At 38.8% G+C, this 122,122-nt stretch overlaps 4 protein-coding genes, 1 long non-coding RNA gene and 2 pseudogenes across 9 annotated transcripts; 5 read left to right on the top strand and 2 right to left on the bottom strand.

Annotated features, from left to right (window-relative positions):
- Positions 1-523: 523 nt before the first annotated feature.
- On the top strand, positions 524-17,151 carry LOC148736105 (uncharacterized). The gene is made up of 14 exons (XM_088753618.1): positions 524-709; positions 2,098-2,342; positions 4,915-5,049; positions 5,901-6,045; positions 6,689-6,887; positions 9,805-9,997; positions 10,139-10,306; positions 10,596-10,814; positions 11,498-11,627; positions 11,853-12,048; positions 14,114-14,276; positions 14,975-15,190; positions 16,062-16,215; positions 16,764-17,151. Exons 1-14 carry the CDS (start codon positions 609-611, stop codon positions 16,849-16,851), a joined length of 2,352 nt encoding a protein of 783 aa, XP_088609744.1. The 5' UTR covers positions 524-608; the 3' UTR covers positions 16,852-17,151.
- A 608-nt stretch (positions 17,152-17,759) lies between these two features.
- Positions 17,760-43,700, top strand: LOC111344898 (uncharacterized). Of its 2 annotated transcripts, XM_088753614.1 has the most exons (27): positions 17,760-18,093; positions 19,521-19,777; positions 20,328-20,471; positions 25,274-25,418; positions 26,182-26,380; positions 26,774-26,963; positions 27,137-27,304; positions 27,857-28,075; positions 29,399-29,528; positions 29,865-30,060; positions 31,281-31,467; positions 31,790-32,005; positions 32,308-32,437; positions 32,757-32,952; positions 33,667-33,838; positions 34,177-34,392; positions 34,695-34,824; positions 35,144-35,339; positions 36,054-36,225; positions 36,564-36,779; positions 37,765-37,983; positions 38,997-39,215; positions 40,359-40,577; positions 41,286-41,504; positions 41,824-42,042; positions 42,497-42,647; positions 43,171-43,700. In XM_088753614.1, the coding sequence occupies exons 1-27, from the start codon at positions 17,993-17,995 to the stop codon at positions 43,265-43,267; spliced, it is 4,923 nt and encodes a 1,640-aa protein (XP_088609740.1). In that variant the 5' UTR covers positions 17,760-17,992; the 3' UTR covers positions 43,268-43,700. The 2 variants fall into 2 exon arrangements, with proteins under 2 accessions (XP_088609740.1, XP_088609741.1); XM_088753615.1 differs by lacking the exons at positions 31,790-32,005; positions 32,308-32,437; positions 32,757-32,952; positions 33,667-33,838.
- Positions 43,701-45,194: 1,494 nt separating this feature from the next.
- LOC148736104 (kelch-like protein 12) lies at positions 45,195-48,069 on the top strand (annotated as a pseudogene).
- Positions 46,801-75,094, bottom strand: LOC111344894 (xanthine dehydrogenase/oxidase). 2 transcript variants are annotated; one of them, XM_088753616.1, is made up of 41 exons: positions 74,959-75,094; positions 72,669-72,871; positions 71,835-71,938; positions 71,427-71,488; positions 70,320-70,418; positions 69,912-69,988; positions 69,009-69,073; positions 68,347-68,536; positions 67,905-67,990; positions 67,303-67,431; positions 66,592-66,615; positions 66,148-66,250; positions 65,488-65,558; positions 64,624-64,701; positions 64,282-64,386; positions 63,968-64,034; positions 63,357-63,457; positions 62,725-62,883; positions 62,220-62,300; positions 61,930-61,971; positions 61,361-61,459; positions 61,199-61,256; positions 59,733-59,882; positions 59,214-59,293; positions 58,392-58,501; positions 57,301-57,405; positions 56,972-57,050; positions 56,111-56,225; positions 55,504-55,584; positions 54,869-54,978; positions 54,577-54,631; positions 54,304-54,362; positions 53,530-53,691; positions 52,939-53,023; positions 52,527-52,570; positions 51,946-52,076; positions 51,330-51,461; positions 49,727-49,850; positions 49,028-49,124; positions 48,567-48,677; positions 46,801-47,848 (listed from the first exon to the last, which is right to left on the bottom strand). In XM_088753616.1, the coding sequence occupies exons 1-41, from the start codon at positions 75,024-75,026 to the stop codon at positions 47,781-47,783; spliced, it is 3,969 nt and encodes a 1,322-aa protein (XP_088609742.1). In that variant the 5' UTR covers positions 75,027-75,094; the 3' UTR covers positions 46,801-47,780. The 2 variants fall into 2 exon arrangements, with proteins under 2 accessions (XP_088609742.1, XP_088609743.1); XM_088753617.1 differs by lacking the exons at positions 46,801-47,848; positions 48,567-48,677; positions 49,028-49,124; positions 49,727-49,850; positions 51,330-51,461 and adding an exon at positions 51,498-51,597.
- A 10,243-nt stretch (positions 75,095-85,337) lies between these two features.
- LOC148736103 (uncharacterized) lies at positions 85,338-93,921 on the top strand. Of its 2 annotated transcripts, XM_088753624.1 has the most exons (3): positions 85,338-85,733; positions 87,175-93,113; positions 93,359-93,921. In XM_088753624.1, the coding sequence occupies exons 2-3, from the start codon at positions 92,297-92,299 to the stop codon at positions 93,370-93,372; spliced, it is 831 nt and encodes a 276-aa protein (XP_088609750.1). In that variant the 5' UTR covers positions 85,338-85,733; positions 87,175-92,296; the 3' UTR covers positions 93,373-93,921. The 2 variants fall into 2 exon arrangements, with proteins under 2 accessions (XP_088609750.1, XP_088609749.1); XM_088753623.1 differs by having other exon boundaries at positions 85,338-93,113.
- On the bottom strand, positions 93,910-96,379 carry LOC148736102 (uncharacterized; annotated as a pseudogene). The gene is made up of 2 exons (XR_015998830.1): positions 96,120-96,379; positions 93,910-95,465 (listed from the first exon to the last, which is right to left on the bottom strand). The product of XR_015998830.1 is annotated as an uncharacterized LOC148736102 (transcript).
- A 3,499-nt stretch (positions 96,380-99,878) lies between these two features.
- On the top strand, positions 99,879-104,806 carry LOC148736101 (uncharacterized). Its single transcript, XR_015999396.1, has 2 exons — positions 99,879-100,957; positions 101,787-104,806. It is a non-coding gene; the product is annotated as an uncharacterized LOC148736101 (long non-coding RNA).
- Positions 104,807-122,122: the final 17,316 nt, after the last annotated feature.

The raw sequence follows: 122,122 nt of genomic DNA, 5'->3' as shown, positions 1-122,122 counted from the left end.
ACGGCCAACTCATGCGCATAAAACTGAGTCTATGCAAATAGTTGTCTCGGAACGAAAAACACTCAATTTATGCATGAAAGAATCCAACTCTTAGCTGTTTCCCAACTTTTGTAAATTATGCGTACATTTGCACGTGAACAAGAGGAAATTTGAAAGAAACAGTTCTCTAGTATAAAAGCACATGACCTGAAATGAGTAAACAATACATTCAAGCTTACAAGGACTGTTGAATTATTGCTCGCAGACCATGTATAAGAATTCTGTATCGTTGCTAGGAAAAGAAACGCAATTACTCTACCGAACGAATTCAAATTTTGCAAAATGAAACAGAATGGCTCTTGGATCTTAGATCCAAAAATAAAGACGTAGACTAACATATTATTTACTTTTGTTTCATTTCGATTGACATTTTTATTATTATTATTAAAGTGCTAAATGAGTCTCTCTAAAGCAGATAATCAATTAGTTGCGCGCGTATTGATTAGTATTCAATCACATAATTATATTTTGTCGCGTCACTTAAGCAGCAATCATAGACCCATCGAAGACACGAAAAACACATGAAAAACACATGAAATTTTTTTCCTCACTATTTCTGTCAAAGTGAGATGAGCGAGCCAAGGATCAGTCGCCTTCTTCTGTCGATCACTTTTTTGACTTTCACGAATATTATCGCTTCGGATGTCACGTTGAGGTTTATGGACGCAAGGTGTGTTTTTCTCTTAGTTCTTGAACTTGACGAAAGTATCCGCTATATTCTATCATCATCTTTTCAGTGCTTTGCTAATTTAGAATATGTTAGATAACCATTTTTATAACATAACCAAAGTAAAGCGCGCGCTCTGATTGGTCAATTTAGCGTCCCCCATTTGCCCATGGGTGTACGCTGCTCACGTGAGCAAATACAAAGACTATTTTTCCGCGCGCGCTTGTTTTTTCTGGTCGCGTAAGATTTGTTAAATAAAAGGGAACTCTTTAGCTACAATGTATCAATGTTATGTTATAAAACAAATGGTAAACACCGCAGCGTACACTATTGAGTTATGGATGCACTTGGGAGGTTTGCTAAGCACTCAAGAAGCTAGAGTCGCTCTCGGCTATCGCCTCGAGCGACTCTTACGCTTCTTTCGAGCTTAGCAACCTCCCGCGTGCATCCATAACTCAATAGTGTACGCTGTGGTGTTTACCATTTGTTAATTGCAGAACCTTTTTTTTCGGAGGACTTGTAATTCTTTTCATTCTTTGTAAAAAGGTTAAAGTGGCTGAAAGAACTCCAGAAAAGGTTCGAGGCTTTTTATACCTCACCTCTTGACTTTACTGGAAAGTTTTCAGAAAGTCACGGAAAAACTTAGAATGATAGTAACCATCTAACGCCACAGAATAATATTGCCCAGCAGGCAACACAACATCTTTTTAAGAAAAATTGCAACAAAGCTAGTGATGTATATATGCACGATCCTTCGCAGTAAAGCACTATTTGAGCAATAGTGAAAATCAGACCTGGTAAAAAAAAAAAAAAAAAAAAAAAAAAAAATTCAGGCCTGTACGGGATTCGAACCACTGACCTCTGCGATACTAGTGCAGCGCTCTACCAATTGAGCTAACAAGCCAACTGGGAGCAGGCCATTCTGCAAAACGACCGAACACGAAAAGGATACCGCCCACTCAGGACAGGCCGGTTGAGAGAATATTGCTAGCTTTTTAATTTTTTTTTTTCGCGTTTTTATGGACTGAGACGCAGTCGAAGTAAAAAGGAAATCGGCCAATATCAAGCCATCTTGACCTCAAGCTTGGTCAAAAACGCATATTTGCTATTATTATTATTATTATCTAAACCTCTAGATCACTGGACAATGCAATTCAGGATCAGTTTTTGTTGGCTGAGCCTTCTTGTCACATTATGACAAGAATCGGAAGTCGCGCTGATTTCATAATTCTCTTGTTAATCTTTGGCAATTTTAAAACTTACCGAATGAGGAGGGTAATATTATTTTGATGATAACTATCTGGTTGACAAGCTTTCCATCATTCATATCCAACAAACTAGGCCCAAATAAGTGCGAAGTTCAGTGCATTTGTTTTCACTTTCTCTTGCAGAAAGCTCGGGGACCCGAAAGCAGCTTTACTACCTGGCATCAAACCCACTATTACGTTCAAGTGCGAAAAGCCCTTGCCAAAGATCTTTACCGGAGAAGTAGATCTCTATTCTGTAGACTTGCGGGGATTGGATCTTTGTGACGCTACCCAGGGATATTGGCTTGGGGTTCTAACGTGCGGTCATACAAAAAGCCTAAAGACTTCAGAATTTTTGAGTAAAGATGTGGAAACTTATCAAATTCTTGGTAAGTGTTAAATAACAAATTAACTAGCATTGTGTTAATTAAACAAGTTATTCTTCAAAATATTTTTCGCATACATAATTTGAAGGCCTTTCAGAGTTTGGTGTCACACAATTACCTTGTCCGTGTCATCTGATTTTAATAGCCAATCATATCCTTTTAATTCCATCTTCTCGCGTCAGCATTTTTCCTCCAGCTTCCGTAAGAACACCCGAGTTTAAAAAAATGCAAACCGTTCTCTTTGTTTTTGATCGCAAAATCTATATCGTCAACCCTGGCTTTCGTGATTCCGACGCGTTATCTCCCGCTTCCCCTACTAGGTTTGCTTCTTTCCCCAAAGTTATGCTATTGTTTCCTGTTCAAAGTCTGGTAAGAGGTACAAAGGCCGACATTTTTGCCTGAATACGTGGAGTTATCAACATAATTAAAAATGGCATCTGTCGTCAGGCCGTAGGCAAAATTGATCTGGCTGATTTTTCCTTCTTTTCGCTCCGTCCTTTATCAAAATACGCTCCTCTGTAGACCTTGTGGGAAATGTTTTTGCGATTTTATCCAAACTGGTTGATTTGTTTAGCCTGTGTGGCTGATGTTTATTTGTTTGTTGGTTTGTTTCTATTAACTACCTTTGCGGCTTCGCAACTCGCTCAGACACTCCCCAACAAAACCACACACTACGAAATAACAGACACTTTGAATAAAGGGGTAAGTTTCTAAAGAAACTGTAGTGCTACGTTGGGGGGGTAACAAGATAATTTGGTAACATCAACTAAGTTGAAATTTTAAATTGGCGCAAAGAGTTAACAAGCTGACGTTTCGAGCGTTAGCCCTTCATCGGAGCGAATGGGGGGGGGGGGAATTGTGGGTTGTGTGTGGGTTTTTATGCAGAAAGTGGAGCTACGCTTTTGGTGGGAACATGTTGACGAGAAAAACACGAATAAATTAGTAGAATGTAAAGCGTTCGTTGATACCTATGGCGTGAGGAGTGCCGATTTGAAAGATTAACTTTTGTTCAAGAGTTTTGCAGCTTTCCGAGCTACCTAAACGTAAGGAAAGACCGCAGATTGCCATATGCTACATAGAATGATTAAGTAGATTAAAGTGTCTAGCGACTGGTTTTGATGCGTCCCTGTTATTCGTTTCTACGTCGCGAAGGTGTTCTCGGAATAGTTCACCTAATCGTCTTCTTGGTTCGCCGATGTTTGACTTTTTGCAAAAAGTGCAAGTTATGCAACAGATGACGTTGGCGGAGGTATACGTGAAGTGATTAGTGATCTTAATGGATCGTTTGGGTCTCGATATTTTCTCAGCAGGGTTTGTCATTAGTTTGGAATGAGCGTTTGAATGAAATGAGTGGAGGTTGCGGAAAGATAGTACCGAGTCTCTGGATCGTTTTGAAGTGATTTAAAGTTTTTCGGAATAATGGATTTAATTGAGTGGTTGTGAGGGTGAAATATGATAGTGAATGGAATGCGGTCGGAATTTTCCTTCTATGGAGTTTGTAGTGCTGACTGTCGATCGATAAGTTGGACGCGGTGGTGACCCGCTTCAACGACAGAAACAGGGTAACCGCGTTTTTCAAAAGACTGGCACATGGACTCTGATTTGCGGAAAAATCAGAGTCATCACTACATAAACGACGAAGTCATAGAAACTGAGAAAAGGGAATGGAATTCTTGACATGAGATGGATGCGAAGATGAATACAATAAGTAACTATGTGAGTCTGTAGGTTTGTAATACACACTGGTGCATAAAGCGTTGCCTTCAATTGAAACTTTGATGTCTAAAAAGGATAAGGAATTGTCGGAAAGTTCCCAGGTATATTTAAGAGCCGGGTGAAAGGAATTGAATGCGGTTATGAATCGAGTTAGCTCCTTTCTGGTATAGGAGGTAGCGCCGATACAGTTGTCGATGTAGGGACCGCAAAGTTCAGGTTTGGGGCATAGTATTGGCTGAAAAATTGGTGTTCGACAAAATTCACAAACCTAGAAACGCTGGTCGGCACATTGTCTTGGCTTGCAGTTGTCGTACCAAACTTATTTCCAGCTATTTAGACAAAATTATGGCTCCCATCGTCAAAACTTTACCATCATATATCAAAGACAGCCAACACGCTCTTCAAATTTTTCGCAACTTACATTTCCTTGGCCAAAACAAACTTCTTTTCGCTATGAACATTACATGTCTTTCTACTGACATTTCTAATGGCGAAGGTCTTCTGGCCCTCAAAAATTTTTTTGATCAACGTATTGTTAAGGACCCTAAATCTGAAACACTACTTGGCTTACTAGTGAACTAGTGCTCACACTCAATTATTTTTCATTCGGGGACAACTTTTTCAAAGAAACAAATGACATAGCCATGGGTACCAAATGAGACCCAGCTATGCCAATCTTTTTGTAGCTTTATCCTTTGTGGTAGTACACTTCGCTCTAATATTTGATCTCCTAAATTCATAGCAGGCGCAGAACCACTAAAATCGCCACCGAGAACAGAAAACGAGTGGCATTCTACTGAGCTTCTGCATTGTGCAGCATTCAGTTGCCCTTTTTTGACTTTTTTTATATTTATTACAGGAATAGCACGTAAAAGGAATAAATCACACAAACTAGTTATAGGTTGCTCAAGGATAAAGACCTACGCAGCCCGCCTCTATCTTCATTTCTGTGATCCAGTTATCTTGTCAAATGGAACTGGATGTGTCAAGGAAGGTTCGTATAACCGTATTTTATACATATTCCACCTAACAGCAAAGTGGGTCAAAGAGCACTGCCTGATGCATTTACCTGCGCTGTTATAGGTGTCTGTATAGCACAGATATGACTTGCAGTTCCAAATCATCATTACTTTATCACATGACTAGTATGGTAGAGCGCTGCACTAGTATCGCAGAGGTCAGTGGTTCGAATCCCGTACAGGCCTGATTTTTTTCAGGTCTGATTTTCGCTATTACATAAATAGCCCTCTCTACTGCGAGGATCATGCATCACACGGATCTAATACCGCAGTTCAAAATATATGAACTTCATATATACATTGTATAGTATGGTACAATGTTCACTTTTAGTGTAAAATGGCATGCATGGTAAAGGTCCCTGTGTGAGGGTCGTGATTGTGCAAGCACGGCCGGAAAGTCGTAAGACTGCAAAAAAAATTGCCAAAAACACTTTTTTGTTGTTACAATCCAAGCTTTTTTTTTCAAATGATTCCAATAGTGAATTGTATAACCCATATATTATGAATGGCTCTTTGGAAATGCGGGTATTTCGATAGTAGGAACAAGCTGGTAATCGCTGGTTGATGGGTAAAATCCGAAGAGAAGGGAAAACAGAGAAAAAAAGATGATCATCTGAAAACTGAATCCATATCGCCTGAGTTAGGTAGGGCCAGATGGAAAAATATGTGGCCTGAGGTCACGACGCTCGCACTGAGCTGAACAAGACTGCCAGCCAAACAATTTCACCTACATCTTTCCTTATTAGTCAGTACTTCTTAACTATTACGCTTTTTGTCGCCCAACATTGTATAACAACTGAGTTCGTATTCATATATTTGCTTTTAGCTTGTCCATTGTCGTTACAAATCTATCTTCATAAGAAGATGTTTCCAATTTTGTTTGCAACATCTCAACTGGACAAGAACCACACTGCCACACATGCATGGCTCACTGACAAAGCTTCGCTCAGATCATTCAAAACACCTAAAAGGTAGTGACAGATAGCTCGTTTCGTAATAACTTATTTGACTTTTGATCAACCTGCTCTCCTGTTAACACCCAAATCGACTTCTACGAAACGTTTTAAAATCTGAATGTAGAATTAAAGATAAGAAAGTAGGTTAGCATCACTTGCTAGTGGTTTTTTACTTACCCCTTAATTAGTAACACCATCAAAGGTTTTTTGATGAGGTCTCTGTCATTGGCCAGCTTTTAGGTAGTGTTTCGGCTATGATCCAGGTTCTCCATTTGGTGGAGTAATTAACCAATCATCATATGCAAACCCAAATATGCCGACCCAAATATGTCGACCCAAATATGGCGTCAAGCATAAGTTTTTACGGAGCAAGGTAACACAGTGTTCATGTGCAAGAGGATCAACTTTGACCAGTCGCGCGCCAGTCTCCTACAAAAAAATTTCAACCATTTTGTTTGAGCTTACACAAAAGATTTGTATCGTAATTTAATGCCTTTCCCGGCTGTTCGTAACTCTAGGGAGACACCTGGTTCTGACAGTCTAAAAGCACACTTCGTAGGCATTACAAAGTTCGCATATGCCAAGACGTTTGACGGCTCCGTGGACCAGAAAGCCCTTTATGCAATTAACCTTTCAATTGTTATTTCTTGATCGTTAGCTCCTGGTGTGCTTTGGGAAACGGCAAGAAAGCAGAATTTCTGCTCTTGTATTTTGATTACAATCCAAGTTTTTCCATATCCGCGATTTCTACCCAAGGAGCAGTTACAGAGAGAAGTTGGGTCAGCAGTTATATCATCTATTACAGATATAGAAATGAACCTCTCTACTCCATTAGAGATGAAAATGGACAAATCAAGGTAGCTCTCCTGAGAAATGTTTAATTACTTGAGGTCAATCATTGATATCTGCTTCTATTTAAACTCAAAAGAACGTAGGCATTGAAACCCGTGGTTATTAAATTATACTGGGCTAATGATGGCTAAGTATGCGGGGCCAATGATGGCCGACTATACTGAGCCACTGATGGCCGATTACACTGGGCCAATGATGGCACACTATACTGGGCCAATGATGGCACCCTATAATAAGCCGATGATGGCCGACTGTTCTGGGCCAATAATGGCACCCTATATTGACCCAATGATGTCAGACTATATTGGGCCGATGTTGCCGATTATACTGGGCCAACAATGCACACCATACTTGGCCAATAATGGCCAAGTATACTGGGTTAAGGATGACACACTTTATTGGGCCAATGATGACTGACTATACTGGCCAATAATGGCCGACTTTACCGGGCCAATAATGGGTGACTACACAGGGCTAATGATGGCTGACTAAACAGAGCCAATGATGGCCGATTATACTGGGCAAATGATGGCACACGATATTGGGCTAGTGATGGCGCATCATACTTTGGCAATAACGGCTGACTATTTAAACAATAGAGTGTTTCTGTCGAGGAACTATCGGCTGATAGTTGCCCCTTGGAAATTTCATACCTTCTCAAACGAGGTTACAGCAATAAATTCGTCACCAAACAAATACAACGCGCCGCTGACATCTCCCGCACACTCACCTTACAAACTAAAGACGTAATAAACCTAACCGTATTCCATTTATGACTACTTTTAATCCGTCGCTTCCTCACATCTCCAACATCATCAAAAAACACTGCCATCTACTGCAGTCTACTAACCGCTGCAAAAAAGCTTTTCCTCAGCTGCCAGTTGTCGCCTTCAGACGCTCCCCCAACCTTCGTGACACATTAGTAACAGCCAAACTCCCCTCTAATTCTACCACTTCCCATCCTCAACTCCCCCCCGGCTCTTTCCGTTGTGGTAGAAACTGCGTTACCTGCCCCTACATCTCTGACGGTCTTACTAACTATACCTTTTTTTCTACCGGCGAAACACGTTCCATTAAAACTCACTTGACCTGTGACACTAAAAACCTTATCTATTTAATTCAGTGTAACCGCTGTAACTTACAACACATAGGAGAAACTAAACGACGTTTAAAAGACCGTTTTAATGAACACCGCCGTACCATTGATAAACCTAACTCTAAATCTAAACCTACTACAGCGGCAGAACACTTCATTTCCTCTCCTAACCACTCTGCTCACGACATGGAGCTAATCGCCATCGAAAAAGTGTTTTCCAAGAGAGACTCGATACGCAAGGCCAGGAAAGCTTTTTTAATTTCAAGAGACAACACTATTTGTCCAGATGGCCTTAACGCTCGCGAAGAAATGTATTAGTTTCTAGTTATTTATCCAATTTACCTTACTTCATTTCCATTTTTGCTCACTATTTCTATTTTATTGTTATCTCATTGTCAATCAAATTAGTTTTACATATTTCCGCTGTTACATCATGCAGCTATCTATGAAGCATCACCCCAATTCTCTGTTAATTCCCACTGCACCTGAAGACGGCTGGTTTGGCCAGCCGAAATATAGTGCTCCGTCTTAAAATTCACTTATCTACGTTGTATCGGTCTTGCCTCTATATTTATATTTCATATTAGTTTTAAGAACATCAAATTTCTAAGGGGCAACTATCATCCGATAGTTCCCCGACATAAACACTCTATTGTTTTTATAGTTCACCACTAAATTTTCTTCCGCGCCTACAGCTTGTCACAAATGTCAATAATTCGCAACCGTACATTGGCTAAATAATACGTTATACCTGTCAGAATTGAAAAGTCACTGTTTTTCGGATCTGCCTAACTTCGCGGCCCTCAAACTATTCAAAACTTTTCACGGATGAGTACCATCAATCCAAGTATTTTCCGCGGACGGGTACTATCCATCCGGGTATTTTCCGCGGGCGGGCACTATGGGCTGATACGCGATAGTGTCTCTCTACGGATGAACACTATCCTGTCACGTGATCGATTTAAACCAATAAGAACCGGAGAAAATTTAATGGTGAACTATAAACTGGGATAACGATGGCCGAGTTCACTGGGCCAATGATGGCCGACTACACTAGGCCAATGATGGTACACTATATTGGGCTAATGATGGTGCATACCTGTCAGAATTGAAAAGTCACTGTTTTTCCGATCTGCCTAACTTTGCGGCCCTCAAACTATTCAAAACTTTTCAATAACGGCTGACTATACTGGGATAATGGTGGCCGAGTACACTGTGCCAATGATGGCCGACTATACTGGGCCAATGATGGCACACTATATTGGGCCAATGATGGTGCATTATACTTTGTCAATAACGGCTATACTAGGATAATGATGGCTGAGTACACTGGGCCGATGATGGCCGACTATATTGGGCCGATGATGGCACACTTTAATGGGCCAATGATTGGCCCATATATCGTGGTAAAAAACAAATTGACAGTGGTCTAGTGTGGTCCGTTTTCTTATCAACAACGATATTCTTCAATTTAATGGTGAGGTCTCAATTTTTTCAGTACCACAACTGACCACTGTGATAACGATTATCGTCGTCGATGAAAGTACGGACCACGCTAAACCACTGTCAATTTGTAAGTTTGTAGAGCACATTAAAAAATGGAGGTGTTATAGTCATATTATCGTTTTATAAATTCTTCGCTGCGAAACACATGCAACTTTCTCTCGTCTTTCCATAAAAATAGATAAAACTGTCATATTTCCTTAATGGTAGAATCTTTAAGATATTTTCTTTGCTGTGGAGAAATTAAGATGGGATAAAAGCTCTTCATTTACACGTTAAATCATCAGTTTTCAACAGCACCTACACTACGTTTTTTTTTTCAGGAGTTAAAGGGAAACACGGACCCATCCTCTATCGTCCGTCACTGGGTGAAGCCTCACATGTATGCTTCAATTGTTCTTCTCTATCCTACCTCTTATGTTGGTCGGCTGTGTATGAGTGTCGAGCTGTATGGATGCCGCACCGAAGACATATCCATGTTGACACCGGTTTCACAGGAGCAAAAGGAGCAGGAAGGTAACAGTTGTTAATACTGTGAAGTTAAAAGCATGTCACAGACTCTTAAGTTTTTTCCTCCCACTTCTCATAGTGTGTGTCGATGCCTAATTTGGTAGAATTTAATTGATCATAACAACTTAGCACGTCAATTTTTTGCAGAACCCATTCGCTGTAATCTGCCCAAACAGCCTGGTAATTGTAAAGCTTCATTTCTCAGATGGTTTTATAACAGGGAAACTAAACAATGTGAACCGTTTAGTTATGGAGGATGCAAGGGAAACCTGAACAACTTTTGGTCTGAGGATGACTGCCGGAAAGGATGTCCAGGTAAATAATAGATACAACTAGTTGGTGTCGTAAATAAAGACGTACGACAGATCTTATGATTTCACGCACGCGCATTAGAACCTCGGAGCTTCTGAATACCCGATCTCTAGGGGTATGTCGAGGGGTTTCGGATGATGAGACATTTAAACCTTCAGTTGCCTTGGTAACCGCTACTGATGATGATTGACAACTTATTTCATTACATTAAAAATTGAAGGTGTCCGAATAATAATTGCCTCCATAAGGACAGGCTCGATCGTAGATTTTTAACCCTCTTCAATGCTTCCAGTATTTGAAGAATGCAAGGAAAGGTGTAATGTCCCTTTCTCTCGCTGTGTGAAGAACAACAGAAGTGAAGAGAAATGCGAATGTATCCAGGAATGTCCTAGAGTAATGAAACAAGTTTGTGGCTCGGATGGAGTGACGTATGGCAACGAATGTCTGTTGAAGAAAGCAGCTTGCGAAAATAACACTAGAATAAAGATTATGGAAGAAGGATCCTGTACAGGTATGCAACCAAACTGTTTGGCGCGGCATATTCAAATGTTTAGATTGGAGACCACGGTCTAAAGCAAACACGAACGGAACAACCTGAGTTTTTACTTCTTGAGATATTTAAGGGTTGACGAAGGGTTGACAAATTGACGCAGGTTTACAACGAATAATATGAATTATATCCATAACTTGAATTAAGATTCAATGTTTACTCCAAGAGGGAAGAGAAGAAGAGAAACCTAGTCATTATTTGAGGGCTGTTATAGTTAAAAGATTATTGAACTCCCTGTTCCGGTCACCATAGCAAACGGCAAGAGTTAGATAGCCTTTACAGCTTGTTGTATTATGACTGCTTGTGTTTATTATACTTCTCTTTCTTAATTGTCTCACTATGCTTTTTCCCATTCCACTCGCAGTCTGGTATCTTTCGTCATAGATCTAATAAAACAGTTAGCTAAGCTACCTATTGTAAATTTACTTCTCCTACCGTCCCCCCGCACCCCCTCCCCCGCACCCTCTCCCCATCCCCTCCCCCGCAACTTTCTGACATATAAAATTAAACATTTTCACTCAAAAGACTCCATGTATAGCTCAGGGTATAGCTCAGGGCCCCCGTTTGAACAATTCTGTTCTCCTTCCATGAGGTCCCCTAACAATGCGCAACAACTGAGGTCGACCTCATTCATTCTTCATTAGCTTGTATGTCACCACTGGGATTGGGAAATGGACAAATAAGAGATAGGCAGATCTCTGCATCCTCAGAACTCGATAAGCACCACGTCGCTAAACAGGGAAGGGTTTCCCTGATCAGCTCTCCTCAAGAAAGGTAAAGGATAAAGTAATGACATAGGGATAGGGAAAATTGATATTTTCCTCGAGGGTTCGAGTATCTCGGTTCGAGAGAAGATTCAGGCTAGCAAAGGTAAGATCGCAATGAACCATAAATATTGATATTGGTTAGCACCAGGCTTGGCTATCGGGCATCAAAATCATTTTGCAGCGAGTCAAATATCATGGGAAGTAATTGTAATTGTTGCTGTCGTGCTTTCAGCTCTTGGTGTAGTGCTCCAACTCTTGACATGGGAATACAATATCTACAAGTGGATTTGCTAACAGTCCATACCCTGTCAGGGTTTTCTACCCAAGGCGCCGTCACAGAAAAGTTTTGGGTCAGCGGATATCTTGCTCGTTACAGCTTGAATGGTACTGACTGGATATTAATCGAGGGTGACAAAGGAAGAAGCAAGGTGACTCATAGAAAATTTTATGTTTGACCGAGTAATAGTCAACCGCTCACATCACATTCAAATATAGCTATTGCCATGTGGTTTGTTATGGTTAAGTCGAACTACAAACATGTTTTCATGTGAATAAATTCTTTCGAAAGAAAGACTAAATAACTTCTAAAAGTACCCCACAACATCTGCCTATGCTTGGATTGAAGGGAAACCTGTTAACTAGAGTCTTAGGGTTGATCTTTAGTTATACGGTGGCTTATTGTTAAGTCTGTACCAGAACTTCTATTTAATAAGGCTCTGATGTTGCGATTTTTGTATGGATTTGTTCAGTTTTCCCACTTGGGGAAAAATGGAAAGTGTTGGCGTATTAAACGATACTTAGAAACAACAACAACAACAACAACAACAACAACAACAGCTTTATTACCAAAAATAAAAGGTAAACTTAATTCACAACGTAATCTAGTAATACAGGAGAGGTAACATTAACTCAGAATAACTAAAGAGCTAATCGAGCAGAGTAAAACTAAGTAATGTTTAAGTATAAAAGGTAGGGTGGCACTAAAGCTTCAGCAAAGCAGTTAATAGTTCAATAAAAGGGAAAAAAAAGAATATATAAATAAATAAGAGAATAAATGAATAAATATGTACTAGTTGACTCATGAACAGTAAGTCTGTAAGATGTTAAACTTGACTTTCTTTTTAAACGTTTTAAGGGGTAGGTGTTTAATGTTTTCATCAAGGTGATTCCAAACTTTCACAGCTGCAAAGCGAAAGTTTAATTTACCATAGTTTGTTTTGATGGTATTAATGTAATAGGTTGATTTAGAAGCGAGCCTGTATTGTATGAATGTATGGATGCTACTGTTTGAAAAACATTTTCAAAGGGAGATGGAAGAAGGTTATGGTGATAGTGATACATAAGGAGTGCATCGTGAAGGGCAACAAGTAAGATAACTATAAGTAAGGTAACTTAAGTAAGTAAGTAAGTAACTTAAATAGTAAGTAAGTAAGTAAGTAACTTAAATAAGTAAGGTAACTTAAGAATCTCTAATACCTTAAAGAGAGGCTCAGAGTGATCATCTGGTGCCGAAAAAGTAATAGTACGCATACGCATTGCTCTCTTTTGAAGAATTATTAAGGTCTGAGAGTAGAACTATAAATATTGCCCCAAATTGATAAACCGTAGGTGAGGAAGGGGTAAACAAGTGAATAATACAATTGAAGTAATATGTTTCTTTATAACATAACCAAAGTAAAGCACGCGCTCTGATTGGTCAATTTAGCGTCCCCCATTAGCCCATGGGTGTACGCTGCTGACGTGAGCAAATGTAAAGACTATTTTTCCGCGCGCGCTTGTTTTTTCTGGTCGCGTAAGATTTGTTAAATAAAAGGGAACTCTTTAGCTACAATGTATCAATGTTATGTTATAAAACAAACGGTAAACACCACAGCGTACACTATTGAGTTATGGATGCACTTGGGAGGTTTGCTAAGGACTCAAGAAGCTAGATGGTAGATTTGGTTTAAGTACAGCTGAGGCTAAGTTTCTTCCAATATTAGAGAGAAATTTGTTCAATTGCTCAGCAATGTCAGGCTTTGTCATTTGTAATCTCATGTTCATTAATAATTAACTTGCTAGGTGAGGTGGAACCTTTGGGCTTTAGACATAATTTGCTTTATTCCTTTCCAAATTTCTTTTGTTTTTGCTTTGTTGATAACAAAATATTCCTTATAATAATTGATTTTACTTAGTTTAAGTAGATGATTTAATTTGTTTCGATAGCACTTAAATTTGGCATGGCTGTAACATGTACGTGTTTTCAAGTAGTGTCTATACAACCTATTTTCATTACCAATGGATGTTTTTAATCCCTGAGTAATCCAAGGCTTTGCTTGAAATTTAGATTCCTTTCTAGTGACTTAATTGACTACCAGTAGATGATTGACTAATCAATTAAAATCCTCGATAGCACTGAAAAATGTAAGACGGAGAAAAACCCAATATTTATTTAAACTTAAGATCACCAATGTGCAATAGTGACCAATTTAAGTCGTTTTTCAAATCTAAAAGGAATTCAAGGGAAATACAAACCAGTCCTCTATCGTCCATCACTGGCTGAAACCTCGCCTCAAAGCCCGTTTGGTTCGTTTCTCTCCTACCTCTTTTGTTGGTCAGCGATGTATGCGTGTGGAGCTTTACGGCTGCAAAGAGTCACACTTATACCCGAATGAAAGTAAGATTTGTTACTAACTGTCTGGAATTGGAACTGTCAATAATTTTTATTGACAGATCAGGCTGTAGAAAATTTCTTTTGTTTTTGGATTTCAAACTAAAATTTTTTTTCTTCCCCTCCCACCTTTGTTTCTTTTTATACTCAAACGCGCGCGCGTGATTTTACAAATAAGCCAATCACGTCAAAGAACTTTAACCTTGAAATTGACATTGAAAATTGACGTGGACATTTTTCTCTCCTATCTTTTGTTCTTTTACGGAGTTGTAGTTTAGCTTTTTTAGTTTTTGTTTATGAGTATTCGTTCACACCAATTTGCTATGCTTTAAGTTCGAATTGTAAGAAGTTTTGGAATCTTTTGGTTATTCTAACAAGTTAATATATATCAACTTGTTGAGTTACTGAGTTCGGATGTATCCTCTTTTTTCGTATTGAATTTTACGCACATTATTTGTAATCTTAAACGTAATCTGTGCCGTTGTTTTAAACATACTTCTGAAGCACTTATCTCCTCGAAGTTGCAACTGTGGCCAGTCCGAGAATAAAACTTCATCTATCAAATAAACCGTTTCGGTTTTCAAAGATGGCGAGGATTTGACTTTGCTTGTGTCAAGGATTTACATTTTTACAAGCTTTAGGGGTTCTCAGATGGTTTGAGTCAAAGAGTTTCTATTACGTTGTCACCCTTCTCTATGTTTTAGATTCAGGCTGCAACAAAAAGTGTTCTGCTCCGTTTTCTCGCTGTGTGAAGCATAAGGGAAACGAACAGAGATGCGAGTGTATTCAGGAATGTCCCAAAGTTGTGAAACAAGTTTGTGCCACGGATAATGTGACGTATGACAACGAATGTCTGCTGAAGAAAACAGCTTGCGAAGAGGAAAAAGAACTAACTGTGGTGAAAAATGGAACTTGTGAAGGTATTTCTTTTTGAAAGAAGATAAGCGTCGGCCTGATGGGGCCACTTGGCTGGTTTTTTTTTTTTTTTTTTTTTTTTTTTTTAATAATCTTTATTTCTTAAGATAAAATCACATATCCTAAGTTACAACACAAACTCACAACGGAAACTATTACAGTTGGCATACAGGCTTTACCTTCTTTTACCCTTGAATCCTTTGATAGTTGGAACAGATATAAGACGCAACATTTGAATTCTATTTTTGGTTCAAATAACATTTTCATCGCGTAAAGTTTGTAGATCGGATTGGGGAACATATAAAACATTTTGTCAACTCAAGAAACGTGCTTGCAAGAAAAACAAGCGCATTTCAGTTGTTTACATGGTAAATGTAAAATGAAGGTAGTTAGATTAGTTTAACCAGACTCTTTATTCATTACTTCATGAGTGTCGTCATCACAGCGGCCAATCAGAAAAAGGAAAATGAGTTTATGAGCCAATGAGAACTCGGGGTAAAACGACAAAATGAGGTAAAGCGCGAAAAAACGCGAGGGAAGCAAATCGAGATAGGTTTAGTTTTGCATCTGATTGGTTGAGACAGTGGCGCGGGTTTTCTGGACCAATCACAGAGCGAATTAATGCAAAGCCAAAATCCCGGATTACCATCAACACTCAGCTGAAAATTGCTCAATTATTCTAACAATGATATTTCTAAATTGCCCGACAGGTTTTTTAAAAAGAAATTATATCCCATAAGGTTGGCCATTTTCTAGTCCATTCTAGCAATCGCTATTTCGTCAAGAATACTCCCAGAATGTTTGAATTATCCAAAACCATTTTGGGAAAGGGATTAATTTCTTGAAGTCACTACCTTTTTATTTTTCTTTCTTCAGTACCAGTCTATAAGGTTAATTCTCAGGAAAAAGCCGCTACACAGAATAAGTCGCCTAGTACAAATAAAGCAGTTTACGTCTTCTGTGGTATAGCTGTTGTGATATTGGGAGCGATAATCGCCGCAGCCATGTACATGCGCCAGCTACAGAACAGGTGAGGATAGTTTTCAAAGAAATCGATATCTTTATAAGGAAGCCTAAACGTTTGTATGTCTGAAATGAATCAAAGAGGTCCCCAACCATGTATTTACGTAATTCCTTCGAGGACATGACTAAACCATTAACTATCTCCACCATTAAAAGTTAGTTATATAAAAGTGCATTACTTATCGCATTTTAAGGTTAACCTAGCCGTTGAAAAATTATTGATAAATATGCTCAAATTGGATTCAGACGTCGCCAATTTTTGTAAAACTGTCACAGGTAGCGCCCTCCCCCCGGCTTCCCACCTCCCGACCCCACGTGCAGCGCACGCCCCACCTCACAAAATCCTTATTTGAGTTCAATAGGGCTTTATCTGTAGTTTTTTTTTTTATTGTTCCTAATTGGATAAGGCTGCATAATTCAGAACTTTATCCCCCACCATTACAACAAAGTTGAGAAACGGAAAACCTACCTAACAAGTTATGACATTTTTTACCCTCTGTGGTTTTTTAACCTCTGTAATCTCAGTAATTCCTTTTGTTGATAAACTGTTTTTAGGAGTAAAAAGGATAACAGTGACGGGGACAAAAGCTCAATCAAAACTGTGCTTGAAAACGACAGCAGCGAAGAGCCTATTACCAACTAACGGATCTGTTTTATCAGCTATTTTAGTGCTAATGGAATACTGTTTTTTACTAAATGTACTTCTTAGGGAACACTTTCATCTGTTATTGCACCGGAATTTGCATACTTTTATTGTACTCCTTTTGGAAAACTTTTTATTAGTTACAGCACTACTCGTGAAATATTTTGATCAGTCATTGCACTGATAATTGCCCAATTTTATAAGTTATGACACCACTTGTGGAATACTTTTATCGCCTATTGTACTACTCAGAACCCTTTTATCAGTTATTGCTCTATTAAAGGAACACTTTCACCACTACTTGAATACTCAGAGTTATGCTCGCGCACGATTGGTCTAAACGCGTCACCAAATCGAATACGCCCCAGCTAAAACAGGGGAATATCGGCAGTTTTTGAGTCTTAAATCCAATGCGATGAGATTCTTCGTTTCAAATTTAATTCCAAAGGGAGACCGTTCTGCTAACGTTGTAGAAGGAAAGACATTTGTTTGTTTAAAGAATTGTACCATAAAAAAACCTGAAAGTAAAAAATTACACGCAGTAAACAGTAAGCTGCTCATGAACATTTTGTACCCGCTTGAAAAAATATTTGAAGAGTTATAAACGCAATAGCCTCAACTTGGCTCGAAATTGTGCTGGTGTATTTGTCCTTGAACGTGATCTGTTCCTTGGGGCTCATACAAGATACTTGACTAACTTACTCGCGAACTGTTTTCAACAATGCTCCAAGTAGCAAGATGTCTTCGAGGTTGTAGTACATAAGTTTCGTCTATCTCGAATACTCGCAAAGCATGTGTAAGAACGCTGCGCCGTTGCAAAGAAAAGAAACGCAATTACTAAGCAGAAAAAAGTTCAACTTCACAAAATGGAACAAACCGGCTCCTTGAATTTGAATTCGAAACAAAAAGTTGATGACTAACATATCATTTACCTTAGTTTCATTTCAATCAGTAATTTTCATTGAAAAGCTTAACTTGGGAGCGTCTTTACAGCGAATGATTAATTAGTTGCGCGTGTAGTGATTAGAATTCAATTATATATTTAATTACCTTTGTTGCGTCAATAGCAATCATGGACTCATCGAAAAACACATGAAATTTTTTCAAATGTTGTTTTCTTTACTATTTTTGCAAAAGTAGGATGAACGAGCTAGGGATCAGTCGTTTTCTTCTGTTGATCGGCTTTTTGACCTTCACGAGTGTTATCGCTTCGGATGTCACATTGAGGTTTATGGACATAAGGTGGGTTTATTCTGAGTTCACGAAATTGACACAAGTATCAACTGTTTATCTATCATTTCTTAAAAATATATTTCGGAGGGCTTGCAATTCTCTGACAGCTGTTGCAAAGAGTTCAAATTGAAAATTCACTGCAAAATGGCTGAAGAGCTTTGGCATAGTGCTTGCTGGTACTTCTGTGAAAAAAAAAATAGACATAGCACTTTGAGTACTTCGGCGAAAAATAAGAAAAGAAAATTCAAAGAGTCAGAAGGACCAACTGACACAAGAGACAGTGGAAAACAACAACAACAACAGAAAAACACGGTAACGTGTTGAGCAAACGCTACAAGTTTTCCAAACCTTTAGGCTCCCTTAACTCTATCTTCCTTAATCGCGTTGGCTATTCATTTGTACGAGCTCTTTCCGCGAAAACTTCGGGGTTTGATATTTAGTTTCTCTTTTTCCAAAATTTCACAAAAAAGACTCACCAGATATAACGTAAACTCAGTGAAAACAAAAAACTTATGTCTAATCTGCAGAAAAAGTGCAGACAATAATAATGGTAATAAAAGTAATGTTGACAATTTACAATTTAGCCGGGATATTTACTGAGTCGCGAAGTGGCGAGGTAAATATCTGTCACTTTCACCGACTCTGAGGTGCGTAATTGTATTAATATACCGCACAGAACCCAGAACCCCAATCCCCCCTCTTAAAAAAAATTGATATCTTTCATTTGACTCAGATGTGGTCGGAAATTAATTGTTGAAGACCGATTTTGTCTCTTCGGCTGCTCGGAGGTGAATAGTGCTCGTTAATCACTTCCGAACCAGCCAATCAGTGCGCGCGAAAAGAGCTATCTACCTGTGCCGTATACACTAATTATCATTATTATTATTGTCATTATTTAAATCCAGTAGATCATTGGACAATGCAAGTCGGAAGCGGTTTTGATTGGTTGAGCCTTACTGGTTTATGAGCCATTAGATCATGCCATTCGTTCTATATTGGGCATTGGCGGATCCAGGAATTTTTGATTGGGAGGGTCCAAACTTTGGTTCAGAAAGGACTGTTGGACTCTTTTGAGGCAGATTACTTCTCTCCCACATCCCCCACACCCCCTCTAACCAGTCGCGGTTGCACGTTATAATGCCTTGGCCGCTTACCGTTTACTTGGATTCATTAAAAAAATCAGCCAGTTAAAAAGTGATACACGATCCTGTCGATGTAAGAATTTCAGTCTCAAAGTTGTAAGCGTCAGGTCTGATAGGGGGGGTCCGGACCCCCAGACCCTCCCTCTGGATCCGCCCACTGGTTGGGTTATTATGATCACCTGGTTGACAAAGTTTTCCAGCATCATTCATATCCGGCATGCTATCGCCGAATAATTGCGAAAGTTTATTTCAGACAAATCTTTCGGTGGCATTTATTTTCACTTATCCTTGCAGGAAGGAACGAGCTCATAAGATTCAAAGAGTTTTACTACCTGAAATTAAGCCCACTATAACATTCAAGTGCGAAAAGCCTTTGCCAAAAGTCTTTACTGGTGAAGTAAATGTCTACGCCGTCAGCTCGGCCTCAATGGATTTTTGCAGAGCTATCTGGGGAAAATCGTCTGGGCTACTAACGTGTGGTTCGAATCAAGCAAAAAGTTTCAATACTTCGAAATTTCTGAAAAAGGATATCGAAAGTTATCACATTATTGGTAGGTATAAAATATAACAAATGAACTATAATTGTTTTAACTTTAGAAGTTATTTATCCAAATGTTGTTTTTTGCATGTCACACAATCACTTTGTCATCATCTGATTTCATGTTCTCGCGTCAGCCTTTTCTGATTAATTATTTTTTTTCCGCTAATCTTTTCATTCGCCCAATAAAGGTTCTGTTAATTTAGTTAAATAAGAAATTAACAGAGCTTTTCAAAGGTGTCAAAAGCCGTTTTACGCTCTCTTTGCAAAAGTAAATGGCGATTAATTCGATCCGACACACACACGACTGGTAACAGTGAAACTTAGAAGAAACGTCGAGACAGGATGATGCGAGTACAGATGAAATAACAGACACATAGACGGCAACGACGTAAGCATGTGTTGCTTGCCATTTCTCGCGGTAGTGTGCTTCGCTTTGAAAATTGTCTGCTTAATTTTTGCCAGTCACACAACCTCTCAAATCGACGTGGACAGCAAAAGAAAGTCGTGTTTCTCTATGTTTCAGTATTGTGCAGCACTGAAGAATTCATTTATATTTACAGGCATACCGCGTAAAAGAAAAGGGCCCCACTTTCGCCTCGGGATTTATCGAAATTGCAATTTGCATATAAATTATGCAGCCCAGCTTTATCTTCATTTCTGCGATCCAACTATCAGGTCAAATGGTATTGAGTGCGTCAAGGAAGGTACGTATAACCATCTGTTACATCTTTTATTTATTTATTTTGGCCTTTTTTTCCCCAACGTATCCATAGTTCAATGTATGGCGAGGTGACCTCCAGAAACCACTAGGATTGTAATTTGGATATATCAACAAAGTTGAAATGGTAAATTGGCCACCGTAATGATTACAAAAGCTGACGTTTCGAGCGTTAGCCCTTCGTCGGAGCGAATAGAGGAATTGTGGGTTGTGTGTGCTCTTAAAGGCAGAAACTGGAGCTACCTTATTGGTGGGAACATGGCAACGAGAAAAATAAGAATAAATTAGTGGAATGAAAAGCGTTCGTTGATCCCTGTGGGATTTAGACTGCCGGTTTGAAAGATGAGGTGAAATATACCTGGGAAATTTCTGACAATTCTTTATCCTTTTTAGACATCAAAGTTTCAATTGAAGGTAACGGTTTATGCACTAGTGTCTATTACAAACCTACAGACTCGCCTAATTACTTGTTATATTCGTCTTCGCATCCATTTCACGTTAAGAATTCCATTCCTTTTTCTCAGTTTCTAAGACATCGTCGTTTATGTAGTGATGACTCTGATTTCCACCACAAATCAGAGTCGATGTGCCAGTTTTTCGAAAAAACGTGGTTACCCTGTTTCTGTCGTTCAAGCGGGTTACCACCGCGCCCAACTTATTGATCGACATTCAGCACTACAAACGTCGCATAAGGAAGATTCCGACCTCATTCCATTCACTCTCACGTTTCACCCTCACAACCACTCAGTTAAATCCATCATTCTTAAAAACTTTAAATTATTTCAAAACGATCCAGAGACAAGCACTATCTTTTCGCAGCCTCCGTTCATTTCATTCAAACGCGACAAAAACATAGGCAATTTTTGGGTCAGAAGTTCTTTTCAGACTAATGACCAACCAGGCACTATTAAATGCGCTCGTGTACGATGCAAAACGTGTCCTTTTATTCACAACACTGATAAAATATCGGGACCTAAACGATCCATTAAAAAGATCACCGATCACTTCACGTGCACCTCCGCCAATGTAACCCTGTTTCAAAAAAGACGTAGAAAAAAAATCCAAATTTTGAAAAAAAAGACTACTAGTCTCTGCGGAGTTCTATTGTTATCGCTATTGTTTTAATTGAACAAAGACTAAATGCATAATTAATGTATGGGGTTATATGGTACTCTTGCCCTAGTCGCTAGACATTTTAATTTACCTAATCATTCTAAGCAACACATGGTAATCTACGTATGATGCACGATCCTCGCAGAAGATAGCGCTATTTATGCAACAGCGAAAATCAGACCTGAAAAAAATCAGGCCTGTACGGGACTCGAACCACAGACCTCTGCGATACTATTGCAGCGCTCTACCAATTGAGCTAACAAGCCAACTGGGAGCAGGCAGTTAAGTTGATTCATAATAAACCCGTGAAAGTGATAAATGAGATGCAATGAATAAATGAAGTTCATATATTTGAACTGCGGTATTAGATACGCATGATGCACGATCCTCGCAGTAGATAGCGCTATTTATGCAATAGCGAAAATCAGACCTAAAAAATCAGGCCTGTACGGGACTCGAACCACGGACCTCTGCGATACTAGTGCAGCGCTCTACCAATTGAGCTAACAAGCCAACTGGGAGCAGGCCGTTAAGTTGATTCGTAATAAACCCGTGAAAGTGATAAATGAAATGCAATGATTATATGAAGTCCCGTACAGGCCTGATTTTTTTCAGGTCTGATTTTCGCTATTGCATAAATAGCGCTATCTACTGCGAGGATCGTGCATCATACGTATCTAATACCGCAGTTCAAATATATGAACTTCATATATTCATTGCATCTCATTTATCACTTTCACGGGTTTATTACGAATCAACTTAACGGCCTGCTCCCAGTTGGCTTGTTAGCTCAATTGGTAGAGCGCTGCACTAGTTTCGCAGAGGTCAGTGGTTCGAGTCCCGAACAGGCCTGATTTTTTCACGTCTGATTTTCGCTATTTCATAAATAGCGCTATCTACTACGAGGATCGTGCATCATACGTATCTAATACCGCAGTTCAAATATATGAACTTCATATATTCATTGCATCTCACATGGTAATCTGCGGTCTTTCCTTACACTTAGGTAGCACGGAAAGCCGTAAAAATCTTGAACAAAAGCTCATCTTTCAAACCGGCAGTCTAAATCCCACAGGAATCAACGAACGCTTTTCATTCCACTAATTTATTCTTTTTTTTCTCGTTGCCATGTTCCCACCAATAACGTAGCTCCATTTTCTACCTTTAAAAGCACACACAACCCACAATTCCTCTATTCGCTCCGACGAAGGGCTAACGCTCGAAACGTCAGCTTTTGTAATCGTTACGGTGGCCAATTTACAATTTCAACTTTGTTGATATATCCAAATTATTTCGTTACTCCCACCGACGCAGCCCCAAACAGTTTCTTTCGAAATTAGCAGCCTTTGCAGTAAATGGCTTGAACCCGGGGGTAACATGTGAAGGTGTAGTCTGATCGTCCGGGTGAGTGTAGTCCTGAGAAGGACTGTTGTCGGTGGTAGTGACTGACGTTTCGACAACCTGTGCGGAAGTCATCATCAGAGTCAAGTGAATGATTGTTGTCAGTAGAATGTTCTTATTCCAGTTCGTGTGAAATGATCGGTTGGTTTTGCCGTGATGTTATTGGCTGTAAGACTCAAGTGACGTAAGTCGGTCGTGATTGGTCTGTTTCGATCTGTCGGTAAAGTTAGGTCGTTCTTTTTCGGTCGTTTGTGATGTTTATGTCGTGAATGAGTCGTTTGTATGGAGTGGCTAGTTGTTGACATCTGTTTAGGGGAGTCTGTTCTAAGTTAGTAAACCAGCTTTCCAGAGTCAGTCGTTGAAAATAATCAGTGCTGTAGGTTAGGCATTGCGCAGAGTCCCAGTCAATGTTGTGGTTGGTAAGTCGATGGTGTTCAGCAATGTGATTGCTGACATCACCTTTCCTCGTCGCCCGTCTGTGTTCAGTCAGTCTTGTTGTGAGGTTTCTGCCAGTCTCACCGATGCAGGAGGCTTGGCAGTCGCAACAATTGATCTTATAAATCGTTCCCTGTCTGTTCCTCGGTTCGTCTTTGTCTTTAACGTTGGTTAGTAACTGACGTAGTGTGGTGATGGGTTTGTGGGCGACGCGGATATTGAACACAGACGGGCGACGAGGAAAGGTGATGTCAGCAATCACATTGCTGAACACCATCGACTTACCAACCACAACATTGACTGGGACTCTGCGCAATGCCTAACCTACAGCACTGACTATTTTCAACGACTAACTCTGGAAAGCTGGTTTACTAACTTAGAACAGACTCCCCTAAACAGATGTCAACAACTAGCCGCTCTATACAAACGACTCATTCACGACATAAACATCACAAACGACCGAAAAAGAACGACCTAACTTTACCGACAGATCGAAACAGACCAATCACGACCGACTTACGTCACTTGAGTCATACAGCCAATAACATCACGGCAAAACCAACCGATCATTTCACGCGAACTGGAATAAGAACATTCTACTGACAACAATCATTCACTTGACTCTGATGATGACTTCCGCACAGGTTGTCGAAACGTCAGTCACTACCACCGACAACAGTCCTTCTCAGGACTACACTCACCCGGACGATCAGACTACACCTTCACTTATCAGCCTTTATTCACTAGGATTGTAGTTAAGGCCACCCTGTACGTAAGATAAGGTTTACATAGATGGCTTTGCAAATGTAGTCTTTATTTTTTGCTGAAAATCTAGCAGTTTAAAGTTGGGAAAACTTGATAGAGTAGTGATTGTCATAAGAAGGCAATTCCAAATTTTCGGACCTCGGAAAAGAATTGCGAAGTTTTTCAGATTAGTTTAGATTAGTGCATACCCCCCTGGGATCGTGCGTCGAAGGGCCCTTTACTTTCCGTGTAGTATAACGTGTGTGAAGCGCAGTAATGACCAACAGTTTGCAAGTACTCGATTATATCACATGACCAGTATGGCATCGCACGCTTCTAATGCAAAAAATTTGAGAAAATTTCCAGATCAGAAACATATCTCCGTGTGAAGCTTGTGCGTGATTGCACAAGCAGAGCTGAAAGGTCGTCGGACCCTGCGTGCAGTTCTGCGAAATATGTGCTAAAAACAAATAGTTGCTGTAACAGCTCTTATGTTTTCTTTAAAATGATTCCGACACCAGTTCTACCATCCGAATATTAAATATTATCAACTTAACGGCCTGCTCCCAGTTGGCTTGTTAGCTCAATTGGTAGAGCGCTGCACTAGTATCGCAGAGGTCAGTGGTTCGAGTTCCGTACAAGCCTGATTTTTTTTCAGGTCTGATTTTCGCTATTGCTCAAATAGCGCTATCTACTGCGAGGATCGTGCATCATACGTATCTAATACCGCAGTTCAAAATATATGAACTTCATATATCCATTGTAACCAAATATTATCAATAGCTCTGAAAATATGCGCGAATCACTTGCAACCAGCTTGTAATCGTTTCTGGATGGGTAAAATACATGGAGAAGGATCATATGAAGGCCAATATCGACTGAGTTAGATAGGGCTGGACGGGAAAATATGTGGTTCAAGGCTGTGACCCACAAACTGACCTTAGTGAGCTCTGTACGTCATGACCGCCAGCCAAATATTTTCACGTCCAACTCTCTCCATGGCCACCTCAGTCAGTAGGTGTTAACCATTACGATGTATGTCGCGGAACATTGTGTAACAACTGAGTTCGTGTTCATTTATCCATTCGCTATCAGCTTGTCCAATATCATTAAGAGACAATCGTTATACGCCAAGCGGTTTGATTATGAAAGCAACATCCGAACTGGACAAGAAACACACCGCCATAGATGGATGGCTCACTGATCTTGCTTCCCTTAGATCACTCCAAACACCTAACAGGTAGAGAATCATTTGATAGATAACTGGTTCCTTGAAAACTGATTTGGCTTTCTTTCAACCTAATCTTAACCCTAAGCGTTAATTTCCAAATCAAAGAATACTGCTAAACGCTTTGAAATCTGAATGTAGATTTCAAGATAAGAAAGTAATTTGTCACTCTAGATCACTTGAAACGCTTTCTTAATTACATCCCTTTCCTTTTTTTTCTTTCTCATATAAGGCTCGTTAAACAGGATAGATCTAAATTTTTCATTATTCTTAACGGTACAGCCTACTGTCCACAGTAATCTGGACAGAGAGGGAGCTTTCCGAAAAAGTTGACGTCCTTGTAGACCGTGATTTTTGGTGAAGCACTCGCTCAGTAACTTCCTTGTTGCTGTTAGCCTGGATTTTTTATGGGCTTTCGGCTGTGACCAAGGCTCCTCGTTTTGCGGAATATATAACTGAACATGTGCATGCCCAAATATGCAGTGAACGGCCAGTGAAGATTTAAGTGCCAATGGGACCAGCTGTACTAACATAACGGTCAAACGAGTATGCGCAAGTGGATTAACTTTAGCCAACCGCGCTTAATGGGATTTATACCGTAACTTACTGGCCTGGTAGGCTTTTCATAACTCTGAGGAGAAACCTTGGTTCTGACAGCCTGAAGGGACGCCTCCCGAATATTACAAAGTTTGAACATACGCAGATATTGCCCGCTGTTTTGGGTGGGTAAGCCCTGTACGCAATAAGTTACCGATTGTTATTGCTTGATCGACAGTTCCTGGTGTGCCGCACCAAGTTTTGATCTGAGAGCACAATATCTACAAATGGATTTCGGTACAGATTACTTCATATCAGCGATTTCTACCCAAGGAGCAGTTACAGAAAAGAGTTGGGTCAGCAGTTATCTTGTCCATTACTACACCTACCACAACCCTCCTTTTAGGCCAGTCACTGATAAAAATGGACAGATCAAGGTAGTTCTCGTGAAAAATATTTTATTAAACTAGTTAAAGTCAATCATGGACATCTGCTTCTATCTTGGTTTGAGAGAAGGTAGGCGTTAAGACGCGTGGTCAACATTATTTTGTCCTGTTCAGTCGGAAATAGAGGAAGTATCGCCATATGAATGTTTTATTAACACTATGTAACACCATGTAACATTTATAAACATAATATTGGTAAATTGATTTATTTTCCATCTCTCTCTAACAAAACTAATGATAACTCACTGAAGGTAAAATCTTTAAGATATTTCTTGCTGGGTCAGGGTTAGGGTTACCAGAGGGATTCAAAGCTGGAGAAAAAGCCATTTATTTGCACTTCAGATCATTAGTTTCCACCGGCTCCCAGCTGATGCTCTTTTTCAGGAGTTTAAAGGAAATACGGACCAGTCCTCTCTCGTCCAGCACTGGCTGATGCCTCATATATTTGGAACAATGGTTCGTTTCTATCCTACCTCGTATGTTGGTCGGCTGTGCATGAGTGTCGAGGTTCATGGATGTCACTTTACGGACTTAGCATGGAACTTCATGACCCACGAGCGATACCAGCAAGAATGTAAGATTTACTATAACTTTGAAGTTAAAAGTGTATTAGTGAAAAACTGTCAATGTTTCCCCCCGCCCCTCCCTCCTCCCCCCCCCCCCCCATCATTTCGTGTCTCAGTAAAGCTTAATTTAGCAAAGTTTAACTGACCATGAATGAAAATATAACTTGTCAACTCTTTGTAGATCCCATAAAATGTGATCTACCCAAACTGCCTGGTACTTGCAAGGCTTCGATTCGCAAGTGGTTTTATAACAATAAAACTAGACAATGTGAGCCGTTTATTTACGGAGGATGCAATGGGAACCTCAACAACTTTCCGACTGAAGATAAATGCCGAGAAAAATGTCCAGGTAAATAGCATGCGAGGCAGGGAAATGCATTTGGGGCAATTAACTAGAACTAGTCGGTATCATAAATTAAGAAGTTCGACGGATTTATCGATCGCACGAGGATTAGAACTTCAGAGCTTCTAAACACTTGATCGCAGTGGACATACCACGAGTTTTTGAATAATGATACTATTTAATCTATTGAATACAATCGATAATCGAATCTGATATTGCTACTGTACTTTATTTTGTAAGGGTTCAGGTTCAGGAGAAGAAAAAGTTGATATTTGTGCAACAGTTGTATCACCTACACAAAATATAAAGTTACATTATAGGCGGAATGTCTTCAATAAGAGGATTGAGTCTAGATGGGTTTTACTCTCTAAAGCTGAGATTTAGTGTCCGTTGTCCATATCAGAAATCTCTGGCTTCATAGAGATTTTTTTTGCATGACATATGTTAAAATTCTTTGGAACACAAGAAACTAGCGGTGATGGATAAGCATCCGTAAAACAAGAGTATCCGTAAGGTGAAGTTCGTTCGTGCATTTTTCATACCTCTCTATATTTCTAGTATTTGAAGAATGCAAGAAAAGGTGTTCAGCTCCATACTCACACTGTCTGAAGAACAACAGAAGCGAAGAGAAATGCGAATGTATTCAGGAATGTCCTAAAGTAATGAAACAAGTTTGTGGCTCGGACGGAGTGACGTACTTCAACGAATGCCTTTTCAAGAAAGCAGCCTGTGAAAAGAAAACTGTTTTGAGTATTATAGGAAAAGGATCTTGCACAGGTATTTGTTATTTATTAAAAAATGTAAGCGCGGCACACTCGAAATTTTAGAAAGAGGCGGCTTGCACCAAACGCGAACGACAATACAACCTGAATTTCATTCCTTTCCATATTTAAAGAAATTCCATGGTAAATCCAAAATGACGTTTATTTAAGAAAACGAAGATTTAATAAAATAAAAAGCTTACATTCATACCTTGAAGTAAGGTTTAATGCTTCTTCCAAGAGAGAAGAGAAGAAGGGAAACCCAGGGAGTGAGGCATTATTTCATGGCCTTCATACTTTGAAGACCACTAACCTCCCTGTGTTTCGGTAACCATGACAAACGACAAATGTTGTGTAGCCTTTGGAGCTGTTGGTAACCTGTGCAGCTGGCGGTAGCCTATGTCGCTGCAGCGCTTCTTTTACTCTTTCAATTTCTCTTTCTTAATTGTTTCACTAATCTGTTGTTATTCCACTCGCGGCCCCTCCTGTACATTATAAAACATCCAGCTACATGCGCACAATTTGAATTCCCACCCTTCTGGTCACAAATTTTTCGTTAAAGGGAACCTCGGCTATAAAAGACTTTTGCCCAAAATTTTAAATTACCTTTGTCTGAATCGGTTTTTCCAGTTAAAAGTCACGGATTTTCTTTTTTATTCGAATGCTTTGTCTTCGATTTGTCGGTGTTTTTGCTTTCAAATTTCCCGCTGGGCGCCATTTTTTTATCGCAAAGTTTGCTGGAAGATCATGACGTCAGTGCGTTGTCGACTTTCAACATGGCGTCCCGAACTGTAGGCAAGGAAGGATAAAGTACTCGACATGCCGCACTGTTGCGCTTATGGATGCAACAAAAAACAGAAGGGAATAGGAAAGGTTGAAAAAAAAAGTCACATTTCGTCTGATTCCCGGCTAGTTGCCATTGGCCGTCCGATTGAAAATTTACCCAAGTGTCCTTACCTTTGCTCGGATCATTTTGATCTCAGTTGTTTTGACGAAACTGTAGCTCTACATAATCAGAATACCCTGCCACTCATTTACATGTCATTGAATAATTATAGCCTCTATTGTGTTATCTTCGTTCTTCACAATAGAGGCTATTCTCGTTCAATGACATGTAAATGAGTGGCAGGGTATTCTGCAGTTCTCCTGAGGTACAAAGTAAGTTTTGACACCAAAAACTGTTTTTCAGCTGAGGTTTCCTTTAAAAAGACTTCAGAAATATGTATGCCCCTAAACTCCATCTGAGATAGGATACCCTGTTTGAACAATTCTTTCCTCCTACCTGAGGTCCCCTTACACGGCATAACTACTGAGTTCGACCTTATTCATTGCTCATTAGCTTGCATGTCACCACTGGGATTGGGAAATGGACAAATACGAGATAAGCAGATCTCTGCATCATCAGAACTCGACAAGCACCACGCTGCTAAACAAGGAAGGGCATCCCTGATCAGCTTTCCTCAAGAAAGGTTAAGGATAAAATAATGACATAGTCTTAGGGTTGTTCCCCTTTGAGGCCATTAAGATTTTTCGTAATATACCATGTATATGTTACATAAAAAAATGGAGACTTCACAGGATAATTGATATTTTCGTTTGAGAGGGTTCGAGTTTTTCGGATCAAGTGAGGGTTCAAGCTAACGAAGATAAATGTAAATGGTAACAGTAAATGTGTAAGGGTAATCCACGAGATATTAATTTTGGTTCGAATTAACGCTAGACTTGGTTTATAATCGAGGATCAAAAGTGTTTTGCAGCGAATCAAATATCATGGATGGTAATAATTGTTGCTGTCGTGATTTCAGCTCTTGGTGCAGTGCTCCAACTCTTGACATGGGAACACAATATCTACAAGTGGATTTGCTCTCAGTTCATATTCTGTCAGGGTTTTCTACCCAAGGCGCTGTCACAGAAAAGTTTTGGGTCAGCAGATATCTTGTTCGTTACAGCTTGAATGGTACTGACTGGATATTAATCGAGGACGATAAAGGAAGAGACAAGGTGACTCTTAGAGAATTTTACGTTCAACTAACTAACAGTCAACCCATCACGTTTATGCGGTAATTTACTCATATATCTAAATTAAGGGGAATATTGGACATCACGTGACTAAGGTATTTGACACCCTCAGGAAACAGCTACGACGAGTCTGCGACTACGTGACCTATGGTTAGGGTTGGGATTGCAGAAATCATGTTAGTTCCATTGACCTTTTTTCCAGTTTCTTGGGTTAGGGTTAGATTTGTGTTAGGGTTAGGGTTTGAGCATCCATAAGTCACGTGACCAGCATTTTCATTGCACTCCAGAACCCTGGGGCGGCTAGCCACACGGCACTGGTCTTGCTGAGCCCAAAAAATTTTGCACTAACCTGATAACTTAAAAAGTGACCACCCCCCTTACCTACACTTTGTGCTCTGATTCCAAATTGAGCCCTGCAAGGCTTTTGACAACTGCCCTCCCCCTCTAAGTCCTTATCCTTTACTGTAATCAGTACACAAAACTTTCTAGTCTTACTAGTACCAAAACTAGTTAACAGCTCGCATAGTTGGTGACATAAAAATAGCAATATAGTGACAAAAGGAAGTTTTTATTAAGTACAATTACCCCGGTGATGATAGAAATGCAGATGCTATGATTGGTCGCCGAGTTACGTCCTATCTCGCTCTAATAACGTCGCGCGTAGCGATTATAGCAGGGGCTCTAAATTTCAAAATGGCTACCTCGGGCTGCCTCTTTGTTTAATAATATTTAGCGCGCCTTCAGTGAATAATTGTTAAATAGTGATAAGCATGTGAAATGTTATTGTTGAATCGATGTGCACACATGTTTTCATGTGAGTGCATCTCTCAAAAGCAAAGTCTAAATACCTCTTTACCAAAAAAAGTCACAACTTCTGCTTAGGCTTGGATTGAATGGAAAACTGTTTGCTAGAGTCCTTGGGTTGATCTTTAGTTAAACAGTAGTAGGTGAATGTGTGCCACGTTATCTCTGCAGTAACGGCTCTGATGTAATAGTTTTTTTCCTGAATTTTTTAAGCTTTCTTATCACGGGAAAAACAAAAAGTGTTGGTTTATACAAAGATATTTAACTGACCCCGAAGAGTTAATTGACAGTGAATTAAAATCCTCAATAAGATAGAAATGTTATGATGGAGAAAAACCCGTTGTTTTAAACATTAGATCAGCAATGTGCAACAGTGACCAACTGAGGTTCTTTTTCAGATTTACAAGGAATTTAAAGGGAATAGGAACCAGTCCTCTATCGTCCATCACTGGCTGAAGCCTCGCCTCAATGCACGTTTCGTTCGTTTCTCTCCTACCTCTTTTTTCGGTCAGCGGTGCATGCGTGTAGAGCTATACGGCTGCAAAGAGTCACACTTATATACGGAAAGCAAAAACTTAAAGGAAGGTAAGATTTCTTACAACCCCATCGGGATGAATAGTAAATGTTCTTGACAGATGTAAATGTTCTTGACAGATCAGGGAACGGAATCGGTGCCATAAACTTGAACATACTTTTTACTGACGGCGATAAAAATAATGTGGTTGCTGGAGCACTTTCCTCCCCTAAGTTGCAGCTGTATTTACCCTAAAAATGTTAGTAACGCGTGCTTTTTCAAAGATGGGAGGACTTTATATTTTTTACGTTAAGGACTAAAAGAGCCGAACGGATTAATTTAAATCAAAACAAGCTCTTGGGGTTCTCAGCTGTCACCTTTCGTTGTGTTTAGATTCAGGCTGCGACAAAAAGTGTGCTACACCGTTTTCTTTCTGTGTGAAGCACAAGGGAAACGAACAGAAATGCGAGTGCATTTGGGAATGTCCTAAAGTTGTGAAGCCAGTTTGTGCCTCGGATAATGTGACGTATAACAACGAGTGTCTGATGAAGAAAACAGCTTGCGAAAAGAACAGAGAAATAAAGATTGTGAAAAATGGGACCTGTGCAGGTATTTTTCATTTTTAAAAGGTTTGCTAGTAAAGTGTTTGTTGCAATATGTTTGAATTATCAGATTGACGACACAGCAAACGTATTGGTAATTAAAAGTGCTTTACCTCTGAATTCAATTAGTTTTCGTGAAACACCTAAAATAATTCCGCCCGTGAAATACGATGAAATGAAAGATCTTATAAGGCTTTGGGGCAGAAATCAAAGATCTTGCAAGATGTTATCTTTAATTGCTTTGCAATTATTTAGAAGTCCACTAACACTGCATAACAACTGAGTTCGACTTTATTCAATCCACATTAGCTTGTATGTCACCACTGGGATTGGGAAATGGACAAATACGAGATAAGCAGATCTCTGCATCATCAGAACTCGATAAGCACCACGCTGCTAAACAGGGAAGGATTTCCTTGATCAGCTCTCCTCAAGAAAGGTAAAGAATAAAATAATGACATAGTGTTAGGGCTGGTTCCCATCTAGGCCATAAACACTTTTCCTAATATACTGTAGTAAATGTTACGTAAAAAACGGAGAATTCACAAGATAATTGAGTTTTTGTTTGAGAGTTGGAGTTTTTCGGTTCAAGCAAGGGTTCAAGCTAACGAAGCTAAAATCATAATAAATCCATAAGACCAATCCGCGAGATATCAGTTTTGGTTCGAGTGAAAGCTGGACTTGATTAATCAGGATTCAAAAGCATTTTTCAACGAAGTAAATATGGAAAGTAATAGTTGTTGCCGTCATGATTTCAGCTCTTGGTGCAGTGCTCCAACTCTTGACATGGGAACACAATATCTACAAGTGGATTTGCTGTCAATTCATATTCTGTCAGGGTTTTCTACCCAAGGCGCCGTCACAGAAAAGTTTTGGGTCAGCGGATATCTTGTTCGTTACAGCTTGCATGGTACTGACTGGAAATTAATCGAGGGTTGCAAAGGAAAAGACAAGGTGACTCTTAGAGAATTTTACGCTCAACTAACTAACAGACAACCCATCACCTTTATGCCTTAATTTACTTATACATCCAAATTAAGAATAATTACCCCCGTGATGATAGAGATGCATGTGCTCTGATAGGTCGCCGAGTTACGTCATATCTCGCTAGAAATCACGTCGCGCGTGGTTATTATAGTAGGGGCTCTAAATTTCAAAATAGCTGCCTCTTTGTTTAATAACATTCACTTCGCCTTCGGCAAATAATTGTTAAATAGTCATAAGCGCATGAAATGTTATTGTTGAATCGATGTGCACACATGTTTTCATGTAAGTACATCCCTTACAAACAAAGCCTAAATGCCTCCTTACTTAAAAAAAATACAACATCTGCTCACCGGCTTGGACTGAATGGAAAATGTTTGCTAGAGTCTTGGGGTCGATCTTTAATCATACAGAGGCAGGTAAATGTGTACTAAGATGTCTCTTTAATAACGGCTCTGATATAACGACTTTCGCACGAAGTTGTTAAGCTTTCCTAGTAAGGGATAAACAGAAAGTGTTGGCGGATACAAAGATATTTAATTGACTACCAATAGATAACTGACTAATTAATTATAATCCTCAATAACACAGAAAAATTTAAGATTGAGAAACACCCATTTATTTAAAAATTAGATCAGCAATGTGCAACAGTGACCAACTGAAGTTCTTTTTCTGATTCATAAGAAATTTAAAGGGAATACAGAACAGTCTTCTATCGTCCATCACTGGCTGAAGCCTCGCCCCAATGCACGTTTCGTTCGTTTCTTTCCCACCTCTTTTTTCGGTCAGCGATGCATGCGTGTAGAGCTTTACGGCTGCAAAGAGTCATACACGGAACGCAAAAACTTAAAGGAAGGTAAGATCTCTTAAAATCCGTCGGGATGAATTGCCAACATAAGTTTATGACCGATCAGGGCCGGGTACGGAATGGGTGCCATAGACTTGAACATACTTTTGATGACGACAATAAAAATGATGTGGTTACTGGAGCACTTTTCTGCCCTAAGTTGCGGCTGTATTTACCCTAAAAAGGTCTGTAACACGTGGGTTTTCAAAGATGGGGAGAATTTGACCCAGTTTACGTTAAGGGCTAAAAAAAGGTCGGACGAATTTAAATCATAATAAGCTCTGGGGGTTCTCAGCTTTTCCAAGTCAGATACTTCCTAGAACACTGTCACCTTTCGTTGTGTTTAGATTCAGGCTGCGACAAAAAGTGTGCTGCACCGTTTTCTTTCTGTGTGAAGCACAAGGGAAACGAACAGAAATGCGAGTGCATTCGGGAATGTCCTAAAGTTGTGAAGCCAGTTTGTGCCTCGGATAATGTGACGTATAACAACGAGTGTCTGATGAAGAAAACAGCTTGCGAAAAGAACAGAGAAATAAAGATTGTGAAAAATGGGACCTGTGCAGGTATTTTTCATTTTTAAAAGGTTTGCTTGTAAAGTGTTTGTTGCAATACGTTTGAATTATCAGATTGACGACACAGCAAACGTATTGGTAATTAAAAGTGCTTTACCTCTGAATTCAATTAATTTTCGTGAAACACCTAAAATAATTCCGCCCGTGAAATACGATGAAATGAAAGATCTTATAAGGCTTTTGGGCAGAAATCAAAGATCTTGGAAGATGTTATCTTTAGTTGCTTTGCAATTATTTAGAAGTCCACTAACACTGCATAACAACTGAGTTCGACTTTATTCAATCCACATTAGCTTGTATGTCACCACTGGGACTGGGAAATGGACAAATACGAGATAAGCAGATCTCTGCATCATCAGAACTCGATAAGCACCACGCTGCTAAACAGGGGAGGGTTTCCCTGATCAGCTCTCCTCAAGAAAGGTAAAGAATAAAATAATGACATAGTGTTAGGGCTGGTTCCCATCTAGGCCATAAACACTTTTCCTAATATACTGTAGTAAATGTTATGTAAAAAACGGAGAATTCAAAGGATAATTGAGTTTTTGTTTGAGAGTTGGAGTTTTTCGGTTCAAGCAAGGGTTCAAGCTAACGAAGGTAAAATCATAATAAATCCATAAGACCAATCCGCGAGATATCAGTTTTGGTTCGAGTGAAAGCTGGACTTGATTAATCAGGATTCAAAAGCATTTTTGAACGAAGTAAATATGGAAAGTAATAGTTGTTGCCGTCATGATTTCAGCTCTTGGTGCAGTGCTCCAACGCTTGACATGGGAACACAATATCTACAAGTGGATTTGCTGTCAATTCATATTCTGTCAGGGTTTTCTACCCAAGGCGCCGTCACAGAAAAGTTTTGGGTCAGCGGATATCTTGTTCGTTACAGCTTGCATGGTACTGACTGGATATTAATCGAGGGTTGCAAAGGAAAAGACAAGGTGACTCTTAGAGAATTTTACGCTCAACTAACTAACAGACAACCCATCACCTTTATGCCTTAATTTACTTATACATCCAAATTAAGAATAATTACCCCCGTGATGATAGAGATGCATGTGCTCTGATAGGTCGCCGAGTTACGTCATATCTCGCTAGAAATCACGTCGCGCGTGGTTATTATAGTAGGGGCTCTAAATTTCAAAATAGCTGCCTCTTTGTTTAATAACATTCACTTCGCCTTCGGCAAATAATTGTTAAATAGTCATAAGCGCATGAAATGTTATTGTTGAATCGATGTGCACACATGTTTTCATGTAAGTACATCCCTTACAAACAAAGCCTAAATGCCTCCTTACTTAAAAAAAATACAACATCTGCTCACCGGCTTGGACTGAATGGAAAATGTTTGCTAGAGTCTTGGGGTCGATCTTTAATCATACAGTGGCAGGTAAATGTGTACTAAGATGTCTCTTTAATAACGGCTCTGATATAACGACTTTCGCACGAAGTTGTTAAGCTTTCCTAGTAAGGGATAAACAGAAAGTGTTGGCGGATACAAAGATATTTAATTGACTACCAATAGATAACTGACTAATTAATTATAATCCTCAATAACACAGAAAAATTTAAGATTGAGAAACACCCATTTATTTAAAAATTAGATCAGCAATGTGCAACAGTGACCAACTGAAGTTCTTTTTCTGATTCATAAGAAATTTAAAGGGAATACAGAACAGTCTTCTATCGTCCATCACTGGCTGAAGCCTCGCCCCAATGCACGTTTCGTTCGTTTCTTTCCCACCTCTTTTTTCGGTCAGCGGTGCATGCGTGTAGAGCTTTACGGCTGCAAAGAGTCATACACGGAACGCAAAAACTTAAAGGAAGGTAAGATCTCTTAAAATCCGTCGGGATGAATTGCTAACATAAGTTTTTGACAGATCAGGGCCGGGTGCGGAATGGGTGCCATAAACTTGAACATACTTTCTAATGACGACAATAAAAATGATGTGGTTACTGGAGCACTTTTCTGCCCTAAGTTGCGGCTGTATTTACCCTAAAAAGGTCTGTAACACGTGGGTTTTCAAAGATGGGGGGAATTTGACCCAGTTCACGTTAAGGACTAAAAAAGTCGGACGAATTTAAATCATAACAAGCTCTGGGGGTTCTCAGCTTTTCCAAGTTAGATACTTCCTAGAACACTGTCACCTTTCGTTGTGTTTTAGATTCAGGCTGCAAGAAAAAGTGTGCTGCACCGTTTTCTCTCTGTGTGAAGCACAAGGGAAACGAACAGAGATGCGAGTGTATTCAGGAATGTCCTACAGTTGTGAAGCAAGTTTGTGCCTCGGATGATGTGACGTATAACAACGAGTGTTTGCTGAAGAAAACAGCTTGCGAACAAAACAGAGAAATAAAGATTGTGAAAAATGGGTCTTGTACAGGTATTTTTCACTTTAAAAAGTTTGCTAGTAAAGTGTTTGTTGTAAAATGTTTGAATCATAAGATTGACGATACAGCAAACACATTAAGTGCCCTATCTCTGAATTCGCTTAATCTTGGGGAAACACCTTAAATACATCCACCCGTAAAATACGATGAAATAAAAGATCTCAAAAGGTTTTCAGGCGGAAATCAAAGATCTTAGAAAATGTTTTCTTTGGTTTCATTGCAATTATTTAGAGTCAGTGATCGACATTTTACTTTGTCCAAATAACAGCAGGTCTCTTTACGGGTTTTCTCACCACATGCTAGATTTTCAGTTATATTAAATTAGGTTAACATACATGTAATTCTTTTTATTTCACTGATGTGCTATAATTACAAAATGGCAAAATAAATAATAAAAAAAAGTAAACGGAAACGGAGAGAGTGTAATCGAAATTCCCATACATAGATGCATACACACAGATGAACAACATGAAAATTAACCAAGGCGATGTTCACAGTAATGATCAGCTTCCAGTTGGCTTGCTAGCTCAGTTGGTAGAGCACTGCACCGGTCTCGCAAAGGACATGAGTTCAAATCCAGTACAAGTCGGAATCTTGTAGGCCTTATTTTTCCTTACAGCTCAAGTAGTGTTTATTGCTGCGAAGATCGCTTTCATATTCTTCTTAAATCGCAGTTTACATCTACGATTTTCATATATTCACAGTCAGTAAAATGCACAACAGACGTTATTAGGGATTAACATCTAACTGTCGTTATGTTAATAAGGATCAAAATTCACAAATGAGAATGCGCCAAAACACCACTAGCACTCGAGAACGTTATTTGCTAGTTTTACTGATAGTGGTGCTTTGTCTTGGAACGAGAAAAATGAATTACAGCCAAGCATAAAGGGTATTAAGAATTAAAGAGAGTTCTTAGATATAATCAATCAATACAATTACAACTTTGTTCAATATACTACTTCTTCTGGTTTGTAGGATCAGGAGGCTGCCTTAAAAATTGTTCTGCTCCTTTTTCTCGTTGTGTGAAACACGAGGGAAACAAAGAGAAATGTGAATGCATCCAGGAGTGTCCTAAAGTAATGAAACAAGTCTGCGGTACGGATAATGTGACGTATAACAACGAGTGTTTGTTGAGGAAAACAGCTTGCGAAAGGAACAGAGAAATAACGATTGTGAAAAATGGGACCTGTGAAGGTATTTTTTCACTTACAAAAACTTTGCAAGTAAAGTGTTTGTTGCAACATGTCTGAATAATCAGATTGACAATACAGCAAACGCAATGGTAATTTAAAGTGCTTTACCTCTGAATTCACTTCATTTTCGTGAAACGCCTAAAATATAAATGCCCGTGAAACACGATAAAATGAAAGCTCTCAAAAGACCTTGGGGTGGAAAGAAAAGATCTTGGAAAATGTTATCTTTGGTTGCTTTGCAATTATTTAGAGTCAGTCATTAAAATCATGATTATTTTGTCCAAATAACAGCAGGTCTCTCTACGGGTTTTCTCACCACATGCTAGATTTTCAGTTATATTATATTAGATTAACGTACATGTAATTCTTTTTGTTTCACTGATGTGCTATAATTACAAAATGGCAAAATAAATAATAAAAAAAAGTAAACGAAAACGGAGAGAGCGCAATCAAAATTCCCAAACATAGATGCTTATAAACAGATGAACAACATGAAAATTAACCAAGGCGATCTTTGCAGTAATGACCAGCTCCCAGTTGGCTTGCTAGCTCAGTTGGTAGAGCACTGCACCGGTCTCGCAAAGGACATGAGTCCATTACAGTACAGGCCGGAATCCTTTAGGCCTTATTTTTCCTTACAGCTCAAGTAGTGTTTGTTGCTGCAAAGATCGCTTTCATATTCATTTCTTAAATCGCAGTTCACATCTACGATTTTCATATATTCACAGTCAGTAAAATGCACAACAGACGCCCAATAAAACAGAGCTATTAGGGATTAACATCTAACTGTCGTTATGTTAAGGATCAAAATTCACAGATAAGAATGCACCAAAACACAACTAGCACTCGTGACTGTTAATTGCTAGTTTTACTGATAGTGGTGCTTTGTCTTGGAACGAGAAAAATGAATTACAGCCAAGCATAAAGGGTATTAAGAATTAAAGAGAGTTCTTAGATATAATCAATCAATACAATTACAACTTTGTTCGATGTACTCCTTCTTCTGGTCTGTAGGATCAGGAGGCTGCCGTAAAAATTGTTCTGCTCCTTTTTCTCATTGTGTAAAACACGAGGGAAACAAAGAGAAATGTGAATGCATCCAGGAGTGTCCTAAAGTAATGAAACAAGTCTGCGGTACGGATAATGTGACGTATAACAACGAGTGTTTGTTGAAGAAAACAGCTTGCGAAAGGAACAGAGAAATAACGATTGTGAAAAATGGGACCTGTGAAGGTATTTTTCTCTTAAAAATGTTTGCAAGTAGAGTGTTTGTTGCAATATGTTTGAAAAACCAGATTGACGATACAGGAAACGCAATGGTAATTAGAAGTGCTTTGCCTCTGAATTCACTTTATTTTCGTGAAACGCCTAAAATATATCCGCCCGTGAAATACGATGAAATGAAGATCTCAAAAGGCTTTGAGGCGGAAATCAAAGATCTTGGAAAATGTTATCTTTGCTTGTATTGTAATTATTCAGAGTCAGTCATCGATTTATTACTTAATCCAAATAAAATCAATAGAGAGGAGCCTGTAGCTCGCATAAGCCTCTTGGTCTTTCTACGGGTTTTCTCGCCCCATGCTAAATTTTCAGCTTAATTATAGTAATGCATATGTAATTACTTTTATTCCTACTGAGGGGTTATGTCTATGGATGCTTACAAACAAATGCTCAACATGAATATTAATGGAGATCTTCGCAATAATGACCAGCTCCCAGTTGGCTTAACCGCAGTTCATTTTTTCACAGTCATTAAACAGGGGCGTAGCCAGGATTTTTCAAAGGGGGGGGGGGGTCACAGAGGCTACTCACCATTTACACCGCTGCTCTCCCGGGTGTATCAGCGGGTTCAGTCGTATTATCGAGGCATGAAGGCCCATATTAACTAAGTACAAGAGCCGTTGACGAAAATACTTTACAAAAAAAAAAAAAACAATTTAAAATGATGGGCTTTTCAACGAGGGCTTTTACGGCCAAGATATTGTCATGGTGTTTTCGCCACCTGAATATTGTAGGTTGTTTGCTCTAAAGAAAGCCTACCAAGGGGGGCTCACAGACACCCCAGGACGCCCCTGGCTACGCCCTTGTTAAATGCACAACAGTCGCTCAATAAAACAAAGCTATTTGGGTTTAACATCCAATTGTCTCATTGTTATCGAGGATCAAAATTCACAGATGAGAATGCACCAAAACACCATTAGCACTCGTGACCTTCTCTTGCTATTTTGACTGATAGTGGTTCTTTGTCTTGGAATGAGAAAATGAACGCAATTACAGCCAAGCATAAAGGGTATTAAGAATTAAAGAGAGTTATTAGATATAATCAATCGATACAATTACAACTTTGTTCGATGTACTCCTTCTTCTGGTTTGTAGGATCAGGAGGCTGCCGTAGAAATTGTTCTGCTCCTTTTTCTCGTTGTGTAAAACACGAGGGAAACAAAGAGAAATGCGACTGCATTCAGGAGTGTCCTAAAGTAATGAAACAAGTCTGTGGTACGGATAATGTGACGTATAACAACGAGTGCTTGTTGAAGAAAACAGCTTGCGAAAAGAACACAGAAATAAAGATTGAGAAAAACGGAATTTGTGCAGGTATTTTCATTCGATAAGTCTGCTAGTAAAGTGTTTGAAGGCTATGAAACAGAGCGCAAAGGATACTGGTCAAACATAGTTCTGATGCTCCAACATTGAAAAAACTGGAATTGGCATTATTAACTATGATATAATTTGCAGCATCGAGTGCATTAATATAGAAAAACTAATTAAAGGAACAGAAATTCAACAATGGGTTTTCCACGAGATGGTTCTTCTTATCCACTGACTATTTCAAGGTAATATTAGGTTTTGAAATGTTGGTTTTATCAGAGGGAGGAAAACCGGGGGACGGGAGAAAAACCCTCCAAGCAAGGACTAGAAGCGTTAACAAACTCAGTCCATACGTGACGCCAGATCCGGGAATCGAACCCCTGACCGCAATGGTGCGGGGCAAGCGCTCTCACCACTGCACCTGCCCAGCTTTCAACACATCCTATTGCACTAACATGGGTGTACAACACGTGTTTTGTGAAACAATTTACTGTCAATTATTTCTAATGGCTGCTCGTGATTTGAAGCTCTTGTCCATTCGAAATATCACAGCCTTTCCCACTAAATGTCTTTATCAAATAGGTTACTGTGGATCAGGTGCACCGACAAAACCATCCTGTTGGGCGGTGGAATTGAAAAATCCGTGAAGATATTTTTGGGATTTAAAGTTAAAATTTTCACAGAGCATTGAATCCATTCTGTTTTATTTTTTAGAAACAAGAGGCTGCAACATAAAGTGTCCTGCTCCATTTTCTCGCTGTGTGAAGGATGACGGAAACCGGGAGAAATGCGAATGCATTCGTGATTGTCCTAAGATAATAAAACATGTTTGCGGTTCAGATAACGTGACGTATGGTAACGAGTGTTTGTTGAAGAAAACAGCTTGCGAAGAGGAAAGAGAACTATCTGTGGTGAAAAAGGCGTCTTGCGCAGGTATCTTTTTTTTCAAAGTAGCTTTGTGCTTTGTCTGAATCAATAGACGCCGTTCTTGAACAAATGTGAACGGTAACTAATTTTCTTGCAATTTATGAAAACACGAGTAGCCTTCCTCTCACGTCAGATCGAAAAAAATTACATATTGTAAGTATTCTCAGTTGATTCGACAGGCAACTTGAAGATTCAACTGCTCACAAATCACGAGAACAGCTCATAATTTACTCGTTCCCTCTGAATACATGTCTCTAAGAGACAATCAATGTAGAGAACACACATCATTTGATTTCTCTATTTTTTTTTTGCTTCTTTCGCCAAGGCGCCTCTACAGTTTGTGACAGCGGACCCTGCCCACCGTATGCAACATGTGTTGAGTCAGACACTGAAAACAGATGCGCGTGTCCTGAGTGTTCCCATAGCGACACCAGAGAAGTTTGTGGATCGGATTATAGAAGCTACAAAAATTTGTGCGAACTCAAGAAGCATGCCTGCAAGAAAAACAAGCGCATCTCAATTGTCTCACGCGGTGAATGTGAGGGTAGGTAGTTTAATTAGGTGTCGTCATCCCAACGGCCAAAGAGAAGGAAGGGAAATACCTTTAAGAGTCAATCAGAACTCAAAATAAGACCAACCAAACTGTCAAAAGTGCGAGAAAAAGGCAAACGACCGAGTCGTGATGGTTCAGTTTTGCATCTGATTGGTTGAAAGAGTACAGTGGTACGAGTTTTCTGGACGATCACAGAGACAAATAAAGGAAAACCAAAGCAATTTATTTAATTGTTCTAACACGTAACTTTCTAACTTGTCTAAACTTAAAAGTTTCTGAACAAATTGTATTCCAAAACGTTTTCAGTAGCCATTTTCCAGTCCATTTGAACAGCTACTATTTCGCTGGAAAATATTCCCACAATTTTGAACTATCCAAACTGAACTATTTTGGGAAAGGGATAAATTTCTTCATCTCACCTTCCTTTTTTTTTTATTTTTTTCAGTACTATTCTATAAAGTTAATTCTCAGGAAAAGGCCGCTGAAGAAAAGAAGTTGTCTGGGACGATGAAGAAGATGTACATCTGTGGTATAGCTGTTGTGATCCTAGGAGTAGTGATCGCCTTTGCCATGTGCATGAGTCAACCACAGAACAGGTGAAGATCAACATCGATATTTCTGTGGGAAGGCTTGAAAATTTGGCTATCTGAAATTAATCAAAGAGGTCCCCAACCCGGTGTTTGCGCATTGCTTTCAAAGACCTATGCTTCTGAAACTTTATGAGTAGTACTCTTATCCTCACCGTTAAAAAAGCATGCATGAAAGCTCCTTTTTATCGCATGCTGAGATTCCCAAAAGCAGCCTAGCCGTGAAGAATTGTCGTCAAATATGTCAAAAATTTTATTACAGACGTCGCCATTTTTAAAGCAAGTCAATAACCTGCTGCACGTACATGTCTGGCAATGGTAGTACCCTTCCCCTCTCCCTCACCCCCCCCCCCAAGGAAATTACTATTCGAGCACAAAATGGTTTTACATGTAATAAATTGTTTCTAATTTGATTAGTCCCTCTATCGCCTGTTACAGCTAAGTTGAAAAATGGACAATCTTTCGTGTACGTATTTGTTTTGCTATACCCTCTGTACTGACCTGATGTATTCCTTTGTTGAACATTTTTTAGGAGCGTACAAGTTAACAAAAACAGGGACAAGAGCTCATTCAAAACTATTCATGATAAATACCAGATCGAGAATCTTACCACCAAAGAAAACTTGTAAACAAAAGAAAACTACTTCTCACTGAAAACTATTTCTTACTTAATGTAAAACTTACGGAAAACTTTTATCAGTATTTGTACTGTTCACGGGACGTTTATATTAGTTATTGAACTAATTATTGTTCTACTAAAAGAAATACTTTTACTACTTATTAAACTACGAAAGAAACACTTTTATCAGCTATTGTACTTCTAAAGGAACACTTTCGCCAGTTATTGCACTACTTACGAAATACCTTTAATCAGTTATTGTACGGTTCACGAAATACTTTATTGCTCATTGAACTTCTTACACAACACTTTGGTCAGCTACTGAACCATTAACGGAGAACTTTTCATGATCGGTAATTTTCCTAATCAACTTGTTATTGCAATACATGTCGATAAAATCTGATGAAAATCGAAACTGCTCAAATAAAACCAGCCTTAAGTATGCTTTCGTTTGTTGTGACCTACAATGACGTCAATCGCGACCATAACTCTTCCAGACAGCTTCGAAAACTTAATGCCCAAAAACTTCAAACTGTCTCTTCGTTGCATGCTAGTAGTGTTAATTTATAAAAACAAAAACATTATTCAAAAGGCACTGTAATAGATATAGTACTAAACGCACATACGAGGTTGATGCTGTAAAAAGATGAAATCGCTGAAATCACTACACAATTAACTAAACTAGCAAAAAAAAGATATCTTGTGGAAAGCACACATCGAAAAAGTCTCGCGCTAGCGTGCTACAGCGATAGTTTTTTTGCTGTGCCGAATATTAAGATTGTGGGACCAGGAAACGTCAATAAATGGTTATTATTGTTGCTTTTATGGCCCTTTGAGAAAAAAAGGATGTAACCATTCAGCTTTTTGAAACTACGACACTGATTCGAAAACAACTTCTACCTTAAGAACAGGTCGTTATTGATTGCGAGGGGGGGGGGTGAGAGGAATTTTTGTTGTGACAACGGAGTATCAACGTGATTCTTCCCCCCCCCCCAAATGGAATATTTCACGATCCCCCCACCTCTTCTCTCCCAGCCACCACAAAAAGCCATGACTATCTGCTTCCTTACCCACATACCGATAGATGTAAGTTTTAACATAGTGATGTTAAGCAGATTTCTGAATCTGCTTTTTGTCGTAAACAAGGCGGATTCAAAAGGTATGTTCTAGAACAACAGCAAATACCTAGGCGGTTAAACACAAAAATAAAAGATCTGTTAGGGTAGGTCAGAGAAACGAGTAGTAGTGAGTACATCACAAAATTTATTGCTGGCGTGGACGGTTGCAGGCGCAGGGTCGACTAGCGATGACCATGTGCCCCGTTTAAACGAAAAAAAAACACTGAATAGTCAAGCTCGGGCGAGGAGTCTGCTGATGAATTGGACGAAGAGACTATTCAAGAGTTAGCAGAGGGGAAAATCTAAGAGTCATTGCACGATGCTGTTCAAGAGTCGGTCTGAGAAGTAGGCTCCCAAGAGGTTGCCATTGAATAAGCGTTGGGGAACGAAGCAGTCACACTAAATTTAACACCTGTTGATACATGTATATATATATTTTTACTTATATTTTTGTTTTTGTAATGACGGTGTACCACCGTGTTTTTCGAACGTTCTCGCGGAAATGTCGCTCATTGACTCCAGAGAATTTGAAACATCCCGGCACTTTGTGGACATTCAACCTTAAGAACTTAAAAATATTTCGTGCATTACGTTTAATACATAAGCACAACTATTGATCTTCTTATTATGTGAGATCGTGTCTAAACCAGAAACGAAGTAAAAAAAGTCATCATCAAAAAAGCAGTAAACTGATCCCACCGCTTCAAATATTTGTCTCCTTTGTTTATGGTCCCCCCCCCCCCCACAGTGCCTGCCAATTAGGGTTAACCCCCCTCTTCTCTCATGAAACCATGTGACCCCTCCAATTCTCTGCCGCTCCCCACCTCCCTATGGCGACAATTGATGCGGACCTTTCGTGCTTATAAAGTCCAGTCCAAGTTTTTTTTCTTTCTTCTACTCCAGGCGTGACGTCAAGTCTTCCCATGATTCCATCTGATTAATCAAACGTCTCAGATGGCAATGGCCCAGGGCAATCGCGAAACTCAAGTTCTTGACGAATTATTTCAAAAGGAGTTGATCGAAAAGTTAGACGAGCTAAGGAAATCGAATCTTCTGTGTGACATAACTCTCCGAGCTGATGGACAAGACTTTGCAGCCCATCGCAGTGTCTTGTCTGCCGGCAGTCAGTACTTCCGGGCTTTGTTTACAACGCAGTTAAACGTTCAAGAAAATGAAGATCATTTAGTAGAGCTCGAAGAAATAACCTCTCACGCCTTGACTGAGGTCCTCCAGTATGTCTACACTGGAAAAGCAAAACTCAACTCATCTAACGCAAAAGAAGTCGTCGTCGCCTCTGATTACTTGATGATTGAGGGTTTAAAATCAAGGGCTTCTCTTTTCTTGGAAGAATCTCTCAGTGTTGCAAATTGTTTGGCGCTAGAATCCTTCGCTTCCCAATACAATTGTGAGTCGTTAAAACACGCTGCCACTTCTTTTAGCCGTAAAAATTTCGTGGCCGTAGCAAAGTCGAGTGATTTTCTGTCGCTTAATGAGGAAAAATTGTTTGAATTGCTCAGCGACGATAAATTAAACATACCACGAGAGGAGGAAGTGTACAATGCAGCAGTAAGATGGATTAAATACGATTTGGCCTCTAGGAAGGGTTCTCTCCCTGACCTGTTGAAATGTCTTCCACTGTTCTCACTGTCAAAGTTTACTCTGCGTCAAATTCTTGACGAAGAAGAGTTGGTGAAAAAAGACGTCACGTGTGTAACGTTGCTCTTGAATGGACTGGACTACTTTTTGTTCCCGGATCGCTTCCAGAACATTTTATTCAAACCTCGTTTGTCTTTGAGGGATTATGAGGATGTGGTAATACTAACTAGAGGATGGAAAACAAATGGCACGACGTCTGACAGCACTTGCTGTTTTTTGCTCTCAACTAAGAAATGGATCAATTCATATCAAGAATGCCACAATCTTGTGGCCACCATGGTGTAGCAATGTGTCGGGATATCTTGTATGTGATTTATGGAGAAAGTAGATTCAGTATTGGTGAAATCTATTGGTGAAACACAAGTAAATTAGTGGAATGAAAAGCGTTCGTTGATCTCTGTGGGATTTTAGACTGCCAGTTTGAAAGATGAGCTTTTGTTCAAGAGTTTTACAGCTTTCCGTGCTACCTAAGTGTAAGGAAAGACTGCTCATCTTTCAAACCGGCAGTCTAAATCCCACAGGGATCAATGAACGCTTTTCATTCCACTAATTTACCCGGGTCTTTCTCGTTGCCATGTTCCCACCAATAACGTAGCTCCATTTTCTGCCTTTAAAAGCATACGCAACCCACAATTCCTCTATTCGCTCCGACGAAGGGCTAACTCTCGAAACGTCAGCTTTTGTAATCGTTATGGTGGCCAATTTACCATTTCAACTTTGTTGATATATCCAAATTATTTCGTTACCCCCACTGACGCAGCCCCAACAGTTTCTTTAGAAACTAACAGCCTTTATTCATTTGTGGGTATTTGACCCCACCTCATCAAGAACTTTGTTTGCTTCTTCTTCCTGGTTACACCTCATTTTGGCACCATGGGGGCCAAATGCCACTATCCTAAACCCTTGTTGCTCTGCTTTCATTCTCAGTTCGACCGGAGTGATGTGCCCATCTCTCGTTAATAGCAGAGGATTCAAACAGAGTATGATACTGGGAAGTAGAATCAATTTAAAATGCTGCATGCATATGTCTTCAACATCATTACTTTATCTAAATCATCTATTTTGTCAATCTTTTTTGTTTGCTTATTAAGCTGTTCCCCAAATTTGGTAACCCCTGGTAGTTAAACTGCATTTCTCTTCACCTAAAATAGGTGTCTGTGAGAATACTTCATTCTCTCATTTCCTTGTGATATGGTTTCTTAAGGTGGAGCCTCTAGTTTTGAAGTTAATGTACAGTACAAAAGTAATTGACTTAAATCTACTGAAGATCTATCATAGACGCTGCAATCTGATAAGCTAATCTACTTGCTCTCTTTTCAGTGAAAGATATTGAGATAAGAAAGACGCTTAACAGCATACAGGAGCAGTACATAGGGTAGTAGCCTACATGCTTCAGTGTGCAGTTGTAAACAAAATTAAGTTTTATATGACTAGTAGATCTACACCAAAACAATTACATTAATTGCTCAAAATTAATTTCTATGCATTATAGTTGATTTAAACTTTGCCCTTATCAGCCATCAAGGAATGGAAATCTCTGATCAAGCTAACAAACTAATTGTTCATGAATAATTTCTTCTGTTTATTAAATAAGCTGTAGACTGGCTGGCAGCTAATCAGCAGACTAAAAGCTACATAAATTTGGATTTGATATAAATCTATCATTCTCGCCTCTACAAAGATTGTACAAATTAAAGTAAATTTAAAAGTTGTCATAGTATAAGTTTCTGAGGATCAAGACAGGCCTGTTTACAAGCTGAATTGACTAGGCTCCACGAGGCATGCAAGCTGTGTGTCTTCTACCATGGAGGGTGCATCTGAGAACACAAACAAACAAAATAATGGATCAAAAGCCGGAAGAACATACCATAGAACTATTAAGAACCAAAAAAATAGCCTGTCTGGCAGTCTCTTTCATTTCCTTCTGGTCAGTTTGGAAAAGTACAAATCTCAGAAAGGCATGAGCCAAGAGAAGGCAAAATAAAAGACTAAATAAGTAAAAAATGAGCAAGAAGAATAAAAACATTTGGTATCTGTTCCTACTCTCCCCTATTTTCTTTTATAAGTTCACCAATAATGAATACCTATCTCCAAGTGTTTAACAGTCACCAATGACATCCGGACTAACTGGCTTGCCGTGTGGCTGCTAATTAGCTGTCTAACACAAGACAGACAAAGAACCTGTCTATCTACCTGATAATGATATTCAAAACAACAAATGAGTGAAGAAAGCAGAGACCATAAAATTTAGTGCAGAGTCATTTTATCTTCCATGCCACTGCTGTTGTCTGCACACTCGCCAATTTGCTCTTTTTCCTTGACCTGATTGAGTCCTAGCAAAGGCCAACATGTAACTGAACAAAGATATTCTGAATTACTAGAAAATGGTAACTAACTTAACAGTCACATTGACTCTAACCTACTGATCAACTGAATGCCTGATTAAGATTTGCCTGAACTATGCACCTAAGAAAGTTTAAAGCAATAACTGACTGGTGGTGTTCTATGAAGTGAAGAGTCCTGGGTGATACTCACTCATTACAAAGTAATCAGCTCCTTTACCAATCTCTGTGCGGGCCTCCTCCACTGCATGTTTCATGGCAAACAGACTTGCACAGGACATGCACAAAGGTGGCTCTCCCACAGCTTTGTGGATTCAATACAATGAATTAGGAATATAAATCAAAATCCATGATTTTAAAACACTGAAAAGCAGTTAGTGACCTTCCTTCAACACATACTTCTACACATTTTCCAAGGATGGAACTAAATGACAGCAATCCAATCTCCATGTGGGCATAGTTGAGTAACATACTGGTGTTGCTATTGAATCAGGGAAAGCACCTTAATAATTATGTTCACCATTGATAATTTGTGCACTGCCACTTTAACAGTATCATGGAAAACATATGGTTGTAATCACTAATGAAATAATGGAGTTCTCAATAAAATCAAAACATTTGAGCCTCCCCCTTGTTGCTTTGCACCAAACTCACCTTTTGACCTAAGAATTCCAAGTGGATTGGGGGCATTCTTCAGAAGGGTCACTTTGAATTCAATTGGTATGTCCTTGGAACATGGGGGCTTGTATTCCTGGAATTGCCAAGAAATAAAAAATATATCTTTGCACTGTTTTCCTTTGAAGAAACTGAATTTTTTGGGTGGTCATGATTATGTAACTGCACAAAAATTGAAACCTGCAAACTTATGCCACATGGAAAAACACTTTTTCATGACAGTTTACCTGCTAATTATGTATGTGCCAAAATGGTAAGTAACTTCTAAGGGTGCAAAAAATATCATGCTACACACCAATTGGTTTTAACATGATGACATCACTTTTCCATGATGCAGCCTTCTCAGTACAACTTGACCAGATTATAATCTGGTAATTGCCAATGGTTTAATTAGGCAAGAAATTGTTGTTGTAAAAATCAGACTTATTTTTGAAAAGGAGGCGTATTAACTGACAGTTAAGGTCCAATTTCACCAAAATTAAATTGGTATTGAGGGAGAATAGAAACAATTATTTTTATCTCTGAAGGCACCTTGAAAAGAAATTTGACTTTTTAATTAAGATAAGATTGAAATGGCCTATTTTGGTTGCCTAAATATTTCATGTAATCCATCTTAAATTCAGCACTTTCAAGTGTTTGAGACAGTGGCCTTTTTTCTTGAATAACAGAACTCTTTACCCAGGTTCCATTTGTCAGGTTTTGTCCTGTTTTAGTATCATATATGAATTTCTCTGTCAACCACAAACCAAGTCCCATCACAAAAGCACCTTCCACTTGCCCAACATCAATTTCAGGGTTCATGCTTAAAAGCAAAAAAAATATGTAAGGAGATAAATTCACACTTTTAGTTAGAAATCAAGTTTAATGCTACTTTGACATCGTTGAGAGCTCGATCCTTATTTAATCAAGATACTTAGTGACAGACACCTCCCTTGGCTTCACTTAACATCTGAACCTCCAAATTTTATTAATGCTAGTAAAAGTGCAGGTACCATGCTTAACTTGTAGGTATACAAGGAAGAAATTTGGCTGTCAGAAGATGGTACATAAAGTGGTTGCAAGCCAACAAAGCAGGCCTAGGTTTGGTGAAAAAACACTTAGTACGTACTAAATTCCCCTGGGAAGATTGGCTACCATCTACAATTAATCTTAACACATGTGGAGGGAACTTAAGGAGAGATAGAAACTTTTAGAAAGCAAGAAAGAGGCAGGGGGAGAGGATTTAGGAGTCTTTGATGTGTCATGATGTGTCACCTGTCAATTGAAAAGGAAAAAAGCGTACGCCTTTGAATAAACAACAGTACTGGTATGACAAACATGCACGAGTTAAATGACTATGCAATGATCTTCTCGTAAAAAAAAAAACACTTGGAGATCTTACAAAAAGTATTGTTTAAATCTAACAACAATTAATCTTTGAAGATTTACCTCTGTTCCATTTTAAAATGTCACAGAAAGTCAAACTGTAAGTGAATGCAAATGTGTGCTTTGGAGTTGTCAGTTTGCTTGTTTGTTTTCTGTAATGGTGTGTGTAAATCGGTTTTTCTTTCACCGAAAAGCTGCAGTCAATAAGACTCTTTCAAGCTAGACACGAGGGGATTTAATGCGACTTTTATTTATTGAATTCCTTCGGTTACTGTTGTGAAATTTACGGCAAAAATGTCCAAATTCAAGTGACTTGCAAAGAATATATAGGCAAAAGTGCATTTATAGAAGAACTCAAAACTTCACTCAACGCTTTACAAACGAACAAATTGTGTTGAAAAATTCAGATATTAATGATTGAGAGTCACAGTGATGAACGTAATCCTTAACTGCAACTACCTCTCGTTTTAACTTTCAGAGTTACTTTTTGTGAATTAAGGATTATTAAATAACAAATCGTTTCTGGGCCACGTTTCAATCTTTTTAAAAACAAATTTAGTAACACAAAATTTATTTCAAAATCAATTTTTGCTGAAAAACCAAAGTGATTTGAGAGCAAGAGAGAAGAAAGAATTAATATTATTTATCGCCAAAAGGTTGTGACCGAAGTCTTTCCCTCAAAAATTCTGCCCAGCTGGCAAAATGAGATATATTTGTGAAAAATTGCAACAAAGCTTGAGATGCTCTGCAAAATGACTCAAGAAAAACGGATACCACCCGCCGTGAGTGGGCCGAATGGGGAGAATACTGCCTGCTCTCGCAACCAATCAGTTTGCAGGATTTGTAGAAATTTACTGCCGCTCATGAACTGAGAAAAAATGAAAATGTAGTTATTACAAGTGTGAACATATCTTACCTTTGTCCACAGTCCTCAAGTATGTCTGCACGAATTATCTCTCTTTCTCCTGTCAGAACATCTAGCTCAACTTCCACACATGTAGCCCCATAAATATAGTAATTAAACATCTCACTACTTTGGGCCTGGTACCTAACATTATTTTCAAAAATCTATTACTCACTTAAATTTTTGGCAAAGATATATTCTAAATGAATTATACGTACCTGTAATTTTGTTGAGTCAAGGGAGTTTATAGTGTTTATAATTGTCATCATCGTTTGACTAGCTGTGGCCATCAAAATGTGATTTTTGATGAGAAAATTTCATAAGACTGGGTATGTGGGGTAAGCTTTTATTTTTGCCAGAAGTGAGCATTAATTTTAGATTCATACTCTTTAATTGAGCACAACAAATATTATGTCAGTCTACAATGTACCATATTTATTGAAGACAAATAAATCAAATTGACATATCACATTAAGAAACTGTTCACATTATACCAGCACTCTTTGCACTAAAAAGCTTTCTTTAGGAATGTATGGCTCATTAATTTGTGCATTTAGTACCTTGCTACTCAGTCAGTAATGCAGCAAAAATCTTCTGGAGTGTATCAAGTTATCACTGTATGACTTACCTGTATTTGGCAGACAAATCACAACCATTGGCAAAGCATTTGGCAATGATTTCAGCCCAAGAGGCTGATGGCATAGTCTTTCTCACAGGATCAATCACTTTGTTGAGGATGTCACAGCAGCCAAGAACAGTCTATAAGAAAAAAAATATACAGATGACTAGGATAAAAAAGACAATAAAAAATACCAAACAAATTAGAAGCAATAAATGAGGCAATTATTACTGTTATAATTATTTTTTTTTAGCTAACATAATTAGAAAATCATAATAAGAATAAAAATAATAAATCATAGTGAGTAGAAATTGTGTGATATAATGATACTGCATGAGGCAAGTGCTCTAGCCCTGGTACCTAAACAATTCCTCTGTGAACTGTTCCCGACAGCTCTCCTACAATGGACAACATCAGATATGCAAACCTCTTTATCTTAAATTCCAAAAGTGAATTATGTGTATATGTACACATGACAGTCTAAGGCAATTTCAAGAGTTATGTCAGAAATATGTCTATTTTCTCTAAACAAGTTTGATCACCTTCAGTTTTGTAAAATCTCTTGAGAGTAAGATCACTCTGTTGCTTACCTTACAACACAATTCACTTGTAATACTTCCACCTGTTGCACCACCTACAATGAAGAAAGAAAATACCGATGGTTATAGACACATGCTGGTTCGTGTACACATTTTAAACCAATAAAAAACAAAACAAGACAGGATGGAAAAAAAACCTTACTTCCTTTAATTTAAAAATTGGCATATTTTTCTCTTTATAAATTTTTATATAAATTTTGAAAGAGGGCATAAGGGAAACTCGGAATTCTGAATGCTGAGAATTTCAAACTGAAATAAGTAAAAATTCTATGATGAAAAAAGAAAATCACTTCTAATTCTACAAAATGGAGATGAATTTATACTAAGAAAGACACTGATGAAACAACCATTATCCCTGAATGTATATCATCAAATGAAAATGTAATACATGCTGGTAACTTACTGTTTGGGTTGCTAAATGCTGATGTGGGTTTGATTGCAATTTTATCCAGAGGACATTTCAGCTGGTATGCTGCAACTTGTGCTACCTGAAGGAGCAAGGATAAAATGCAGTTAGGATAAGCATCTTGTAAGCACTACTACATACTACACTAACATGCCAGGGAATTCCACCGGCATAACTGGCAAATATATCGGGGAGCAGGGATGGCGTAGTGGTGAGAGCACTTGCCTCCCACCACTGTGGCATGGGTTCGATTCCTGAACCTGGCGTCACATGTGGGTTGAGTTTATTGTTGGTTCTCGTCCCTGCTCTGAGGGTTTTTCTCCAGGTCTTCCGGTTTTCCTCCCTCTGTAAAAACCAACATTCCAAATTCCAATTTGATCTGGAAGAGTGGACAAGAAGAGCCACCCAGTGGAATGTCCATTGCTAAATAATTATTATTGTTATTATTATTATTATTATTATTATTATTATTATTATTATCATCATTATTACATTGTACACAAGATCATTCTCTATACTGTGGTAAATGTCTTGGAAACTATATTAACCTTGTTTGAGAAAGGTTGACTAGTACTTTAAGAAATTCACCTTAGTGTTAATTCCTTGGCCTACTTCAATTCCTCCATGAGAAATGGCAATTGTGCCATCTGCGTGGTATATTGATATCATTGCTGTAAACTGGGCACCAGAGTATCCTAAACCATATTTGAGAGGGACAACACTGATTCCTCGTTTTCGCCAGCGATTTTTCTAAAAGAAAGACATTCACAAGTTTCAGAGTATACAGCAACACAATCACTGTGTATATTCCAGAACTAAAGAGGTTGATTCCTTCAAACAAAGTGGCTAACATGCTCCTGGAGCTTCCCTAGGTTCCTTCAGCAAGAGGTGAGACCAGCACCACGAAATCCTTCTGGATTTAGTGTCACTTCACACACACAGATATAACCCTTCAAGCAAAGCGGCTAACATGCTCCTGGAACTTCCCTGGGTTCCTTCGGCAAGAGATGAGACAAGCACCACCCAATCCATCTGGATTGAGTGTCACTTCACACACACAGGTATGCCCCTAGCAATTCCTCAAGTTCCCCACCAAGGTACTTGTACTCATTTCTAAACAGACACAGTCCTGACTAATGGAAAATTTATGAATAGCTTCTAAAGTGAGAGTATTTCACAGCTTTAGCAAACTCAACCATCAACTCTTTTTTCTCTGCTACATGTAAAATGCCAAATAAGTTCAAATAAGTTTAGCTAACTCTCGTCCATCACTCATTTTTATTAAGATATCTCAGTTAAGTCACATAATTTGAAATGCAATCTACAGAATACAAGATCAACCCACACTTCTACTGTATGTACCTTGTTAAAAGTATCAATGGCAGCTTTTCTTGTCTGGAAGTCACTAGAAACAAGAATATCTAATGTGGAGTAAAACAGAAAAAATGCCACTATCAGCTGCTACAAGAAAGAGTTATAGAACATTTATCCACAGTATCAAGAAAAACCTTAACTAAACTGTGTTTATATAATTAAGCTTCCAATCTCTTCAAAAACATGCAGTGACAATTGCAGACAACTGCTGTTTCAGTCTTTCAATCTCTACCTTACAACTGATCTATATGATCAACTTACCGTTCCATAATGTGTCCAACTTGCAATAATTCAATATTTGACCCATCTGAGTTTTCTGTAAAATTAATAAACCACTTGTCATTAAGACAATTATTTTGATTGCATGCATATACATGCAGCTTACCTGAGACATATTTGAGGGCTTAATTTGCACATCCTCAAAAAATCATTACAACCTCTAACATTGAAACTAGCTCATTTAGGGTTGAAATATGATGGTAACACCAATTTCACAAACACGATGGTGAGAGCTAAGCCAAATTAAAAGTGAAGAACATAACTTGCAAAATACCTCTCCATTCTTGTAGAAATTCACTTTTCTCAAAGCTTCAGGTGTCATTTTCAGTTCTTTGGCAACATGTTCCATAATTGACTCAATGATGAACACTGCTTGTGTAGAAGCTAAAATATATAATTTGAAAATAATCAAATAGCTAATACTCTGAGAAAACATCTTACAACTGAAATATTATTAACAAATTTTAGTCATAAAATCAGGTTAGAGAAGAGATCCCAGCAAATCTCTCCACAACTGCCAATACAGGAGAAAGGAGGAAAGTGGTTATTGTAACTTTAGGTTACCTTTTTAGGAAGGGAGCATGGATTGCAATGTGGTACAGTACTGTACTTTTTTATTTCTTTAAAAAAATTCTTTTAAAATGGTTTAAAGAAGGAAAATTAAATCAAAATAATTACGTATGTACATGTACATGTATTGATAAAAAAGAAACCAAAAGTTAAATTTCAGAAGAAATAATTATAACCAGAGAACCACAGGGAGAGAAAGCACAACCATGAAGTAGAGCAGCTGTTAGAAGTTGTTACGCAAGCTTTGGTGCATTTGCTTAGCCAAAGCAGACCCTTAGTTTGTAATTTGTTTCAGTTCTTTATCGCAATGAACAGTGGCCATACTTGATTTGTACATACCTGGTGCACGACACCATGTGTTACTAGCTGTGTGAGTGTGAGTGGCATATGGCACGATCTTCCAGTTTTCACAAAAGTATGCTATAATGGATAACATAGTTAGTATCATTTGCAAAACTAACATTCTATTTGAAAGTCTTATACATACAGTCTAAGTAATTTAAAAAAAGGGGAAGATATGCATGCCAAGGAAAGCTAATTATGGATATAAAATCTGGGAACCCCTCAAAGATAAATAAAACTTTGAGCTAAGTTGTGCAAGTCTTATAACTACGTGTCTAGAAGTGCTCACTGTAATTGAATTTGACTGACAAGTTGGACATTTTTATTTACCAGTCACACTTGAGTTACAGCCCCAGTAACTACTGGCTTGTTTGACTGTTTTAATATGTGACCTCACAGAAGATAATGGATCATCAGAGATTAATGCAAAGTCCAACAGAACATTTATGACAATTGGAAAATTCATCACCTAAATGGTATTGTATCAATTGATACATCTACAAATTCCCTCTACTAATTTACATCTACAAATTCCCTCAACTAATTTACATCAACTGACAGTAAGAATTACAACTCAGATATTAAGATTGAGTCTGCCAATTACCATTGTCAACCCATGCCTGTGCAACACTAACGTCAAGGTCATTGGATGTGCTGCCACAGTCCGCATACAAGTCAACATCAATGCCATTCAACTTGCCATCACTTGCCACACCCACCTGTAATCACAGAAAAAATGAAGATATGAATGTTACAAGTTAGGTCAGAGAGGCACCACCTTCAGAATTCGAAGTCATATCCTCTACCACTGAGTCAGTGGAGCTTATAACTTTTAAAGACATAAATTTAATTTGGAACTGCATTGGCTCAGAATCAAGTAGAGCAATGATCTTGTGATGAGCTGCAATATAAGCACTTGCAGAAAAGTCAAGCCTGGAAAAAATTTAGGCTTCTATGGGATTCGACTTGTGCCCCCCTCCCCACCCCCCCAGATACTACTAATTGGGGGCTACTACCAACTGAGCTACAACGCTACGCCATGTACAAGGTTCATATCTAACGTGCTGCAATTTGAAGACTAAACTCAAAATTTACCATCCCTCTAAATCTATTACTGTTCATACATAAACAACTGGAACACTTTGAGTCTCTGTGAACCTGATGGTAAATTATCAAAACTGTAGAACAACCCAGCTATAATGTTTTACCAAATGGCTGTAATGTTTTCAACATTTTATCTCCTTGGCTGCTCTGCAACTTTTTTTTCACTTACGTGTAGAATAGCAAAATTCATTTCAATCTCTGATGATAGTTATGTGAAAAGAATGTCCAAATAATAGGATAACCATGCTTTTCCTGAAGAGAAACTGCAAGACAGATTGACCTTATCCAAATGACCTGTGATTTATTGGTTTCATATTACTTGGTTCACAAAAATAATATCCAGTTATATTATTACGTGTACCTTGTAAGTTGCCTTGAAAGGTTCTCTTACTCCAACCATCTCCATATTTGTGCTAAGATTCAACCTCATTCGAACTGGTCTATTGTTTGAAAAGAAGCTTTCGTAAATAATATCAAGTGGTATTGTTCAAGTTATACTTTATGTGATCCAATTCCTGTATTGAGACAAGGGAACCCACTTAAATTTGCCACATTTCCAATAATTTATATGGGCAACAGAAATTGGATAAAATATATTTTATCTAATTTAACTCATTTGACAAGTATTAGTTTCATTAAATGTAATCTAATTCTAGGAAAGTGGAAAAGCCAAGGAATCAGACATTTTACCTCTTTGTGACATAAGCAGCCAGGGCACATGCTGTAGCAACATGATTGGCTGCAGTGATTCTTGCTCCATATGCACCTCCACACCTCTTAACACTCAAATTAACACTTAGAAATACAACAGAAAAGTATGGTTGTCCTTCCATTACAATCAATACCATCCCCATATATTCCTATCCCTCAGGTATCTGTTACTTCCATATATCCCTATCTCCCACATACAAGTATCTCTATCTCCCATATATACCCATCCCCCATATTGTCTCAGACCTATCCCTCTCTCCTATATATCCCCATTCCCCTTATAAATCCCTATCCCCCATATATCCCTATTCCTTTTGTATCCTATCCACCATGTATCTCTATCCCCTATATATTCCTATCCCCTATATATCCCTATGCCCCATATATCTCTATCCCCCATGTATTTCTATCCCCCATATATTTCTATCCCCCATATATTTCTATCCCCCATGTATTTCTATCCCCGATATATCCCTATCTCTCTTGTATCCCTATCCCCCACATATCCTTATCCCTCATACAATATCCCTCTCCCCTATACATCCCTATCCCCCATATCTCCTTATGCTCCATATATCCCTATCCCCCATATATTCCAATTCCCCATACATCCCTATCCCCCATGTATCACTATTCCCCGTGTATTCCTATTCCTCGTGTATCTTTACCTCTTGTAGATCCTTATCCCCCATGTATCTCTATCCCCATATATTCCTATCTTCCTTGTATTCCTATCTCCCATGCATCCCCCATCCCCCATGTTTCCCTATCACTCAGATATCCCTATTCCTCCCAAGTATCTTTACCCCATTCTATTCCTAGTCTTCCAAGTACCCCTCTCTTACACCTACATGTATCACTATCTCCCATGTGTCCTTATCCTTAAATATCTCAACCTCTGAAACATCCTTATCTCCCACACATCCCTAACCCCCAAAAATAATTATGCATCCTGATCCCCTGTATATCCCTACATTTTATTCTTCATAGATTCTTATATTTCCATTCTCTATATTCTACATCTCCCAAATAATTATCTCTGTAATTACAGACATCAAGTGCTAAGTTACCTTTGGACTGGATAATTGAGAGTTTGTGCCACAGCAGCCTGAGTAAGGTCCACCCACTGTGTAGGACAATGGACGGTGATACCATCCTCTTCAGGGACACATAGTGCAACCTGCCCAATCATATGATGCACAGTGGAAAAAAGGAACAATATGAAAAGATTGTTTTTCCTATAAAAAGTACCATGTTGTGGGACAAACAGCAGCAAGATAGTTTTAACATGTAAATTTCACTCTACATATGAGGTAGTAGTTGGAGAGATCTCAGGCTACAAAGTTAATTTCTCCCCAAAGTAAAAACAAAATAATAATTTTGATGAACGATAACTTTACTCAAACAGAGTGATACTGATTGCCTGGGAGGTAACCATGTGGTGTAAAACAAGACTTAAATGACAGACATCAACACAGTCTTCAAACTGAACTCTCATTGACTCTAATTTTCCCAAAAAGGGAGCAACATAAGAGCTTAATTTCTTGAAATCCATATAACTTCAGAGACATAAGCTGATCCACAGTAACTGTTTTGTGTTTTAGTGATGTTAGAAAAAAATGTTTCACCATGTATGGTAAGCTCATCAAGTGTACATTCAGAAACAATTGACATTCTATTTTCACAGCAATTTTATTAGGCAACCAGCAATAACATGACTTTCTTAAAAGGAGACTAATTCACCAAAGATGGAACTGAAAATTAATATTAAAAAGTAGGAAGCCCATTGAAAAAAGAACAGTACAACCGTACCATGTACTGGTGGCCATCTATTCATCACAAGCCCAATTGCCAAGGAAAACAAAGCAGAAAATAATTAATTAAGCCATCACCTGAGTTTCCATATGAAAGTGGTATTGGTGTCCAGTAGATACTGCCCCTTGTATCACATGTGGTGACCTTTTTATTGCAGCTAATCAAGAAACATAAAGTGCTATTAATTGGAGAAAACATCATAAATACATTTTCACAATCAATTAACCCCTCTGGCAAAGGAAAAGAGACTAGATATTTGAGCTTGCTCACAGAATGAAGAAAGAGTACCAGTTTACTAGGTGCATCAAAGTAGACTCAAGATCTGTAAAGAAGCCAGATGTCATTCTGATCAACTACCATATCCTAAACAGAGTATATAGGGCTCAACTACCCTTGGTAGAGGTAGTTGGGATGTGTATTCTTTTACCAAGGTGTCCCTCGTCTTCTTACCAGGGTTGCTTCTACATATGCCACAAGCAAACCCCAGCTCCAGTTTAGGACCATGCAACAACCAAAATCAAATGCAGTTTTACCCTTAGAACGTAACAGAAGTCATGTGATTTTAAGTCCAACTCAGAGCTTCATTTGATACTTACTTTCAGCATCTCCTTTTGTAATTGTCTTCGCCTGTGGATCAAAGAATGACTTAGCAGCCACTGCTTCATCAATAGTGAGTAGAGGAGGTTCTTGATCTTTGTATGTCACTTTAACAGCTTTGGCTGCTTCATCCGCATGTTCCTGAGTATCTGCAGTAGAGATAAACTATTTCCTGAAGTTTTGTTCTAAACAAATCTCGAAGTGTCTAAATATAATTAGTCCAAGCTAGCCTGCCAATCCACAACTTTAACCATGAAAGGGCAATCCTTTTTGCAAGTCTGAAGAGTTTTTTACAAAAGTGGATAAAATTTGGCTTCAAGTTCTAACTGATGATCAAATTCCCTCTGGGAAGGAAGAAGACAAGAGACATGAGAGAAGACAAAGCCATTCAACCCACTGTAAAAAAGAAAAACAAATAAAAAAACTGTGGAGAAACTTTAAATTGGAAAATCAGCACATGGAAGAAAAGAGAGAGATTTATAATGCTGTTTACTTAAATATTTCATTTGTTATCTCACTTACGGAGCATCACTACAAAACCTGTTAACAATACTCAAGTTAATGAAGACAGTTGTTTTTTAGGCTTAAGGAAAGGAATGTTAAGAACAGCAACATGGCCATTGTTTTGTTCTGCTGCACTGGAAAAGGATTGTTTAGAACAAGAAAATGGCCACTGTTTTATTCTACCGCATTGAAAAAGGATTGTCCAGAACACCAACATGGCCACCGTACCATTACATTGTCTCTGTCAGTACACGTGGATGGCCAGGTGATGTCATGTATATTTTGTAAGGCAACTGGAAAACTTGCCACTAATGCCTTCTTGAGAAATTTTTAGGGTGATAAAAGTTTGCCAATCACTATGATATATAGATGCTTACAAAATTTCAGTTAAGCTATAGTTAATTTGCAGATGGCATTCCCAATGACATGACTTTATCCTCTTTTGACGTAAGTAACCTACAATATTATAGCCTCCTAATCCCACATCTCCTTAACAGGACGGGATTTGAACATGGAATATGAACTCAGTGAAGTGTGGACATCCCTCTGATGAGGATAAATGCTTTGTTCTCTCAAGTCACTTTCTGATGAAACTCTTCATTATAATGATCAATTGTTTTCACAAACAGCTATAGTTATAGTTCATAAAACCCCCTCATAATGTCCCTGGCTTAACTTTTTACACCCTAACATCAGTATGCATATTCTCCATACTGTTCTCTATACATTTCCTAAAGTGCTGACAAGAAGAATTTGTTCAATAATCAAGCTATAGAGCTGCTCTTATTGGGGATCATTTCCTTTATTCTCAATACCTTAATGTATGATTCAGGTCAGAGTAATATTTTGAGGTCAAATAATTAAGAGAGTCTCTTAGAAGTCAAGGGTTTAAAGACAAGTCTTCCGGCGACCATGATAGACACATAGACAATAAAAAAGGTGTCAAAAACTCTTCACAAACCAGCAATTATAACTCCCAAAGCTTGACCAGCATACGAAACATATCCCGAACTAAATATCTGCAAGCAAAATAAAAAATGGTTTCAATCAGACAATCCAATTATCTTTTTGTTCTGTGACTGATTCCTAAGACAATAATCACATACTGTTGTTTAAGACCTACCTCATCAACTGCAAAACCAAAAGATGTTGGCACGAAACTGTTAATACCACCTTTGGGAATATCTGCTGCTGTGATATATTTGACAACTCCACGCATTTTCTGTAGCAACCAAATAACATTATAAATGAGCTTGCACACAATCTATTTTTTAATCGCAGATTATCTGTGAGCCATTTCTTTACCAGTATGATGGATATAGAATTTTATCAACTTAATCCATTCTCTAAATTATTTATCCTTTTTCTTGTAAGTCAACCTTACGTACAATGTATTAGCAAACACACTATACAAGTTATTTTAAGGTTTCCTTCAGTTGCCATTTATTCATCATTCATTGTAACTAATGGCAATGTAATTGTATAATGCAATACTGTATGATTAATGGAAAATAAAATTGATAAAATGATATGCTTAAGTGGTAATGTACACCTCTTTGTTAGACATAGTGATGGATGCTTATATTGTCAGAATTAAGAAACTGGGCTTGAAATGTGAGTACATGTGACCAGGACTATGAAAAATGTAATTTATAAATATTATATTAGTTATAAATTACAACTTTTGTTTACCAAGGCCTCAGATGCATCATAAGAATCAATCTTGCAGTTTCCCTATAACATTAAACAAGAAAAATGTAAATTGAGTTGTAACAACAGCACATCAAAGTAACAACCTAGGCATGACTTTCCTTGTATCTGCTGAATTTTGCTACCAACCCACTAAAAGGAAATTCATCACCTCCAGAGATTAGCAGTCTTTATAATAAGAAAAGGGACCCTATCAATATCACTGATAGAGTTATCATATTTTTAAAAAATTACATTCTTTGAGTGAGTCCTTCTAGAAACTATTGATTTACCTGTGTGCTCACAACAAAGGCTGCATGAAGTTCACCACCTTGGATGGGTATGTCAGAAATGTATTGAGCTTCACCAGATGTCTAAGAAAAAATGTAAACATTATTGACTAACATGTACATCTTGGTTCATGTATACCTCAAACATTCATAGCACAAAAATTAGTGCATATGTGAAATACATCACACACCCTAAATTCCCTTCAAAAAGGTAAATTTTCTACCTTTCAAAAGTAAACAAATTGTGAAAAAGAGAGAGCTAGAGAGAAGGGAGGACAGAAAAAAGGAAGACGAATCGATGGCACACTAATTAGAGGGCTAGAGAGCAAGCAAGCCAGACAACAGCAAAGAGGGTGAATCGAAGGGCTCAGGAGAGCTGGAAGGGGGTAAACTGGATGAAGGTACATTTAAGAGCTCTGTCTTGGATTAGGCCTGTTGGACACATTTCAATAGACCACACTTGGCACTATTATATACAAACTAAACAACCCACAGCCACAACTCTAACCTGTAGCTTGGCAGCTAGTTTAGTCATTGGTTTTGTCAATGGATATTCCTGCTTTTGTGTGTCATAGTCCTGAGTGCCAGATGATACTGGACGAATAAAAGGCACTGCTGCTGACTTGACCCTAGCTGATGCTTTGTCTCCCAAAACCATCAAATAGAACTAAGACAAACAGCAAAATAACTGTGACTTTTAAATTAGTTCCCATGCAATATTCTACTTGTCAATTCAGTGAGTCACTTTGAAGAATGGCAAACCCATACTCCACAAACACCTTAAACTTTGAAACAAGTTCACCTTTCAACTCCCAGAAGTGATTAACATGTAATTTCTCCTCTTCAATACCCATTCATCATCCAACAAACAGGTAATGCGAATATTACAACTTATCAGGTGGAAGTTGTTACCTTGGTCTAACACCAAATTCTCACAACTAATTTACAAGAAAATGTGTAGCAGCCAGATGGGAGAATTAACAATCAGATCAGATCTTGGGGGGAAAAAAGGTTAACAATATTGTCATTTATAATAATTATGTGAAGTTGATGATGCCAAATAAGCTGGTGAAAAGAATTTTGAAAAGCTGAGCTGAAATGTTGAGAGGAAAAAAGTTCCAGATACATCAAAGTTAATACCTTGTAAAACAAGCTAAGAGCCAGCGATTTGCGGTACTCTTTGCTTGCACCCACGGGAGGAGAATCTGGGACAATCTCCTCTCCAAGCATAGTCAAAGCCTCTGAATAAAAAAACAACAAAAAAAGACAAGCATCATTATTTTAACTCAATCTGCCAGATAAAGGAAAAAAAGAAACAGAGTAGGGAAGTCAGGTAATTATATTAGGGAGCCACTTTTTGATTGGCTTTCAAATGTTCCCACGCTCTCAGGGAAAACAATTTTGATTGATCGATATGTACACAATTTTATAATTCTTCCAGGTGAGCTTATCAGAATTACTTTTAATTACCAAAAAATGTGTTTGGACAAAATTTGAACTTGCATTTGTTTTTGTGAAACAGGACCGTGACCTTTCCTTAGCTTCACTGCCCAACCACTTTCTCACAGAGACTATATCTACAGTGAGCCTGCCATTATTTAGTGAGTTTGAGTGAGCGGTACATTACCTTCAACAAAACCTTCAAGGGTAAAGAAATAAAATGAAAACAAAACCTGTCTTGATTCTAAGTTATAATACTTGACACAAATAATTATATAAACACTAGCTCAGCTCAAAACCTAAGCAATCACCTGCAAGAGTAGTCTGCTCAGTAAGTGTTTTACCAACCAAGAATGATTCTGTTTTGAAAGGGTGCATCTGTGGAATAAAAGTTCAAAAAATGAACTTCCTTAAACTGCTGATAGATCTTACCAAAATGTTTGCAAGAACTTTTAACTGTGGTAAAAAGTCAAATAAATGATCTCTTAAGTACACTTCTCCTTTAACCACAATTCACTGAATGGCTTAGGAATAACACAGTTTGCACTTAATACAGCAGCTTTCATTACTGAATATATTATTCTCAAAATATTTAAAGATACATTTGTATGATGTATTAACTTACCGCATGAGGCTCAATTCCACCATAGACAATCCTGACAGCACTTAAGGTCATGGTACTCTGGTCAACCTTGGCGACAAACCCAGCATTCACATAGGCATGGGCATTCTGAAAGTTAGAATTGCCAATAGTCATAAACTATCATTCACACAGACATCAACAAGCCTTTATGGAGAGACAGCAAGATACACATGTGTATCACCTGAATGAAAAAATAATTATAACATTGGAGCTGGTGATAAAAGATACACAAAGGAACCAAATTAAAAAATCATGATACTGACAGTTTCTGCAAGTAATTAAGATAGATTTGTTAGTAGCAAATGCAATATTCATACCAGTTACCTGTGATCTTGGCATAACTTTGTAGGTGCAAATGATGCAGTCACTTGTAAATATAGGTAACAAGAGTGCCAAGATTATCTGAGGAAGTAAAACAAAATGATTCATTATACTGCCATAAGAATAAATAGCGCTAAACATAATTTTTCAGGTGTAGTGTAGCAAGAGGATATACCTGTGTATACAGGCTTCACTAACTTTTCAACTTAATAACCAAGTGGCTATTGATAACTTACATGTAGATGCTACAACAATTTCAGTTTGTTTACTAGCCAAACTGGCCATGCGGTGGAAATCGAAACCACTTGCCAAAACTTAATTTCTTCTAGTCTGTGGCAAGTAGCTAGCATTAGTGTCAAGCTCTATGTATATCCTCTGACTATATGGGAGAGTCATTAACTCTGGTCTCACTAAAAATGTTAAGTTATGTGAGCAAATAAAATCAAAAACAAATCAAAATTGTCATCACTCTGTTCCTTTTGGAAGCTTAGAAAAATATCACATAAAAACAAATAAACCATGCCCACAATCTAGCTTGCACTTTAAATTAAGGAAATTTCAAACAGGTATCCATTAGAGCTCCTTGCCTCCCCTGCTTCCCCAATGAAAGGTGTGGGGCACATACACGTACAAGTATACAAAGGGGTCAACAGCTGGCCTCATTAAATTTGCTAGTAATATAGTTGTACTATAAAGAAGTTCAATCCAAGCTGTCTTGACGTCTGACTGATCTTCTAAAGGTCTCCTAAAATTCCAGGAATTAATTTTATTCAGTGACCTGTATGAAACAGTGAAAAGTATATGACAAGTCTAGGACATAGTGGGGTTTATTGAAAGCAAAAACAAGTTTTTTACAAGTGTTAGTACCTTGCCAGTCATATCCAATGAAAGAAACTGCATAAGTGAGTACTGAGTTTCACTTGCTGTTGAGCTGTCAGCTGTAAAAATTTGATATCATTTTGTAACAAATCAAAGCAAATGAAAAAAAAACTAATAATGACAAAAATTTAAATCAAGGTCCACAATTTTCTTAAAAATAAAGTAATTTATTTCAACTCAAATGCAGAAACTTTGCAAAAATTTAACAATTTCCAGGAAGATTCTTATCCCTTTCATTATAAAGTTTTTAATCTGCAGTGATCATGAAAAAATAATTTGGGATAAAAATTAGAGCAAGATTATAACCCTGGTTCACCATCATAACTGACAATTTTTGATACTGATTTTAATAAGAAACAATCATTCAGTAGCCGGCAAGTTTTCTGCAGTTTTCCAAGACAGTCAATCATGGCTGGATTTCAAAAACCTTCACTCTCATGGCCCTCTCGGCGTAAGTTCTAGGACTCCCTAAATAATTCATTAATCTAACCCATTTTTGTAGTTGTTATTTTTGTTGTTTTTATTTGATACTAGACATGTCAGTTCTATAACCTTAGGAGGTGTCAACAATTTTTTGTAACAGATCAATGATCAAAAAAAGCACTAGGAGGGGAGGGGGGGGGAGAGAGAGGGAGCATTAGCCCTTACCAATAATTAGCCTGGCACCAGCAGCCTCAAGGATGGTGAAAATATCAGAAGGGAAATCAGGATGATCATGAGTTAGCATCAGATTTCCAGCAATACTAGCAACCTACATGTATGAAGAGAATTTTCAAATTATACCTTAATTATGATAATTAACATACAATGGAGAATTATTAACAACAGTTTAAGGTTTAAAGATTAAAAGAAATTCTACACCAGTCCTGCAAGATCAACTACGTAATTTTTGCTGTGTGGTCCACTGGTTGCAAATGGAAACAGCAATGGAGGGGGAGAAGATGACAAAATGACACCTCACATGCCGTTAGGTATACTGATCACTGAGTGGGTGACTGACAGTTTTGGGGATATGTGACATCCTTTTTAGGTACTGATATACTAACATGGAGGTAACATCAAATGACAGATAAAAAATCAAATATAACTTACATTCCGAACAGGAACATTGGCCACCTACACACAATCAACAAAGAGAAAGAGGAAAATAATGTTCATATTCATTTAATGGATCTCTTTCTTTTTAACTGCATCTTAATACTGTACTGGTGAACAACTGGACTGTCTTTTGCCACTTTTTGCATCTCCATTGCCGACATTGTCCAAGAATCATAAACTTAGTATGAATTCAATTTTTTTCATGTGCAGGAATAAAGTTAGCACTCCTGAGGTGGGCCTTATCTTGCCCACTCGGGTATAGCCAATTGGAACACGGGATTCACTTCTTATTGCCCATGGGCAATGATTATTTTTTTTATCTTTTTAGCCTTGTTCTTGCTGTAACTTTTAAAATTAGTAATTAGGATCGGAGATACTAGCTTGTAAGCTACACTGAAATCCAAGGATAAATAAAGCTTATGTATGTATGTATGTATGTATGTATGGGCACTGCCAGCAATATAATAATAAATTACATTAAAGTGGATCTGTAGGTATGTACATGTATGAGGGAGGATGCCCATCAAGGCCAAACCCCCCTAAACTTTGTAATAGACTCTTTGTCACCCCTTGAACTTGACATCCTTATTTCAAAACTGTGAGGAACGCTCTTTTACATTTCAAGAAACCGCAGTACATATGTATGATTTTCATCTATTCAAAATTCATCGGTCAGAATGTCTGTTAGTGTCAGTAATAATTTACCTTGCGCACATGATCAGCAAGCACTTTGTAACCAGACATCACCTTAGCTTGGTTATCCAGCACACTAATAAGAGTGTTCAGGGTAACAGCAGCACCAATGACAAGATCACCATTGGGTACCTGGGGTGACTGTGATGACAAAGAGAAACACAAGAGGTTTTCATTCATTATGTCTTTTCAACTTCAAGTTAAGAAGCTGCTCATTAATTAACATCTTAGAGTTGGCTTGCGGGGCAGAATGGTAAATTGCAGTTAATGATGCATCCTTTTACCCCATTACTACCCTAACATCAGTATGCATATTCACCTTTACTGTTTTCTATACATTTCCAAAGGTGGTGACAAGGAGAATTTATTTGTTTAACAGTAAAGCTTTTCTTAACTTGGTGATCATTTCCTTTATTCTTGTCAACTTAATGGGTGATTTGGGGTGATAATGCAAAGAGAAATTAGATCTTAATCATCAAGGGTTGAGGTTATCACAACATTGATCACTTCCTATCATTCAGCAGCAGCAGCAGCTACCCTGTTGGCAATGATGAAAGAAATGCGCACCTTGGAAGGGCTCAACAAGATCATAATTATTAAAATAATTAATGTACCTCAGTCACACTTGGTATGGTGTGGAGCTTCTCAATTTTCGTTAGGTCAATCATCACATCAAAAGGACCATCATTCTTGTAAATACCTGCAAATAATCAAATACAATTTGGTTTAACTAAATTTTTTCTTAATCAGTTTCATTTAACCCATTATGTATCATACATAACCAACATTCTTTTCTTTCTCAAACCACTTGTTCAAAAATGAAAATGTTTAGTTTTGAGGCTGCAACTTTTAAATTTTAAAATTAAAAACAAACAAACAAAACAATTTTTGCGCATAAGAAAATTAAGTGGTTACTTGAAAAATAATGTAGATTAAGACTATTTTTACAGCTATTAATTAAAGAAAATTGTATGCAAGTCTACTGGTCAGGAAAAGGATTTTGTAGATTTTGTAAACACTCCACACTCAGTGACTCGACAGCAAATGACTGTGTACCTTTCCCAGTGTTTCCAGCCACAAGCCTGATCTTATCGTTTTTGTGTTTTGCCATAAGTGTGTACAGATCACCCAGTGTTGTTGGAGCATACCAAAGTACACCATTATCTTCATAAACAGGTGCTGTGAGACACTTCTTTGTACAATTAAGACCTCCATGGCCACACACACCTGGACATTTGGTTATTTCCTGGTAAGAACAGTCAATATGACACAGTAACATCATTCACTGTGGAACATTCAGCTAAGATAACAATTGATTTACTATTTGTGAGGACACCTGACATTCAGAAGTTAATAAAAGTACTTCTAGAGTGAATTAAGCATAATCTGCAATCATTGTTTGGGCTTTAATTCTCAGTGTACAACATGCTTTCTTCCCCATCATGGAGTAGTGGATCAATTTGTGATGACCCAAAATAACCCCTTGAAAACAGACTAACTAAATATAATTATGTCCAGAAAAGACCCAAACCCTTAAAAATCTTTAAAGGACATCTTGGTTATTATAAATTAAATATTTCAAAACAGACCACTGACATAATCTTGGAAAAATAACCCCTTACCCTACATTCTGTGAAGAACAATCTCACCCCTGTTGGGATGCACCGAAAAAGACGGTGGGTAAATTAAATATGATTGAAATGAAATCTTGCTCTTACCTCGATGTCTACTGGATTTTCAGACTTTGCAAATGTTTTCATTGCATCCAGAATTGGTCTGTAGCCTAAATAGAACAATGAACATTAAAATGTCATGTATATGGAACTGTGCATGGACCTCATTCTATCAGAAAAATCTGTAGTCAACGTCTGAATCAGTAGTTTGTTTCACAGGACACTGCTTCTCCACTGACCCCTCCTTCTCTGAATTTAGAGATCTATTTTGTTCTTAATGGGCTTGTTGTCCCTTTACATTCTAATATTTATCAGCATACAGATTCTCCCCACTGTTCTCTGTATGTATCCTGTGCTACTGACAAGGAGAATTTCTTTTAACAATCAATTTAAAGTGCTCTTTTGGATATTGATCATTTCCTCTATTTCTCCTGACCTTAATGTTTGATTGTGCCGTGATATTGTAAGGAGAAATTAGCTGCTGGTGACTTTTAGAGGTTAAAGAGTTAACATTCAAGTAATTCATACTAGACACTTTTTATAGAACATGATTTCAATTTTTAACAACTGAAGTCCTCTTATGTCTCCTCATCATGCCAAACTGTTTCTTAATGCTAAATTTAACCAAATGTTTTTATACATGTATTTGAATATTAGCTTCTGGACGCCATACAGCAAGCACCATCGCTTGTGACATTTTAATCCAACCTGAAGACTCATTTATTTGATCAAGTCTTTAATTAGTCATTAGGTTTTTGCTTAATACTTTTATAGTAAGTTGTTTAAGTCATCTTTATCTTATTTTTTATCTATATAACCCTACAGCACTCTGAACTCTAGCTTGGGCGCTATAAAAGTCTTAATTGTATTATTATTATTATTATTATTATTATTATTATTATTATTATTATTATTATTATTATTATTAGACACACAAAAGTAGTCTACCTGTGCAGCGACAGATATTTCCATCAAAGTTATCTTCAATCTGTTGTTTGGATGGACTGGGATTCTTCTGCAACATACTGACCAAAGCAGGTAACAATGTATAAACACATTTATTATACTATTCGATAGCTTGCCAACATAAAACATTTGAAATATTTAAAACTTCTGTGGAAAGTATAATAGGTATCAACAAACCTCATGCACTGAATTTGAGACAAGCACAGGCCACCAACAGAATGATATGCATGTACACACAATATAATCCAGTGTACAATTATTATAACTTAAACTTGACTTGAGCCTTGATACTCTAGGTTGTCAAGAATCTAGCATCAAGGATTGAGAATCAAGAATCAAGGATCAAGTTTCAAGGGGCTATCAACTTACTTTTGAGTGTGCAATACCAACCTGTACATGTTCATAACAAATCCCGGTGAACAGTAACCACACTGGCTGCCATTATGTTCTGCTAATCTCTCCTGGATGGGATTGAATCCATCAAAACGACTGCAAACAAACAATAGTGGAGCAATTTATTATTATTTCAATTTACCTCTTATGCCCTTGTTAAGTTAACCATTAGCCCTCTTCCCCCAAAACAATGTCGTATCATGATTCCATCAATCAATCAATCAATCAATCAATCAAAGTTTATTGTCTAACGTGAGGCATGGTTGCCCAATTGCCCAAGCCAGAGGCTCATGTATAAAGAGGTAGACTATAAATTAACTATAATTAAAGGTATATTATTAGAAGTACTTAAAACTTTATAGGTAAAAATATATAAGTTTAGAGTATAAGTGATAATTGTAAAATTATAGGTGATTAATATTGATAGTTAAAAGAGTCTAAACATTATGTTTGGTGAAAGATATTGCAGTAGATGAATATGAATAAGAATGACAACGTATGTGTATGTACAATAAAAGTCAACTACATGTATTACATTTACAGATTGGTCCTAGAGTGCTAAAATCGAAATTCTTAAGTTTACTACAGAAATCGCTAAGCTTAGATGCTGTTTTAATTTCTCTAGGTAAACTGTTCCAAAGGTGACTAGCTTTATATGTAAAGGAATTATGATACGATCTATTATTATACCCTAGTTGCACTAGATTAACACCTTTATTCCTTAAACTATATCGAGATTCCCGCAATTTAAAAAAGTTTTTAATATAATTATTCTGGACCATTCCATTTCATACATTTAAAAAGTAAAACCAAGGAAATATAAAATCGCCTATGTTCTAGAGTTTTCATGTCGCTTTTAGTTAAGATTGTATAATTGTAATCAACATTATTGCCGAGATTAAGCAAAGTTTTGAGTGCGTACTTATTGACTGACTCAAGTTTAGAGCTCATGTACTTTTAGAGTGTGACAGGAATAGGACTCTTATTTTTCACACAAATAGAACTCTTCTAACATGTTGTGTCAACTACTTTTGACACTGATTATAGTTACAGTTAATTGAGTAACTAATTAAGTTCACATGTTGCTATTTCAATATAACTCACTTCCCAATTCCTTCAATTGTTGTAACTTTGCCACCGTTAACACCACATAAAGGAAAGAGACACTGAAATAAAAATAAAAAATGGTATTTATGATCATGAAACCAATATTAATTCAACCAGGTGACCTTCTAATGAAACATCTTTAGTTGAGATTTAATGAGAATATGTTAATTTGTTTGACTAATGAAGACACTGAGATAACTGTACGTAGTAAAACCTACTGGATAGATAGAAGCGATAGAGTTATCAGATTTTGGATGCTTGTTTAATTTTTTCTTCATTTTCATAAATCAATCACCAGTAAGTGATATCTCAACTATGACCCCTTCTAAGGTACAGTTAACTGTAATTTAAGTGTGTAGCAGATTTTCGACAACCAAATGGCAAAAGGAAAGGTTATAATCTTACAGAGTTGACTGCCACAGCGACATCTTTCCCAACACTCAGGTCACGTCTTGTTACTGACACTACACAACAACCACAGCCTGCTTCGCGACACATCACCTTTGTTCCTAATGAAACATTCAGAGGAAACAAAACTCATCATACCTTAAATTGTATCTCTCAATTTAACAGGCCATATTTCACTTTATTACACGACTCAGGCAGTCAGAAGGCCAATAACTAAAATCAACCAATCAAAATGCTCTATTGCCGGTCAATATTCTCTCAGTATTAGACCGGGCACTGTCCCGAATGGTCCCAAATAATACTGCACTTGTGTCCCTTTGAACTTCAGTCATATAATAAATCTCTTATTAACCAAGCTTGCTCGGGACTGTACTGGAAGAATATCGGTCCTCTGTCTTTTTTGTATGGACTGAGCGCAGCGAGGTCCATACTGTCAAGACCTCGGGCCAATATTCTCCCAGTACGGCCCTCGCACTTGGTTAATAAGATATATGTATGACCCCCTGAATTCAAAAGTTTGTTTGAACTGAAATCTTCTCTCATTCAACCCAGAGAAACAATTAATATTTTATTAAATTATTTAACCTCCTTTTCTTTGTCTGTATCGAAAGTTACAGAACCTTGCTTTTTCTGCTCAGATCTAAGGCCTGTGACTGCTTTGTGCTTGGGCATGAAATCCACGCAGAAAAAAAACTTGGTTCATAACTTACAGTAATGACCTCGTACTTGGTTACTAAAAGGTATCTATCGGGAATCTATTTCTTGGAACCCATTTTACAGACTAGAATAATTGAGCTAGGTCTCATTCCTCAATCACAGCATGTGATTTACCTTGTAATCCAGGCTGATTTCTGATCCACTCATTCAAACTCATGCTTGGGTCAGGATTGGTCACTTTATACTGTGTTCCATTTAGTGTGAAACTGATCTCATTTACAGGGGAAGGAACAGACCAGAACTTCACATTTTTTTTACAGCTCTTACATTCACCATTGTAAATACCACTGCATAGCTCCCCATTTTCTGGAACAAGCCTACACACAGGTAAATTAACCACTTGGTAAAATGCCAATGAAATTCACAGTTAACAACTAATCACCGAAACAGAGGTAGCTTAGGTACTGGATATTCACCAAGCTGTAAAGTGGCAAGGTAAATATCAATGTAACTCTAGCCACTGACACTGAGGTTAATGGTTGTTTCAGTATATACTAAAAATAGTGAGATAATAATTATAGCAGAAAAAGATGATTTCAACTCATTTATTCCAGCGACCTGCAACAATTACAATACCTTCAGGCACAAATTCTGCACACATCGCTCAGAGGTGAATAACAGAGGATATCTGGAGTTTGAGTAACCAATCAGAGCCCACCTTCAATACTGTATCCCCTATTTCAGCATAATTATAGAGTATATACTAATTAACAATTATTCCACGAACGCACGTTGGATATGAGATGACAGATAGCCAACGAGGCGCGTAGTGCCAAGTTGGCTATAATCATCTCATATCCAACAAGCATGAGTGGAATAATTGTTTTATTAAAAACGCCCCCAAGATATTAGACAAATCTTACCAAATCTTAAATTTTTTAACTCCCTCTTAAACACGAAGGTGCACTATAAAAGGAGCCTTAGGTCCCACTGGACCATTTGTCAATCAACCGTCGTGTGATGTAGAACTCTTAGAGTCAAGTCAGCTTGAGCTACAGCTACTCCAAAGCAGTGAACAGTGGGTGCATTCCTCAAAATTGTTTTATGTCATCACAATACAAGAATTTTTGAGATTTGTATTTCCTTTCTCCAATGGAAACTGTCTTTATTGTGGCGGTAAATTTGAGATCGAAGTAGGTGGTTCGCACATTACCTCATGCCACCATGCTGGTGGAGTAAACAATAGCTCTTTTTGTTCATCTACCAGCATTTGAATTTGACCTACACACGTCAACGGTGAGTGACAAATGAGCCTAGGTCTTCCCAGGGAAGACTTCCTTATATAGCGCGCTTTCGTGTTTAATTTTAACCCGACGCGCACACTTATCATGTTTGTAGATTATGGTATACTGGCTCATATACCATAATGGCTAAGCCTATAAAAAGTCTTGAATTGCATTATCCAATGATCCAGATTTTAATAATACCAAATATCCATATCCGACACCTACAACTAGGTCCTCCATCTTAAATATAGGGGCTACTTTAGTGGGTCCCTCCTGCAGGTACTCCATCCATCTCTCCCTTGCATAACTATATTTTACTCATAATGATCATAATCTGCCATACCCAGTGGTACAGAAAACCTGCTTAACAAGCTGACTGAAATATTTGGGGATTGACAAATCACAGGATTTGAACCAATAACTTGTCTAGCACAGTTTTGAAACAAATCAATATGGGGAGCATCGACAACCGTGTAGGCAGAATATTTCAAGTTACCAGGTGATGTGTTTACACTAAAGATATTTTGCATACAATTTGTGTCATGGACTCATGGCTGTTTTCTACCAACAAAACATTGACCTAATCTCTGAATCTTACAAAAAAAGTGAATGTAAAAGAACATTTTCAATTCTTTTCTTGGACCGAGAAAGTAACCCTTACTTTTGAATGCATCAATAAAACTATGTTAGAATACAGGTACAGCGCTTAATGGGCCATGCGATTATGTGACCGCTTCTAAACATACCCTTTCCCAGTCATGTATACTAAACCACAATGAAGGCAATAACGTTTTAAATTGGCTCTCCTTAACATCTAATAAAACTGCCATAAGCTAAGAAAGCAAAACATTTCCAAACTGGCAAACTGAACTGTTATCTTCACTGCAACGAGAGCCAGTCGAGAACAACTCATCAACCTTTTCATGGCTGCGATCGGACCTCGCATGCAATCATCTTCCATTGTCGCTCCATACATCGCTAAATGTATTTTAAAAGACTTCGAAAACACTGATATAAGTCGTTAACACCTTTTAAACAGAAAGGCATTGTGATGATCACACGAATGAGACAAACTCTAGATGAAAAGAGTTGAATGATTTGCACTTTAAATTTATGCAGTGGCCTCTAAAAGCTTCAGCTCAAGTTCTGCAGGAGGGCAATATCTGGTATTCACTTGCCTGGTATAACACGAAGGGCATTCCAAATGGGGCCGAGTGGAAGAACTCATTTCTTCGACCAAAGGCATCCCATTCACTCGAAACACCGTACTGATTTTGTTACGGCAGGTTAATTGCGTCACGTGACGACTTAGGGCCTGATTACATGAGCCGGGCTGATTTCTTTTGTTTTCACGCTTTGGCGAACACCAAAACAAAAGAAATTAGCCTGGCTAACAGGGCCAGCCCGGCTCATGTAATCAGGGCCTAAAAGTCTGGCTTCCCCTCCCGTGACCAGTTTGTGCGATTGCCGACCGTAATCGTTCACTTTAGCCATTTATTTTTGTCCATAGCTAAAACGAGCGCCTGTGTTCTTCCTATCGCAAGAGAAATTTTGATAAAAGTGTACATAAAATTGCCAAAAGCAGCAATGTGGGTGACCGGTGAGTTTCTACGGCGCTCGTGCTTCTTGCTTCTTGCTTTGGCGCGAGCTATGTGGCACCCGAACCGACTCCAAACAAGGATTATTTTTTGGACGGGTGGAGTTGAGGTCCGTATGTTTACATACCCCTTTAGATACGCGTATGGCCTTCTCGTATGTGCCTTTGTTATTTATTGCCAATACTTATGCTTTGAGTGGCATCGTGTTGCACAATAAAAGTGATGGAGAGTAAAAGCGTCAGCCCGCAAGCATGAAATTAACTTCGACGACATGTTAAACTCAAGGTATTGTCAAATAAAGCCTGTGATACTCGCAGGTGAGCTGCAGTTTTAGCAGACTGAAAAAGAAGCTTCAAAAATCTTCACGCTTGGACGAGATTGGAGCCCATGCCTCCCATAGACAAAAGGAAACTAGTTGGTCAGCGACTATCAAATGAGCTCTCAACTAGGAGGAATTTGATTTGTGTAATTTATTTTATTTAAAAGTGATAAAATTCCTCTTGTTCCTCCAAAGTTTCCACGATGAGGCTGATCACACCTATAAGGACCCCGATATTAGATTTTTTTGCAAGGAAGTTTTAGTTTCATCACTCGGCCAGAAGTCATTATAAACAGTGTTTTGAAACGTCACGGCAATCACTGGAAAATCATTTTTTGGTTCTGTTAAAAGCAGCTCACTATTAAAAAAAAATTAAACTATAAGATTCCCTCTTTGCAAAGACAAGACTTCATTTATAAAGTTTCTATGATACGCTGACCACATTTACTTGATCTCTCTTTAAGGAAATTAAGTTTTGTTTTGTATCTTCGAGAGGTCATGATGGATTGATTTTGATTGGGTATGACAGTAACCACAGAGAAAACTACATCGTGGATTATGTCGTAAAATTAAGGTTGTTTATCGAAAAAATATCTGAAACTGATAGCTTGCTGAGATCTTTTCAACGCTCGCCAACAGAGTTACCACAAGGCCGCCAAAACAAGATTATCCATCAAATATACTTTATGCAAATATTTTGCGCAATTTTTTATTTTATCACGCAGCGGTCAGAAAATACTGTTCTCCCAGCATCCCCTCTTGCGCTGACTAGGAGAATTTTTTTAATAATCAAGAGCAATTTAACTTGTTGATCATTTCCTTTATTCTCCTGACCTTAATATTTAATAGAGGGTTGAAGTATACTCTGCGCTATTACTCACAGAAGATCAACCTTTATTGTACGGTTTGCACACTCTAGTTTTTTATGTGCTATTGTGCAATCGAGAGACACCAGAACTCCGCTTACATAAAGTATAGCTTAAACACGTAGCGAAAACTAAACTGCTACGTCATCCCCCTTGTTGAGAACAAAACAAACAAAGTTTCCACTAACACAATGTCAGTTCCTGATTGGGGATGACAAATATAACTATAACAGAATAATAAAAAAAAAACATAGCTTGGTGATCTAAAGATAAAAGAAAGAACAACAGTTTTTGTTGTTGTGTGTTTTTTTTTTTTTTTTTTTTTTTTTAAATCACTTCTGTGTAAATGTCACATCCAAGGTTTCATTCATATCCGTATTTCACTGGTGCTTTGATGACACGCCTTGGTCGGGATGTTTTGATGCTGTCTGATGGATTGTCAGCTTTCTGCTTCATGGGGGTCTCTTCCTTCGGCTTTGGTGGGCTAGCCGTATCTTTTGAGCTTGGCATCCCAACTGGCACTGATACACTTTCTTCTCTTCCTTTGGAAGCGGCTTTCGCAGTTTGTGGAGTGGCGGCATTACCGAGAGTTGGCTTGATGTGGACTCGATCTCTGGAATATTGTGCTCCAGTTGCGTCGTCCTCCACGGTGTATGATCGTTGACCGTCCACAGTGACGACTGTCCCACTTGACCATCGGGCCTTCTTTTCCTGAGGTTTCTTCATAAACATGACTGTTTGATGTTGCTCCAGCCTTGATGGTTCACCTCTGTTTTCGCTTTCGTTCGTTCTTTCGGCGTGCTTCACACTTCTATGGCCTGCGTTGATGCTGTTGGTGCTGTCGAACAGGCTGAGTGGTATTGAGGGTAGGTCTGATTTGACCTTCCTGTGAAACATCAGCTCATAGGGTGAGGGAGTATTTCCATCTAGCGGTGTGTCACGGATGTTCACAAGTATGTCTTCCATGGTCGTTTCCTCTTCTTTGGACTTCTCAAGTAACCTCTTGAGTCTCCCAATGGCATTTTCACAGCGGCCGTTTTTCCACTGAGAGTGAGGGGTCCCTGGCTTGTGAATGATGTTGAATTTCAAGCAGAGTTCCTGGAAGTCGCTAGAAGTGTATTGTGAGCCTCGATCACTCACTACCTCCATAGGGTAACCAAACTGGTTGCAGACACTCTGAAAATGTTGGATAACTGTATCTGCTTCTTGGTTCTTCAGTTGCTTTACCCATGGGTATCCGGTGTGGTAGTCGATGATGCAACTGTACCATCGACCAGCATGCTGGAAAATGTCACAACCCAGTATCTGCATGGCATTGGTTGTGATCACAGGGATGACCGCTGCTTGTTTCTGTCTAGGTTGGTGCTCCAGGCAGGATGGGCAGGTGAGGATTAGCCTCCTGATCTGTTCAGTCATGCCAGGCCAGAACCATTTGTCCCTGGCTCTTTGGATGGATTTGTCTATCCCCTGGTGCACTCGGTGTAACTTCTGGAGTAAACACTCTCTCATCTTCTGTGGCACCACGATCCTTTGGCTCTTCACAATAATTCCATCAATGATTGCAATGTCATGTCTGTAATCCCAGTAGGCTACTGCCAGCTCAGACACTTGATTGCGGTGTTCTGGCCATCCCTGCTGGCAGAGACTCTCTAGCTCCTGGAAGACTGGGTCTTTCTTTTGAGCCGATCGGATCTTCTGAATGTCTGATTCGTTTGCTGCAGTGACCTCAAATATCCCAATTTGGCTGGTCTCTGGGAATACTGGTCCTTGATTGGGCGCTGGTGGTGGCACACACCTTGAGAGGCAGTCAGAGATGTGCATTTCGACACCCTTCTTGTATTCGATTGTGAAGTCAAAGCCTTGGCATCGCAGCAAAAGTCGTTGCAGCCGGGTAGTTACATCCCTTATGTCTTTCTTGATGATCTGTTGGAGTGGACTGTGGTCACTGACTATCTTGAATCTTCGTCCATATACGTACTGTCGGTAGTGATTGACTGCCCAGGCAACAGCAAGCATCTTGCGTTCCAGGTTGCAGTATCTGGTTTCTGCGTCGATCAAGCTTCTAGACGAGAAATTGACTGGCTTGCCATCCTGGAGTAGACATGCACCCAGGCCCTTTTGGCTGGCATCACACTCGATAATGATTTCTTTCTCTGGGTCAAAATACTGCAACGTCATGTTGTCTTTGAGCTCGGCCTTCAGTGCTTCGAATATCTTGGTGTGTGTCTCTTCCCACACGAATTCTGCATTCTTCTTTACCAGAGCGCGAAGGTCCTGTGTCTTGGCAGCCAGATTGGGTACAAACTTTCCCAGGTAGTTGAACATTCCCAGCAGTGACTGTAGCTCCTGCTTGTTCCTTGGCACTGCCAACCGCTTTATCCCTTGGATCTTCTTTGCATCTGGTTTTAATCCTTCCTTTGTTAGGGTGTGGCCGAAGTAATTGATCTGGTTCAATAGGATCTTTGCTTTCTTTGGGTTGAGCCTGAAGCCTGAGTCTCGACATCGTTGGATGACTTTGTTTACTGCCATATCGTGTTCCTCCCTTGTCCTTGCAGCAATTAGTATATCATCTGCAATGCAGTAGACATTGGGGATGTCACCAAATGTTTCGTCAACGGCACGTTGGAATACGTCTTGGCTACTCACAAGTCCAAATGGAAGCCTTTTGTATGCATACCGTCCAAATGGTGTGTTGAAGGTGAGTAGGTGTACGCTGTCTGGATGAACTTCAATATTCCAATAGCCAGATGATTGGTCAAGGGTGGAGAAATACTTGCACCCATGTAATTTTTGTAGGATGTCTTCCATTGTTGGTGCAAAGTGGTGTGGCCTCCTCACTGCTTTGTTGAGTGGCTTTGGATTCAGGCATATTCGTATGTCTCCATTGGGTTTGGGTGTACATAGTACATTGCTTACCCACGGTGTTGCTTCTTGTTGCTTCTTGATGACATCAATGTCCACCATCCAGTCTAAGTTCTTTTTCAGAGACTCCTGCATTGGTGGAGGTACACTGTATCTGGGACTGACCACCGGAGGGACTTTGTCATCTATCTCGATCTGGTATTGGTAGCCTTTTAGCTTTCCAATGCCTTCGAACACCTCATTGGCATCCTTGATTACTTGGGCTGTATTCCTGATTTCAATGGGTTTCTTCACCTTGAGAGAGTACTTGGGTGTGTTTGCAGCACTTTCTTCTTTTTCTTCCTCAGTACTATCTCTGACCTCACTCACGTCATAAGGACCATGACAGTCTTTGCAGTCTTTCTCCTCCTCACACATAATCTTTATGATTTTCATCGCACGGGTGAATTTTAGTGAGAACAAGTTGCTGCCGTAGTCGGATACGAAGAATTCGACACGTCGGCCAATGACATTATTGTGGCGAACACAATCAATACGGAATTTTCCGTGATTCTTGAAACGCTTTCCTCCATAGCCTGTTAGTTTCACTTGACTGTTGTGCAGGATTTTCTCTGCGTCATCACCAAAGATTTCTCGGAATGTCATATAATTCATCAGGTTTACCTGAGCTCCAGTGTCAACCTTGCCCTTAAGCTTCTTTGTACTCCCATTCGGCAATTCAAGTTCAACAGTGGCATAGAATACCTCAGGTGATTGGTCCTCGTCTAAATAGACTTTGGTGACATGCTTGGGCAGTTTCTTGGCGAAATGAGTCTTTTCAGACTTGGTTTCTTCAGCCTTTGCTTCCACGGAGTCAACTTGCACTGTGACCTCATCGGTGTCATACTCTGTGAAGTCTGCTTCGCTACTTTCCGAGTCTGCAGTTGCTTCGTGAAACTTCTTCTTGGGTCCGGATTTTTGTTGCTCTTTGCTAGGTCCCTTGCTGTGAGAACCAGCATTTGTCTTGCTACGGCACTGCTCAGCAAAGTGGCCTTTCCTTTTGCATTTGCTGCATTCTTTCCTATAGGCGGGGCATTTTCTGCGACCATGTTTGCGTCCACATCTTGTGCAGTTGTACTGGCTCTTGGTACGTCCATCACTGGAAACCTTGGGCTTTTTGCTGAATGGCTTCTTCTTTTGTTCGAGCTCCTCTGCACTTTTAGTTTCTCCCAGGTTGTGGTCCCTTCTGATTTTTTCCACTTCGCGTATATGCGTCTGAGCTTGTTCCTCAGCTCTGGCAGTCTCAAGAACACGGTTTGCATCTGCCTCTTTGGGTAAAGCATAGACTTTCTCTATAATTTTCGAGTTCGTCAGTCCATATTTGAGGGTTTCCGCTTCGAGAACTTTTTGCATTGCGGGCTCGTACTCACATTGGTGAAGTACATCTCGTATCCGTCCGTAGAAAATATCCACTGACTCTCCCTTCTCCTGTCTCATGAACTTCAGGGTCATTCTCGCAGCATTCCACGAACCATGGCAACCTTCTTTCTTGGAACACAAGTTGTCAAAAAAGGTCCACAGCGGTTCGAGTTTTTCCTTGTCTCCTGGTGGAAATGGATGTTGCTCATGTTTGACACATGCCTCTGGTCCCATCCACATTAGCACTTTGTTTACTTTCACACTGTCCTCGAGCCCTTCGTAGCATTCTAACACCTTTTTCGCCAAAGTTTTGAAGCACAAATATTCGTGGTGTAGCTTTTTGGCACTGAAGTCTAACCTCTTGGGCATTTCAACTCCATGTAGCCTTGCTCTAGCGGCTTGTTCGATGGCAGCTTGTCGTGTCCTCCTTTCTGCGTCTGTTTCAGGCATGGTGACTTTTTTTTTTTTTTTTTAACTAACTAGCGCGATCGATCGACGTCTTCACTTGCTTTCATGCACTTAACTGACGAAATTGTTTCTTGTTCGTCTCCACTGGGCTGGATTACCGTTTGGGACAAGCGGACCAGTAATCCAGACTCGCTGTTCTGTGCTGGGATGGCTTCGGTGAAAAGAATTCAGATTATGGCACTTTCCAAAATCCAAGATGGCGGCCAGTGTGGTTTACTGTTTCGATCCCCGTGTCCCTTCGAATTTTCGTCCTGGAGTATCTTCGAAGGCTCCAAACTGTTTCTTCTTTCTTTCTTGATCTTCGAGTGAGTCACGTCGGGGTCACCATGAAGTATACTCTGCGCTATTACTCACAGAAGATCAACCTTTATTGTACGGTTTGCACACTCTAGTTTCTTATGTGCTATTGTGCAATCGAGAGACACCAGAACTCCGCTTACATAAAGTATAGCTTAAACACGTAGCGAAATCTAAACTGCTACGTCAAGGGTAGTGCTGTCACGGTGAGGAGGTTAATAGATGCTTGTAACTCGTGGGGTTTCATGGATTAAATCTTTGTAAGCTTGTGAACTTGAAAGGCAATTTCCCTCTTATGTCGGTTACTGCTATGTATACCTCTCTTTTTTAAACGACTAAAATGCCGTCATATTTTTATTTTATTTTCTGAGTCAAGAAGAGAGTTGGATTTTCGAAGTCAGGGGAAGCTTGAGTCAAAATCAGAAAAAAGTAGGATCGAGCATTGAAGTTGAAGGTCCCCATGTGGTTATTGATTAATGAAAGTCGGATCAAGTTCGCAGTCAGAGATAAGGACTTAGGAGGCTAGGCTCAAAGGTAGAAAGTCGTAAAATTAGAAGTCCGAAGCCGGAAGACTTCGAAGTAAAATTAGTCGTCAATGGTCGGATATTAAACTTAGAACTCCGAAATCCGAAGTCTGAAGTCGGAAGTTATAAGTCCGAAGCGGGAAGTCGGAAAATTAAACGTCGATAGTCGAAAGTAAAACTCGGAACTCCGAAAATCAGAGGTCGGATAAACTGTTGTTAAATTAGAAGTACGAATCCGAAAGGCAGAAAATTATTCATCAATGATCGGATATAAAATTCGAACTCCGAAATCCGAAATCCGAAGTCTGAAGTCGGAAGTTAGAAGTCCGAAGTGGGAAGTTGGAAAATTAAACGTTACATGTTGACGCATTACATGTTGACCGATAACAAAACTAATAACATCTAAAGATTGAAGAACTTTGAAAGTGTGACTTTGAAAGTGTGTAGTTCGAGATTTAAGAGGCTCAGAAGTCGAAAGTGTTAAATTAGAAGTACGAATCCGAAAGGCAGAAAATTATTCATCAATGATCGGATATAAAATTCGAACTCCGAAATCCGAGATCCGAAGTCTGAAGTCGGAAGTTAGAAGTCCGAAGTGGGAAGTTGGAAAATTAAACGTCGATAGTCGAAAGTAAAACTCAGAATTCCGAAAATCAGAGGTCGGATAAACTGTTGTGGCATTATATGTTGGCCGATAGCAAAACCAATAACCGTTAAACATCTAAAGATTAAAGGATTTTGAAAATGCACGGTTAGAGGTTACGACTTAAGAGGCTCAGAAGTCGAAAATCTCAACTTAGAACTGAGTACGAATCCGGAAGGCAGAAAATTATTCGTCAGTGGTCGAATATAAAACTCCAAACTCCAAAATCTGAAGTCTGAAGTCTGAAGTCTGAAGTCGGAAGTCAGAGGTCCGAATCGGGAAGTCGGAAAATTAAACGTGGATACATATCAAAATTTCGTGACCACGCCCACTTCATCGACCCACTCAAATCGAGTGCGATTTTTGGATGTTATATCATCTTGCCGACTCTCTGTATAAAAAGTTAACAATGTACCACCGAAATGTTGAACTATAATATCGTGGCTTTCCATTTTGTGTATTTTCGTACTACAAAGTAAAGTTTTTCCCTCGTCATTTTCACCTTTTCCCGAGCGGGTCCGTCAAAATTAAGAAGGCGTTCGTGGTCAAAACAAGACCGAGCAAGGAGTCTTGGGCGATTTCTCTCTTATGCAAGCGCAAATTGAAATTGTACCGCCAAAATCAAAGAGAGGAACAAATTTCCTTTGTTTTGATATGTAAATTGTCGAACAAGGAGCAGATTGAACCTCGTCAAATGGCTAGTCAAAACAGCCACACCTTCCTCCTTTTGCTCGTTTCCTGTTTTATAAGCGTGAAAGCAGTGGAAGAAGAATCGGGTTGCTCGGAAAGCGCTTCGGGTATTAATTTACCATCGTTTACGTACAAGATAAACAAGTAAGATTTGTAAAGTTATTTTCCGAAAGAGTCGAAATAAATACATTTTTTTCAGGTTAGATTGCTGTTTTTACCCTAAACGTCGTCCAATAAATATTTGTTGCAGCCTACTAATCTATACAATTTCGAAGGAAAATATTCATAGGCTTCACCGTCCCCGAAGGGTCTCCACTCATCGAAGCGTGTACTGTAGCCAATGTAGTGAATTTTCAGTCTCTTGTTGGGTTTGTCAACCTCCGTGACTTCAACATCATACAATTTTCTTTTCTCTTTGAAATGACCTTTTTAACAGGGATGTATGCTGAGTATTCGTTGCAGAATCACTTTGGTTCTCTTATCTCTCTCTTTGGCTTGTCCGCCACTTTGAAGATTTGTTCAGGAGGGCATCTGGGTTAGCGGCCGCGCCAGGCTGGAACCGACAAAAACAAATGTCCATCGCAGTGGGGAAACAGTTTGATATGGAAAAGTAACGTTTCTAAAAATTCAAGGTTTTGATGATGCCATTGTTCGATGTACCAGTGCTTCCAGCCATGTCAAAGCAGAGTCATTCAAGAGCCAAGGCCACAACGCGATGCAATTTCGTCTTTTAATTATGTGCGCTAACAGAGGATCCCTACATCTTTTTGAAAATGAAAATTGTCATTACGTTCAAGTCTGTCTGGAAATCCGCTGAATTAATGTACTTTGCGCCGCGGGAAACTCGCGGAGTGACGCCGATGCGCTGCGGGGTACTTGAAAACTTGAATTAGATGGGGCAGGTGGTGCGCAGCCTACGACCGCGGTGCATTTTACTCATTTCAACCATGGTAATCTTACCATGGGTGTCGCGGCGTTTCGAAGAGGAAAGTTCAAGTCCATTTTTCGCTATTCTAAGCTATGCCGATTAGAAAAACTGGGGATTGGAAAATAGACCCCCCTCGATAACTTGAGGCTACTAAATTTTTAATATGCACTAACAATTATTTTTTTTTTTTATGAGAATGAGAGGACCTTTTTCCGAGGGTGTAAATCCCTGAGAATCACACCTCACTCTCTATTTTTTTTTCACAACTCCTTGCTTCCACTTAACAAAAAAGTACACCTTATTATTCCTTATAGATAGGACTAATCATTGAGTGCATCGCACCTCAGCGCACCTCTTGCTACTTCTCCGTGTTGTGATTGTTTGTTCGTGCGAAGTCGGTAACTAATCCTTACGGTATTGGAGAAACTATCACAGATTTTAATTAAAAGTGTTAATTCTCGACTTATCATAAGCAGCAATGAGCAAAAGAAAGCATTTTGACGGTACTGGGAAAACCCCAGTAAAGACAGCCCCGAAAAAAAGCTCCAACGAACCAACTCGAAGGAATTTTTTCAGCTGCTCGCAAAATTGTAACTCCTCAGCCGCTCGAAAAATCGTAATTCCTCAGCTGCATTCAGGTAAACGGCCTGCACCAAAATCTAGTCCAAAAATATTAGCTGATGTGATACTTTTGGTCTTCTAGTCTCTCTAGTTTCACTTGTTACTTTCCTCTTGTTCAGTGATCTTTACAGGAGGGGCCAAAAATCTATGAAAGACACAAACGGTTTCACGCCACTGCGAATATTTACTTCCACTTCTCCGTTACAAATGCTTAGATAACAGCTGGATACTTACTGTCAGAGCCTAGTTAAGCTTGCAAGAAGCGTCTGCAACAGCGGTTTTTCCTCTAGGCGGCAATAAAAGTTTACATTGTAACTCCATTTAAATACGCTAACATAGTATTGATGCCCACCTGAGATTAAGGACAATATCAGCGTCAATCAAGAGAATATCAACTGAGAACTTATCCCCCAAACACACCCCACTTCCATTGATAATTTTCTTACATATAATTTTAGTGCGCGTTCTTGCGGCGCGACTAATTTGAGAACAAAAGCTGATTGGTTTGTGGTTCTGTGATGAGGTTTGGCAGTCTGCGGTTTTTGGCTATGACTATGATGACATTTGACAATTTTTGGTCAAAAGGATACTAACACAATCTGAGAAAGCATAACCTCCTATTGCTACTCTTGAGGCCTGAGTTTTTCTTTCCCTGTACTTGACAAGTTAGGGTGCGTGGAAAATCTTTCACGAGAGGGTTTGATTGGAAGAGCTGAATATCTTTTATTGGCTGATTCAGGTAAATTACATAACACAATTTCCAAAATACGGCTTACTATAATTTGTGAAACGAAAGGAAAAGAAACAAATATATGTAGTTTGTGAAATAGAAATCTGTTAAAAAATCGTAAACATGCTTGAAACTCAAGAGAATCAAAGGGCCTGGGTCAGTTCCATTTTCCCTGCAAACATGATATTTTATCTAGAAACATGCTGCAACGTTTTCCACGTGTATTTTCGCTCAGGAAAGTGTCATGTCATGCATTAAAATCTTTTTTCAACAACGTACATTGCTTACACCCTATATACCGTACAGTTACAGTGCCAGCTAATTTTTCAAATTACATTTTCTCTTTATGGCTTTAAATGGCGCTACTCTTCATTAACATAGACGACGCATTAACTTATTCGCGATAGTAGTGGAGATTTCGCAAAGAACACCACGCAGATTCTTCATTTCTCACATTTCCTGATGGTTGTTGTTATGATTTGGCAGGCTGCGTATGCAGTCGACACTAATGGTGACCTGACCGATTCATTGTTCCGGCCTGGGGAGTTTTCCGCAGAGGTTCTCGTTTCGCAAATTAGAGATTTCCATTTCGAAAATTAGAGATTTCTATGTCGCAAACTACAGATTTCAATTTATTTCGCAAATTATTACGGATTTCTATTTCGCAAAATACAGATTTTAATTTCGCAAATTGGAGATTTTTTTTCTATATAACACATTTTAATTTATTTCGCAAATCATTAACCGATTTCTATTTCGCAAATTACAGATTCCTATTTCATTCAGAAATCATTAACAGATTCCTACTTCACAAATTACAGATTTCCATTTCTCAAGTTACACAAATCCAAAAAAAAATAGAAAAGAGATCCAAGCCTTTAAGACTGTAAAGACACGCGAAACAAACCGTTAGCGAAGACCCCCTTAATTTTCACCTCCTCCCTGATAACCTGTTTGCCTTTCACCACTGTTTTCCACCTTCGTTATCGAAGGAAACGGCAGCGTAATTGCTCGAATTACTTAGTGTCTTCGACTAAGGAATTCGTTTATCAAGCCAATGATCTTAGAATGCCGATGTTTAGACAAACCTTAAGGATTATGTTCTCAACAAAGCAAAAACACAGGGCTAAGCACATTGCAACGTATAACTTACCACTTGCCGTAGTTTTAGCCGATTTCTCAAAGGAAAGAAAAAGTATTATTCTTAAGTCATAGAAGCTATAAATTTCTAGAGCAACCCTGGTATACCAACGAAAAGGGTGAAACCTTTTTAGTCATTATTTTCATGGTTAAAGTAATGATCATTTTAGAAGTGCATGATTTCATTGTGGCAAAAATGTACTGTAGCCAATGTAGTGAATTTTCAGTCTCTTGTTGGGTTTGTCAACCTCCGTGACTTCCACATCATACAATTTTATATCTTTTCTCTTTGAAATGACCTTTTCAACAGTGATGTATGCTGAGTATTCGTTGCAGAATCACTTTGGTTCTCTTATCTCTCTCTTTGGCTTCTCCGCCATTTTGAAGATTTGTTCAGGAGGGCATCTGGGTTAGCGGCCGCACCCGGCTGGAACCGACAAAAACAAATGTCTATCGCAGTGGGGAAACAGTTTGATATGGAAAAGTAACGTTTTTAAAAATTCAAGGTTTTACTGATGCCATTGTTCGATGTACCAGTGCTTCCAGCAATGTCAAAGCAGAGTCATTTAAGAGCCAAGGCCACAACGCGATGCAATTTCGCCTTTTAATTTTGTGCGCTAACAGAGGATCCTTACATCTTTTTGAAAATGAAAATTGTCATTACGTTCAAGTCTGTCTAGAAATCCGCTGAATTAATGTACTTTGCGCCGCGGGAAACTCGCGGAGTGACGCCGATGCGCTGCGGGGTACTTGAAAACTTGAATTAGATGGGGCAGGTGGTGCGCAGCCTACGACCGCGGTGCATTTTGACTCATTTCAACCATGGTAATCTTACCATGGGTGTCGCGGCGTTTCGAAGAGGAAAGTTCAAGTCCATTTTTCGCTATCCTAAGCTATGCGGATTAGAAAAACTGGGGATTGGAAAATAGACCCCCCTCGATAACTTGAGGCTACTAAATTTTTAATACACTGACATTTATGAATTCTTTTTATAAGAATGGGAGGACCTTTTTCCGAGGGTGTAAATCCCTGAGAATCACACCTCATTCTCTATGTTTTTTCACAATTCCTTGCTTCCACTTAAACAAAAAGTACACCTTATTATTCCTTATAGATAGGACTAATCATTGAGTGCATCGCACCTCGGCGCACCTCTTGCTACTTCTCCGTGTTGTGATTGTTTGTTCGTGCGAAGTCGGTAACTAATCCTTACGGTATTGGAAAAACTATTACAGATTTTAATTAAAAGTGTTAATTCTCGACTTATCATAAGCAGCAATGAGCAAAAGAAAGCATTTTGACGGTACTGGGAAAACCCCAGTTAGACAGCCCCGAAAAAAAGCTCCAACGAACCAACTCGAAGGAATTTTTTCAGCTGCTCGCAAAAGTGTAAGTCCTCAGCTGCTCGAAAAATCGTAATTCCTCAGCTGCGTTCAGGTAAACGGCCTGCACCAAAATCTAGTCCAAAAATATTAGCTGATGTGATACTTTTGGTCTTCTAGTCTCTCTAGTTTCACTTTTTACTTTCCTCTTGTTCAGTGATCTTTACAGGAGGGGCCGAAAATCTATGAAAGACACAAACGGTTTCACGCCACTGCGAATATTTACTTCCACTTCTCCGTTACAAATGCTTAGATAACAGCTGGATACTTACTGTCAGAGCCTGGTTAAGCTTGCAAGAAGCGTCTGCAACAGCGGTTTTTCCTCTAGGCGGCAATAAAAGTTTACATTGTCACCCCATTTAAATACGCTAACATAATATTGATGCCCACCTGAGATTAAGGACAATATCAGCGTCAATCAAGAGAATATCAACTGAGAACTTATCCCCCAAACACACCCCACTTCCATTGATAATTTTCTTACATATAATTTTAGTGCGCGTTCTTGCGGCGCGACTAATTTGAGAACAAAAGCTGATTGGTTTGTGGTTCTGTGATGAGGTTTGGCAGTCTGCGGTTTTTGGCTATGACTATGATGACATTTGACAATTTTTGGTCAAAAGGATACTAACACAATCTGAGAAAGCATAACCTCCTATTGCTACTCTTGAGGCCTGAGTTTTTCTTTCCCTGTACTTGACAAGTTAGGGTGCGTGGAAAATCTTTCACGAGAGGGTTTGATTGGAAGAGCTGAATATCTTTTATTGGCTGATTCAGGTAAATTACATAACACAATTTCCAAAATACGGCTTACTATAATTTGTGAAACGAAAGGAAAAGAAACAAATATATGTAGTTTGTGAAATAGAAATCTGTTAAAAAATCGTAAACATGCTTGAAACTCAAGAGAATCAAAGGGCCTGGGTCAGTTCCATTTTCCCTGCAAACATGATATTTTATCTAGAAACATGCTGCAACGTTTTCCACGTGTATTTTCGCTCAGGAAAGTGTCATGTCATGCATTAAAATCTTTTTTCAACAACGTACATTGCTTACACCCTATATACCGTACAGTTACAGTACCAGCTAATTTTTCAAATTACATTTTCTCTTTATGGCTTTAAATGGCGCTACTCTTCATTAACATAGACGACGCATTAACTTATTCGCGATAGTAGTGGAGATTTCGCAAAGAACACCACGCAGATTCTTCATTTCTCACATTTCCTGATGGTTGTTGTTATGATTTGGCAGGCTGCGTATGCAGTCGACACTTATGGTGACCTGACCGATTCATTGTTCCGGCCTGGGGAGTTTTCCGCAGAGGTTCTCGTTTCACAAATTAGAGATTTCCATTTCGAAAATTAGAGATTTCTATGTCGCAAACTACAGATTTCAATTTATTTCGCAAATTATTAACCGATTTCTATTTCGCAAAATACAGATTTTAATTTCGCAACTTGGAGATTTTTTTTCTATATAACACATTTCAATTTATTTCGCAAATCATTAACCGATTTCTATTTCGCAAATTACAGATTCCTATTTCATTCAGAAATCATTAACAGATTCCTATTTCACAAATTACAGATCTCCATTTCTCAGGTTACACAAATCCAAAAAAAAATAGAAAAGAGATCCAAGCCTGTAAGACCGTAAAGACACGCGAAACAAACCGTTAGCGAAGACCCCGTTAATTTTCACCTCCTCCCTGATAACCTGTTTGCCTTTCGCCACTGTTTTCCACCTTCGTTATCGAAGGAAACGGCAGCATAATTGCTCGAATTACTTAGTGTCTTCGACTAAGGAATTCGTTTATCAAGCCAATGATCTTAGAATGCCGATGTTTAGACAAACCTTAAGGATTATGTTCTCAACAAAGCAAAAACACAGGGCTAAGCACATTGCAATGTATAACTTACCACTTGCCGTAGTTTTAGCCGATTTCTCAAAGGAAAGAAAAAGTATTATTCATAAGTCATAGAAGCTATAAATTTCTAGAGCAACCCTGGTATACCAACGAAAAGGGTGAAACCTTTTTAGTCATTATTTTCATGGTTAAAGTAATGATCATTTTAGAAGTGCCTGCTTTCATTGTGGCAAAAATGTACTGTAGCCAATGTAGTGAATTTTCAGTCTCTTGTTGGGTTTGTCAACCTCCGTGACTTCAACATCATACAATTTTATATCTTTTCTCTTTGAAATGACCTTTTCAACAGTGATGTATGCTGAGTATTCGTTGCAGAATCACTTTGGTTCTCTTATCTCTCTCTTTGGCTTCTCCGCCATTTTTAAAATTTGTTCAAAAGGGCATCTGGGTTAGCGGCCGCACCAGGCTGGAACCTACAAAAACAAATGTCTATCGCAGTGGGGAAACAGTTTAATATGGAAAAGTAACGTTTTTAAAAATTCAAGGTTTTAATGATGCCATTGTTCGATGTACAGCGCTTCCAGCGATGTCAAAGCAGAGTCATTTAAGAGCCAAGGCCACAACGCGATGCAATTTCGCCTTTTAATTTTGTGCGCTAACAGGGGATCCTTTCATCTTTTTGACAATGAAAATTGTCATTACGTTCAAGTCTGTCTAGAAATCCGCTGAATTAATGTACTTTGCGCCGCGGGAAACTCGTGGAGTGACGCCGATGCGCTGCGGGGTACTTGAAAACTTGAATTAGATGGGGCAGGTGGTGCGCAGCCTACGACCGCGGTGCATTTTGACTCATTTCAACCATGGTAATCTTACCATGGGTGTCGCGGCGTTTCGAAGAGGAAAGTTCAAGTCCATTTTTCGCTATTCTAAGCTATGCGGATTAGAAAAACTGGGGATTGGAAAATAGACCCCCCTCGATAACTTGAGGCTACTAAATTTTTAATATACACTAACATTTATTTATTTTTTTTTATAAGAATGAGAGGACCTTTTTCCGAGGGTGTAAATCCCTGAGAATCACACCTCACTCTCTTTTTTTTTTGACAATTCCTTGCTTCCACTTAACTAAAATGTACACCTTATTATTCCTTATAGATAGGACTAATCATTGAGTGCATCGCACCTCAGCGCACCTCTTGCTACTTCTCCGTGTTGTGATTGTTTGTTCGTGCGAAGTCGGTAACTAATCCTTACGGTATCGGAGAAACTATCACAGATTTTAATTAAAAGTGTTAATTCTCGACTTATCATAAGCAGCAGTGAGCAAAAGAAAGCATTTTGACGGTACTGGGAAAACCCCAGTAAAGACAGCCCCGAAAAAAAGCTCCAACGAACCATCCTTAATATCTCAAGTATCGTCGATCTGTGCAGAATGTCACATTATCAAACTTGATTAAAGAGCTTGAAGCATTCAAGTTATGTAGTGGAGTACAGGAATGTGGACTAACTGGCAACTGTTTCATCATGTGGTCCCCTTCAGTGCTACTGACTCAGACAGTAATACTTCTGACTTTGAGGAAGATGAAGAATGACCACGGGAACAGTTTCCCCATATGGGATTTTGGAGAAGCAAGGGTTGCCTTCTTCTCCAGGAAGAAGAGATCTGTGTGCTGTGCAATGAATCAACAAGAAGTATTTCCCAAGCCCATAGTTCAAAGTGCCTAAAACCTGCACAGCTCAATGCTCCAGTGTCTAAGACAGACCCTCAGAGGATAAAACTAACTTTACAACAACACAGACTGAAGCGTGCACAGCTTGAAAAGGAATTGCATGAAATGCGTGCTGAATTACAAAAGTCAAGCATTGAGATAGACAATGAACTGAGTAAAGAGTTAATCAAGATACTTGACGCAGAACAGTCAAAAGTAACTCCTTTCATGAAGCTATTTTGGCAAGAACAGCAAAAAATGTTTCAGAAGAGCAGCACAGGGGTACGCTATCATCCAATGGTAATTAGATTCTGTTTATCTCTGGCAGGAAAGAGTCCTTCCTGCTATGAACAGCTGAGGAATAGTGGAGTACTTGTCTCGCCCAGTCTGAAGTCTTTGAAGTCTTGAGGTCTGAAACATCAAATTACTTTGATGTCCAGTGCTACGTAGTTAGTTTTGCTATTTGATGAGATGAAAGTTTTGGCAAACCTTGTCCTGGATAAAGAATCTGGTGAACTCATTGGGTTCACAGACCTTGGTGACCCAGAACTTAGTTTTGCAGTCTTGGAGAAATCTGACATGATTGCATCTCATGCATTAGTGTTCCTTTTACAAGGAATTTGCACAGAGTTAAAGTTTGCAATTGCTCACTTTGCTACAACTGGCATTACAGCAGCACAACTTATCCCATTGTTCTGGGAGGCAGTTGGGATTCTAGAGACCGCTTGCAACTTATGGGTCATTACTGCAACATCAGATGGGGCGTCTCCAAACAGAAGATTTTACAGCCTTCACAAGGAACTTGGAGATATTGCTGGTGATGAACCATGCTACCGCACCATGAACATCTATGCTCCCCACCGCTTCATTTATTTCTTTTCAGACGCACCCCACTTGCTGAAAACCACTCGTAATTGTTTGAGAAGCTCTAGGTCTGGCACCTGTACAAGATATTTGTGGAATGCGAGCCAGTATATCCTGTGGCATCATATCACAGAGATGTTTTTCCTTGGTCTTGATAATGGCTTGAAACTGTTACCAAGAATTACATTTGAGCACATCAACCTCACCTCATATTCAGTCATGAGGGTGAATCTGGCTGCTCAGGTATTAAGCGCTTCAATGGCTGCGGTACTGAAGGCATTTGGCCCACCAGAAGCGGCTGGCACGGCAAAACTGTGTGACATGGTAGACCAGTTCTTTGACTGCCTAAATGTCAGAAGTCTTACTGGGCACCAGCGAAAACGAAAGCCATTCCTGGCACCTTACAGGATACTCAAGATAGAAGGTAAGTCTTGCTTGAACTATTGGTATAATCATAACTTGTTGTTTGGTGCTCGAATTGTCTATCATAAGACTCAATTTATACTAACCTGTTAATTTGATTTTAAGAGCAAAATTACATTTTTATCACTATTATTTTCATGTAAATACTCTTGCCTACAAGTCTGTCATTCAAGTTTAAGAACACAGACTGTATTGATAAATTGCTATGCATTTGAACACAAGTAATTTTTTAATTTATATTTATAGGTTTGGCTTTTTGATGGAATTCCTGCAGTATCTTCAGAGCTGGAAGGAGAGCACTGAAAACCGAGAGGGTGAGTTTACCCAAAATGCAAGATCCAGGATGTTCCTCTCTTGGCAGACATACGAAGGCCTCCAGATTTCTGCAAGGTCTACAATCAAGTGCACCAAGTTTCTTCTTTCAGAGGGGTTGGAGTATGTCCTGACAGAAAGGTTCTGTCAAGATCCTGTGGAAGAATATTTTGGAAAGCAGAGGCAGTTTGGCCACAGGTGTGACAATCCAGATATCAGGACCTTTGGTTACAACAGCAACACTATTAGAATTGAAAGGTCAGTCTCCTGCCAGAGTGGGAACACTAGAGGCAGAAAGGACACAAAAAAAGCCTAGGTTAATGTGACCAATGAAAAGCTACCATGTAGAAAAAAGCAAAGAACTGTTTAGTGTATTCATAGTTAGTAGAGGCATATTCTAAGCCACTCTATTCACACTCTATTTCTAAATTTTTTTACTCCAATAATAAAAGATATTCATGTAACAAGCAATTAATGCACATAAATCAATCACCAATGTTTCATTTATTGTTTCAACATGTTTAATTTGAAAATAAATATTTACATGTCATTTGTGTTGTTTTCCTTACTACATGATTTAGATACATGTTATTATCCTATAACTATCGTATTGGTTAATCCAAAGTTAATAGAGGGGTCAATCATATTCATTTTCATATGACTTTTGAATGGTTTCCATTAGGTATTTAGTTTCTTTGACACGCATTACCTTTATTCAACCAGTAACAAACATTTGTTTTGTTAAATAAGAATTTGTTATCAGATTCCTGAACTCTAAATCTATTGTGCAAGGAACCTTAATACTTTTAGGTACTTGCTATAAATAAAAAATGAAAAATAGAAATTGAAAATTAAATTTTTATACCATATGTGAACAACTCTTAGACTGAAAATGCTCTTCTTGATAAATGACAATAATATTACAACAAATATAGTGAGAAAGCAACAAAATTTTTTTGCATGTATCATATAACTGTTTTGTCTTGTGTAATAAAAATCTATTACATTACTCAGGCCTTGCTCGTTCGTGATCATGACTTCTCATGATCTCCTTTCGGAGAGCTTTAGCCTTTGTTTGCTTTGCTTTTATTTTGTAGAGCTGAATGATGTCCTAAGCACATGAAAAGGGGCGTACCCTTACATACAAACTTACTATAGCATGAAGCACATTAATTTTTTGCTCACTTCAGCCTCTGGGATTAGCTCTGCATCAGAAACCATACATTGGTAGCTTGACAATACCTCACTGTCAGTTACTGAGTTGAGAGTTATGCCAGCAATATCCACTTTTTTCAAGCAGTTAACTGAAGTGAGATGCCTAAATTGATGCTCTGTTTTAAGAAAAATGTTCTGTGCATACTTGGTAATGTTCCACAAGCCACCCCAGCTTCAACTTGACACCAGTTTTTGACTCTCACACCCATGCTCTTGTTTACCAGCTTTCAATATTGCCATTGCCTGTTGGTTTTCTGCTGTATTGTTTCTTGCATACTTTTTATGCAAGTTATGCAAGACATATCCACCAACATACTGCAGACCAGCTTCTTGTTTTTCTGACAGTACAGTTTCGGATGAAGGTGGGTTACTGTCAGAAGAAGACTTAATGCCCTTGCAGTAGGACAGGATAAAATCAGCTACCTTGGTTGTAAGCAGTGTTGCAGCATTACGAGATAGTCCTTTGAAAAACATTGGAGACTTCAATGGTACTTGAGCATAATAGTTGCCATAGAATTTCTCGGCATTCCCATTTTTTGAATAGCCTTCAAGTAATGCCTTCATTACAGAGAATTCTTGAGTTCCTTCTTCAAGCACTTGATACTCGTACTGTTTTAACTCCTTCCTTAGATCTTCTGCAAAAACTTCCCTTTCATAAATGTTCTTTAATGCATTTGGGTACAATCTCAGCTAGAATACTAGCAGTCAAAGTCAAACAATGCTCGTTCCGATTTGGATTGTGCTTGGCAGCTCGATGCCTTTGATATCCTCCTCTTGTTTTGTATTTTTTCCCACAGTCGCTGCAAACAATCTCGGTTGATTGGACCTACCAAAAAATATGAAATCATAGTTTCAGCATATTAGAGTCTAACAACAACAAACATATGAAACATATGTGTGAACTGCGGTTATGAGACGTATATGAGAACGATTCTTCGCAGTAAAGCACTATTTGAGCAATAGTGAAAATCAGACCTGAAAAAAATTTCAGGCCTGTACGGGATTCGAACCGGTTCGAATCCCGTACAGGCCTGAAATTTTTTTCAGGTCTGATTTTCACTATTGCTCAAATAGTGCTTTACTGCGAAGAATCGTTCTCATATACATATTAGAGTCTGTCTCTATGAAATATGATCAAATGTTAAGATTTGATCATATTTCATTGTCGCAAATGCCTTCGGAAGGCATTTGCGACAATGTTCAGTTTGTTGTCAGGTTGCATTCTCTGCAAACTATTTTTAACAAAGCAAAACCCAGGCAATATTCAGGCAATTTTTAGTATCTAGGGCACTTCTACCAGAGAAACTAAATACAATTTTATAATTTTTCTGGAATATAGCTAGGAAATTGTTATCTGAAAACGTCGGGAAACTCTCTGTTCTCTAGTAGTTAGTCGCGTGAAAGTACATTTGCGTGTGGCTCCGTAAACCCCTTCAAAATAAACTAAGTAAGAGTAAGCTTCTAAATATTCTGCACTTACTTCACTTGCAGCAGTTGAAAACTGTTCCTGTTCTACTTCATCTTCATCAGAGATGTCTAAAATTGCCTCAATTATCGCCAAACAAAATTAGATCCTCTCAACCATCCGCCATCTTTGAACTTGTGTTTAGTTAGTGCACCGTCGCGGTCACGTGACAGGTACTTTCAACATCAGCGACTGCTCTATAGTCTCGCTCTTTGATGCTCGCCGACTTTCATAACCAGTCCCCTCTACTAACTATGAACGAACCAACTCGAAGGAATTTTTTCAGCTGCTCGCAAAATTGTAACTCCTCAGCTGCTCGAAAAATCGTAATTCCTCAGCTGCATTCAGATAAACGGCCTGCACCAAAATCTAGTCAAGATAAATGGCTATTCTTAATTGATTATTTTCACCGAGAAGAATCGAGCTTTTCTGCGCCGCTTTAGGCTTGTTGTGAACGCCAAAGTTGAAACAATTCCAAGATCTCACAAGTGCTATGTAAAAAGTGCTACAGAGCTGTCCTAAAGCATGAAAAGGCACTCAGTCAATCCGAAGAATTACAAGAGTTCAGGAATAAATACAAAGAAGTAAACATAGATGTCGGAGAATTTATCTTGACGTTTTCGTTGCAAAATCGGCAATAATCGTTTGCCCGTGGGAAGTAGATTTTAATCGGGGTTTTTGTTGGAGTTCGTACTACATGCGAGCTTGTCATTTGGCACGTGTAGCAATTATTTTGACAGATATTGTAAATACGGCCACGAAACAAAATATATTCCCCACCCCCACTCCAGATACAAGTAAAAACACTACACCTACCCCCAGAGGTATTTTAATACTTTACTCTGATTGGTTGTCGGAAAGGGGCGTGATTGATGGCTGTCACCCGAAGCTTGGTGGCATGAAAGTGAGATTCTCAACGGTCCTGACCAGAGGTTCTCTCTGCTCGCTGCTTTACAGCTCGTTGGTCGGCGCTTTGCGCCGAATTCTCGTACTCCGGTAGAGAGAAGAGAACCTCTGGGACCAGGGTAAACTTTGCCAATCCCGTTAAGTTATTTCGTCGCACGGGCCACGCAGGTATGTCGAGCAACTGATACTTGCGCAGCTTTCTGTGCGTGCCAAAATCTAATCTCATCTTCGCTTGAAAAAAAAAGAAAAGCTAAGCGGGGAAACTTTTGCTTATTAGATGTGGGTAGATGACCCTGTACTATTAAGCTGACATTTGCATTTAAGCAAACCCGCCCTTTCCATCCAATATTCCTTGGTCTTTGGTTTTGTTTTTCCCATTGAAAGCAGCATCGGATCGATTCCCAATGATCAAAGGTATTTAACTTGGTCTTCAACAATCGACAGAAGAGGTGAAATGACAATGACCAAGGGACTAGAAGAGAATGGTGGCCTTCCTCGCTCAAGAATTTCAACTCTCTAGCAGTTGAAAGATTCAACTCTTTCCAAACTCTTTCGGTAACTGCCCGAAAAAATCTCTCCTTCCCACGATGTTCTCGTTAATAAGTTTTTGTTCAGATTTTAATTTGCTAATCGGAAACACAGCTAAGTTTTATCTAAGCGCTTGCTGGAGGTCGTCCACGAACTTAAGCCGTATTGTGAACGACTTTACTACAAAGCGAAGATCAGATTTTGGCGCGCACAGAAAGCAGAAAGCTACGTAGGCGAAAGCGCCAGTTGCTCGACATACCTGCGTGGCCCGTGCGACGAAATAACTTCACGAGATTGGCAAAGTTTCAGTCACAGCAAATTATGCAAAAAATCTAGAAAGATTTAAGCTTAAATCTCGTTTAACGTTTAAAGCGACATATCAATGACTGCAACCATCGTGTTGTATACAAGCCTCGCAAACTTTAAAACACGTTCTCTAGTTATACCTGCTAAGGTATTCAGTATAATTTCCGGTAAGATTTTCGCGGACAATCTGATCGATTTCTCTTGCATTGTGTGCTGAGACTGAAACTTTTCACCTCAACCAAATCTCCGTCGTACGGCCCGAACAAATATAGCGAGCAACTAAGCAATTAGTATTTGTCCGTGTTACAACACACGAAAGGACTCTAAAGTACACTTCACTCTGATTGGGCAGAAAAACACAAAGATTTTCTGGCACCAATCAGATAGCAGAACGACTGCGACCGTTTGGAACTAGTCTTGTAAGACAATGTCCCCAGGGGCTCTTCATGCCCTAACTTGAAATCGACCCACAACCCCTGGGTCTCCGAGGATGGCCATATAGGTGAGCAAGCCTCGAACCTTTTTGAATGACTTGTTGGGCGATTTCTTTGGGAAATATTCTTTGTACGGCTGTGGTTAATTCTTTTTCTTTCTGTAATAGCGGATGATAGTGCTTTAGTGGTCGCCCCCTCATTTCTGGTCTTTCGGTACTTATAGGTCTAAACTTGCTGTCATCGTTGATTGATGATTCATTGAAGAGACGCACATAAAATGGCGGAGCGTAAGCGTAGCAGAATGACTAGTTATGCGCATGCGTAGTGATCTCCTGGAATCTCTGCGGTGATGACTGATAGAATCACATTTGTCCATTACGACCACTCCTGATCCTTTATCGGTCTTCGTGATAACAATGTCGGTTCGCTTCTTCAACTAGCCGATTGCTCTTAGTATTGATCTTGGTGGTGTAGGGGTCTTACGTTCGGTGTAGTTCAAAGCAATAGACCTTAACGGAGCAGCTGCTAGTTCTTTGTCGACTTCGCTCAGCTTCGGTTCTAATTTCCAGAAAGCCCTTTCAAACGCTACTTGGATCTCTTTAGATGAAACTCGCCGTGGAAGAGCGAAGTCAAGACCGCGACTTAATGCCAGTTTCTGAAGGAAGGAGAGCTCGTGGGACGAGATGTTCTTGATGTGTTCGTTGATGTCGTAAGCTATGTTAACAGTGCACCGTTCTTAACTCGGACGCGGTAATGAAGGCAAATGACCGAACGTTTCTTCCACTCGAGCTGCACAATCTACTTTCCGCTGTAAATATATTCCTGCCATCGTCACAAATATCTTGTGTGGCTCGGAATGTTCCCTTTTTCACACACTTCCGACGGTGTTTATAACCGTAAACACAAAAAAGAATGATTACAGCATGGCCAAGTTCACGGACGACTTCATCACGCCGCCGTGCAATGTGTTATAAAAAAGTAGGGAGTGCAAACTAACAGAAAGTGGGCAAAGTCTAGAAAAATAATGTGCTTTAGTCTCAACCTTAGAAACTTCGAACTTTCCTCAGAAACTTTAAAAAACTACGTCTCACTTAGATTCTCCAAGTTTACAATGGCTTATGTACTTCTATGTGCACATGTGTAAAAAAATTTAACCGCTGTGTTCTTTTAGGGTGGAAGGTTTTGTAGGAGTTAACTAACCTTATGACACGTACAAACGTACAGCATGGCTTTATTTGTATGTAAAAGGCAAACTACATAAGGGCCATAGTTAATAACAAGTAGAATTAAAACTTTATGTAAAACTCAAGTTTTGTAAGATTTCAAACCAAAAAGTAAACAGCTAGCGAGATAACACCTCATACGTTATTATTTATACAGTTCTTGGATATTGAAAACAATGGCGAAAATTATAGATTGCTTTTGGGACTACGGCCTTTGTTTAAGAGTAGTACGGAGTTTCATGAAAAGTGACAAGAGACACTTTTTCAGCAGTGAGAGCATTGATCACAGGCTCACTTTTTGAAACGTTGCGCAAAAGAAACTGACTTGAGTTGTTGGTTTGACCGTGAGCGGTCTCCGATCAACTGCTGTTCATTCCAATTTTCAAATAATTTACACTAAACTGGGAACTTTGGGCTGCGGCTCTCTTAAGCTCAAAAGCGCAGTTACCGTAAACGAAGCCCTCGTCGTTTCACCCTCGAACCCAAAACTAGGATGAATTTCAGCTGATGAATAACAGCTGTTGTCTTTTTAGTCAATTAGTTCACTCAAGATATTTTTCGCAAATTCCGATTGGCCTACATGCACCTTAACTTCATCCATAGGAGTCATGCTGACGTAGTTCTTTTTTGTTGGAAAATAACGCCTTCTTCACAATAGAAAAGCAGCTTGACTTTTCTTTTTTATTTTGTGGAGTATTATAGATCATTGGGTAAAGCACTCAAGAGTTTGACAGAATCACTAAACACTTTTTCTTTCATGCCTAAACCGTTTCCAAAGTGCTTTACAACAAACTGAAAGTAAACTGCGCGCTATATAAGTTGTTAAAATATAGTGGTAGATTCGGTACTTGTGAACAGGTATTCTTATGATTTGTTTTAATGCCATTTTTTTAAACAATTACAACATAGCGAAACGGATTTAGAGTTTCTATTAACTATCTAACATAGATAGCACTGAATATTTTTCAGCTACCTTTTATGATTATTCGAAGTTAACTTTTGGAACAGTTTGCTATATAACTGCCACTTGAAAGCTTGAAAAGCGGGATCAATGATAATTGCTATTACAGATAGGAGTTGATTTTTAAAGCTGTAACATTCATGATAAGAAGGAAGGATGCAAATTCAAAACTTTTGTCAATTATGCGTCAGTGCTAAGTAGCCGTACATCTGTATTTCGCCAGAGGGTTACTTTACTCTCTCCCTTACAAACTTATCCAGTTTAACCCAAAACAAAACCGCCAATTCTGTTTAACATAATTTATCGTTTCTTTACCTTGGAAGGGACAGTAATTTAATCTAAGCACAGACATCGTGCACTTCTAACTATTATGAGATCACTGGACCTGTAAGTAAATGGGAGAAATTTCATTATAAACTTTCGCACAAGAGTCGCTATGATGACGAGATCAACCCTCTTTGCCAAGCACCTTATGTTTTTGAAAAGATAATACAAGTATGTGCTTTCTGTTGGTTTAAGAAGAGTGCGTCTGTGATCAAACATTATTCCCTGTGAATTTAATGCAAGGCAAGGAAAAGGCAGGTGGCAGGCAAAACAATTGACGGTTTAAAAAAAAAACTCGCATTACTTTCAGGAGAAAACTGTATGTTTTGGCCATTTAAAGTTTTATCTTAGTTAACAAATTCTCTATCTATGTCTTTTCTTTTTCAATGTAACATTCACTCATGATGCAAATATAATTGCAGTTAGCAAAATAATTTCCCTTCCGACAGTTAAGGTAAAATTGTTTGCCCTGGGCGAAGTAAACTTTGCCAGACAATCCGAACGCTTCTGAAAGGTTTTTGAGCCTTAGGAATTCAATGCAAGGCAAGGAAAGAGTAGATGGCAGGTAAAACAATCGACGGTTTTAAAAGACTCGCTTTACTTTCAGGAGAAAATTGTATGTTTTGGCCATTTAAAGTTTTATCTCAGTTAACAAAGTCTCTATTCGTGTGTTTTTGTTTTTCAAGGTAGTATTTACTCACGATGCATATATTATTTCAACCAGCAAAATAATTTCCCTTCCGAAAATTAAGGTTAAATTGTGTACCCAGGGCGAAGTACTACTTTGCATGACAATCCGAACGCTGTTGAGAGGTTTTTGAGCCTTAGGGCTTGTTCCATTAATTACTCAGACAGTTAGAGAGGAATCTACATTTGTTTTCGATAATCTGTTTCTTCTTCGCTGGGAGACATCGCGAACTTACGGCTCCATTTTGCAGCCTCTGACCCTGTGGTTGGACGCTTTATACATGGTGAGAAAATCCCTATTTTTGTTACGCAGGGTAATTTCTGACACAGGAAGTCCTGAAATGAAGAACATAAGCAACCAGTCGCTTCCTAACTGGGAAATGTGGATTTGGAGCACATCATTTCTGATGGGAAGCGTAGCTACGATAGTAGCAAATGTGATCACGTTTCAAGTCTTCTGGAATCAAAGAAGAACTTTAAGACAGACTAGCTTTGTAATAATCAACTTGGCTTTGGCTGACCTCTGCGTGGGTTTGTCGGAGGGATGTTTTGCTGTAGAGAACTTGATGTTAAGTTATACAGGAAAAAAGCCCACCGAAATCGGATGTTTAACTATTGACCTTTTCTCAGAATGCGCCTCTTTGACCTTATTGGGTCTTGTGTCGCTGGAGAGAATGCATGCTGTGTTTTGGCCTGTCCGACATCGGATGACTAGACAACGCAGTTATATCTATGCTATATGTACATCATGGTCTTTATCCACCGTACTAAGCATCCTCTTCATTGTAACTTATCTAGGAATTGTCAACCAGTTAATAACAATTGGTATGTTTGCTTTTTTAATGGCTTCAATTTCAATAAGCATTTGTGTTGTTTACTCAGCAATCTGGATTCGTTTGCGTCAAACAAAAAAGCAAAGCATAAGAAAACACTGCAACCCCACGACGAACAAACTAACTAAGACTCTGTTAATTGCTTCTATTCTTACGCTGGCTGCATGGCTTCCTCTAAGCGCCGCTGTAATGGTTAAGTACCTTTGTGCTAGTTGCTTGTCGCAAGTGAATACAACTCGCCTGGTTTACGGAGGGAGATTCCTACAGTATGGCAACTCCCTCTTAAACCCAATTGTTTACAGTTTACGACTTCCCGAGTTTAAAGATAAGATACTTCGGCTATTTTGTAGGAAGCGTTGGCAGAAATTAGCTGCTCCAGTAAGGGAAAGCCGGGTGCATGCGTTAAGATCTGCAACACCAGTACTACTTTCGTTGACATCGTTAGACTCACAACTACATCAGTCAAGAGTGCAACCCGCTCTCAATGACAAGTAATTAAAGGCAGATTATAAAGGGTATAATGGATTGTCTTGAGTCCCTTCAAGCAAAAATTTGGCCATTTTTATCGCTATTCTGAGACCAGTTTTAGTAACACAATACTTTACTTGCACTTACCGTACTAGTTTCCTCGAATAATGGCCGTCCCTCGATTAATCGCCTCCCTCGAATAATCGCCCCCCTTTGACCGAAATATTTAAAATAATCGCCTCCCTCGAATAATCGCCCCCTTCCCCTCCCCTCGCCATTTTCTATTTCTCTTACCCCCCTCCCTCTCAAGTTAAAAATTGGCATCTTGGGTAACAAACAAGCTTTTATTTTATTGTTTCGTGACCACTGAATGATTACTAAAGCACCGATTTTTTTACAGTTTTTTTCCTAGGTGGTCAAAGAATGATTTTTCTTTCCACGCCTCTCTCATGCCTTTCGCCAGCTTTTAATATATAGTTGCTTTCCTTAATAAACTTAAAATAAATATGAGACAAATTACACATGAGTTAATTTCATGCACAGCGCAGTCCAAATGGGCCTCAAATCCCCTTTCCTTGGCATTTTTATGAGTTCATAATACTCAGTTTTGTCTTCTTCATCACGGCTGAGCGATTTCCACTAATGAAGCACGTTCCCATAAAGGTTATTAATATTCACCCTCCTGGCAAGAATTTTGCTCCGTAAGTTTGCTTGAAAAAGTGTAGACCCGTAAACAGTGCTTAGAAAAATATTCAAGAGGAGAAGATATCCAACTCTTTCTTTTTTCTTTTTCAATTTATTTTGTAATAACAAAAAATAAAACAAACAAGTACACAACAACAACATCAACAAAAACTAGGGAAAAAAATTAATTAAAAAACCCCACACTTCACGGTTTTCAAAGAAAGTGAAACGGGTAGATAGCAGAATCAAAATAAGTCAATTTGGATAACAATGATAATGTCATGAGGCACGCGATTATCATATAATCCAGTAGTAACTCTATCTACAAACACACCTACGCTTTTTCTTGGAATTTCAAGCGAACTAAGTGACATCTGAGCAAGAATTTTACGCCTGCAAACTGCTTAATACCCCTGTGGTCGCTTAGGAATATGGCAGATAAGAGTGATTATATGATGTAAGGGATCTAGCTATGTAAATGGCCAAATATGATTCATGAAATAAAAACATCAGTGTTCAGCCAAATTGATTTTTTTCATTGTCATTTGTTCAAAGGCAAATAAAAAGAAAGGTAGTTACATTTCGCAAGATTTTCAACACCCGCTACTTTTTCATCATGACGATATATAACTGAATTGAGAAAGAAGTTTTTTCGTCTTGTCACGAGCATGGGACAAAGAAAAATTCTGAGTTCCCATGAGGAATCAAACTTCAGACCTTCGAAATTGTTGCGATAAATTACTAGTTAATTAACTAAGAGCAAATTAAAAAAATATTGTTCTGCTTCAAAGCCCTAGTAGAGCATTTAGATAATAACTTAAAAGGAGGAAGAATCATTATTATTTTTTTTTTTGTGCTGCTTTTATCCACCCCCATTTCACTTCATATCTGCTTAAAAACAGAAGAGGCCAAAGTCAAACCTCGCCGCCGGACACTGCACGCTTTCAAAAACCTTTTAACAATATAGAAAATTCAGCTGTTTACCCGACTAGTGACCGCTTTTCATTTCGTAAAAGCTGATGGTTTAACATATGAAGGTGTAGTCTGATCGTCCGGGTGAGTGTAGTCCTGAGAAGGACTTCACCGAGATGTAAATCCGTATGTAAATGTAAATAAATGTAAATGTAAATAAAAGTTACTAAAATGTTATGGTTTTAGAAATTTCTCTGTTGTTCAGCTCTGAAATTATACTAAAACAATTATTCGCCTCAGGTTCGGTGAATATCGTCGAATAATTCCCTTGACCTCGTCTCGGGGATAGTATATCATTGTAAAATATTATGCAATTCAGCCCCTTGGCTGCGATGTAGTATTTGTTATTAAACTATTAAACTAAACATTAAACTAATTTCTGGCAACGGAATAATGAGTTTTCTTCCCACGCCTCCCGCCAGCTTTTAATTTATGACTAGGTTGATTTTGTGCACAACCCAGTCCAAATCGGCTTCAAATCCCCAATTTCTTAGCATTTCATGTTTACTTTAAAATTAGAAATCAAGCAATACGTGAGAGTTTGCAATGATGAAAAGGTAACTATAAACCAGGCAGCAGGAGATTTGGATTTCGAATTATTTAATAATAAATACTCATATGTATGAATAAATTCAAACTAAAAGGGAAAACATCAGAGCAAATCAATATTTCCTGTACTTTTTGATAAAGGTAAAATCAAGTTCATTTTTTGTGAAAGACTCTTTTTTGGTAATCAGTTTGTCTTCTTTACCGCGACTTAGCGATTCCCACTGATAAAATACTTTACCATAGAGGTCATTTATAACACCCTGGCAATATTTTTGCTCCATTAGTCCGCTGTCGTTTTCAACTTCCGCTCTATCATAGAGAGCAGCAGTGTAATTAATCGAGTTACTCGATGTCTTCAGTTAGGTAATTCGTTTATCCCGCAATCCAATTGTTTATTCCTTTAGAATGCCAGTCTTTAGGAAAACCCTGAGAAATATGTTTCTAACAACCAAAAAGAAACGACCAAATGTACGCCAAAGAAAGACCTGCCCTCGAACAGATGCTGTAGCTTTAGCCCACTTCTCTAACCTAAATAATGTTCTTTTGTGAGCCTTCAGCGTAATTACTCAAAACAAATAAATACTAAAATATTTCATTTTGGATTTTGGAGGGGTCCTTTCAGTCATAACTTTGAGGTTTACATGGCCCTTGTTGTATCTTTTGAGATCCGTAAACGATGCCTAGAGAAAAATTCAAGTGGAGGAGTTTTTCATTTTTTCGCGGAATCTTAAAATGACAGGAACACAACTGAAGTCAAGCAATTCATCTTTGTAAAGAGTTGACTCTTTCTTTTTCCTTTTCCGTTTTGCAATATAAATATATATAAATCAAACGAGAAAACCAAATAAAATGAATAATAAAAAAGTATGCACTTCACGGGGAAATTAAAAGGAAATTACTGGAAAAATCCGATGTCGACCAGTACTTTAGACTAGAACAGTTTTCAATTTTCCCACGATGAACTCTTGGTTTTCTTGAGCAAAGGGAACTTTACACTCGTGTCAGAGTTTATTTCCAGTGGAGCAAATAACTTCATTTCTAGCCGTTGGCTGCATTTCAGAAACGTGTGGTTGCTTTCGCTCGATGATTATTAATTCACAATCCGTCAAAGCAACCTCAGAAAAGTAATTAAACCAAAGCAAAACGGGAAATGACTTTTATTCAAGAACTCCTTAATGAACAAGAATGGAACACTTAAGAGGAATGACAAGTGCTGAGTTGCATCGGTTGAGGTAGTGCGGAACACTTGATGCTATAATTGGATTTTTTTTAATGAACAAAGAAAACGGAAGACCATTGTTACGCTTTAGTCTAGGTAATTCACGGTTTATTGATTAATGTGCACTTTGGCTGCGTGTGGCGTAAAGTTAAATTTGGTCAGGGAACAGTTGATATAAATGAGACACTCAGCCAAGGAAAGGTCAAGTCAAGCTTGGCTGTTAATTCTTTATCCTTTTTAGACATCAAAGTTTCAATTGAAGATAACGGTTTATGCACTAGTGTGTATTACAAACCTACAGACTCGCATAATTACTTGTTATATTCGTCTTCGTATCCATCTCACATTAAAAATTCTATTCCTTTTTCTCAGTACTAAGACTCCGTCGTTTATGCAGTGATGACTCTGATTTCCACCACAAATCAGAGTCAATGTGCCAGTTTTTCGATAAACGTGGTTACCCTGTTTCTGTCGTTCAAGCGGGTTACCACTGCGCCCAACTTATTGATCGACATTGTGCACTACAAACGTCGCAGAAGGAAGATTCCGACCGCATTCCATTCACTCTCACGTTTCACCCTCACAACCACTCAGTTAAATCCATCATTCTTAAAAACTTTAAATTACTTCAAAACGATCCAGAGACAAGCACTATCTTTTCGCAGCCTCCGCTCATTTCATTCAAACGCGACAAAAACAGGTAATTTTTTGGTCGGAAGTTCTTTTCAGACTAATGACCAACCAGGCACTTTTAAATGCGCTCGTGCACGATGCAAAGCGTGTCCTTTCATTCACAACACTAATAAAATATCGGGACCTAAACGATCCATTAAGATCACCGATCACTTCACGTGCACCTCAGCCAATGTAATCTATTGTATAACTTGCATTTATTGCAAAAAGATATACATAGGCGAAACAGGCAGAAGACTAGTTGACCGATTCCGAGAACACCTTCGAGACGTGGAAAGGAATGACAAGGACACATCGAAACCAGTCGCTAGACGTTTTAATTTACCTAATCATTACAAGCAACATATGGCAATCTGCGGTCTTTCCTTACACTTAGGAAGCACGGAAAGCCGTAAAAATCTTGAACAAAAGCTCATCTTTCAAACCGGCAGTCTAAATCCCACAGGGATCAACGAACGCTTCTCATTCCACCAATTTATTCTTGCTTTTCTCGTTGCCATATTCCCACCAATAACGTAACTCCATTCTCTGCCTTTAAAAGCACCTACAACACACAATTCCTCTATTCGCTCCGACGAAGGGCTAACGCTCGAAACGTCAGCTTTTGGAATCGTTACGGTGGCCAATTTACCACTTCCATCTTTGTTGTTATATCCAAATTTATTTGGCTGTTAAGAGACTACAGTTAAAATTTCATCTGGCTTTTATGCTGAAAAAAGGTTCAAATGAAGGAAAATTGTGAAGGCATTTTTAAAAAGACACTATTCTGGATAACCATATTCAGTGTGGAAGCCTTGGTAATACTTTTTGCCAATATTATCCCCATTATCGTGTTCTGTAAAAAGAGAAAACAGTTGCGGAAAACAACTGTTGTCCTGATAAACCTGTCTATCGCTGATATACTGGTTGGTGTTGGTACTATTGAAGAGTTTATCAGATTTATTTGTTCACTTTCTTGGTTCAAGACATATTTTGTTCTGGCAGAGTTTTCTTCCTGTGCTTCTATTAATTTCCTTTTCCTCTTTTGTATAGTATTAAATATATTAACCAGTAGTTTCACTAGCAACCTTTGTGGCTTCCCTTGGTGTTGATGTATGGGATCCCATGAAAATGGGTTCCCACTCCACTGATGAGCAAACTCGTGATCAGTGGGTAAAAAAAAAAAAAGGACAAAGCGTATGCAAGGGTGGGAATGAGTGTGTAAAATGAACATATAAGTTAGGTGTTAAAATTGAGAGAGCGACTTCTGTAACAACAGCACGCTCCTAAACTCAATTTAAAATTGTAAAAAATATATGTTATCTATTATTAAAATAAAAAAATAAATAAGTAAATAAAATCAAAATAAAATGAAATAAAATGAAGTTAAAATATTATCTAAGAGTAACCATTAGAAAGAGGGGGCGAAGCATATAGGGTTTAGGGTTAAATTGCTAATTTTATATTAGAGTTTTGATTATAGTTAGGGTTAGAGTTTTATTAGGGTTAGGGTTAGTTTTAGTTAGGGTTAGGGTTAGGGTTAGTGCTAGATTAGGGTTGTGGTGGGGAAAGGTTAGTCATGGGTAAGGGTTTTCTTAGGGTTTGTGGAATGGGGTCTCTTTTTTTGACTATAGGAAGAGAAAGGGGTTTATAGAATAGGATAGGAAAAAAATAGATAAATATCATTGATAAAAATAAAGTATTCTCCTTTTACAATTATTTTTATGGACAGGAGACTGTAGGAATGGGAAGGATGTAGGTAGAAGAGGAGCAGTGTTGATCGAGGAGTGGTGAAAGAAGATGTGAAGTGTCTATAAAAGTTGTTCAAAGATGGAGAGAAATGGAAATCAAACCGGCCGGATGAGGAGAGAAGGATGCATCGGCACCAAGGCTCCATATGGTTGTGAGTCGTCAGGGGCAAAGCACAACCGAGCGAGGATGTTTCTAACCTGGTACCAGGTCAATGCCCGACATCCTCGTGCCGAGTCCTTGTTGAAGAAAGCAAGAAAAACTACACAAATATAGTGAGAAATTAGAGTGTGATTGGAACCTATTCCAAAAGAAAAAAATATATATATATATATATATATACAGTTTTGATAATATAGAGGGAGGTAAACATGTATACTAAATAAAGAAAAATTTCAGATATGATAGAAGAGAAAACTTATGTAAACAAATTAAAAGAAAAAAAATTTTTGAGATACTACGGAGGAGAATGCAATGCTCATGTAGAGAAACAAAGAACGTGGTGCTAATACAGAAGAGAATACCTATGTATATTAAAAGGAAAATAATTAAATGAATAAAAACAAAAAACAAAAATAATAATTTCAAGTGTGTGTACACTGAACGGAAGTGTCACGAAACGGAAATTAGAATTAAGAGGGCAGGTGTGTTATTATTATTTATAAGAAGAAAATAAAGATAGATACCTTGAGAAATATGAGAGGGAGCTGCCTTATCCTTAATATCCAAAGGAAAAAATATATTTATAACGAAAAAAGATTTTCGCTACTGGTTCCGTGTCGCGAAATAGCGGAGTTGAGACATCTTACTCTGTGACGGTCACGTCAGAATGGCGTGATCGTATTGCGTGAGTCTTATGACCTACGGGTAACGCGCGATTGCTCTTGGGAAATTGATGAAGAGTGTTCGATCTTCGAAACAATCGATCTTCGTCGTAAAAGGGATTTTGACCCTCGAGATGTCTAGAAAACGAATTATTTCTAGAGATAAAGGAACTCATTTCTTCGACCAAAGGCATCCCATTGACTCGAAACACCGTACTGATTTTGTTACGGTAGGTTATTTGCGTCACGTGACGACTAAGTCTTGCTTCCCAACCCGTGACCAGTTTGTCCGATTGCCGATCGTAATCGTTCACTTTAGCCATTTATTTTTGTCCATAGCTAAAACGAGCGCCTGTGTTCTTCCTATCGCAACAGAAATTTTGATAAAAGTGTACATAAAATTGCCAAAAGCAGCAATGAGGTTGACCGGTGAGTTTCTACGGCGCTCGTGCTTCTTGCTTCTTGCTTTGGCGCGAGCTATGTGGCATCCGAACCGACTCCAAACAAGGATTATTTTTCGGACGGGTGGAGTTGAGGTCCGTATGTTTACATACCCCTTTAGATACGCGTATGGCCTTCTCGTATGTGCCTTTGTTATTTATTGCCAATACTTATGCTTTGAGTGGCATCGTGTTGCACAATAAAAGTGATGGAGAGTAAAAGCGTCAGCCCGCAAGCATGAAATTAACTTCGACGACATGTTAAACTCAAGGTATTGTCAAGTAAAGCCTGTGATACTCGCAGGTGAGCTGCAGTTTTAGCAGACTGAAAAAGAAGCTTCAAAAATCTTCACGCTTGGACGAGATTGGAGCCCATGCCTCCCAGATACAAAAGGAAACTAGTTGGTCAGCGACTATCAAATGAGCTCTCACCTAGGAGGAATTTGATTTGCGTAATTTTTTTTATTTAAAAGTGATAAAATTCCTCTTGTTCCTCCAAAGTTTCCACGATGAGGCTGATCACACCTATAAGGACCCCGTTATTAGATTTTTTTGCAAGGAAGTTTTATTTTCATCACTCGGCCAGAAGTCATTATAAAACAGTGTTTTGAAACGTCATGGCAATCACTCAATCACTGGAAAATCATTTTTTGGTTCTGTTAAAAGCAGCTCACTATTTAAAAAAATTAAATTATAAGATTCCCTCTTTGCAAAGACAAGACTTCATTTATAAAGTTTCTATGATACGCTGACCACATTTACTTGATCTCTCTTTAAGGAAATTAAGTTTTGTTTTGTATCTTCGAGAGGTCATTATGGATTGATTTTGATTGGGTATGACAGTAACCACAGAGAAAACTACATCTTGGATTATGTCGTAAAATTAAGGTTTTTATATCGAAAAAATATCTGAAACTGATAGCTTGCTGAGATCTTTTCAACGCTCGCCAACAGAGTTACCACAAGGCCGCCAAAACAAGATTATCCATCAAATATACTTTATGCAAATATTTTGCGCAATTTTTTATTTTATTACGCAGCGGTCAGAAAATACTGTTCTCCCAGCATCCCCTCTTGCGCTGACTAGGAGAATTTGTTTAACAATCAAGAGCAATTTAACTTGTTGATCATTTCCTTTATTCTCCTGACCTTAATATTTAATAGAGGGTAGTGCTGTCACGGTGAGGAGCTTAATAGATGCTTGTAACTCGTGGGGTTTCATGGATTAAATCTTTGTAAGCTTTTGAACTTGAAAGGCAATTTCCCTCTTATGTCGGTTACTGCTATGTATACCTCTCTTTTTTAAACGAGTAAAATGCCGTCATATTTTTATTTTATTTTCTGAGTCAAGAAAAGAGTTGGGTTTTCGAAGTCAGGGGAAGCTTGAGTCAAAATCAGAAAAAAGTGGGATGGAGCATTGAAGTTGAAGGTCCCCATGTGGTTATTGATTAATGAAAGTCGGATTTCGAAAGTTCGCAGTCAGAGATAAGGACTTAGGAGGCTAGGCTCAAAGGTCGAAAGTCGTAAAATTAGAAGTCCGAAGCCGGAAGGCTTCGAAGTCGTAAAATTATTCGTCAATGGTCGGATATTAAACTTAGAACTCCGAAATCCGAAGTCTGAAGTCGGAAGTTATAAGTCCGAGGCGGGAAGTCGGAAAATTAAACGTCGATAGTCGAAAGTAAACTCGGAACTCCGAAAATCAGAGGTCGGATAAACTGTTGTTAAATTAGAAGTACGAATCCGAAAGGCAGAAAATTATTCATCAATGATCGGATATAAAATTCGAACTCCGAAATCCGAAATCCGAAGTCTGAAGTCGGAAGTTAGAAGTCCGAAGTGGGAAGTTGGAAAATTAAACGTCGATAGTCGAAAGTAAAACTCAGAATTCCGAAAATCAGAGGTCGGATAAACTGTTGTGGCATTATATGTTGGCCGATAGCAAAACCATTAACCGTTAAACATCTAAAGATTAAAGGATTTTGAAAATGCACGGTTAGAGGTTACGACTTAAGAGGCTCAGAAGTCGAAAGTCTCAACTTAGAACTGAGTACGAATCCGCAAGGCAGAAAATTATTCGTCAGTGGTCGAATATAAAACTCCAAACTCCGAAATCTGAAGTCTGAAGTCTGAAGTCGGAAGTTAGAAGTCCGAATCGGGAAGTCGGAAAATTAAACGTCGATACATAGCAAAATTTCGTGACCACGCCCACTTCATCGGCCCACTCAAATCGAGTGCGATTTTTGGATGTTATATCATCTTGCCGACTCTCTGTATAAAAAGTTAACAATGTACCACCGAAATATTGGACTATAATATCATGGCTTTCCATTTTGTGTATTTTCGTACTACAAAGTAAAGTTTTTCCCTCGTCATTTTCACCTTTTCCCGAGCGGGTCTGTCAAAATTAAGAAGGCGTTCGTGGTCAAAACAAGACCGAGCAAGGAGTCTTAGGCGATTTCTCTCTGACGCAGGCGCAAATTGAAAATGTACCGCCAAAATCAAAGAGAGGAACAAATTTCCTTTGTTTTGATACGTAAATTGTCGAACAAGGAGCAGATTGAACCTCGTCAAATGGCTAGTGAAAACAGCCACACCTTCCTCCTTTTGCTCGTTTCCTGTTTTATAAGCGTGAAAGCAGTGGGAGAAGTATCGGGTAGCTCGGAAAGCGCTTCGGGTATTAATTTACCATCGTTTACTTACAAGATAAACAAGTAAGATTTGGAAAGTTATTTTCCGAAAGAGTCGAAATAAATACATTTTTTTCAGGTTAGATTGCTGTTTATACTCTAAACATCGTCCAATAAATATTTGTTGCAGCCTACTAATCTATACAATTTCGAAGGAAAATATTCAGATGCTTCACCGTCCCCGAAGGGTCTCCACTCATCGAAGCGTGTACTGTAGCCAATGTAGTGAATTTTCAGTCTCTTGTTGGGTTTGTCAACCTCCGTAACTTCAACATCATACAATTTTATGTCTTTTCTCTTTGAAATGACCTTTTCAACAGGGATGTATGCTGAGTATTCGTTGCAGAATCACTTTGGTTCTCTTATCTCTCTCTTTGGCTTATCCGCCATTTTGAAAACTTGTTCAAAAGGGCATCTGGGTTAGCGGCCGCGCCAGGCTGGAACCGACAAAAACAAATGTCCATCGCAGTGGGGAAACAGTTTGATATGGAAAAATAACGTTTCTAAAAATTCAAGGTTTTAATGATGGCATTGTACGATGTACAGTGCTTCCAGCGATGTCAAAGCAGAGTCATTTAAGAGCCAAGGCCACAACGCGATGCAATTTCGCCTTTTAATTTTGTGCGCTAACAGAGGATCCTTTCATCTTTTTGAAAATGAAAATTGTCATTACGTTCAAGTCTGTCTAGAAATCCGCTGAATTAATGTACTTTGCGCCGCGGGAAACTCGCGGAGTGACGCCGATGCGCTGCGGGGTTCTTGAAAACTTGAATTAGATGGGGCAGCTGGTGCGCAGCCTACGACCGCGATGCATTTTCACTCATTTCAACCATGGTAATCTTACCATGGGTGTCGCGGCGTTTCGAAGAAGAAAGTTCAAGTCCATTTTTCGCTATTCTAAGCTATGCGGATTAGAAAAACTGGGGATTGCAAAATAGACCCCCCTCGATAACTTGAGGCTACTAAATTGTTTAATATACACTAACATTTATTTTTCTTTTTTTTTATAAGAATGAGAAGACCTTTTTCCGAGGGTGTAAATCCCTGAGAATCACACCTCACTCTCTATTTTTTTTCACAACTCCTTGCTTCCACTTAACCAAAAAGTTCACCTTATTATTCCTTATAGATAGGACTAATCATTGAGTGCATCGCACCTCAGCGCACCTCTTGCTACTTCTCCGTGTTGTGATTGTTTGTTCGTGCGAAGACGGTAACTAATCCTTACGGTATCGGAGAAACTATCACAGATTTTAATAAAAAGTGTTAATTCTCGACTTATCATAAGCAGCAATGAGCAAAAGAAAGCATTTTGACGGTACTGGGAAAACCCCAGTTAAGACAGCCCCGAAAAAAAGCTCCAACGAACCAACTCGAAGGAATTTTTTCAGCTGCTCGCAAAATTGTAACTCCTCAGCCGCTCGAAAAATCATAATTCCTCAGCTGCATTCAGCTAAACGGCCTGCACCAAAATCTAGTCCAAAAATATTAGCTGATGTGATACTTTCGGTCTTCTAGTCTCTCTAGTTTCACTTTTTACTTTCCTCTTGTTCAGTGATCTTTACAGGAGGGGCCGAAAATCTATAAAAGACACAAACGGTTTCACGCCACTGCGAATAATTACTTCCACTTCTCCGTTACAAATGCTTAGATAACAGTTGGATACTTACTGTCAGTGCCTGGTTAAGCTTGCAAGAAGTGCCTGCAACAGCGGTTTTTCCTCTAGGCGGCAATGAAAGTTTACATTGTCACCCCATTTAAATACGCTAACATAGTATTGATGCCCACCTGAGATTAAGGACAATATCAGCGTCAATCAAGAGAATATCAACTGAGAACTTTTCCCCCAAACACACCCCACTTCCATTGATAATTTTCTTACATATAATTTTAGTGCGCGTTCTTGCGGCGCGACTAATTTGAGAACAACAGCTGATTGGTTTGTGGTTCTGTGATGAGGTTTGACAGTCTGCGGTTTTTGGCTATGACTATGATGACATTTGACAATTTTTGGTCAAAAGGATACTAACACAATCTGAGAAAGCATAACCTCTTATTGCTACTCTTGAGGCCTGAGTTTTTCTTTCCCTGTACTTGACAAGTTAGGGTGCGTGGAAAATCTTTCACGAGAGGGTTTGATTGGAAGAGCTGAATATCTTTTATTGGCTGATTCAGGTAAATTACATAACACAATTTCCAAAATACGGCTTACTATAATTTGTGAAACGAAAGGAAAAGAAACAAATATATGTAGTTTGTGAAATAGAAATCTGTTAAAAAATCGTAAACATGCTTGAAACTCAAGAGAATCAAAGGGCCTGGGTCAGTTCCATTTTCCCTGCAAACATGATATTTTATCTAGAAACATGCTGCAACGTTTTCCACGTGTATTTTCCCTCAGGAAAGTGTCATGTCACGCATTCAAATCTTTTTTCAACAACGTACATTGCTTACACCCAATATACCGTACAGTTACAGTGCCAGCTAATTTTTCTAATTACATTTTCTCTTTATGGCTTTAAATGGCGCTACTCTTCATTAACATAGACGACGCATTAACTCATTCGCGATAGTAGTGGAGATTTCGCAAAGAACACCACGCAGATTCTTCATTTCTCACATTTCCTGATGGTTGTTGTTATGATTTGGCAGGCTGCGTATGCAGTCGACACTAATGGTGACCTGACCGATTCATTTTTCCGGCCTGGGGAGTTTTCCGCAGAGGTTCTCGTTTCGCAAATTAGAGATTTCCATTTCGAAAATTAGAGATTTCTATGTCGCAAACTACAGATTTCAATTTATTTCGCAAATTATTAACCGATTCCTATTTCGTAAAATACAGATTTTAATTTCGCAAATTGGAGATTTTTTTTCTATGTCACACATTTCAATTTATTTCGCAAATCATTAACTGATTTCTATTTCGAAAATTACAGATTCCTATTTCATTCAGAAATCATTAACAGATTCCTATTTCACAAATTACAGATCTCCATTTCTCAAGTTACACAAATCCGAAAAAAAAAAATAGAAAAGAGATCCAAGCCTTTAAGACTGTAAAGACACGCGAAACAAACCGTTAGCGAAGACCCCGTTAATTTTCACCTCCTCCCTGATAACCTGTTTGCCTTTCGCCACTGTTTTCCACCTTCGTTATCGAAGGAAACGGCAGCATAATTGCTCGAATTACTTAGTGTCTTCGACTAAGGAATTCGTTTATCAAGCCAATGATCTTAGAATGCCGATGTTTAGACAAACCTTAAGGATTATGTTCTCAACAAGGCAAAAACACAGGGCTAAGCACATTGCAACGTATAACTTACCACTTGCCGTAGTTTTAGCCGATTTCTCAAAGGAAAGAAAAAGTATTATTCATAAGTCATAGAAGCTATAAATTTCTAGAGCAACCCTATAAATTTCTAACCCTGGTATACCAACGAAAAGGGTGAAACCTTTTTAGTCATTATTTTCATGGTTAAAGTAATGATCATTTTAGAAGTGCATGATTTCATTAAGGCAAAAATGTACTGTAGCCAATGTAGTGAATTTTCAGTCTCTTGTTGGGTTTGTCAACCTCTGTGACTTCAACATCATACAATTTTATATCTTTTCTCTTTGAAATGACCTTTTCAACAGGGATGTATGCTGAGTATTCGTTGCAGAATCACTTTGGTTCTCTTATCTCTCTCTTTGGCTTATCCGCTATTTTGAAAATTTGTTCAAAAGGGCATCTGGGTTAGCGGCCGCGCCAGGCTGGAACCGACGAAAACAGATGTCCATCGCAGTGGGGAAACAGTTTGATATGGAAAAATAACGTTTCTAAAAATTCAAGGTTTTAATGATGGCATTGTACGATGTACAGTGCTTCCAGCGATGTCAAAGCAGAGTCATTTAAGAGCCAAGGCCACAACGCGATGCAATTTCCCCTTTTAATTTTGTGCGCTAACAGGGGATCCTTTCATCTTTTTGAAAATGAAAATTGTCATTACGTTCAAGTCTGTTTAGAAATCCGCTGAATTAATGTACTTTGCGCCGCGGGAAACTCGCGGAGTGACGCCGATGCGCTGCGGGGTACTTGAAAACTTGAATTAGATGGGGCAGCTGGTGCGCAGCCTACGACCGCGGTGTATTTTCACTCATTTCAACCATGGTAATTTTACCATGGGTGTCGCGGCGTTTCGAAGAAGAAAGTTCAAGTCCATTTTTCGCTAGTCTAAGCTATGCGGATTAGAAAAACTGGGGATTGCAAAATAGACCCCCTCGATAACTTGAGGCTACTAAATTGTTTAATATACACTAATATTTATTTATTTTTTCTTTTATAAGAATGAGAAGACCTTTTTCCGAGGGTGTAAATCCCTGAGAATCACACCTCACTCTTTTTTTTTTTTCACAATTCCTTGCTTCCACTTAACCAAAAAGTACACCTTATTATTCCTTATAGATAGGACTAATCATTGAGTGCATCGCACCTCAGCGCACCTCTTGCTACTTCTCCGTGTTGTGATTGTTTGTTCGTGCGAAGTCGGTAACTAATCCTTACGGTATCGGAGAAACTATCACAGATTTTAATTAAAAGTGTTAATTCTCGACTTATCATAAGCAGCAATGAGCAAAAGAAAGCATTTTGACGGTACTGGGAAAACCCCAGTTAAGACAGCCCCGAAAAAAAGCTCCAACGAACCAACTCGAAGGAATTTTTTCAGCTGCTCGCAAAATTGTAACTCCTCAGCCGCTCGAAAAATCGTAATTCCTCAGCTGCATTCAGGTAAACGGCCTGCACCAAAATCTAGTCCAAAAATATTAGCTGATGTGATACTTTTGGTCGTCTAGTCTCTCTAGTTTCACTTTTTACTTTCCTCTTGTTCAGTGATCTTTACAGGAGGGGCCTAAAATCTATGAAAGACACAAACAGTTTCACGCCACTGCGAATAATTACTTCCCCTTCTCCGTTACAAATGCTTAGATAACAGCTGGATACGTACTGTGAGAGCCTGGTTAAGCTTGCAAGAAGCGTCTGCAACAGCGGTTTTTCCTCTAGGCGGCAATGAAAGTTTACATTGTCACCCCATTTAAATACGCTAACATAGTATTGATGCCCACCTGAGATTAAGGACAATATCAGCGTCAATCAAGAGAATATCAACTGAGAACTTATCCCCCAAACACACCCCACTTCCATTGATAATTTTCTTACATATAATTTTAGTGCGCGTTCTTGCGGCGCGACTAATTTGAGAACAACAGCTGATTGGTTTGCGGTTCTGTGATGAGGTTTGGCAGTCTGCGGTTTTTGGCTATGACTATGATGACATTTGACAATTTTTGGTCAAAAGGATACTAACACAATCTGAGAAAGCATAACCTCTTATTGCTACCCTTGAGGCCTGAGTTTTTCTTTCCCTGTACTTGACAAGTTAGGGTGCGTGGAAAATCTTTCACGAGAGGGTTTGATTGGAGGAGCTGAATATCTTTTATTGGCTGATTCAGGTAAATTACATAACATAATTTTCAAAATACGGCTTACTATAATTTGTGAAACGAAAGGAAAAGAAACAAATATTTGTAGTTTGTGAAATGGAAATCTGTTAAAAAATCGTAAACATGCTTGAAACTCAAGAGAATCAAAGGGCCTGGGTCAGTTCCATTTTCCCTGCAAACATGATATTTTGTCTAGAAACATGCTGCAACGTTTTCCACGTGTATTTTCCCTCAGGAAAGTGTCATGTCACGCATTCAAATCTTTTTTCAACAACGTACATTGCTTACACCCTATATACCGTACAGTTACAGTGCCAGCTAATTTTTCTAATTACATTTTCTCTTTATGGCTTTAAATGGCGCTACTCTTCATTAACATAGACGACGCATTAACTTATTCGTGATAGTAGTGGAGATTTCGCAAAGAACACCACGCAGATTCTTCATTTCTCACATTTCCTGATGGTTGTTGTTATGATTTGGCAGGCTGCGTATGCAGTCGACACTAATGGTGACCTGACCGATTCCTTTTTCCGGCCTGGGGAGTTTTCCGCAGAGGTTCTCGTTTCGCAAATTAGAGATTTCCATTTCGAAAATTAGAGATTTCTATGTCGCAAACTACAGATTTCAATTTATTTCGCAAATTATTAACCGATTCCTATTTCGTAAAATACAGATTTTAATTTCGCAAATTGGAGATTTTTTTTCTATGTCACACATTTCAATTTATTTCGCAAATCATTAACCGATTTCTATTTCGAAAATTACAGATTCCTATTTCATTCAGAAATCATTAACAGATTCCTATTTCACAAATTACAGATCTCCATTTCTCAAGTTACACAAATCCAAAAAAAAAAAAGAAAAGAGATCCAAACCTTTAAGACTGTAAAGACACGCGAAACAAACCGTTAGCGAAGACCCCGTTAATTTTCACCTCCTCCCTGATAACCTGTTTGCCTTTCACCACTGTTTTCCACCTTCGTTATCGAAGGAAACGGCAGCATAATTGCTCGAATTACTTAGTGTCTTCGACTAAGGAATTCGTTTATCAAGCCAATGATCTTAGAATGCCGATGTTTAGACAAACCTTAAGGATTATGTTCTCAACAAAGCAAAAACACAGGGCTAAGCACATTGCAACGTATAACTTACCACTTGCCGTAGTTTTAGCCGATTTCTCAAAGGAAAGAAAAAGTATTATTCATAAGTCATAGAAGCTATAAATTTCTAGAGCAACCCTGGTATACCAACGAAAAGGGTGAAACCTTTTTAGTCATTATTTTCATGGTTAAAGTAATGATCATTTTAGAAGTGCATGATTTCATTAAGGCAAAAATGTACTGTAGCCAATGTAGTGAATTTTCAGTCTCTTGTTGGCTTTGTCAACCTCTGTGACTTCAACATCATACAATTTTATATCTTTTCTCTTTGAAATGACCTTTTCAACAGGGATGTATGCTGAGTATTCGTTGCAGAATCACTTTGGTTCTCTTATCTCTCTCTTTGGCTTCTCCGCCATTTTGATAATTTGTTCAAAAGGGCATCTGGGTTAGCGGCCGCGCCAGGCTGGAACCGACAAAAACAAATGTCCATCGCAGTGGGGAAACAGTTTGATATGGAAAAATAACGTTTCTAAAAATTCAAGGTTTTAATGATGCCATTGTTCGATGTACAGCGCTTCCAGCGATGTCAAAGCAGAGTCATTAGGGAGTTTAAGCAAATGACTACGGCTGGCGCTGCTACGGCTATCGTGGTTGACGAGGCTTGGGGAGAGTACGTCGCCGTAGCCCGCCAAAAATTCAACTTTAAGCAACGCGAACTACAAACCTAGTACGGCTGAGAAGTGTAAAACCAATAAATAAAGCGTCTTCGCGGTAGTTTATTGCACGTCTAAAAACTCAAAATGACTTCGTTGAAAGGGACGAGGGATTCCAACGTTTGGAAAAAAAAATTGTAAGCGATCCTGTGCACAGTGAATGAATGAATTACAATATTTGAGCTTACGTGTTGTAAAATTGCCAGTTTTGAGCTTATAAACACCAAAGCAAAGTTTCTACACGGTCCCTCATAACCCTCGTCATTCCTTGGCTTCAGCTATTTGAATTTCAAGTAGTCTTTGAGGTTTGAAAAGGAAAAGTTAGACTTTCTACCTACGCATTTCACTTTGCGTTCGCTGCGTTCTCCATGTGCACATTGCTTCGCTCCTTCGACAAACCCGGCGGCAAAAATAAAGGCAGATTCACTCGGTAAGGGACAGCAAGCTTGATAAATATTCCCGATAAGCTATTTTTAAAGATGTTAAGTGTATTTCAATAGTTAAAATTGCTCAGGAGAATGTATAAAGCGAAGAAAGAAGCGAGATAAGTTCACGTACCACAGACTACGCCGAAACCTTCCCACTCGCGTAGAAGGATTTCCCGCTACGGCTGGATGGGAACTACTGACATGCGCAATGACTCGTTTCTGGACAATTTTACTTCCGGTAGCCGTAGCAGCGCCAGCCGTAGCGATTTGCTTAAACTCCCTATTTAAGAGCCAAGGCCACAACGCGATGCAATTTCGCCTTTTAATTTTGTGCGCTAATAGAGGATCCTTTCGTCTTTTTGAAAATGAAAATTGTCATTACGTTCAAGTCTGTCTAGAAATCCGCTGAATTAATGTACTTTGCGCCGCGGGAAACTCGCGGAGTGACGCCGATGCGCTGCGGGGTACTTGAAAACTTGAATTAGATGGGGCAGCTGGTGCGCAGCCTACGACCGCGGTGCATTTTCACTCATTTCAACCATGGTAATCTTACCATGGGTGTCGCGGCGTTTCGAAGAAGAAAGTTCAAGTCCATTTTTCGCTATTCTAAGCTATGCGGATTAGAAAAACTGGGGATTGCAAAATAGACCCCCTCGATAACTTGAGGCTACTAAATTTTTAATATACACTAATATTTATTTTTTTTTTTTAAAAGAATGAGAGGACCTTTATCCGAGGGTGTAAATCCCTGAGAATCACACCTCACTCTCTATTTTTTTTCACAATTCCTTGCTTCCACTTAACCAAAAAGTACACCTTATTATTCCTTATAGATAGGACTAATCATTGAGTGCATCGCACCTCAGCGCACCTCTTGCTACTTCTCCGTGTTGTGATTGTTTGTTCGTGCGAAGTCGGTAACTAATCCTTACGGTATCGGAGAAACTATCACAGATTTTAATTAAAAGTGTTAATTCTCGACTCATCATAAGCAGCAATGAGCAAAAGAAAGCATTTTGACGGTACTGGGAAAACCCCAGTTAAGACAGCCCCGAATAAAAGCTCCAACGAACCATCCTTTATATCTCAAGTATCGTCGATCTGTGCAGAATGTCACATTATCAAACTTGATTAAAGAGCTTGAAGCATTCGAGTATGTAGTGGAGTACAGGAATGTGGACTAACTGGCAAACTGTTTCATCGTGTTGTCCCCTTAAGTGCTACTGACTCAGACAGTAATACTTCTGACTCTGAGGAAGATGAAGAACGACCACGGGAACAGTTTCCCCATATGGGATTTTGGAGAAGCAAGGGTTGCCTTCTTCTCCAGGAAGAAGAGATCTGTGTGCTGTGCAATGAATCAACAAGAAGTATTTCCCAAGCCCATAGTTCAAAGTGCCTAAAACCTGCACAGCTCAATGCTCCAGTGTCTAAGACAGACCCTCAGAGGATAAAACTAGCTTTACAACAACACAGACTGAAGTGTGCACAGCTTGAAAAGGAATTGCATGAAATGCGTGCTGAATTACAAAAGTCAAGCATTGAGATAGACAATGAACTGAGGAAAGAGTTAATCACGATACTTGACGCAGAACAGTCAAAAGTAACTCCTTTCATGAAGCTATTTTGGCAAGAACAGCAAAAAATGTTTCAGAAGAGCAGCACAGGGGTACGCTATCATCCAATGGTAATTAGATTCTGTTTATCTCTGGCAGGAAAGAGTCCTTCCTGCTATGAAGAGCTGAGGAATAGTGGAGTACTTGTCTCGCCCAGCCTGAAGTCTTTGAAGTCTTGAGGTCTGAAACATCAAATTACTTTGATGTC

The sequence above is a fragment of the Stylophora pistillata genome, chromosome 3 (genome assembly GCF_964205215.1).
Source record: "Stylophora pistillata chromosome 3, jaStyPist1.2, whole genome shotgun sequence".
Classification (NCBI taxonomy): Eukaryota; Metazoa; Cnidaria; class Anthozoa; order Scleractinia; family Pocilloporidae; genus Stylophora; species Stylophora pistillata.
Note: the sequence above shows the minus strand (reverse complement) of the source record. Positions and strands in the feature narration are given on the sequence as shown.

Coding starts and splice junctions, on each gene's coding strand:
- LOC111344894 (XM_088753616.1), bottom strand. CDS start 75,026: ATGCCTTTGGTCGAAGAAATGAGTTCTTCCACTCGGCCCCATTTGGAA. Junction 51,462..51,945: donor GATTTGTCTGCCAAATACAG/GTAAGTCATACA, acceptor AAATAATGTTAG/GTACCAGGCCCAAAGTAGTG. Junction 49,125..49,726: donor ACCTGACAAATGGAACCTGG/GTAAAGAGTTCT, acceptor TGGCAATTCCAG/GAATACAAGCCCCCATGTTC.
- LOC148736105 (XM_088753618.1), top strand. CDS start 609: ATGAGCGAGCCAAGGATCAGTCGCCTTCTTCTGTCGATCACTTTTTTG. Junction 6,888..9,804: donor ATGAAAATGGACAAATCAAG/GTAGCTCTCCTG, acceptor TTTTTTTTTCAG/GAGTTAAAGGGAAACACGGA. Junction 10,815..11,497: donor GGAAGAAGGATCCTGTACAG/GTATGCAACCAA, acceptor ATTCTTCATTAG/CTTGTATGTCACCACTGGGA.
- LOC148736103 (XM_088753624.1), top strand. CDS start 92,297: ATGAAAGTTTTGGCAAACCTTGTCCTGGATAAAGAATCTGGTGAACTC.
- LOC111344898 (XM_088753614.1), top strand. CDS start 17,993: ATGAACGAGCTAGGGATCAGTCGTTTTCTTCTGTTGATCGGCTTTTTG. Junction 34,825..35,143: donor ATCAGCTCTCCTCAAGAAAG/GTAAAGAATAAA, acceptor TCATGATTTCAG/CTCTTGGTGCAGTGCTCCAA. Junction 37,984..38,996: donor GAAAAATGGGACCTGTGAAG/GTATTTTTTCAC, acceptor TCTGGTCTGTAG/GATCAGGAGGCTGCCGTAAA.